Source organism: Betta splendens, chromosome 8, assembly GCF_900634795.4.
Source record: "Betta splendens chromosome 8, fBetSpl5.4, whole genome shotgun sequence".
Classification (NCBI taxonomy): Eukaryota; Metazoa; Chordata; class Actinopteri; order Anabantiformes; family Osphronemidae; genus Betta; species Betta splendens.
The window spans coordinates 8,639,951-8,778,888 of NC_040888.2; the positions used below are offsets into that span (position 1 = coordinate 8,639,951).

Below are 138,938 nucleotides of genomic sequence, written 5' to 3' on the forward strand. Positions count from 1 at the left end.
TTCATATTTTCAAGTGATCCCATTATTAACATAATTCACATTTAACTTCTCAGTCATAATTGGTTTCTGAAGCAGCCTTGGGTTTTGTGCGTCATCCATCGTCCTATCAGGAGTCTGATCTCATCGTAACCTCTCGGCTTCACCATCAGGAAAGATGTCCCACCGCGATAAACACGTTCAGACTTTGAAGTCTTTGATGAGCGCCACGGATCAGCCTCCGCTTTATGTAACAGAGTGTAACATAAGACGAGGCAAATCGCTGAGACAGCTGCATCAAACGTGTGTCTATCGAGATGAATTTGAAGCAAATCAGTCGTCTGCTGACTGGATTGGACGCATCCTGGCAGCTGTCATTACCAGTCTGCGAAACTCAACCCAACTTCATCTACTACTAATATTTGTCAAGGAGACTAACAAACGAATGGGACAAACAAACCAAAGCCCTAACCTCTCAAGCGCTTTAGTGCTAGTTTATAGCATAGCATTGATATAAGTACGAACAATTATGTTTAAGCGGTTTCAAAACTCCTTTTTCTCAAGGTTCAAAGTTTTATCATCTTTTCAAAGACTTGAACACAAACGGCTTCAGACAAACCGGGGACACGCTTTACTTATTTAGCTGGGAATAACACGCCAAGTGCCTGCAACTACTCTGAGGCCCTGTTGAATGGTTGTAAAGGACCTTGAGTCTGTTGGTTCAGCTGAACTTCTTCAGCTCCTTCAGCCTTTTCAAGCTCTCAGTAATTGTCATGTTCAGTAAATGTTGATACTGCTTAATAAAGTTTAAACAGCATGCGTGTGAATATTCTGGGCTCCTGTGCATCTAGACATAAGAGTAAATATCAAATATGTTCTGTCATTAGTCGCTTGGTGAAATTCCATGTTGACATAATTAGAAGATTATTCTGGTATTAAAAACTATTTTCGAATCAAGACATCGACACACGGGTTACAACGTGGCCACATCACTTTTCAGATGCAGCATTACTCAAGAAACCTTGTTTTCCGTTTTTTTAATCCTGTCGTTTTACATTTTGTGTAAAATAAGGCTAGCATTTAACCAGACTTCCTAAGGCTACGGCTGCAGTCACACAGGAAACTCTCCGCCGTCTGAGGGAACTTTTTACTGACTTGACACTTTGAAGGGAGCCGAGTTGATAGAGGATGGGAAAAGCTCTGGGCTGAGGCACAAACAGACAGTTGACGGACACGTTTTAAACCCTCAGGGATTCACTGCATTTGTCTACTTCAGCTTGTTGTACAAGTCATTGCTTTTTAATCTGGAAGTCAGACCTAATGTGGTTTCCCTGCTGTAACATACCAGCAGAAATGTCACCCCAACGTGAACACGCGTCATATCAAATCTGGAGATCTGCTTTGAGGGAAAACAAGAAATGTTCTTTACATCATGGTACATTTTTATGCAAAAATATTTTGTTTCCTTAATATTTCGATCAACACACCAGACTAAGCATTTTTAGTGTATAAAGTTACTAATGCTACATGACTACCAGAGTTCTGTTTATATGTACTATATATAGAGTACCTGAAGATTTCAAGCTGCCAGCAGCTTCAAGATTGTCTAGATACGCTGAAGGCTTCATCACAAACATCCATAGGTTTTAGAAGCACTGAAGTTTTATAGCCTTAAAGCTCCAGCTTGTGCCTCCTTTGCCTTGTTTTGGAGTGAAGCCACGGTGAATGGTGAAAATACAGTATGTGGTGAAAGCACCCGCTCATCCCAACAGGCTGCTTCTACCATCAAATACTGTAATTAAATTTCCTGGGTGCATCGTCACATAGTCTGCCTTCAGGTGTACAAGGAGTCAGAAATCAGTAGTATCGATAATACAAGTTAGGTCATGATCACGCTCAGTTTTCATTAAAAAACTCTCTAAAACATCCTTTAATAATATTGTATAGTGTGAAGCAAATGATACAGTAAATATCAGTTATTTATTGATAATAACTGATTGACTATTTATTTATTCAGATGGTTAAACGCTGTTAATTTATAATGTCAAAATTGTAAAGTAATGACTCATATTTACACAATTTGTGCCATTTTAATGTTGTGATATTTGAGTGTAATTGTTACTTGATCTTTTTCACAGCTTTCCCACTGCATGGTACCAACTCAACTCGGCTCTAATCACTTGCATTTAGTTTCAGGTACTTTGTTTCCCACTGCAAACATACAGTGTGGCTGGTTGTCATAGTGACGCGGCTGCGAACCGCTGCGAGCCTGCCGACACACACGCACAAACACACACCCAGGAACAATGGAGAACATGGAGGGAGTGCTGTTGTTGTTTCTCTATATGTGGCTGTTTGTCACGGCAAGGCAACAAATTATGCTTCAAATACACTTTGGGCCCCGAAGACGAAACACAGGGAAATCAGAAGAGGTTGAGAAATACTTCAGAGCTCAGATGATTCTAGTAAAGAGCATTAGTTAGTTTAGCATCTTTTAATTGTGTAGGTGTTTTTATTTCAACAAGAAGTTCAGAATAAGTAATTCATCATATATTTTATTTAAGCCTATTCATTTTGCAAGTGCAGGGGAAATTAGAGCGATGCTTTCCAAAGGTGCTTGAGAGTTTCCAAGCCAAGAACAGCTTAACCTTTACGCTGTCAATTAGCAAACATTTCATAAGGCAGACGGAAAACTTCAACGGAGTTAGACCAATTAATCATTGCACACATCACCACAAAATATACCAGTACTGCGTGACTGTAGATTCATTAGGCCTTAAAAGAGCACCTCGGTGTGGCTGTAGTGGTATAAATTCAATCTCACTAAGCGTCGGCGATAGTTTTTTAAATACTTTCATTTTTGGCCTCTCGGGTTCTCCATCACGGAGCGTACTTATGCTGGATGGAAGACGGGTCCTGAATAAATGTCAGACTGTGAACATTTGCGTGGTGTTACCCGCTGACCCATGGAGAAGGCCCTCTCCCAAACACTTCCCTGTAATGCAGGAGAGCGGGACAGTTAACATCAAATCCCTTTTAGGGAGCTGAAAACCTCCAGTGCTCCCATAAAGACCTGTACGCCCTCTAATGCCGGTGTGGGTCTATTTCTAAGTATCGGTTTCATCGGGGACACGTGCTGAGTGAACTGAGCCCCGCGTAGGCAATGCTTCAACCCCGAGCTCAAATCATTTCCCTGCACTTCCTTGGTGCCAAAGAGTGAAGAGCTTCGGCTAATGAGTTTAGCGAGGGTGAGGAACGTGTATCCTCCTCCAGCAGCAAAGGGCAGGACGGGGGCCCAGCATCTGCAGAATGTGCCTTGAGATCCAGACGGCGCCTTATGTTATTATTTAAGTTCACCAATTAGGAGCCTCTCTTGCGAAAGACAGCGAAAGCCGGCGCACGTCTCCGCCGCCTTATCTCCTTGTTGTTAGAGTGACAGATTGGCACAATTACTACCAGCAGCAGGTTTGTAAGTTGGCTTAATTAATATGTGAAAATGGCTGTGGCGGGTAAGGAGAGATTTACACTCCGCAGCCAATAACCCTGCCTCGCTCTGACAGCCGGCCAAAAAGAACCACACTATGGTTTGTAGTCTATGCGAAATGATTACTTTAGTGAACATTAGAGCCTGTGCAGTCAAAGTAACAGACCTGGCCTGTGGAGCATTTATATATAGCCTGGCCTCTAATTTATAACACAGTATAAATACGTGAAAGACTCCTGAAGGTCTTCCTGTATTTGTGTAACATGTACCTGAATGCTAAGAGGATGACAGTAGCAATAGCGCCATAGACAAACGGGCCCAAGTGAGTGAGGGTTCAATAATCTATGGACCAGCAGCAAGTCAATAAACTCCATTACTGTAGGTTGCTCTTGAACAGCGTGGATGAATTTCATCACTGGGACCAAGCGGGATAATGTGGGTGCTTGACAACAAGTAGAGCAACCGATAATCAAAGTGAAGTCAACACTGCAGACTAGAGACTGACACTGTAAATATAGCAAACGTGTAGGTGGTCAAAACTGCTCGCAAATGAATAACGAGCTCAGGCATCACCCGAGAGAATCACAGAACCAGCATGAGGCGATTGCAGCATGAAGCATGTACTGCAGTGTAACGGCTCACGGGTCTGTCACAGGATGCGCCGTGTGACAGCACACTTGTCTATTAAGTGTCTCCAGAAAAGACAGAGCGCAGGAAACAAAGCTCATAAACAGAGAACTTTATTGGTGGGATCCCCCTCGTGGGCAATGGCATCACTCAAGCATTTAATTGGACGGGACTGACATTTGCAGAGCAGGGTGTCGCGGCATTGGTGTCACCGCAGAGGCGCGCTCGCACGCACGCACGCACGCACGCGCACACACACACACACACACACACGCATCACGCTCCGGTGACTCAGGAGGCGCCGTTCGCTTCCTCCGAACAGAAAACCTCACAGTCACACTCGAATGAGTCCAACACATATGTTCACATATCTCACTTAATGGGCGACGTGCGGAGACGGAGGCGCGGCTCCGGTGAAAATCAATGGGCGTGATCAATCGGCCCACGCGTCCTCACCCGCCCGGCAGACAAAGACACCGGCGAGCATCAACTCCACAAATGTCGCAAGGCCCATTAATCAGCCTAAATAGATATTTAAGCGCCCTTGAGTTGCCCGGCTGTATCATCTTGTAATTAGAATGGTGGTGTTCAAAATGAGACGGAGACAACGGCGGATGTGCTCATAACACATAAACACTCAGGATGACACTCCTTGTTTAAAAAGCAGGAGACAGAAACTCCTACAACTCCAAAAAATAATAAGATGAGAATGAATTTATTGCCGCAGCACTTGTTTTTACTCCACATTTTAACTTCTCACCGCATCCATTAGCCACTGGATTAGAGAGTTTTAAGTGATCGTCTTCAGCCATCATGAGCCCCAGGTTGAGTTAAATCCGTCCAAAAGCTCTCCAGCGACTGGTGCCGCTCTAATCTCCTGCAGAGGAAGGAGGTAAAATGGAGGGAATCGGAAGACGGAGACAGAGACGCTGTGAAACACTGTTCAATTTGTAATGACCTCACTCATTCACATGGAATTTACTGTAAGATTTACTGTGGTCCCGTTGTGAGCTCCACTTCATAACTACAGCATCCTGTCTGCACTCACACACAGCTGGGACCCCGGCACTCGTCTTAATAAACCTCACGCTTTGATGAATGAACATGCGTCCAGCTATGAAGCGCTATTTCATTATCATACCATCTTGGCACGTATTTGGATGAAGCGAGAAGCAAAAGAGGCGAAGGAGGGAGTTTTATTGATGACAGAGCGAGACGAGTCACAGAGGCCCAAGGTACAATAACGTGAGGCTGGGCAAAACATAAATATTGCAGTCGTACTGGAGTGGAGGAAGTCTAGGAGGCAGGGAGTTCGAAGTAAGACCAAACCAAAGCCAGTGCTACTGATATGTCGGAGGCTATTAACAAATTTTCGTTTTCTGATCCCACGTTACCTCAACTTTGCCTCTCGTCACAAAAGGCGTTGACCCCGCGAGAACCTGTTCATGCAGCGCGTGGAACGTCAAGTCCAAAATCCCTGTGTCATGAGGCTGAGTGTATACTGTGCATGCGACAGCTAAGCAGGTAGGGAGGATCCTAATGAGGAGGGGGAGAGCATGACATACGGCCGGTCCCCTCCGAGCTGCAGCACCAGCCCTGTTGAAATGGTGCAATGTTCATTGGATCTAATAAAGCATAACCTGTGGATCAACTAATTAGCAGAGGTGGAGGCTGGAGACACATGAGTGCAGTCAGATTCCAGACTCCCAAGTGGGTCCTACTGTAAGTGTGTCTTAAAAAATTCTCCTAGTTTTCCTAAAAAAAAAATTCTTCGTGTTTAAACTGTAAAAACGCCTCAAAGGCTTTAAAACGTTTAGAACTGAAGTGATCTTTAGAGACAATATTAAAATAAACAACGATTACAAGCTAATGCTAAATATTAGCATCCTCCTTCATTACGATGCTACAAATGTCGCTGATCATTCTCCTCATATGAATGTGAATAGAAACTTTCAGCCGGAGCCCTGATTAACGGTTGGTGATATTCATTTTCACCAAGTGGTGATTCATTAACACTTGATTCAATACTAAACAGATTTTGTCGTTACCTGTTGCTGTTTGTTCCGTTAGAGGGAGTTTTTCCAGTCCACTGTTACTATTAAGATAAAAAATATTAATAGTAGTTGAAAATAGATTCTAGATTATTAGATTATATCAAAGCCTTGCACCAGCTCAACTCTATAAATTTAAGTAAAGACACAAGTTATGATACAGTGTGTTATTGTACACGTCACCATGTTAACTACTGAATATATAAAAGGGAAAAAACTGAATCCGTGTGGTTATAAAATATATAAAAGCCCAGTGGAAGATAAGGGAGGACAGGATTTAGTAATAAATAAAAAGCCAGAGGACACTGAAATTAGGGTGAGACCGAGGCAGTGAGTGCTACACACGTTTATCCGTCCGCTAACATGGAGCTTCGCTCAGCGCACACACGTGGAGCCGCCTCCCCAGTCACTCAGATGCACGAGGTGACATCAATGCTGCGTTCGTGACAACTCATCTTTCGGCGCCTTTCTCTTGCGCCTGCGTCGTCTGAAGGGCACCTCGCCACCGTGAACAGAGGCATCGGCATTGTTCCCCTGCCTCCCCGCTCCATCTCAGCCCGCCTGGTGCCGCCGCGCCGCCGTTTATCAATGCAACACCTCTAATAAGATCCATCAGCCCACCGCTTTGCTGCCCTCTCGCACCCACTTCATTTACACGGGGAGTGGGAATGAAAGACGACGGGTAATTTGGGATGAGAAAAAAAAAAAAAAAAAAAAAAAAAAGAGATGGATGTTCCTCCTGGTGAACAACATCCTCAGGGGTCCCACAGCAGACAGTAGACGGAGGGGGTAAGACCTCTGGGCTGGAGACTCGTCAGAGCCGCCTCCATCTTCATTCAGCCGACGCTACCTTAAAGGAGGCTGTTGTTCTTCGCTGTTATTTTTTGCTGCGAAGGTTCTTTTTCTGCAGAACAGGAAGTCCCAGCAGACGCTAATTATCAACAGAGCCCAAAGAAGTGCACAGTTTGACGGCACTCACATTAGCATGGAAATCATAATATTTAGTGGAATTAGCAAAAAGAATGGAGAAAAACTGGTATAAGGTGCTTGTAACTGAGACTGAGCATTAAAGGCTAAATCCAGACCATAAAGCTTGTGGAAATACACTAGAATACATGCGTGAGTAGATCTAAGAATGTCAAGTGTTTGCCAGGATTTTAAGTTGTTAGAGGCCGTCAGTGACTGATAGCATCCTGAACCTCTCACAGATTGTCCATCACTGGATTGTATGTATGATGTATGAACTGGCATCACTTCCAAAGGCAGACGCGCGGACCTGTAACATAAGTACCTGGACCACATGTAATGAGCTCAGCCGGCTCCAGAGAAAATGTGCCTGGGAAGTGAAGCTAAGCAGAGCGACTGCGGCCACTGGGGCCCGTCTGCCATGACGGGTCCTGCTCGCGGTGAAAAACGCGTCCCCGCGGGGCCCCGTGACACGCACAACTGCTGAAGGACTGTCCCCCACAATCACATCTTCCTACTAAAGGCCTGGGCCAGGGAACTAATGACAGGAAGGACAACAGGCTAAAAATAATTAGCCGGCCCGTAGAGATGTCCTATTTAGCACCACCAGAGGTTTCTTATAAAAAAATAGGTGTATATTCGAAATGGATTTGCGATTTATGAGGCTGAGCCTCCTTCACCCCTCCACTGGCTCACACAGGGTTTGTTCTAGAGCGGAGCAATGGCCTCGCCTTCTCTTCCTGTTCACATCATTGTTCACATCAAAACAACAACCGCTACAAAGGCCTTGAATGAATGGTTTTCATGCAGCTAGTCATAAACCTATTGTGTCTCGCAGCCTCCTGTGGGTCACATGGACACATGGACGCGCGCGCGCACACACACACACACACACACACGCACACACACACACACACACACACACACACACACACACACACACACACACACACACACACACACACACACACACACACACACACACACACACACACACACACAGGCCCCTTCTATAAACTCCCCTCCAGTGTTTGCTTGCGGACACTTATCATCGATGCGCACAACATCTTTTCCTGCATCCCCATCGATCCCCTTATTGAAACAAGCCTCATTTGCAGTCTCCTTCTTGACATTTTTTTCCTCTCCTGTCTCTTTCCTTTCCAAACTCTGACAGGCTGTGCAGATTTTGGCAGTTTGCTGTTTCCCCCTAATCCTTTGCCAGACTTTCTTCCATCACAAATATACAAGGATTTTAGAGAAAATGCAGTCAGACGTCAGATGGCCACAAAGACATTCCAGCTTGTGATGTGCAATATTCAAAAATTGTTAAAGCGTCAGCAATTCACTCACAGCCACTGGGTTGACGTGCACACACTGACACGCAATGCTATAGCACCCAATGAAGCATGGTGGCTCATCACTTCCACTAAGTGGATGTAGCTCAATTAAAATAGAGGTAATATGAATTTTAGATAACTAATTCATTTCTTTTTACATAAATGTGTCCGAGCTGTAAGTGTAGGTTTTCAAATTTAGTTTAAATATATGACCTTATATCTTCACAAACTTAAAGAGAAAATGCATGACAATATTCTACGAGCTCGTCCCAAAAGGCAAATAATTGATTGTTCAAATAAATAATTATTATTGACAAGAGAGTGAGTCAATCTGTGTTGTTCATACTTCCTCTAGCGATAAATGAACCTTTCCTTCCTTTACAGTATTTTGCAGCGACTCCACATCCTCTAGACTCTAAACAGCAACATTCTCCCTTTACCTTTTCCTCCTCCGCCTCCACGCTAACCCAGAAAATGCATATTCAGCCAGTGGAACGGATCTCTGTTGAAACAACCTCAACAGAGGTTGAGACAGAGAGAGAGAGAAAGGGAAATAGAGAGAGAGACAGAGAGAGCGGGTCCTGCATTTAAAGACCCCAGAGATCAATTGCACAAACTTTTCCATGAGCGCTCTCCTTTGGCCCTGTATACTCTGGACGGGTCAAATCAATGGCCAGGCATGCGTGTTTGTAGGCTGCACATTCAGACGGAACAGGGGGATGGGAAGCGGTTTGAGGAGAAAGAGGCACCAAAAAAATAAAATAAAAAAAGAAATTCCTCAGATCAGATCGTCAAAAATGTCACGCGTTTATGACACGCCGTCGTGTGGAACAACAAAAGCTGTTTACACCCCCCTCCTCCCATTCACCAGCGGTTTCTGTCTAAGGAGCTAGCGATGAAGGAGCTCTGTATCCCCACAGTTTAAGCACTAAAGTGAATTACATATTTCTCAAAAGCAGATCTGGCTTAAAAATTTTTTGACAGGTCAGTGGATGTAAGAAAACACATTACCCTGGATATTCTTCCACAATTATCCCCAATGCATCAGTACTTGTAGTTTTTTCCTCTTCTAGAATGTTACTAGAAAGGAACACGGGAAACGTATGTATTGCGTATTCTTTGTGATTTTCGCAGGCGGTCTTTATTCCGGCCCCTCACACTGGGTCTTAGCTGGAGATTTCGGCTTCATGCCTCTCTGCCGCGGTTTCAGCAAATCGGCTTTCTGTGGCCGTGACAGTCATTAGCCCGGCCCCTGGCACTAATCCTCCAGCTCCTGTCTCTAATGGAGGCAACATTCACTCTGCTGCCACTTCTGCCGCCGGGGTCCCACGGGGACCTGCCGGGCCGCCCGACCCCAAAGTCTGCTGCACCTGCTGCACCACACAGCACCTTCACTCATAAATAACACATAAAATGTACCACATCCGCATCATCATTGTCGGATACGGGTTTAATTTAAGCTTTGCGTCCATCAGACACGGATGGTGTTGAACTGAAGTGAAGTGTGACACCTGACAGAACCTTCCTCGTTGGCGAGTTCAGAGCCGACGTATACTTTTCTTCACCCGCTTCCCATCACTGAGCCCAGTAGAGCCAGAGAGAGCTGCAGACTGAAAGTGATAATGCTGTGGGAGTTACAAGCACACTGTCACTCTGCTATTCAATTCCAATAAAATTTAATCAAACATTATTGTTTGAAAAAAAAATGTGGAGTTGTTACTTTCGATTTCAACGTGAAGAACGGAGACTCAGACTCCTTCACTTCTCCCTGTGGAAGCAGCTTAGTGAATCAGAGGGGCGGTCGGATCGTCCGTGACGTCACGTGCTGCTCGTTTCGAAGCGTGGTCTCAGACGGGGAGCGTAACGTCACATTCAAGTGACTGAGGAGCCATTTTACTTTTTTAATCTCCCATTTAGCAGTAGATCCATACACAACGACGCAGGCTGACCTTTGAAAGTGCAAAGGAAAGCAATTCAGTGTATAACGCACGTATTTACTGTATGCGAGTTGTCGTATGTTGTGCGATGCTGAAACTGAGCAAATTTCCAGACCAGCTCGTTTCAGTCGTATGAATCAAACGCCCCGTTCACAGACTGTTGAGTCCGACTGCATCCACGGAGCACAGACAGTGAAGAAGCAACGCAGCATCGCTTACTGTGGCAGTGTGAACCGCCACTCCAGTAATATGAAAGCGCGCTCGGTGCAGCTCATATTTGATCTTTTGACAGCGGCCGTGAGGGAAATCAGACCGCGAAGCTGCTCGAACTGCAAGACCATCAACGGAAATGTCACCGTCCGAACCGCCAGATCTGGGCTCGTTCGAGCAATTAATCAAACTAAACTTTGGTTCGTAGGTTGACTCCGGCACACAAGTCGACCTCAAATAAAGTGCGCGGATCAAACGGCTTCTTTCTAGAAGCGCTGCTTTATTTTAATTAGCACAACGCGACGCGCGCTTCGGCTGCTTCTGATGTTTCGCTTGTAAAACGTTTTCAAGCTCACAAGCAAATATTCCTGTTTGAGTCGCAGTTCGACGAGCGATCAGCCAAAGCCTTCAACACAAGATTCTCCTCCTGAAGCATCTAATGGTTGAGATTCAAGATGTGGAGGCTAAAGACAGAAACAGGAGGCGCCGATACCTGCGTTCACTAATCTGCAGTTCTAATCATTATTTTATTATATTTATGATCAGATGATCAGATCGTTCTTGTTCCCTCTTTGTTTTTAATCACCATTTTCTTCATCCGTCATGCAAACTACACTGATTTCAATGAGCCTTTAAGAAATGTCTTGGTCAAACTGACCTCAGTCAGCAGGAATCACAGGTCAAAATAAGCATTGATTTTGCTTATTTATTGGCCCAGTGGGACATAAATCATTTGTTGTGACACGCCTACTGCTGAAATGAAAGATCTATTTGTCAGTCTGTGTAAGTGTCGGCCCTTTCGGGCGCCAGTTATCAAAAAGATCATTTCTTTCTGTCTTTCCTTCTTATTCCCTGTCACTGAATGGGGTTTGTGGAGTGGGGTCACTGTTGCCTTTTTCCTCGCTCGCCGTCATGTCACGCGTCCCCCGTTCTTCGGGTCCTCCACATCTTTTGTTCCTCCTCTCTTTATGTTTGAACTGTTTCTATTTCCTCGCACGGGCTCTATGAGAGATAAGTCTTTGAGGCTTGTAAAGGGGCCTTTGTTGCATCTGCTGAATGCCACGGACCTGACATTATTGAACACTCCCCTGGCAAGAACAGGACAGACGGAGCTGCGGGCGACGGCGCACGTGAACACAGACACACGGGCATTGAAACTGGGGAGAAAGCGAGCTCCAGAGAGGTGACCAGGGCAAGGACAAAGTGTGGCTGTACCAGGCATCGCAGATGAAAGTGGGATCGGTGGATAAAAGGACGAGGATATTACCACACGGGCTCACCTCTCGCCCTGTGGGCTTCTGACAGCCCGGCTCCAGCCCACTGCCGGCTACTCATAATCAATCACATCTTAGCCCAGGCCCGCAATTAATCAATCAATTAAAAAACCCACACAAAGCCACAGTGGTGTAATCAATCAATCCAGCCTCTGTGGAGGGCTGTTATTGAGAGCAGAGCATCAGATCTATAGGTGCTGCACGGATGGAAACGGAGACGACCGGCGAGGTGAGACTGATCTACTACAGGGTGGAGGAGAGCCTCTCAACGCTCCCATGATACAGCGCCAGCGCCTGAATATTCATGCTGAGGAATCGGGCACCATGGAGGCGCTCAGTTATTCATTATGCTTCTGAAAAAGAAACACACCATCGTCCCACTGCGATGGAATATTAATAGTTCCCATTAATAAAATATTCCCCTCCCCATCTTAGGTCTTCAACTTTCTTGGCCATTTCACAAAGCGTGGCCTGGGACACGGAGGATATTATGGTGATGTAAATCCCGCATAGATACTCTGCACCTTTGCCTCGTGGATTCACGGGGAGGAGCGGCATCCTGTCCTTCATTCGACCAGCGCCTGTGTGTGAAAACAGAGCGGGTGGGAAAGTAAAGCTCCATAGTCGTACGCTCAGAGGGGGCCAATGTTTAATTTAGAGCAGCCTGAAAGGATGCTGACATTTTGCCACTGTTAAGAGAGATGAATACATGGGACGGTGTCTGCCGGAGGAATAGAAATGTGCATCAAGGCTGTTAAAAATGCAAACGGCCCGCCGCACCCAGACATGCAGACGTAGTGTAAGCCAGCAGGCAGCCTGGTCTTTGTTATGGCTAATCTGGGCCTAATAGCATCATCTGCAGCCACCGCCTTCTCCCCTCACCCCTGAGAACGCAGACCTCGACCCTCTGCAGCAATACGGCCCAGCACGCGGGGCACCAAAGGGCAAACAGCACCGCGAGTCCTCCTTCGCTGTGTTTATATAAAAAAAAAGCAGGAGAATAAACACAATAAAAACAGGCTTAGCACAGTGTATTGAGACTTTTATCTTCCAGACAACACCCAAGAGGATGGAGGGGGGGGGGGGTCAGCGGGCGATGAAGTTATGACACCGAGTAAGCGCCGAGAGTGGGAGAAAAAGGGGGGGGGGGGGGGGTGGAAGTGTGGGAGGGAGGGAGGGAGGAAAGGCAGACAGAAGGTCAAGTACCTGCCACTCCTGTCAAACACTCCTTCTAACAGCTGAGCTCCGTCCAGCGGGGTGGCGAGCTGCTTCCGGGGCCGTTCATCTCACAGAGGTGATGGGTGACGAGGGCGCCCCCTCCCTCACGTTTAGAGTCTGTCACAGTGCGTCCCGCGGGCCTGATGCACGGGCCTCTGGGAGAGCGCGCGTCTGCAGCAAACGACCACAAATGTTTTTTTTTATTTTTGCTTTTGTTAAGTGAGAACAGCAGCGGTCGAGTCCTGCACCGAAGGGTCTTAGCGAATCAGAGGGACTGTTTAACTTTGGTGCACGCAGCCACGTGGTTTGAAAGTGTGAAGTGCATGCGCGTGCAGCCATTATCGCCGGCCGCGCAGATCCTACCTGGAGGCAGGACGAGCAGCTGGACCGGCGCTGTGACCGGTTCAGAGCCGAATCGCAGCCCTGGATCGGCAACAGAGGAAGAGTTTGAGAAGTTCGAGAGCGGAGTGAAGTGTCTGGCAGCCGAGGGGAAACATTCTGACACAGACACGGGGAAGAATGAACTCCTGTCTGACCACAGGAGCCACGGAGCAGCAGACTGTGACTGAGTGACAGGCCCGGAGCCGGAGATGGCGATGCGGTCACTGCCGCCACGCCGAGCCAACTGGCTCGCTGAGACGGGATCTGTCCCCCCACCCCCCACGGGGACCGGCTGAAAAACCCGCTGCCATGCCTGTATCTGAACCTCGCTCGGGGCGAACGCTGATACGAAGCGGGCGCCGGGCTCGGTTTTTTGGTGGGTTTTGCGATTCCGCGGCACGTCAGCCAACTGAGTTTCAGGGAGAGTTCTCAGAGGTAGCTCCACATAGCCTCACCCCCCCCTTGCTCCCCCCTATCCCCAAGACAGCGTGTCAGAGGACATATGGTTGAGCCAGGAGCACCTGGCAGCTCTGTCAAACCAGAAGGCAGATTGAAACTGTAGCAACAGGCTCTGGGAGCGAGTAGAAAGCGCACAGATATCTACAAAGAATGGTCTGGGATTCACAGGCTCACTGCCACAAAGAGCACAGGGATCAGAGGGCGATGGTGGGATACTGGGAGGCGGAGGCAGACACCAGACTAAACGTAGCACATGTAGTGGGAAAGGAACGGGAAACCACTTTATAAATGACCTCACATCATAACAGAAACTACTAAACGTTGCCGCCTGATGATAATAATGGAATAATGGGCTGCTTTTCTACTTGTACGTGCAATGAGACGCCAACTTCACGTCAGTGCAGAAAGCCACAATGCATGCGATTCCCCAAGTTCAAACGCAGCAGCAAGAAATTAGCTTCGAAAAGATTAATTTGTTCCTGCAGTGGTTTGAATGAAGAAAATCGATTCTCCATATGCATGGCCAAGTATGTACTGTATACCCTCTTCTGTCATGCATCATCAGCGTCATACCCGGCTGTTTAAAATAGATTAGCGCCTGTACTTGTCACAAATGATGGATTGTCATGAACCGGATCCATACTCGCGCCAAGCATTTCGCTGATGAGCTGCGAGTGACAGAAGGAATAGATAAACAGTGTAAAGCCGAGAGGAGTCTGCCTTTGAGCACAGGGGAGGCTGTGGACGGCGGGCGGGAGGTGATCAATGCACTCAGTCATGTTGGATTGGATTGTTACAAGCACTAAATGTGTTGTGTGATGTAGATTGGGGGGGGTGAATAACACACTGGTGCTGTGCTTGGGTTATAAATCATGCTGTGAGCCACTCCTACTGCAGGTGAGCGTATGAAAAGCCCATTATTTCCCAGAATGTGATGCATCTTGCCTTTGCAAAGGGAACAAGCCAACATCCGTTCACATTCACTAAACGTGAGGGCGACGCTGGTCTTAACGGCGGAGCATCCTCACAGAATCCCAGCTATCGCCACTCGCAGTCACAGGCTGCTTTCGGCTGCTCGCACCCCCCCCCCCCCCCCCCCCCCCCCCCCTCCTCCACCGGGTCCCCGGGGGCCGGGCTCGTCCCTCGGCCGCGTTTGTGACTCCATTCCTAAGCGGACTTTAAAAGTCGTGAGATGAGAACTTTTGAAAAAGGAAAAACCCCCGTCGCCGGCTTCTGTTCCGTTCTATCCCTCATTTCGTTTCTACAAAACGCCTCACTTGTCACCGCGCGCTCCCAAGCTCCTTTAATAAATGCGCCGAACGAAAACGCCCCGGCTTTGAGTGGCAGAGTGTGACTGCTTAAAACCATTGGGATTCCAGTGTAATCCTACGGCAGACGCAGGCGTAACCCGACTTTAAAGTCGCCCTGTCGCTCCACATCCAAGGGAAGAACCTGGAGAGGAGGCGCAAATGTACACGTTAGCTTTCCAGGGAAGCAGGCGGCATTTGATACACGTTGGGTGGAGAGACCCACATGTGTTGCTGAGGCCTTACATCTGACATTAAGCCTAAAATAGAGTGAAATGTGGGTTACCTCCACCGAGGGGGTCCCACCGATGAATCTTTGAGTACTGTCAGTCAGTGGATGCAGCGAACGCGCCGCTTACGAGCCGATCACAATGACAACTCCGCTGTTCTCAGTTCATCAGTCGCTGTCGATAATATGGGATTTTTAAAAGCAGGCCGGTGACCCATATCCGCAGGACTGTGATGGGTCCACTGGTTTAGCCGAGTGCAGCATATCGCTGTGCGGCCGGCTGCATCGCTTCACCTTGTTTTTCGCGCTAAAGAAAAGAAAACAACTTTCCAAACTTTCCCTTTTTCTCCCCTCTCCTTTGTCTTTTTAGCAGACAGCTGTCTGAGACAAGATGCTGCTTGCACTGGAGACCTCGCTCTTTTCACTCGCATGCTCGCCGGCTCCTCGTTGCCATGGAAAAGCTCAGAAATGGGGCAGATAACAGTTCAATGAGGGAGCAGAGACTCCAGAGGGCCTGTGGGGAAGCGGCAAGTTTCTAGGGCCCGTCCTGTCAAACCATCACGCTGGTTTTGACGCATGACAACGGAGCGGAAGACCAAGTGAGAGCAGGATTTAGAGAAACTGAAAACAAGGAGAGTGGGGAAACTAATCTATTGACATTTTTGTGCAAAGTTGAAAAAAAAGATATATTCAAGTAAAAATTGAAAAGCTGTCTGTGCTGGGAATACTGTAAACACCAGGTGTAATTTAACGTGAGGAGAAGGCAGATTAAAAACCTGATGAAATATGACCCAGACAGTCATTTCTGTGTCTTGCAGCCACAGAAATGACTCACTGATATACATAAGATATCCTTTATCCAATGCACGAATCAACAGTCCATTATTAAGGTATTAATAATCTTGTAAGTACAGTGTTGGTGATTCATTACTACACACAGTCAGTCTGAGTATGGAAAAAAGGAGGCAGGCTGGCACCGAAGGCCATTCCATCAAGCTAACAAATCAAAATGTAATTATGAAAACCTACATTTTGTGAAGAAAACGGCGTGGATTCAGATGAGAGATGGCGCTTCGATAAATATACGAACTCCACCAGTGACTGTCCTCAAGATCAACGTCGGGACCATCGGACTGCAAAGGAAATGGTTTCCTATAAAGTCATCAGGGGAGGGAAGCAACAACAAATGAAAATTCAATCATCATCTTTGGAGAAATTACTAAATAGAAGATGAAGTCGCAGATTACGAGGTGCCCACGGCCCCACGGTGGAAAAAGGCAAGTATGAAATATGCAACCAAACAGATATGGATGAATAAATAAATGCTTAAAATGTTGATGCTCCCCGACACATCAGTGGGGATTGCCGGTGACAGCCCCACCTCATATTTTACAGAGGGTTTTGAAGTAGCACTGTCAGGAGAGGCCCCATCGAGGTTCCTGAGTAAAACACCTGTCTGAAATCAAATTCCCTTTCATTTCCCCGCTTCCCAGAAATTCAGAGGAACACATGGGACTATATTGTCTGTTACGCAGACAATGAACACAGCTGCCATTTTTGTTGCACAGAAAAATTTAGTCTACTTTTTTTTTATTTTTTAAATTTGACACATGCTAGTGTGTGATTTTCCCAAATACTGTATATACATAGCGTAACCAAGTGGATGATGATGATGTCCACCTTTTAATGGACTCCAGAATGAATCCATCACCCATGATCTCAATAATTATGTCCAGCATTTAACGATGCGAGGCTATTATACTACAGCAGTTCCACCATCTACCCAGCTGCACACTGACATTAGCATTTGCTACTGTGCTCAACTAAGAGGAAAAAAAAGTAAGGTTTTTGTTTAGGAAGAGTGTGAAGACCAAACTGAAAACTGAATATCTGACTCATACCCGACTGCGTGCCACTTTGTAATCCAACTTTTGGCAATGATGGAGATGAGACGGGGTCAAAGACGATGGGTAGGAGGATAAAGTTGGATGATGTACGACGTGCGAAGCGTGAGTGCATTTATAGCGCACCGAGATTGATTTTTGTACCAGACTAAGCAGAAGCAGGGTGGCTCCTGTTCTGACACCGAGGATCGTTCAATTCTGGCTGCATTGAGGCCTCCATGCGCTGTAGATGCTGTGATTGACATCATCCCTCCATCTTTGTGATTACAACGCGTCTTCTTCAGCACCTCTGTGCTATGTGTCTTCCATCTGAGCCCCAAAACCTGCCAGATCAGGGTATCAGGGTTGTGTGATCTGAATTTGTCCACTAATAAACACTCACCTCACAACGACTATGTCCAACGAGCCTAAACGGATGGAGGAAGGCCCTGTCGGCTGTAGTCAGAGTGGGAGGCCCACAGCTGATGGCACGGAGCTGTGGAGGTTGACAGAAGCACGTCTTGGCTCGGCCTCGCATGTGAGAAGACGATGGAGGGAGAGACGACGGCGTCTGAGGATCTGCCAACGTGCTGAGGGCAGCAGCCGAAGCCAAACTCTCCTCCGGTCAGGCCCAGGACAGTTGTGTTTCTGCTTCCAAATAGACCTTGGGACTTCACTAATAGCTGTTACACAGAGAAAGATAAATAAGTTCTACAGTAGTGAAGTTACTGTATCATCTTTTTCACAAAAAACGAGAAGCTGTAGCTTTAGAAAGTGTTACAATGGAGTTGTGACAAGTCTGTGTTTTTTGTCTTTGTTTAGAAAAAGAGAGACACGCAGACAAATCTGAAATCAGAAAAAAAATCATTTTTACAGTAACTGCATTGGGTTTAACAAAATGAGAGCAGCTGTTCTATGATGTCACCTACACGAATGAACAGCAAAACAATGCTCATGTTTGGACTCCCTGGATGGATCCCTCTAGAAATGTATAAAATATAAGCATCCCTCCTCATGGTGTCTTGTTTTAGTCTGACAAAATGATACAGGGTCATAAATTAATAAGAGGCACAGTACTGTGGGTGGGGGGGTGGATGCCAGTGCATCAGCGTTGATTGACAGCTTTCTGTACTCAGCCTTGGTGCTTTTCATACTTTCTATACTGTACTTCTGCTTTTGTACATTGTGGCCCAACAGGTCCAAGAATCAACAAAAGCACAAGATACATACATACAAGCTTCAATATGTGCATTTAAAGACAAAGAAAGTAGAAAGAAAGTGTGTTTTCCTGCTGTAGATGTAGAGTAGAGGATGATTTTCATAGAAATTCATGAGACTGCTCGTACCGCTTGAAGTTTGCTGTGGTCAGACACAGGTCACCTTCATCAACATTTGCAATCTAATCTTAGCTTCTTGCTATTTTTTTTTTTTTTTTTGGAAGAGGTAAAGAAAGGCGTGACCGCCGCCGATGGAAAGAGGAGAGAAACCACACGTTTTCCCTCTGCACCTCTTTCTGTAAACTCCACCAGCATCGACCAATGGGAAATCAATGCACTGACTTCTGCTGTGCGTGTCAATGAAATGTTTGGCGGTGCAATCCAAAAAAATGCACCCATGTGGCTTCAGAGCCAGGCACACACACACACACACACACACACACACACACACACACACACACACACACACACACACACACACAGAGCGGACAAGGACAATTAAATAAGAAACAAATGAGCGATGAGGTGCCTCTTAGCTGGAGAACCTCGCTGCAAAGACACCAGACAGGAGAAAAGTTCCAGGGAAAAGTGTTGCCCGCTTCGTTTGACTTTGCGAATCTCTCTTCGCTGTCGCACCCGGGTAAATAGGAGGATGCGGTTCTACACTGTAACTCATCCACTGAAATATGACTCATACATCTCTGAATGCCATCTGGGTGTTCTTAACATAACCCCAACCATCTGTGTCAGCAGACAAGTCCCTAACAAGAAATTTGACAAACATGATTGAAGAAATATTTACCTTGAAAACACACTTGAAGGGAAAAGAGGTAAACAACGGAGGGAGTGTTGGGAGGGGGGGCACTTCAGGCAGAGCCGTATACTGTAGCAGGACAGCACAGTAGATGCTTATTAGCTTTAAAACAAAAGAAGTTTTATTATTATACTTTCTAAGAGAGTTTGACATTTGGAAAATATCAATAATCTTTCTTCCTTTCCAGAAAGTGAAGCGCAAGCGTTGTTTCCAAAAATGTCAAACCTTTAACAACCGCATAAGAACCTACACCATCAATACATGCAGAGTATGATGGACAAAGCGTAAACCTCACCCACACAAACTATTGCATGAATGAATAAACTACTTGAAATCCAAAATGAGAGCAATTAGATGAGTAAAGTTTATAATACAGATAATCCAGGGCCACTTTGTGCGGGCCATTTGTCTCCCTGATTGTCTGTGGTGCCGCTGCCTTCTGTCGCCTCATTCTTCTCCGTGCTGTTCAGCTCCTAATTTAGCCTCCGCTGAGCCCAGGCAGATTACAAAGGACGGCAGCGGAACAAGGTCCACTCTGGAGCTCTGCTCCACACGCCAGGAACGGAGAGGGGACAGGGAGGCAAATCAAGACACATCCCTGCGCTGATAGATCCTGAATGGACCTGATAGAGAACATGGAGGAAGGTCGGCATCCATTAGCCATGGCTTAAAGTCACCGATGGAGAAGTCTACAACAACAGGGGTCGGCCTCTGTCTCACAGCCACCACTGCACAGGCGCTTGTGGCAGAGCCAGTTCGTACGTTAGGCTAAAAGCTGCTCTGGTTTCTGTAATGGTGCCATGAACAGAATACAAAGCACTCGCTTTGTGTGGAAAACATGACACGGTGTCAAGAAGAGAAGCTATTGAGCTCAACGCTTCATGCATTCATCACCGTCCTTACTCATTAATGGTCATAGATTCTGTCTTTTACCTTTCTGTAACCGAACCGCTTCACTCAGAAATTAAAAGTCAAAAGTTGAGTAAGTTGAAAGAAACAGAAAGAAGTTTGGAAGCTAAAACCAAAGCTGCAATGAAAGCGTCCATCACCACACAGCAGCTTTGGATGAGAGAATCATAGTTGGGTTACCTCAAAATGGGTCATGACCTCAAGAAACAAACCAAGGCTTGGGTCTAAACAGCGCCCTTTGTTAGAGATTTATACATGTGCAAAGGTTTGACAAATACAATGCAGCCGCTGCATCAGAAACGTGTGATGGACTGCACAAAATGCAGCCTTCCGCATCTGACAGATCTAAAGGTCTTCACAGCGTCTTAACTACAAAAGCCAGACCTGCTCCTTCAGGATCCCAAAGCTCCGTGGCAATGACGACGCCAATGTCACGCTGTCACCTGAGCGGAGCAATTATTACACGGGCATTCTTAATAGCCCTATAGATTAAAGTCCAGAGGAACAAGACACCAACAGATTAAAAAAAGAAAGATAGGAAAGAGGATGATGAATGGCCTCAGATTGCCAGGCAATCATGCATAAATTACTAGGATGTGCTTAGGTATAATAACCAGCGCTGTTTAAGTGATCGCTCAGGCTCAGGGAGCTGTTGTGTGAGGAGCGTGGGGGACGTGGGGGGGAGGGGGGTGGCAGATGCGGCGGGTATAGAAAGGAGCGGGTCGCCGCTGTCTACTCAATCACATCAGCGTCAAGGGTATCACCCCGACACTGCCCCCACCCCCCGTGCCCCCCAGCATCTGCACCAGTCTCCTGATAGACACATACAGCAGTAAGCAGCACCCCCCCCCCTCCCCCCAAAGCCGGGCCCACGAGGGTCCCCGGCCATGTCTCTGCGGCCCCCACGGGCCGGGAGCCCCCTGCAAACGACTGATTATGCGGGATGTAGGCTGACAAGAATCTGTCACGCGGGTCTCAAAACAACATGTTCTGGTTGTGAATACATCATGAAGCTGGGAAGAACGGGGCGTCTAGCGAGAAGGAGCCGAGCAGCGAGGAGAGGAGCGCTACGACGGCGCACGCAGAGGTTTCACAGTAATAGAGAGTGAAATGCAGCTACTTCAGCCTCCTCTGACCTCGCTTCAGAAAAGGTAAAGAGAAGACACAAAATAACTGCGGGCGGAATATTAATAAAACATTTACTTCCATCCCCAGTTTATTTTCCATTGGTACATAAAGCTTGACCGAATGTTATACACATAATATCCAGACCTACTGTAGCAGGACTTCATTGATAAATGCTTATCGTCTACCCACCACTTTTTTAAATGCCCTTGTGGCCGGTTGCTGACGCCCGGCAGGAGCTCACGCCAGTCTGGTCTCCCCCCGTGGGGGCCTTGGGGTCCCGTCCTTCAGACGGATCGTCGTTCGCCTCCCGTCGCCTCACCCTCCGTCATCGGCATCGCCTCGCGTGGTCCTCTGTTCCTTTAAGTCCCCGCGTCTCTCCCGCGTTCTGATTGCTTCTGGCCCGAGTGCTGCAGAAGTGCTAGCGCAGCAGGGGAAGCTGGGAACAAAACAAACCGAGGCCACTTAACTCAATACTATTAACAATGGCAAATTAGGAAGAAATACAGAAGTGGCTGCCAACCATCCCACCCAATCAAGCATCTGCAACACAAACATATGTAGCAGGAAAGTGTGTCTCTCCTCTGTGACTCATTAAGAGTCTGCTAATAGGCAGAAAATGTAGGTGAACGGACGGCACTGTAAAAGCACACTGGTTTAATATTTTCATGGCACTTTGTCTCCTTCACAGCCAATACTCCACAGTAAAGAATGACAGAGGAGGATTAATAGTCCCACTTCTCCTCCCATTAATCCACAGAGATGCTATAGAGCGCCCCCCCCCCCCCCGTTCTCTCCCTTCTATATCTCCCGTGACCCTCTCCCATGAGTTCAAAGCAGAAATACAGAACGGGGTTTGTTTGTACAGATGAGGGCTTTCTCCTGCAGTATTTGAAAGAAATGAAAAGGCACATTTGAAGACCTCTTTTTTTTTCCTTCTCAAAATAGCGGGTGGCATTGAAACAGCGTGAACAATAGAGCGTGTGGGGGGAAAACGGAGGGTTATTAGGCCACGATAGCCAGGGCGTGGATTGAATGGAGCTCCTACAGTATAAAAAAAAAAAAAAGACAGAAAATCACTCCTCACACTCCACACGACACAACCGGACACGGAGGTCGACGCCGACGGCTCATCTGCTGCCGTTCACGTTAGCTTAGCCGCGTAGCTGAAGTCACTTAGCCACGAATCCCCCGACCTGAGAGGGTCCGGTCGGCCCGCGGGCTAGAAGTAGTCAGTATCTAAGGCTGCCATGTACCGCTGAGAGTACAACGACGTACACACTCGTTCAGAGGACTAAGTACTGGAGATCTATGTCTGCCGTAAGTGGCAGTTCACTACTTTACCATTAACCTTGGAAAAAGGAACTAATAAAAGTGCGCTTTTTACCCTTCTCTTTTCTCAATTTAATTTGTCCTATAAATGGATTTCCCCACGGTGCTTTGGCTGAGTGGGCCCAAGAAATAATGCAGGAATAACACTAGTTAGAATTTCACTGGTATCTTCTGGAACACATGGCGGCAGCAGATTAGAGGCAGAGGGAGAAGCGAGAGGCAAAGGAGCGCGTTTGAGCAGGTAACAGTGAAAAAGGAAGCGTGAAGACACGTTCCGCTGAGCATCAGTCAGGACCCACGGAGCATCTGATCTTCTGATGACTCATCATTGGTTAATTTCTCCTTAGGCCAGCGTTGATAAGGATGAAATTTGGTGGCGACAGGTCATGAACAGTCTGCCCAGGTCGGTGCAGATATTTTGTAAGCAGCCCATTTTTTTTTACTTCAATCACACTTTTTGTTTTAGTCGTTCGTTTAGGCCTGTTTTGGGTTTTTGTGGGTCGGTTTCATTGGAGGCGATGGAGGAGGAGAACATATTTCATGTCATCTAGCACATTCATAGATTTTTACCAAATTTTTAACTTTTTCAAACTTTTTTCAAACTTTTGAGCAAGAAAAAACATACTAGTAAAATTAAACGTGAAACTGTTTGGATTGTATCTACAGTACATTACAACCAAACACCCCCCCCCCCCTCACCCCACCTCCACTGCCACCACCTCCAATTAAAAGAATCTATCTACTGTAATGCTTACAGTGATTCTTTGCTGCCATTGTTGAATGCACTTGGTGACTAGTATATTGAGTGTCCTGCCTTTCTTTCCTGCATCTGTCCACACACACAGCTGGGAATGAAGGAAGGTAAAGGAGTAGGCGACACCCATACAATAGGAAAAAAAAATCCTTTGTACCAATTAATAACCGGGTCCAAGCGGTCTGAGTCGATACAAGAGTGGGGACTCGTAGCCTCTCTGTGCTTGGGCTAACAGTTAATAAAGGCAGAGAGAGATGGAGATCTGAGGGGAGCAAAGGGCAGTGAGGAGGTACCTGTGTCGCCAAAAGCTCGTTAGCAAAACGAGGCGGCGTTAAGCAGAGCAGGAAGCACGGGCGTAAATGCGGATGCACTAACTAACACGCCGCACTCGTGCAACATCAGTACAACCGTAGCACTTAACCTGCCCGACTCTGCCATTTTCCTCGGCGACTGTTCCGCGCGCAGACCAATAGGCCGGGCACTCGCGCTCGGCGGACGGAAAAAATGGAGGACGGAAAGAAAAACAAAAGCGATTGATATAAATGATCCGCGGGTGGAGAGAGGCCCCCAGGCATGGGCGAGCGAAGGTCTGCTCGATACCAATTGATCGCGGGAGGCCCAGGCATTCGTCTTAATTCCGACTAATTAGGGCAGCGGCTGACGATGGGGGAGTGGGGGTGTGGGGGTTTAGAGGGGACGGGTTGCCAGTGCGTGCATGTGTGTCTGTGCGTCAGTGGGACCTTCCAGATTACAAAATCAAGCCCCATGTTTACAAAGCATGGAACAAGTGGAGGATTAAGGAAATCAGTTTAGGAAACAACAACCGTCGCCACATTAGCGCTGCTGCCAGAATAATTCCCCTGTCTGTTCGGTGGGTTGCCTGACAGGCAGGATGGGAGCAAATCCTCCCCGCGCTTTTTTTATCTTGTTTGTGCGAGAGCTGCTGATTATCTTCTGCCAGCACAACTCTGGCCTCTGGTCGCCAAGAGGCAGCAGACGAGAGGCGCTCCCCGTGCCTCACCCCTTTGCACAGATACGGATCAAAGCCTTTTAATTGGCAGCGAGGAAAAGTTCGACTTGATCAGTGGAACAATTGGAACAAAAGCATTTATGTGCTTAGTGTAAAAAAACGATGTGAGATAAGTGCCTGGAGAAAAGGTGAAGGAGGCGAGACTGTGGACACCGGAGGCAATTTTGTGTTTTGTGTCCAATGCTGCAGTGGTAGATATCAGCGGGAACCCGATAATGGGAGACGGTGGTGTTTGGAACTTCAGAGGCGAAGCCCTTTTAAGAGATGGCAGCGTTCGGGAGGAGACGCGGAGCAGGTGTTGAGCCACAGAGAGCAGTGCTTAGACACCGATGTGTATCTGTCACTCCCAGGGGATGTTACCAGCGTGAAGCGTGAGGGGGGAGGCGTCAGCACCAACGAAGGGGGCAGCAGCAGCAGGGACGATTCTACCTGACTAGAGATCACAATCTGATGAGAGAGACACACACACACACACACACACACACGCACACACACACACACACACACAGGAGGCAGCCTCACGAAATATCACTGAGTCAAAGTGACAGACAGCCAGTGTATCTGAATCAGACAAGACCCCATTGTTGAGGGGGATGTGAATAAAAGCCTAGCCGAGGCCACGCTGACCTGTGGCCTTTGTCGCTCAGCCTCCCAGGCCCGGAGAGACTGACAGATATATCTGAATATCTGCTACTTGCTCTTGTACTCTGACACGTGAACTTCGCTGCCCTTTCCACCTCCAGCAACCTGTTCCCTTCGCGTCGCCGGCCGCCCGCAGGCACACGGGCCCCCGGTGTGTGTGTGTGTGTGTGTGTGTGTGTGTGTGTGTGTGTGTGTGTGTGTGTGTGTGTGTGTGTGTGTGTGTGTGTGGACACTCTCACACCCAGACTATATATACCTCTGCCGGCTGCAGACGTAGTGTCAGTCTACTCACATCAAATTAAGCAATCAGGGTGGACACGTCCCCTGGATTCTCCCCTCGTCAGCTTAAGTGTGATCTTCTAATGACTCCCCGGCCGTCAATATCAGTCCACATAACAGCGCGCCCTGTGGGGGATAATTAGACATAGGAGGAGATGTTTTTCCTGATAAATGTTGTCACTGCTGGTATTGCTACTAATAAGCGGTAATTTGCTGTTGCGGACTCTGATGACACACACTGTAACAGCACAACTATAGACAGATGGGGTGAGACTTACAATGCAAGGTATTACATACAAATGCTTTTATTATCTCGGGCACCGGGGGAAGCCAGAAATATCCATCCAGCGCCTGTGACATCAGGTGTGACGCGTCGGGAAGTCGCCCGCTATGGATTTGGGAGCACATTTACTCACCAGGAGGAACGCGTTGGCCTTTCGCAGATTGTTCAGTCATTCTTAAAAGAACGGGCAGAACGTTGGAGAGAGGGAGGCTAATGAGCGATCTGTGGAGCTTTAACTGGTGCTGCTGCGCCTGACGAGTACAAAAAAAAAAAATTAGCGCAGCGTTTAGTACGTTTGCAGGGAACTTGGCCTGTTGCGGTTGGGGGTTAATTTTCCTTGACCTCACCTTCAAGCGGTGGTTCGGAACTCAATTATTTTATATCCCACGGGTGTGATTGGTTTTGTCTCTGCAGGTTTCGCTCCTATATAAACGTTGCTGTGCCAAGTGTTTGGAAGCATACGAAGACCAATTTGAGAAATAAACCAAGGAGTAGTTCCATTTTCATTTTCAAATAATCTGTAGTAAAATATCACAATATATAGGTTATACATTCAAAAATTCCAGAGACATATTGACAATTAATCAACTATCAGAACTGTTAAATGTAGATTTTCTGCTCCTTTGATAGAGTTCCGCGCTGACATGCACAGTGTGTAACTCCCTCATAAGAACACAAGGCATCTGAGCAGAGAACACGCGGCCTTGGGAGCACAGGTGAGAGCGTCTGGTGTGTGGGTGAGTGACGGCCGCCAGCACAGAGTCAGGTTTTTCATCCCACTTTCCCCCTTTGTGTCACCATCCTGCCGCGACAGTGACGGGAGGATGTGCGTTGTCGTCGGCGCGGCAGTGGATTGGCAGCGCGTTAGCACCTATTCCAGTCAAACCTCACGCTGCTTTTAGCGGGAGGGAACCAATAAAAGACCAGGATTCATTGTAAAGTGAGACGACCCGTGCCACAGTGATAAGTGACTTCAGTCATGTACAGGAGGAGCTTAAGTAACACTAAATCTACAGCATCCATCTCATTTCTTCTTTCATCTCTCTCCAGAAAGTCTCCTTTACGCCCCATACTGAGCCCGCTCCTCAATTAAATTCGCTATCTATGGCCAGCTTGAAATATTATCCAAGGAATGAGATCCGTGACCCTGAATACAGAGTGCGTGGCAGCACAGGGAGCAGGATGGAGACATGGCCTGATTCCGTGGCCACGAGGCATGCCTCAGTGTGAGGAGAAGGCCCGGATCGCCTCCCCAAGTGGCATTGCTAAATATTTGCCCTCCTCCACTTGGCTGTCTAGACACATCCACTCAGCCCCCGCTCCCGTCAGGAGCGGGCCGAGCTGGCACGGTCGGCCGGCCGGGTCGCCGGGCCCGCGACAGAAACTTTCTCCTCGCTCGCCAGAGGTCACGGAAGTTCGCCAACCTGGAAAGAATGGGCTTTGCATTTTTAAAGCCGCTGGGCCGCCATTCGGGGGAAGTCGCGTGCGCTCCGAGCGAGGGACGGGGGGAGAGAGAGAGAGAGAGAGAGAGAAAATGCTGTCAAACGGTCTTTGTGCTTCCCAGCCATTTGGAGAACGGAACCCTCAGAACTCGGCGAGCGGTCTCGGCGGACGTCTCCGAGTTAGTGTTCCATATTCATTACCTTTTCTCCACACTCGCATGGCAGCGTTTTAATTGCCTGCGATTCCCAGTAAAAAGCTAGATGAGCAGAGTGAAGGCAGCGAGCCTCCTGAGAGGGGCATGTGGGAAGTCCACCACCAGCACACTCAACCCGACACACGCATAACTACTAATAAGAGCCCTCATTACACATAACCAGATTATTCCCTCGACTATCGGCCCAAGTTCATTTTTTTTCCCCTCCTCCGAAGAGACGCACAGTCGCGGAGGCTCCAACAAACTGATGAACCGGTCGGTGGCACATTACTGCTGTGTAGCGAGCGAGGCCGGGATCCAAGCAGCTATTAACAGATGATTAAACAAGTCAAACAAAGCATATTTAATTTAATGACTGCGTTCTGAGGTGTGGAATTCAGGCAGATAATCAAGTCATTAATGTCCCATAATATTACACAGCCCTACAAATAAAACAGTGTAGCCAAAAATCTTAAATTCCCCCATCAATAGTGAAGACCTCTAACAACATACCCTCATCAAGGCAGGCAGTTTTGTCAAGGCTTATGTTTCTGTAGCTTTTTTATTTTGACCATCACTTGTGGTAGACATGCTTCCACATCCACCTTTCAAAGGAGACTGCCAGGGGGAGGCCTTCACGCACAAACCACTGCTATAAAAAGATAATCCGAAAAACAGGACAGGACAACAACACACCTCTAGGTAGTGGATGAGACCACCTCGTCTCCACAATCGCATTGAAATTGGTAATAAAGACGGATGCTCCACGGAATGCAAAGAGCGGGCAGAGCTGTCATCTGAACTAAACTAAATTAATGAGTAACCATTGTTAACCAACCATATGGCCAATTTTGTTGACTCCTTAATTGCATGTTTGTTTTATTTTCTTTAATATAATAAAATGAAAAATGAATAAAAATTAAAATGAACAAAATTCAGGTAAAAACACTATAGAAAAATGCCCCTTTTTTTTAACGGGATGGTGTTTATGTGTAAGCAACATAGACAGAACTCAACGACAGATGATTGAGACCCCTTCAATAGCAGTGTTCCCACACTGCTTTAAGCTGCCATGCGATGAGCCAGCAAACTACTGGGGAAGCTGAGGGAGCACACCTGTTACACATGCTTTTTTTTTTTTTTTTTTTTTTTTTTTTACACTGCTGTGCGCTGCCTGGCTGTTCGGGGCTCTGGTTATATTCTGTCACATTAATGTGGGCACAGAGGATATGTTGACAGAGAGAGGACATTGCGTATTGAGACTGTAGGGCTTCTCTAATGCTGGTGGCACTGGGACATGAAGACAAGCGTGTGTGTGTGTGTGTGTGTGTGTGTGTGTGTGTGTGTGTGTGTGTGTGTGTGTGTGTGTGTGTGTGTGTGTGTGTTTGTGTGTGTGTGTGTGTGTCTGGAAGCGGAGGGTTGCCTGTGGAGCGGAGCATGTGGATGCCCACCCACTCAGCCGCCTCGCGGCCCTCGTCATTTCGCATCAATCCACAGCCCCTCAATATAAATAGGACAGGCATCCTAAAGCTACGCGCTACTAAGAGAGGCAACGGCATTATGCATCGACCCCGGGTCCCTCAGCTTGAAATATGACCATGCCACTCTCTTGTAATGGCAGTTTATTTCTCACTTGCTCACCCCTCTGTTAACAAGCCACTATTTGGCAGTGTACTGTAGGATACATTGTATTAATGTACTTCACTGCTTTGTACTGACTACAATCACACAGGACACGAGCACCAATAGAAATCGATGAAACTGAAGCCACAGGAACCTTCATTTTAAATCATAAACTGTTGGGCTGTAAGTGGAGCTGCCACACGTTGCATACAATCCGTTAACACCAAAACTGATTCACTTGAAAAAGAACAGGCCAGCTTTTTGTCAATTTCCTGAGAAATCTTTGTACAAATCCAGCACAACGCATTGACCTAGACTCTGTCTTCTCACAAAAGTAAGAGGTGCAGCACCGAGCACCAGACTGATTAATCAGTCTGGTTTCACAGTTGTTTAAGGGTGTCCTATGAAAGTCCGTTTGAATGTTGCCTGTAGGAATTACAAAGAGCCAAATATTTGAGCAAATGTATCTGGGCTGCAAGGAACTGAAGGTGGTGCACTAAAATAGAGAGTACAGTTCCACACGGTAGCTTCCCTGTGGCGTCACAGAGGCTTCACACTTCATTACTGCAAGGCCAGCAACGTGTGAAGCCATTATGTAGGAGCAATGGGAAGGGGAGCGTGTGTGTGTGTGTGGTTGGGTGATGGCTAATAACCCTCCCCTGCACCAAGTGTTTTCTGGAAGCAGGATCAAGCCATTCACACGGAAACATTATTAATATATTCAAACAGCTGGGAGGTGTTGTCTGTTGTCCCTGTGTCACATAAAAAAGGACGAACAAACAGCTGGCGGGGCATTTTCCGGCTCCACGGCCCCGCTTACAACTGTACGTTAACAAACTGATGCACGGGTGAAGCAATCTGCAATGAATCACAAGCCAACTAAGGGCCAAACTACTGTCATGCAACTATATGTGCGACTACATGCTCCGTCTTTTTTATGAGGGGGATCTAATCTATGTCCTCTACTTCCACCCAGTGGCCAAAAGAATAATGTCACCCAAGCTGTTCTTCATAGCAGCACATCTGGATCTCAACGGGACCTATTACAGGTACATTTTATAAATTCATTCTTGAAAATACAGGTAAAGGTAAACCGCACATCATGTCATATCATCATAACTGATCTCTTTTATTCAACATCAGCACCACCACGTCATTTACAACCTTAAGATGAAATCACACAAACTAGCCCTTTTACTTAGATGGTGAAACCAAGGACTTATTCAGTAGTTTATTATGATAATTAATATTTTCTGCCAAAGGCTATTTAAGTGTCAGCTGCCCACTGGATTTAAAAAATAATAGCTAATTATTGTGAAACTAGCATTTCAACGAGGCCAGAACTGGCAGGCAGAGCTCCAAGCCAACGAATGAGCGCACACGTCCTTCAGTAAAAGCGTGAGATAATCGAACATTTAGTTCAAATCAAAAACTTTGGGGGATTTGTGGCAGGATCCCAGAGTGTTTCTCCGACTGCCAACGCTGGGCATTTAGTGCTCATTCATGATTTGGCTGGTGAAATTAACATCTAACTTAACAAGGCCGTCTACTGTGGAAGAGAGATTTATCACAGGCGTTTCTGTTCAAATACACAACAGACGAGCCCTGCGAGATGTAATGTAACGTATGGACGCGGCTGGTGAACTTTCCACTTGCTTTAATGCGGACCAGGTACACATAGAAGAGGGAGAGTGGGAAATGTGTGTGTGATCTGATATGAGGGAGTGGTGTTGGCACAGGATGGAGGAGAGGCACAAATATAAATAGCACACGCTTCCTATGTCATGGTACAGGATGTAACAATCCAAACATACGTGGAAATACTAGACGTGACAGGAGAAAAGCTGTGGTCAGACAGACAAGGACATCTAGGTCAGAGTCTTCGCTACAAATGCAACGAGGTAGATTATAAATTATGAATCATGGCCTCAATGCATTTCACTGTGAAATCAATGCACAACACGGTTGGTAAAAATGCAGAAAAACATGTTAACTAAGTTCTAGAGGGAGAGTTCATGCAAATACATGTTATAATGAGTGACTTTATATGTATATAATTATTGTCTTGCTAAAGTGGTGTGACGACATTGATTAAAAATGTACCAGAAAAATAAGTTAGCAAAAATGATGACGTGACGTTTTTGAGTACAGACCTTGAGCTTCAGTTAACGCTATAGACAGTTGCAAATAATTTAATAGAGCCAATCATTTCACTTACAATTATTTGTAAAATGACAATTAAGTTACCTGATACTGGGCTACTTCGTCGTTTATGCAGATAATCGGAAATATATAACTTTTTTGGCTACCTTCTTCAGTTTTACAGGCAAAGACAGAGGACAGCCATTTGCCAGCGCAAGACCCCAAAGGGCCAAGATGGCGGCGCCCATCACAGACGCCGGGGAGTTTGAAAGCTGGCTAAATGATCGGCTGGACTCGTTGGAAGTGGACCGTGAAGTGTACGGGGCGTACATTTTAGGGGTCCTACAGGAAGAGGAGTGCGATGAGGAGAAGGAAGACGCCCTTCGAGGGATTTTATCCGCATTTCTGGCGAGTATGCAAGGCGGCGTACCCCGCTCAGCCACCGTGCCCATGTTTGCCCATTTGTTGCTGTCATTCGAGCGGCATCAACTGACGGGCGCTGGTGTCAGCTGGACATCGACGGTGGAATCAATAGCATTTGTTAACCGAACTCCAGATACTAAAGGCAAATACCTGTGAATCGTCTTTCAATATAAAACGCAGACTGAACTCTGCGGTTTATAGTTGACTTCTATCCGCATAACCACAGATAAACAGCAGACACTCCGTAGTCCCAGTCAGCGGTGCGTGTGCGTGATGTTACGTTTACAGTAGCTGATGTCTGACCTTTATGTGCAGGACGAAGACAGAGTGGAGGAGGTTTGCAAACAGATCATCGAACAATGGACGGACTTCTGCAGCCGATTGGCAGCAAAAAGAGACGCTGAAGATGGTACAATAACGTTGACACGTTCACATAACTAACCTAAATACTGCCAGCAAAAATAAAATGCGACCAAAATTTGTATTTGGTCAATAAATGAAAGGTAGTGGTTAAGTTTTGACATATTTGCTGTAAACAAGGAACAAATCAATAAACAGGTATACTATTGATCATTCTATCTATATAGTAGTTTAAGATTCTATTTAAGCATTTCACAATTTAGGAGACCAAAGCCAAGCCAGCAGGCCCATAAACTGATTAAAATCTTGACTAAATAAAGCAGAAACCACTTAATACTGGGTCTTTCTTCAATACCCGTAAACAGAATACTGACGGATTGTCTCTTTGAGCTTTAATTGTTTGCAGCAGAGTGCACAGATATTTTTGTCTCAGGAAAATGAAAAGAAAAATCCTTCCTGAGACTGCAGAATGTTTTTTGTGGTCTGAGGAAGTTGTTATGCCAGAAAGTAATATCCACTAAGATTATTTACTGTGTACATAACCATAAGGATGTGTACAGCTCAGATGGTTGGCCTCCTGCCTCCTTCTATTAATGTACTTCCATATTAACAGCCAAAAGTAGTTATTGCAAGAAAAGTTACTAAATGTCATTATGGTTCATTCACAGTTTCACTGAGTTCTCTCATTACTTTTCTGTAGCTGAGGTCCAGGCCATCGCCAGCATGATAGAAAAACAAGCTCAGATCGTGGTGAAACAGAAGGAGGTGTCTGAAGAGTCGAAGAAGAGGAAAGAAGCCCTGCTTGCTCAATATGCTAATGTTACGGACGAAGAGGAATATCCTTAATTTTACTATGACACTATTTACGCTTCAGTAGTCTGATGTTCCCTAGAGTGAGACCATCCATGAACATATTTACGAGTAGGGATCATTTTTTTAAAATTGTCTGCTGCTTTTTCAGCCTCAGATGTTTCCTTGACAACAGCACTGAAGCTGAAGAAGAGGAGCTAACAAGTGGAAACACCCTAGCAGGAAATGATAAATGTATCCTTTATACGGACGTTTATAATAAGCTAATTAACGCCTGTGTTACTTAGTGGTATGAATTTATAATGCGGGAATTGCCTCACTTAACGGTGCAGTTGTGATGACATTTAGCTCAACAGTGGTTCAGTAATAAGTGGTCCTTCTGCTTTGAGTTGTCCCTAACTAACAGTCCCAGCCCTGTTTAAGAACACCAACGTGGAGGAGGTGTTGCATAGACAAAAGCAGAAGAGAGACCAGGCTCGCGAAGATGCTCAGAAGAAGAAAGAAATGGACAAAATGCAGCGGGAGAAGGACAAACTAGCGAAACAAGACAGAAAAGAGAGGGAGAAGAAGCGTACACAGAAAGGTGAACGCAAAAGATAAAACCAACGGGAAAGGACATTTTCTATATGAAAGGTTTTTGTAAAAAGAAAAAAAAAAAACAAAGATTGCTTCTCTGATGACGCTTCATTGTCACTTTCAGTTAGTGAACCTGACAGGTGTAAAGAGTTAAGTGCTGGTTGTTGTGCACATACAAAATCCATTTTTTAAATATTGGATATTGATTTAAGCCAGTACCGAGGGAAGTTGTTTAGGAATAAAACTGCAAATCTTTAAATGATTGGAATAATCTTGTAATTGATCAGATTAATTACTATGCATTCTGAAGTCTCTGCTGAGATGTTTTAAATGAAAGTAAATGATCATATCAAACTTTATTCTTTTGACTTTAAAAATTCTGTTTTACTTCTACAGAGAAGAGTGCTAGGCAACTGATACCTCAAGTATTTCATGTATCATGATCTGAGTGTTTGCAGTGAGGTTGATAATACTTAATCAAATAAACCTTTTCAGTTATCTTGTTTGCTTTATTCTAAAATCTCCGCAACAACCATGAACATTTACAAATATGGAGACAACTAATACATATGGAGAATGGAACACCTTTTTTAAATTCACTGAAATTAAAACAACAGGCTTGATAACAGGTCGCTGACAAACTGAAATTTAAAATACATAAATATAACTTGCATAGTCTGATTTATACGTTACTATGTATTAAGGTTGTCGGGTATCATTTCACACTTTCACATATTATTAAAACTGTTCTTGTTTATAAGGTTAAGACAAAATGTATGTATGTAAGATGCTAAACAGCACATTAGAAAACAAGTTAGTATTTAACATATTATGCCAAGAGGGTTTTGAATAGCTAAAGTCACCCAACAGAGGACGATTCATATCACTGATAAGAAAAATATTTATTTTCTTAATCTATTCGGAAAATGTGATTAATTCACTCAAAACGCTGAACTTACTTGTCATAAGACCAATATTAACTTCACTAAGCTGCAGAAAAACACCTTTTACTAACTAAGCATACTGAACATAAGTGGTAGCAACTTAATGGGAAGAGTTCAAAGTCATTTAAGTCTTAATGTTAATTGGTAATTGCTGCTGTTATGATTCAATTATTCTTTGGGAACAGAGTTTTCATGACATTCCAATAAATAAGTAAAACAATGAAAAGTGTAATCTTCCAAATAAATACTGACTTTAAATATTGTGTTGATGAAGCAAGATTTAGGTTAGCTTGGACTAATTCAATTAAGTTAAGAGGCAGCAGGATAATTTGTATTCCACTGCAATTGAAGCTCCAGGATGTCACAAGAATGCAGCTATCACATTTCAAACTGTTCATCTCATTTGGCTGTGACAGCTGGCAAGTAAAATGTCCCTATATTTTTGTATGTGTTTTCTTATGGGAAGTTTATAAATGGGATGTGACATGAAGTGAATGGACACTTTCAACATGACGTGTTGCCTGCTAAATCCTAAAAGAGTACCCCTCAAATGGAGAGGAGCATCTGTCACTACATGTCACCTCTTCATAATTGTGGTACTGCCTCTGGACAGGTTTGGGTAGTGTCATCTGAAGAGCGCACCACAGGGCTGTGCAGAGCTTCCTTGTGGTAGCAGCTAGGTCATTGATTGCAAAGACCAACAGCACAACCTCTATAAAACAAAACTAAGTTAGGACCAGAAGCATTTCATAAGAGGAACATGTCTGTAAATATGTCATCAATGAAACATGAGTTACCGCTTTCAGCTTTCTGTTGTTGGTGTTTTGATGCGTTGGCAATCTCCTCATTGCGCCTTGTCTGGGTGATGCAAATAGCCATGTGATGCCTGTTTAGTGCTGTGTGTATGTTCATATGGAGGGGAGTTTTGCACACACTTTCCATCTTTTCCAAAAGGCTTGCTACCTAAAACACAAGTAACATAATGCGAGCACCAACCATTATGTCACTTTAAAGCAGATGTATTACATGCATGTTGTATTTACTTTTATTTACAAACTATTATTTGGAACCTTAGTACATACAAAAAAGCAAATGTGTTTAAAATATGTAAAATATCTGCAGAAAGTTACAACTGTCTCCTTTTAAAGTTTAACAACTGTGCTGTAACAAAATTCACCAATAGAGGACAGTATAGTACTAATACAGTCTTACCTTTGCTTGTTCTCTGATCTGTTTAATAATGAGGTTGTCCACTCTCATGGGATTTTGTGGAGTATTGGGATATGTAGTGTCTGTCACTGCTGGAGTCCAGTTTCCATGAAATGTCTTGGAAAGGATGGCCTCTATCTGAAATAAAAATGAAGCAAAGGTATGACAACCTAACACATGCATAACTGTAAACTTTGTTCTTTACATTATGTAACAAATATAACTTGTGGTGCTTCTGACACTAGACACAAAATCAGATTTAAAAGGTGTACCCTCTTTCTTTCTCTCTCCAAACACCTCCACTGCTCATGACACTCATCCAAAAAGAAGTTAAGATCTGGTACTCCTTGATGTGGAGGTGTAACACTTGAGGCTATGCCATTAGAGGTGCTCTCTCCTCTGCAGGTCATCATGTCACTGGTATAGAAGTTCAATGCTGCAGAATCACTGGCTGAAACCACATCCATACCAGGGGACACACCACATCCAAAAGGCATTCTGCTTCTTCCACTGAACCTTGAGTTGTTGACTAGGCTGGGGCATCTTCTGGGTTCATTTACAGGATACAGAGGCATGAACTGCTGTGTATTCAGTGCACTGAAGCTTTTTCTTCTGTCACATTTCTGAGACTGCATGCTCTCCTGAAGTTCAAAGTGCGTGTTTTTTGCAGAAGCCTTGTTTTTCTGGGTCTGGAGTCTCGCAGAAATGCCATCATCCAAAAAGGCAGGCATAGGCATCTGCTGCACCTGTGGCATGATCTTGCTCTGTATCTTGCCCGGCTCTACATCATGCTTTGGGTACTGGCTCATGTTAATGTTCTTTCTCTGGATGGCAATATTGTTTTGAAACTGGTTTGGGTAGTTTAAAGATGCAGGCCTTTGATTTAGTGACTTGAAATACTCTCTGGAACGTGGGCTGAAACAAGACACATCTTGAAAATCATCTTGTAGAAATGTTTGATTTCTCAGTGCCACATTTTGTTCTCTCTGCGCTGTCCCAAAATCTCCAACCAGTCTTTTTTGGGTCTGCATTGCAGTAGGAGGTTGTGTCAACAATGGAGGACTAGTGTTTTCTTCATGGTGCAGCATCTGCTTGGTAAGATTTGGAAAGTTAGAAAAGCTATCATGTTTATCAGTCATAAATGACTGAAAACTATTGACCAATTGGCTAATATCATTTGGGGAAGACTGTGCCATACCAATGGTCTTTCTACTGCTCTGCATGCAATGGTCTTTATCGTATGGATCAAAATAGGGGCTGTTCATTTCGCAATGTGGCTTAAAGGCGTCACTGAGTTCAAGGAAATCATTCAACGACTGACTGTTTTTTCTGTCAACCGACACCTTGTCACATTTGTTGTTTTGTATCTGTGACAGGTATGAGTTTTCTATATTGGGCAATGACAAACCTGGTGGGAGCTTTTTAGTTTCGAAAATGGAAATGCCCCTTTCTCCGTTAGGCAAGTTTAAAAAACACTGTTGGCTGCCAGTGAAGCCGTTTGAATGTGGACTAAACTGTCCAATGGTTTTCACCACAGACTGTCCCTGTGCCTTGCTAAAAGAATCATGAGATACATAGTTTGGAGAAAATGTAGGGCTATGCTGCACTTTAGCGTCTGATGGTAAATACTGAAGCAGTTCTTCTTTCAATGTTTTCGGAGACCATATGGAATCACACATGGGTAGACTCCTAAAAAAAGAAAGATTTCCTTTAATGACATGTAACATATGTAACATATACTGACCGTGAAAAGTCAGCCACTCATTTTGTTGCTGACCATTCATGCAGGCAACAATCTAATCAAGCTGATCTTTAACAATTATAATTATACAGCTTTTAATTATGTGCCTCTATAGAAACAAAATATTCTATAGACAGGGATTTTACAGGTATGTGAGACTGAAAAGTATTGCAAATGAAGATAAAAGATTATTTACGGGAACTGAGATTAATTCACAGCCACATTCACTTTATTGCACTCAAGGAGAGCAGTGAGTCATATGTGTATAGTAAAAACATACTACTAAAAACATATTACTGCAGCCTGTGTCTGCTCTGTAACATTTGTCATCTCTGGAGGTTCCCAAGCCCTCCAAGCAGCTTTCTGATTCCTACAAGTTACCTAAAATCTCCTAGATATTAAATACTTGCTCTTTCATTGTTTGGAGATGTACCACAAGAGTGCACTACATAGTACTCCACATAGTATAAGTGGCAATTTGTGACATTTGCATAAATAAGACATGGTAACAACCTTGACATAATCAACATACCCATCACTGTAGTAACTGTCTTGTGAATCTGGTTCATCCAAAATATTTGACACTAGACCCTGTAGGTCAGTCTCACCTTCACAATCAGTACTATGAATGAGTTTCCTTCAAGAAAAAGTACAGTTGTCATCAATTTAGCACAAGGACCTATTTACTGAACATTGGTTCAATGCATCAATTTTTCATCTAGAAAAAGGTTTAAGGTTAAGGTTAAAGGTTTAATAATAAGGTTTAACCTTAACAATAAAACTACATATCATTAACTGAATAAAATAAAGAGCAACTCTAGGAGCTATGCAAATATACCTGTTTTCAATGCCGCTCTGGGCAGAAGTGATTGGTCCGGAGGAACAATCATGAGCATGAGACCAGGGCATGTAGGATGCTGCGTCCTGAGGTGAGGCACTTGGGATGAAAAGAAAGGGAAATGCAGCACTTTCATCACTTCCCCCACCTCCATTAAGACCAGCCTTAAAAGGATAAGCAGAGGTTAATTTGTCAGAAGTACACTTAGAAACAACACAAAAACATTTCTTTAAGGAGGATTTGAGATTATTAAGAATAGTGCTAAAAGAAAATGTTGCTATAGCTGAGGCCAAACGACTTTTCGTAAACTTTTTTATCATCTTCTAGGAGCAGCAAGGCCGAGCAGGTGTATGATTCTCTAAAACGGTAAGATTTACTGTACTGAAAATAACATTTTAAACACTTTTTGATAAATTTTCATAACTAAGATAATTGTGATCTCATAATACAGTCGGACATTTAGGTCAAGTCACATGAATGACAACTTACTTGCCCGTGATGTGTTGAAAAGACCGAACGTTCTGCGGTGCTCTGACGCCCCTCAAACGCCATTCTGAACTCCTATGAACATGAACTTGAACTGCTCTTTTACGCCATAATTTGCCTGCCAGAAGAACACAAAATTACTCAGGGGTTATAGTTATTGTCAGCTTGTATAACGAATATAACTTTATGTTCAGATAGGCAGTTAAAAGCGAGCTGCTACTTCGGAGAACAACTAGCCCAATGCTAGTCAAGTTATCCGTTACTGTTAGCTAACAAAGCTAGCTTGCTATCGATGCAGTTCAACAGTAGCTAATTTGCTCAAAGGATTTTGCTAACTCTGCCAAAACGCATCAGGTTAATTCCATTCGTCAAAACAGCCTGACTTACCTGGGTTACATAAATTAGGACATATCCCACACTGTTCTATAAAATCTATAAAAATCCCCCTAACAATCGCGCGGCGCCCATCAAAGTTCGACAGAGTCCTCGCGACCTTAACGCACATTGGCTGAGCCCAAAGTATCGTTTTTTTCTCGTCCAATTAAGATCAAGCAGATGATCCAAGCTCATAGCAACGGCTAACACCGCCCCTCCCTCTGTCTATGAAGTTCTTCATTTATCTGTCAAGGCTTAAAATTTTATTAATATACCATTTACCACCCAACGTTTACAATGATAAGACACTTGATTGAAGTCACATCCAAATGCGTGATTAACACTTACAAGATCGTGCAAATGTACAGTAAAATAATGCATGTTTGACATTCACTTAGAAGGAGTAAAGTGATGAACCGTGTTCAGTGATTTCCGCTGTTTGCTCAAATCAGCCGTCGCTATAGTTAAAGTGCGCGATTCGCGCCATATTTACGGTAAAAGTTTTGCGATCGCTGAGAAGATCTGAGCATCTACTGAACAATGAAAATAATATTAGGGACAATGTCCTAAGAAAACATACAGCAAACTGAAATTTTAGAAATTATTTAATTTAATTTATTAATTAATTTAAACTGTATGTTTTGAGATATTCACTGATGGAATGAATAAAAACGCAATTGGCCTCTATTTTAAAACTTGGCATTGAATAAAATGAGTTCTTGAAATTAGTACATCACCGTTCCTTCACAGTTCTACTTGGTACTTCATACACGACTTCATACACTACTACCACAGCAAATATCAACCGATTTTACCCATTTTGGAATAATCTACTATACTCCAACTATAGCGACGGCTGATTTGACCACGGGAAAGCGAACAGCGGCCTATTTAACCGCAGTGTAGAACCGGTGTGCGTGTGTGATGCGGTCTTGCACACCACAGCTGAAGAATGCAAAGTGTGAATCGAGTTGTTTGTGTGGTTCCTGTTTGCACCTTAACTTAGCAAGTTGGGTCTTGCTATTTTTTGTGCTTGACTAGCACGCAGATCTCACACAGATGTTCTGATTCTCGAGTCCAACCCAAAATAAAAAAATAAGTCTCCCCAGAGCAGGTGGCAAAACGCTTTGTGGCACGATGACACTAAGAAACTCAATTGTCAGTTATTATTATTATTATTATTATTATTATTATTATTATTATTATTATTATTATTATTATTATTATTATTATTATTATTATTATTATTATTATTATGTCATGAACACTGTGACTTCTTCGCTTCCCTCCATGGCCCGTACTTATTCAGGGGGGAAATTGAAAGTCTGGTTGGGACACGCAATTCAGCTTTGAAGTCCAAGTCAGCAAAAAACCCAGCTTTATGCAAGAGTCTTCACCTTCAACATAAAAGCATGCGCGTTTTTTTATTCGTTAAATAAGTAATTAATAGCTGGATGTGTGAATGGCATGTACATAACAATACTACTACTACTACTACTACTACTACTACTACTAATAATAATAATAATAATAATAATAATAATAATAGTAATGGTAATAATAATAATAATAATAATAATAATAATAATAATAATAATAATAATAATAATAATAATAATAATAATAGTAATGGTAATAATAATAATAATAATAATTATTATTATTATTATTATTATTATTATTATTATTATTATTATTGTGTCATTGTTTCTAAGAAAAAGAAAAATGAAGGGGTGGCCTCTTTCTATACTATATGCCTTTGTCCCATGTTATTTTTGCTCAGCCTTCTTCCACTGGTTCTGTCATGGACGTTAATACTTATCATGCTTTAACGTGCTTTAGCAGTCTCGCTGTTGTTACTATAAGAGTTTTACTTTGAAGGCTGTCACCGGAAACGGTGGAAAGTGTGGCTGCGATCTGCTCACTTGAGGAACTTGAGAGTTGTCGAAAAGAACAAAGTCGGAGTAGTTTTCAAAGCGGAGACCAAACAGAGTAGCGTTCAAGGCCCGTTCTTTTCACTAAGTATCCACGGAAGAACAGTATCGATATTGGACTCCAAGGGCAAATTAATCGGGGAAAAGTAGTTTTGAACTTGCTAAAAGGACTGGGAAGATGATCTGGTCTGTTGCGCTCCTGCTGCCGCTTCTCGTATCAGCCCAGTATCCGGGAGACACCGGGATCATCGTCCCGGAGCATGGATTCTGCCAGCCCATTTCAATACCTCTGTGCACGGACATAGCTTATAACCAAACCATCATGCCAAACCTGGTGGGCCACTACAACCAGGAGGACGCGGGGCTCGAGGTGCACCAGTTCTACCCACTGGTGAAGGTGCAGTGCTCCCCGGATTTGAAATTCTTCCTGTGCTCCATGTACGCGCCCGTGTGCACGGTGCTGGAGAAGGCCATTCCCCCGTGCAGGTCGATCTGCGAGCGGGCCAAGCAGGGCTGCGAGGCGCTCATGAACAAGTTCGGCTTCCAGTGGCCCGACCGGCTGCGCTGCGAAAACTTCCCCGTGCTGGGAGACGGGCAGATCTGCGTGGGGCAAAACGACTCGTCGGCCGCCACCGCGCCGCCCGTCGCGCCGATTCCGGGCACCCAGGATCCCGCAGTGGCCTCCGCGCATTTCCGCTGCCCCTCTGTGCTTAAAGTGCCCCCATATCTGAACTACAGGTTCTTGGAGGAGAAGGACTGCGCGGCTCCGTGTGAGCCATCAAGGGGCGGCGGATACATGTTTTTCACTGACAAGGAGATGCACTTCTCTCGCTTATGGATTCTAGTCTGGTCGGTGCTCTGTTGTGCATCAACTCTGTTCACAGTAACCACCTATTTAGTGGATATGCAGCGCTTCAGGTACCCCGAGCGGCCCATCATCTTCCTGTCTGGCTGCTACACTATGGTCTCCATAGCATACATAGCTGGCTATTTCCTAGGGGACAGGGTCGTGTGCAACGACAGCTTCAGCCCCGACGGCTACAAAACCGTGGTGCAAGGCACCAAAAAGGAGGGCTGCACCATCCTCTTCATGATGCTCTATTTCTTCAGCATGGCCAGCTCGATCTGGTGGGTCATCCTGTCTCTCACTTGGTTCCTGGCTGCAGGCATGAAATGGGGCCACGAGGCCATCGAGGCCAACTCCCAGTATTTCCACCTGGCGGCGTGGGCGGTGCCGGCCGTCAAGACCATCAGCATCCTGGCGATCGGGCAGATCGAGGGCGACGTGCTCAGCGGCGTGTGCTTCGTCAGCCTCAGCAACCTGGACCCCCTGCGGGGCTTCGTCCTGGCCCCCCTCTTCATCTACCTCTTCATCGGCACCTCGTTCCTGCTGGCCGGCTTCGTGTCGCTGTTCCGCATCCGCACCATCATGAAGCACGACGGCACCAAGACGGAGAAGCTGGAGCGGCTGATGGTGAGGATCGGGGTCTTCAGCGTGCTCTACACGGTGCCGGCGACCATCGTCATCGCCTGCTTCTTCTACGAGCAGGCCTTCCGCCCGCAGTGGGAGCGCAGCTGGTTGAGCCACAACTGCAGGAGCCTGGCCATCCCCTGCCCGCTGCAGACGGGGGCCCACATGGCCCCGGACTTCACCGTCTACATGATCAAGTACCTCATGACACTGATAGTGGGCATCACGTCCGGCTTCTGGATTTGGTCTGGAAAGACTTTACACTCCTGGCATAAATTCTACACACGGCTGACGAACGGCAAACACGGAGAAACCACCGTGTGAAGTGAAGGGACATCTGTTAGTTGTCGGGACTAATCCGCGTATTATTCGTATTTCTCGTGTAATAGGGAAGTAGCGCACAGAGTAGCTACCTAGTTCCTGCAGCATTTACATTCCCCTCAGCGTTATAGCCACACATACTGTACTGAGGGTTAGCTAAACGGACGAGGCGGAGAAACGAGGACTGTCTGAACAAATAACAAGCGTGGTTATAGATGCCATGTGCTGCAGCGCTTTCCTCCCCCTCTCCTGGCTCTTTTCTTAAAGCCACCATAAACTCAAGGGGAGCCGTGACCCAGCAGCCAAGAACACAGAGAGCCGCGGAAATAAGCAGTGGAATAATACCTCTCCACACATTTCATGTGTAATTAAGTGAAATTGTAAATAGTGTTTGTAAAATTGATATATTTGTATTTAAAGTCATTAACCTGCTAGCCTACCTACTTAATTCTCATTGTACGACTGACAAGAAACCAAGCATTAAAATGATGTTTTTATGGATTCAAAGGATTTCTGTTTGATGAAACGCACTGCCTCCTTTTTAAACCAGGCCCAGATGTCAGATAATAACTATGCAGCGTGTTTGTTCAGCGTTTTTTGATCGCCAGAGAGTAGTTTTCTCGTTGTTTTCACGGGGGATGGCGTGGGTTGTGTCACCTGAACATCTGTTGCCTCAGACTGGCAGGCAGCACTAAAAAAAAAAAAACCTGTTGGAATTTTTAATGGGCATCAGCTACTTGTAACCCGAACACACATCTGTCAATGCCTCACCCAGCCAGCGAGGGCACGTATCACAACAGACCGAGGCTGAATAGGTGTGAGGCCGCTCCTGAAAGTGCAGCGCCGCGTCTCCAGATCCCGCTGAGCTCGGTGCCAAGCTGGAATCCCCCGAGCCACGAGTGGCTGAAACTGAAGCTTCTCCTCAGTGATGTCATGAAGTGGATGGGTGTGGAGGAGAAAGCCGATCCTCTCGCCTCAGAGCGGAGGCCCCGCGGCTCCGGGCGCACGTCTGAGAGCTGCACGCACACACGGCGACGAGCATTGTTGGAGTAAGCAAATAGTGGCGCGTTTAAATCTCTTATATGTGAACGTTGGTTTTAGTTATAGACTCGCTGATGTTTGTCTCTTTTTATTTCCTCATCTGGGGTTAAATAAAGATGGGCTGTAAAAGCAGACAAGCGCGGGTGATTAAAGGTAGGAGCAGAAGCTCCGAGGGGGGAAAACCATAAATCTACCCGTGCCTCATCTGCTCTGCCATCTTGCACCCCCCTCCCCAGATCGGGGGAGTGCGGGTGATTCAGCGCAGTGAGAGGCGCTGGGCCTCTGCCTGGTGACAGTCTCCTGCGCGGCGCTCGCTTCAAAGCGCCGCCCGAAACCTGACGAGCTCCTTGTAAACAGTGCCGCCTGGCCCGAAGGCCCGCTTCCTGCTCTTAACTCAGCTTAATGGCTGGCTTGTTTGGCTTTGCACTGAAGCAGGGAAGCGTATGGGGAGGGAGTTGAATGAGGGAGAAGCAGCATGAGGGTGCGGTGCCGGCGGTAAAAAAAAAAAAAAAAAAAAAAAAAGAAAAAGAGACTGAGATTGTTTTAGAGTTTGAGGGAGGAGGGGATTGGAGAGCACAGTGGAAAATGTAGTATTATTTAGCATTTAGCTTTTGTCTTTCTCTGGGGTGAACTACAAAGAAAGGAAGATAAGGAAAATCCAAATGGGAAAAGACGTGGCTGTGATTTTGTGAATATTTCAACTTAAACTTTGGCTCTCGCTGCATTTTAACAAAATGGAATCAGATGTGCTGCATTTAACTTATGCCAAGGAAAAAAAAAGAAAGCTAATTTTCTCTCAGTAAATCTTGATGTGTGCGCTGCGTGACCCATCTGGGCTAGATTTCCATGGGCTTTATTGCCCGTCTGACCTTCTCCGAACGTGCAGATAAGCGCTGAGGCACGTAAGACGCCCGGGCCTGCAATTGAAGCGCCCGCGCGGGTCCGGGTCGGCGCTGGTCGTGCGCTCGCGTTAGCATCGCGGCTCACTCTTCCACGGTGCTGCTCTCGGATCTCAGGCCGCTTCCTGTTCGCTCCGGGGCAAGAAGGGACAGGCCGGGGATCGGAGGTAAGACAGGAAGAATGCCGTTTGAGCCCGTGTTATGATGTCGCTGTTATTGGAAGGAGGCCTCGGCGTGTCGGGAAGGGCTCGAGCCCCAGTTTCACTGTATGCAGTGGAATCACATCAAACTGAGGAACCGTTACGATACTATAAAAATATATATGGATGTGCAGTAGGTCTGGTACTGATCAGCTGTTGGCACAAACTCAACTCATACTTTGAAAGCTGACGCTGGATTGGCTGCAGTCAGACGTTATCCCAGGTTCTTCCCATCTGAACAGGAAGTTCTTCTCCCGTCGTCAGTGGGGATGGAGGCCAACACGTTGGCCACAAAGGATCTCCAGCCACCGACACTGGTTTGAACTCCGTTTAAATGACCCGCTGGACACATTAAAGTACTGCTGCTCCGCATGGACCTGTTTACGGCAGCTCCGGAGAACAGCCCTTTGTCTGAGACTTTATTGCTCACAAGTGCACGGACCGCTGCCACGGATGACTTTGACAAAGAACCCGAACGCACGCAACCGCCCGCTGGAGGCCGACGGACGCCCCCCTCTCGAGCGTGCGCGTGCGCGTATCAGGGAGGGAGGGAGGGAGGGAGGGAGTGCCTCGGAGCCTCTCCAGCTGCTGAGCACCGAGGCGCTGACAGCTGCGTGACAGATATTTTGGGAGCCTGCAGCACGCCGGGGATAATAATGGGCTTGGATTGGAGGAGTGTGCGCGAGGGAGGGGACAGTTAATGCGCGTGCAGACGCCGCAGCGTGTGCGCAGCCGCGCCCGCTCTCGTAAACGTCCGGGGCGATCGCGCGCGGAGCCGAGGAAAACGCGAGGAGCGGGAGGACGTGTCCCGTCGTTGTTTCCGAGCGTGTTGGAATTTAGTGCCATCTCAGTCACACGTGCTCGAGTAAAACAGTGATATGTAGTAATAACAAAGCCATTTTAATGTTGTGCATGGAGTCACACTGATGGATCGGTATTAATACTACTGCTTAGCCCGGAGCCTTCAGTCTGATGCGTCATGTTTCATCATGTCCGTGTGTCTTGTAATGAATCACAATACTGTCCTCTATTGTGTGTGGTTGTGCAATAAATTACATAGTCCCTGCTCTATCACATTTGGTTTTTGATCTAGTATTCCCCCCCCCTCTCTCTCTCTCTCTCTCGCGTGGCCCCAGCGAGGCCTCAGGCTTCCACGATGACTTATTGAGCCGGCTCCTCTCTGGCGAGCGCCAGCCCCCCCCCTTTTTTTTTTAATGGAGGCCCTCTTAACTGCTCTTTTTTGAGGAATTTACAGCCGCGGCTCCGTCCCACTGCAGCCGAGGGGCGCGAGGAGGCCGCGGAGGACGCACACTGCAGCCTCGTCCCAACGGAGCCCACGGCGGAAATGCTGAGCTGAGCTCCGGGCAAGGTGGCGGCGGCGCCCCCACGCGCCAGTGCCCACCCGTGCCTTTTCCACGTCCGCGTGTGTTGAGTTCCGGCGTGTGAATCTGCGTGAGCGAGCGGTTATAGGACGGGCTGCGAGTCTGTAGGTTCTCTCTGTAATTTCACTCTCTGCGCAGCGTAATCGCTTCCATGTGGGCCCTCGGCGAGAGCGCAGCAACAGAGGGGCCCCACGGCAAAGGCGGGGGCTGAGCTCCAGTCTGTTCACTGGATTACGACACCACAAGAGGGTTTGCAGGTTTAGTGACATTGTAAGAAGGTCTCGAGACTTGAGTATTTTAAGCTGAGGTGATGCAAGTGACTTTTTTTTAAAGTCAAAAAAGCCACTAACATATTAAACCGTAACAGTGGATGAGTAGAATATTCTCACTGCAGCGTCTCGGTTTGTTGAATAGCAGGAAATCCAGATGTCTAATTGCTGCTTATTAGTAATTTCCTTTCGAGATGTGCGTTTGGTTTTTTGGCTTTTCTTTTCATCCTGTGTGTGTATTTTTTTCCTTCTTTGCGGTTTTCCCCGCTCCACATGTTGAGCCGCTGGCCGAAGTGCCCCACGGCCTGCTGGACCAGACAGTCACGGTCAATGTGTGAGAGCAACAGAGCGGATAATAACGGGACGTTTTCAGCTGTTGAAGACGCCTCAATAGAGTGAGTTCAGCTGGAGGGAACACAAGCAGGAGGCAAAGGAACAACCTACTTCTAGGAGGAATTATGTTTTATGTGTATGATTTAGAGGTTGTGTAATATGAGCTGAGACTGAATTTGAATGGACAGCGGCTCTAATGGCATGTTTCAAACAGTGCATTTAATGATCTGCCTGCCGTAATAGCTGGTGAGACTGTGGGTGAACAGCGCCCCCTGCTGTCTCAAAACACACGCGTGAGCGTATATGAACAGCGATAAATGCTCGTTATAATAAATTGAAGCAGCATCAAAATGAGCTACGCAGAAACACTTTGTTTGTTGTCAGTCCAGCAGTTTTGTATGAGAGGGAGGTGCTGTGGGGGACGTTAGGGGTCACCTGGCAGCTTAAGGGTGACATTTATTATGACGTCATGGCCAATTCGTGAAATTTATGCTGAAACCCTGTTGCTTTTTTTGTTGGCTGTACAGAACTCTTCAAGTTGCAGGTCAGCCTGTCGAAAAAAGTTTCGCTAGGAGGATGCTTGCGTGGTGACGTCATCAACATTCTATCTCCAGGTTACGTATTCAGCCGCCACTCAAGCATCAACAGAGGGAATTATTCTATGACTATTCTATTCTATAAGTTTAATTGAGCAGTTTTGTTGACAGTTGACAACCTACAGTTTACAATATCTTGTACTTTTTTATATATACAAAACTGCCCTCTAGGTGGCACCAGTCTCCTCCAGTCACAGTGACCATTACTCTTAACTGTAATTCCTTGTTTGATGAATTCTATGTTTTTCAAATAAACAACCTAATTACACTATACAACTATCACATGCTTCACTATAATGTTTTAGTTTAGTTTTTTGTTTTTGACCTTTTGTATTGCAAAATATGTCTTTGAAAAAAAAATTAATGACTTCCTTAAACTAGAACACAAGGAAATACATTTTCTCTAGAAGTGACCTCATCACAGCGCTTGAAGTGCAGTTTAAGGTTCCTTGTTGCAACCCTTGGAGCTCCAAAGACATTCTCGTCTTCAGGCTAAATCCCTGCCTCACTCCCATGTGACTATCTGCACCCTGCATCTGGCCCCTGATGTTCAGTTTGAGGAGCTCAAACTACCTGCATGACTTCTCCAGCTGGCAAAAGCAGAAGCTTTAGAGGTAGGGGGTAAATTAATTGGGCCGCAGCATGGGTTCTTCCTGTTCTAGACTCTATTGTGTGCAGTACTGTACGTGGCCCCGTGCCTAGATTACATTAATTATGTTCGTATGGGTCTGGGCTCTGTGGGAGAAATGCAGTATTATCACTTTGCTTTCTGTTAACGAGCAGCTCTGCAGCTTTCCCTGCATGGGTTTTCTTTTTCCCAGGGAGCTGTCACATCTTGTTTGAAGCTCGACTCAGACCTTATTAGATCCCGTGTCTATCACAACATATATGAAGAGGGGATTTGTGTTCTTGAACGTGTGTTTGCACATGGTGACATTGTTTTGGAAACACAGCATATGGTACACAGACAGACAGGCTGCTTTGTCCTGTGGATAATAGAGGCTGTCTGGGTCCAGCAACCGATGGAGGAGAAAAGAAAAAACGTTATTGTGCATCAGTTCTACTTTAAACTATTGAACGATATCATACTGTTTTTATTGTAACAGTGATGCTTTAGTAAACTCCGAGAATATAATGACTCAGAGGAGAAAGAATGTGGCATTTAGCAGAGATAAGGCTTACTTTCACAGCAGCGCTTGCTGAAACTTGTTTAACCTTGTCTTTCTGTGATCATTTTAAAACAGACACGAGTGTGACATCACTTTTCACTCTCCCGATGGTTTACATTATGAAAAAAAAGGGCCCAACAGAAGCGCCTCTGTCTTTGTGTGTGCAGCGTTTTGGTAAATGTTTGATTTGGGAATTCTTCCCTCACAGAAACTAAAACAAGCCCCTCTCAGTGCTATTGTATGTGATCAGTGATGTGGAATTTGGCAGAATTAAGGGGAGAGGAAGAACTCGGTCTAATCGCTGCACTGGACCGTTGACTTCTCCGACATTCAACCCTTGTAAAGCTGTTTACTCCTCTCATTAACTTTGATGTTAAGTGTTTGCACGTTAAGTGCAGTCAGCTTTATAGTTTAGAGACTCCAGTCATTTTAATGTAGCAGATTTACCATTTTAACAACCTCCCCTATGATCATTATGGGAACAAACACAGGTCCCTCTGGAGACAGCGGCAGGTGGATGTGTTGACGTTGTTACCCAGGAAACTGCACTTAATGCAGATATAAATAAATAAGCGCAAATATTTCCCTTATTTCAAAACAAATTACCTTTTTACTGAAAGACCACACATCACACTTAAACAATAACCGCTGCTCATTTAACGCACTTGTCGGCGACTCGCCAGGTCGGTCAGGTGATTTCAATCACATGACAACACGGACAAACGTGTCAACGGAGACACTGATGGGTCGTTTGCTGTTGTGTCACCCTTTTGTGTCCACGTTTCACAATCACAGCTCTGCAGTCGCCGGGGGAGTGAAAAGAGGCGTTCGGCGTCACCGTCACCTGCATCACAAAGTTCATCTGCGGCGTCGATAGGCGACGGGGCGAAGGGAGGAATCCGCAAACCGCGCACAATACGACCTTTGGCTGTGTGAGTAGATAAACCCCCCCCCCCCCCCCCCCCCCCCCCTCCTCCTCCTCCCCGCTCTCTGCCCTCTTGTTTATGCGCGTTGCCCGTCTATTTACTGTGGAAACACCGGCTCGAGCGACACGGCGATGCCTGCCCTGCATCACATGGCCGGAGTAAAAGAGAAGGGCTTGTGATGTAGGTGGGGTCACTGTCGACGAGGGGAGGGTGCGAAAGTAGTGATCGAAGTGCTGCAGGCGAGGGCTGCGACCGGCTGTGCAGTCGCGAGAGGGAAGCGAGAGACGCGTCGGTTCCGCGCAGCAGCAGCGGTGGCCGGGGGAGGAAATGCGCTATCAGCCTGCGCAATGACTGCGTAGATTCACTTGTTGCTCTGTGCAGGGGTGCGCGGACATAGACATGAACGGTGATGGCAGCGCGCCGCGTTACGTGTCCACCTTCAGGATGTACATCAAACCGCAGCGGGCATCGTCCGCAGCAGGGACTGGACCAGGACCGGCTGATACCAGGACCCCAGAGAACCTCGGTGACACAGGTACAGATTGACAGTAGATCTGTCGTGAGGCTTTGGTGCACAGTAACATGAGAAAATGAGCCTGTTGCTTCAAATTCACTTATGTTTGTTCCAAGGACTGTAAAGCCAGTCAACACTGAACATCCTCTGTTCTCAAAGTGAAGCAGCTTTTTAAAGTTTTTCATTTATGGCTTCCAGCTTTTCAGTCTCTACAAAATAAATAGGACTTTTGTTTTTTATTGGTTTATTGATGTCATATCAGTGTTTAGAGAGGTGAATACTTGATCTTTTCTTACGTGGCATACGTTGGCGCACATAACGTTCGCGCTGCCGTTCACACGCTCGAATTCAGGAACTGATAAAAAACACACGCGTCTGTAGATTTCAAAGCGTCAGGCAGGTTTTGTGTTGCGCGGCGCAGCTGCAGCGGCGACTTCGAATTCTTTCATCTCTCACCGCACACCTGCTGAAATGGACGAGGTTCTGTGTTTAAAGAGCTGACACCTCTGTCATCCAGCTGCTCGGTGAGTCACTCCGCATCTGGATCAAGATGGCGTGAACACGACGGGCCACGGTCAGGTCACTTTGAGCCGTGGGGCTTCACGTGGGCGTCTGACTGACGTGTTCCCCTACGGTCGTGTAATGTAGCGTTTGTCGGTTATGAACCTTAACTCATTCGGGGGGAATGCAGTTCCTTGGAAAAACCCACCCACATGGCTGGAATCCAGGTTTTAGTCAAGTGGGAGTGGACTAGTCAATAAAATGTAAGATGTGGTGTCGAAGGCAGAGACACAAACAAACAAATGAAATGTGTCTTTTTTTTATTACGTTAGATGATTGACTGCAGCGCTGTCGCTTTCTGAGAAGCGGCGGCTTCTTTTAATAGGAAAAGGAAGAACATTAAAATTCATGAAGTGTGAACTCTTATTAGTAGATGAGCGCAAGAAACCTTGCACTTACACAACAAAGAAACCATTTCACATTTGTAGCTCATTGCTACAGACAGACTTGAATCTAGTCCAATGAGCGTTTCTCCCCGTCTCCATCTCTACATCTGACTCCCCTCCTCGTTTCCCCGCTCCAGAACACCTTCACCTCCCCCCCCGCGGACGCCTTGAGCCGCCCACGTTCGTGAAGCCGCTGGAGGACTGCTGCGTGGACGAGGGGAAGGACTTCACGCTGCACGGCGTGCTCCGTGGGAGTCAGCCCATCACAGTGACGTGGTTGCACAATGGTGAGGCCGCGCTCTGTTGACGAGGCCAGTGGCTGTAAATAATGGTGTGACCATTATACACACGCTCGGCGTAGTTTGTTTGTGGTCGGACCAGCACGTTGTTGCAAGATGGAGCTCATGCTAAGAAACGTGGAAACAATCTAGAACACGTAGTCGCGGCTGCAGCGCGGCGTCTCTGCGGCGTCGTTGCTTTTATTCTGACGTCACTACCAGCGCCCCGTGTTGTTTGTTCGGCCCTACGGGCAGGTGAGGCGGCTCGTTTCGGGAAGCCGTCCTTCAGCGGCGGCGGCGCGCGCTTCACCGTGACCGAGTGTCTGCCGGAGGACGCCGGCGCCTACACGTGCCTGGCGGAGAACGGCGCGGGGAAGACCTCCTGCTGCGCCGCCGTGTACGTCAGAGGTGAGCGAGGCACGGCCGGAAGCTACGACTCCTAATTATAATGATTATGAAGCTCACCAGCGTAAAACAAGTAGGGACTAGTCAGAGTTTCCCTTCTGATGCGGCCTCGTCTTCTGTTCCTCGTACCGGCGGCCGACGCAGACTATGAAACCATCTGTGGTCGTCAGAATCACGTCCCCACGCTCGCCGCCGGCGTTGTGGAGAACGGAGGTCCACGGAGTCCCGGCGACGAGCCGGAGCGGCCCACGCGCTCCAGTCGCACCTGCAGCAGAGACTCGGTGACGTCACCGAGAGGTACAGTAAGCGGAGGAGTCATCTCACAGTAACACACACACACACACACACACTTTGGTTCATTCCTCAGATATTTCAACGTCTTTGCCATTGTTTTTTTTTTGTTTGAAACCAGTTCCCATTGTTTGAACTTCTTCCCGATGTGAGTTTTGTTTAGAAATAACAAGGAAGCGCCTCATTTCCAGTGCAGTTTCATCTGCGCCTGACTGCCGCAACAATGCGTCTTTTTCACACACCCGCTGAAAGCCGTCGGGCCATTTAGGGACCTGATCTGTGAACGGGACAGTGGAACTTCCAGTAGAGCGCCTGTAAACTGATAGCTGCTCATCCGCACAGAGCCACACCTCTGCGCCCATGTACAGTATTTAAGCCTTCCTTCCCTTCATTTGTGTTCACAGAAGTCATCCCAAAGAAGAGAGCCAGCTCAGGCACAGGTGAGGAGCATCACACCTTCACTGTGTGTGTGTGTGTGTGCGTGTGTGCGTGTGTGCGTGTGTGCGTGTGTGTGTGTGTGTGTGTGTGTGTGTGTGTGTGTGTGTGCGTGTATGTGTGTGTGTGTGTGTGTGTGTGTGTGTGTGTGTGTGTGTGCGTGTGTGCGTGTGTGTGTGTGCGCGTGTGTCAGCCGTTGTGGTCGGCCCTGAGGCTGCACCCTCTCTCCGGCGCTTTGTTCTCGCTCTAATGTGGTCGGACTCTAAGCCGTTGCGGTGCCGCTCACCGGGACCTTTGCCTCAGGGTGTAGCCCACAGTCTGACATCAAAGGCTCACGATACACTGGAAGGTCTGCAGTGAGCTCATGTTTTTCCGGTTTGAGTGGCGACTAGTTATGCAGATAAAATAATAGACAGGTAGGCAGGTACATAAGTTTTATCAGATCGCCTCCAGTAAAATGAAGCCATAATATTTGAATAATGAGAGCGATATGAGCTTCAGCTCATATATAGACATTCTTGAGTCTAGACATGAATGTTGCTTTAAGGTTATGGCTTATTTCATAAAAGGAACTAGTTTGTAATAGTTTAACATGCTTCTTTGCACAAGGACTGGTTGTGCTGGTCACCTGTGTTTTGCATTGTGCTGGTATTCTGTGCTCAAATAGAAAAACCAGTACCTCAGCTTTACAGCACGTTACTGCAGAAACCACACGCCAGAATCGGACGCGTTTCCGCCGTCTCGCGCCGCTATCTCTCGCGCCACGCCGGATCGCTTCCTTCCAGGGTCGCGTTCCGCCCCAGCAGGCAGTCGTGTTGTTTGGTCTGTGCAGGTCCCTCGCTGCTGTTCCAACGGGTTCCGCAGCACGTGGAGGTGCAGGCGGGGCAGCCTGCCAGACTGACCTGCTTTTTCTCCGCCAGCCCTCCGGTGGTGTCCTGTTGGATCCGGAACAAAGAGCAGGTGATCCGCCCTCGACGTCGTCCCCACGTCTCGGCTTTCGCCGCCTCCTCTCCGCTCCTCTGACGCGCCTGCACGTCCGCAGGTCGCCGACGGCGCCGAGCTGTGGACGGAGAGGTCCGACGGGAGCAGCGCGCTGGTGATCGCGGAGACAGAACCCAAGCACGCGGGCGCCTACACGGTTGTGGTGCGCGACCGCCGCAGTTCGGCGCAGCAGACGTTCACGCTGTCGGTTCTGGGTAAGACGGCGTAATGTGACGACCGCGCGACCCGTGGGTCAGCCCTCACCCCCCCCCCCTCGTCTGTCCGCCCCCCCCAGACAGACCGCAGCCTCCGGCCTCCGGCCCCGTGCTCTCCTGCGTCTCGGCCTCCAGCCTGGTGCTGTCGTGGTCGGGTCCGTGCTACGACGGCGGCAGCGTCGTCCTGGGCTACGTGGTCGAGGCCCGGAAGCGGGGACGGACCGGGCCGGGGGACTGGAGCGAGCTCACGGCCCAGTGTAGGAGCACGTCGTACAGGGTGAGCTCTGGGCTGCAGCCGCGGGAGGAGTACTGCTTCAGGGTGAGGGCCTACAACGCGGTGGGAGTGAGCGAGCCGGGACCGGTGTCGCCCGTGGTCCGGATGGAGCAGAAAGGCAAGCTGACCTGGGTCGCATTCAAACCAGTGGGCAGATATATGGAGGCTGATGCTACAGTATATGTGTATGTGTTCATAGATGCAGAGACAGTGGCGGAGGAGGAGGAGGCTCCTCAGGCCTATAGCTGTGTCACCATTGACTCCACCCACAAAGTCACAGATCACTACAACTTGCACGAGAAGTTGGGGATGTGAGTGGAACAATGCATGCAGAGACGCGATACCAGGAACGATGAATAACATAACAGGAGCTCGCCAGTGTTTGGTTACGGAGATGAGAATGACGAAGCGCGTCTGTCCATTAGGGGAAAGTTTGGCCTGGTGTTCAAGCTGACGCACAAGGCGACGGGACGCGTTTGCGCCGGGAAGTTCTACAAAGGCCGACGCACCAAGGAGAGGGAGGCCGCGCGCAAGGAGATCGAGCTGATGAACTACCTCCACCACCCCAAGCTGGTGCAGTGCGTGGCCGCCTACGACCACAGGCCCGAGATGGTCATGGTCATGGAGTTGTGAGTATCACGGCCTCCGCGGCGGCCGTAGCGTCGGGCCGCGCGCAGAGCGCGAGGCGCGTTTTTTCAAAATTTTCTTTCGCCTCGTCGTCGGCAGCATCGCGGGCGGCGAGCTCTTCGAGCGCATCGTGGACGACGGCTTCGAGCACACGGAGGCCGCCAGCGTGCGCTACGTGCAGCAGATCCTGGAGGGCGTCGCCTTCATGCACCAGCAGAGCATCGTCCACCTGGACCTCAAGCCCGAAAACATCGTGTGCGTCGACAGCACGGGCACCTCCGTGAAGATCATCGACTTCGGACTCGCCAGCAGGCTGGGTATGTAGAACGAAACCCTCGTAATGGTTACCGCCCATCTGGCTTCGCACTTCAAGTCGTGTGGCTGGTGTTCCACAGACGGCAACGCGCCCCTGAAGGTGATGCACGGGACTCCGGAGTTCGTGGCACCTGAAGTGATCAACTATGAGCCCGTGGGCTTGGCCACCGACATGTGGAGCATTGGCGTCATCTGCTACATTTTGTGAGCCCCATGTCTATCACTACTATAGGGTTTAGACATTAAGTGTGTGGGTAATTGTGTTAAATCGGAGAGTTAGTAGGGTCCAAATCAAAGGTTTAAACACTCTTATTGTAATAATATAAGCACTGTGGCAGATATGGGTCAAGGCTGTGCTCAGGTGTGTTTTGCTTCCCTCTAGTGGCCAAAGTCGGTCACTGCAGCTTTATTGTGTCTGCTCTACTTTCCTCCTCGTTTTAAACTCCCTCACTTACTAGAATGTAAATGTTGTGATATTGGTCATAACGGAGACTCCTTCCTTTTGTGTTTAGACTCAGCGGGGAGTCTCCCTTCCAGGGAAACAGCGATACAGAGACCCTGGCCTTGGTCACAGCTGCTCAGTGGGAGTTTGACGACGAGAGCTTCGACGAGATAACGGACGAGGCCAAACATTTCATCAGCTCCCTGCTCAACAAGGATCCCCGGTGATTTCATAAGCCTAGAGCTAATGTGCAGCCATCGGACAGCAGCTTGACTTTTATCCTGTGTGTGTGTGTGTGTTCGTGTGTGTGTGTGTTCGTGTGTGTGTGTGTTCGTGTGTGTGTGTGTGTGTGTGTGTGTGTGTGTGTTACCCAGGCAGAGGATGTCCTGTGAAAAAGCTCTTGCCCACTCCTGGATGGCAGCCTTTGACTCCAAAGACCTTGCTGCCACCAAGTGTCTCTCCAAGGAGAAGATGAAGAGGTTTCTGGCCAGACAGAAGTGGAAGGTAACACCGCTCACCAGTTGACTTGAACTATTTCGGCAACTTGCCGCAAACGTGTGCATTTGATGTCACAGAAAGCGGGGAAGGCCATGCTGGCCCTGAAGAGAATGGCTTTGCTTTCTAAGAGTGAGAGTGCGGTCTCTCCCACCACCACTGGAGAAGGTAGGATGAACCTTCCAGGATTTGCTGTATATGCAGCATCGGGGCTCCCCCGTTTATAAAGGCTTGCTCCCCCCCTGTGTCCCAGTCTCACCCCTGAGCCCAGAGGCAGAGAAGGCCCTGCAGTCTCTGGAGCTCAAGATGCAGGGACCACCGCAGTTCACCCAGGTCCTTCAGAACCAGACGGTAGCTCAGGGATCCAGTGCCTGTCTGTCATGTCACCTCACAGGTGCAGGAACACACACACACACACACACACACACACACACACATTGGAGCTGCAGTGAGTTTACAGCTTTGTCCTTTCTTATGTCGTCCTCTGCAGGATACCCTGACCCAGAGGTGGTGTGGATCTGTGGCGAGCAACCGGTCATAGAGTCGTCCGCGGTGCAGATAGAGTATGAGGAAGATGGCCGCTGCACGCTCCTCCTCACCAAAGCTGGCCCTGAGGACACTGGTCTTTACACCTGTAGAGCCACCAATGCCCACGGGGAAGCTTTCTGCTCCGCCACACTCACTGTTAAAGAGTAAAGTCTTTCTAGTAGAGGAGTTTCCAGTCCTGGGGCTCAGGGGCCACTGCTTTTCTGACTGATGTAGGCAGAGCAAGATAGTAGGAAAAGGACCAGGACGCTTTTGGTTTATGTCAATATATTCAAGTAATTTAATATTCTTTGTTTTTAAGTTCACTTGTACTGTTCATTTTTGCTTTAATTCACATTGGGTCAAACCAGTTCATTTACTGTGGCTGGGAATATCTTGAGTGGTCGTTATCACAATACACTGTCTTACACAAATTTCAACCCTTATTTAACTTTCTTAAACTATTTTAAAATTCCTTTAAAACCCTGTCAATAAATTGAGATAAAAACAAAGACAATTGAAGTTAATGTCTGATTTACTTGTAAACCAAAGTGGACACACATTCAAATGACTATTATTATTTTTTCCAAGTGTGCAGATACATGGAGGCAACATTGTGTTCATACCTTTATATTGCATTTTCAAATTAGCCAGATGTAAGTGAGACTCATTAACATTTGTAAATTTAATTTAGATTATATTCATTAGCGCAAAAAATGTCAAGTAGAACAATGTTGTTCTACAAGAAGAAATGGGTACACTGATATATTCCATTCAAAGGATGATCACATAGTAAAGAGCAGAAACCCACTGAAGGTGTTGTAGTACATGGTATCGTCATACACCACCCGATTTCCATGTAGCTCCACATACACATTGTCTCCCACATCCAAGGCGATGACCACAGCGTTGCTGCCCATGTCATTGCTGTCGGTCCCTGAAACGTCCCAGACGGATGTCAGCCGCTCACTATTCTTCTTGAGGCTCACAACTGAATTTGGAACAGGATTTAAGTTGTTGAACATCGAGAATCGAAAGAAGTACATTCCCTTGACCATAGCAGTAAAAATGCCTGTAATGAAAATGACCATGGGTTAAATACGCGTCATTTCTTCCTCTTGTTTCCTGTCTTCTGTTGTAACTGCTACCTGTTGATGGATTGTAGCCACTGCCAACATTTGAGAAAACCTTCTTATACTGTAGCGCTGTAGCTGTAGTGAAAGGGCCAATGTCTCCATTGCCAGATTCCCTGAGAGCTGCAGAAAAGGCCACCTGAGGTTTTGCTGAGATCACAAAAGAGAGGAAACAATTTATACACAAAGGAATTGTGTCCTATAACAAATATGATAAAAACATCTGGACACCTTTACCTCCGGTTAGGCTCCGCAGCTCCAGGACTTCCTTTTCCGTGTTTAGCAACTTAGCCTCCAGAAGTGTTACTTTTTCCACTAAGTTTGTGACTTTCTCTCCAACCGTCCCCAGATTTTGAGACACAGAGCAGATTTCACAGCAGCTGGTTGATCCCAAGCCCTGATGGAATTTTTCATTACCTTGGGCTTCAACTAGAATGAAGCTCACTGCAAGGATGAGGACTGCAGTCTCCCCCATGCTTGTGCTGGTCCGTGCAGTCTTCCTCTGCATTCTTTTGTCTTTTGTTTTATATTTTGCAAATCAGGAAACACCAGGAATGTTATCACGCTTCTAAACCCGCCCTCTTTTTTTAAACGAGTTTCAGGAAATACCAGGAATGATTGTTATCAGAAGATCTGACCTGCCCTCTAGTCAACAAGTTTCTGGTAACATCCACTTAACAGTTCTGGATAGTTTCACAGTGACACAAATTCAAACGTGGAATCTCACCAGAGTATTTAGGCTTAAAGGTCAAAGGTTAAGGGAAAAAAATGCTGCTTGACTTTAAAGTCAAGGTTTAATGGCTGGAATCCGTTGCCTCCGGTCAATAAACACCAGACAGACAACAGAATAAGTTTTAAGTGCTTTAAGTGCATACTCCCCCTGCTTGTTTTTATTCCTAATTGTTAAAGAGGCTGATTTGTTTTTTCGTAAAGCAGCTGATTCACAGTAACATGAACAAACCGGCACATTTACCAAAATACAGAAGAATTTAATTCCGCTGACAGAAAATTGCCAGACAGAAAAGGCCATTTAGATGTTTAGATTTAGATTTTTCAGCACCAAGTAGAAGCCATTACACCTTTATTATACAAAGATAACACTTGATACATTGCAACAACAGATTGGCTTGAATATAAATACATTATGTACAAAAAAGCAAATAAATTAATCTGTGCTTTAAAAATAAATAGTTTTAACAACTTTTTACTTCTTTGTACATTTTGAGTAAGTGCAAAGAGAAAACCCAGTCTCCAGTGCAGGACAGGCTGGCAGAGCTTTGGTTAAAGTGGACGGAGAGGGACTCATGTTGAACGCCTCCTCGACGGCGCCACCTGCTGGCTTCTGTAAAGTGCTGCTGCCCTCGACTCAAAGGCGCTGACCATCTGCTTCACCACTTCATCGAAGAAGACGCTGGCCAGCTGAGAGTGCAAAAGGGACTTGAACTCAAACGACACCTGCAGGAGGACGCAGGAGGGAAAGGTTAGCAAACAGGCCTGCAGCTCGGTCACAAGTACTCAACCATTGGTCGGTTACTTTAAAAACCCTAACCCTATATTTGATTAGAGTGAAAAACAGATAAGCTGCAAAACATTACACTCTTTAACTGTTTAAAGAATTCTCCTACTCAAGTTAATCTACTGAAGTCAAACCACTTCCTGTTTAAGCCTGCGGTAAATGGGGTCAACATTAAGGTCAAACTCCTTGTCAGCGGCGCCTTAACCCTGTTGCCGGAGTCATTTCAAGCCTCTGGGGCACCTGTTCGCTACTCAAGACTAAATTTAGTGCATAATGAGATTTTACTCAGCGCTTCCTTTCAGTCTCTAATCCATTCACAATAATACAGGAACGAACACTTGGACTTAGGTCTTTCCTTAAGCCTGCGATTTGATCAGTCCAGGTCCATGCACGTTTCCTATTCACGTAACCATAATTCATTACTCTACGTGCAACCCGTCAAATCCTCTTCATGCACTTACATAGAAATCCACTATGCAAGTGTCTGGCAGGTCTTTGGGTCCAGGGGTAAACCTCCACACTGTTTCAAGGTGGCTGAAGAGGGATCCATCAGTACATACAGCCTGTTGGAACAAGTGGACATCCTTTAAAATCACAGTTCATACGTGGAACCGTCATACGTAATAGTTCTTCCTCTTTGACCAAATTTGTCCTGCTGTAAGAATGTGCAGAGTGATGAAAGAGTAAACATAGGTCCACGTGTCAAAATGGCACAAAAACTGTGTGTCATGCGTTGCGTTTCGGTTGTGAGACTTTGGACCAGAATGTGCACAGGTGTTTACACTAAGCTACTGATCGACTCATTGATGAAACGACCAGGACTTACTCTGACTTGGTGGTTTGGGACCAAAGTGACCTCGGAGGTGTAGTGCTCCACGATGGGGGGGAAACCTATTTCAAGTTCAGCCCAAACGCGGCCGCTACCTCCCCTCACGACCCGGGACTTCTTGCACCAGGGGACAAAGTGCTGGTACTGGTCCACGCTGGCCACCACGTTGTACATCTGCTCTGGGGAATACCTGAACGTACAATCACATGAAGACAGTGTTAGATGGTTTCAGCGTCCCACCCAGCTCAGTGCGCTGGACATTCTACCAGGACTCTTACTCCAACGTCTGGCACTCGGTGTATTCCATCCTGCGGCTGCTGATGGGAGCAGCCAGGCTGATGAAGCTGCGGCTCTGTGCGCTGAGGGGGGTGCTGAGGCTCAGGGGCAGGCTGGCTCTCCTGGCTGCTAGGACCCCACAGGTGCTCGAGTGTCTGCCATGGAGATGGTACATATGGGAAAATGTTTTAAAACTCGGCAGAAATATACAAAAATTACAAATACAAAAAATATACAAAAAACATTATTGCTCAAGTAGAAGCTGTGGACAGATGTTATATCTATTCATTTCTATGAATTCATTTAGTGAAGTTGATGTCAAATTTTACTGCTCACTAAAACCTGAAAGTGAAACACAAACTACTTTCTATTACCTGCTGCTCGTACATACAACCTGTTAATTTTTTGAGACGTTTTCCCGAACACCTTCTTCATTTTTTTCACAGAAAACGAACGAACGCACGCGCTTAATTAAGCTTCCGGTTCACCTGTCGCGCATCGCTACCGCTCACCTGAAAGTCGCGCGTTTTGCGTTTCCCCGCACGGCTTTTGCAGAGCAGGCTTCGGACATCTCCATCAGCGCCCTGAAGATGAGGGGGCTCGTTTTTGTCGCCATGGTGAAGTTTGTACTAAAACCTAACGCAGGTTCTGTCCTCGTGAGCAGAGCAATAGCTCCAACAACCCGCCTTTGTTCGCACTGACGAGCAGGTGAGCGTCTGCCCGGTAAGAGCAGCGGTGACGCGGTAGGAGGGGCTACTGGTTTCGACCAATCAAAGGCTTCATGAGTGGCACTGGAACCCGTGATGAAAAGTAATATATTAATACATAAAAAATAAATGGTGTAACATTTGGACTAAACCTTTTTCTTTTTATTAATTATTATTATTTTTTATTATGAAGTTCGTTGCTTTAGTCTTCAGCTCGAATATATTTATACATGTTCTTATTTTCTGTAATCACGTTTCACCTGATGTACAATTTAAATTAAATAAATAATTTACTACTAAATTATCACTTATATTAAAGAAATAATATAATGAAAAACTTTATAATTCTTACTCTACAATTTCTCATTTACTCTGCCTACAAGCACATATCGATCATTTACGTCTGTGTGACCTGGATAGGGCTGAGTTTCCAGAAACAACTAGGACACGTTGTACTGATGATGCAGTAAAGTGGAATAAAGGCCATTGACCACACTTAGAAGAACTATGATGCACAGTAGTTGATAAAGGTTTTTCATCAGCCTCTGCCTAACTCTCATTGTACTAAAAAGAGGCTGCTGAGAAACCGAGACAACTGGCAGCACAAGATCCACTTCAGGATCCTCAGCCTGAAATTAGACATCTTAATCAGGGAACCTCAGCCAATCCTATCAAAATGGGCTGGAAATAACCAGCCACTTGTAACTGTACAGACTAAATGGTTTCACCCAGAACGTACTTACGAGATTAACGCCCAAACGAGCTAAAGGTCAGACAGATGCTGGTCCCAGTTCAAAGGTTTGTCAATGAACCTCATGCACCTCAGTGATTCAAACGGGATCGTTTTACTCTGCTAATCTCTGAACACCTTAGTCAGTCTGTGTTTTCAGTTCACCTACTGTACTTTTAATCTGCTTTAATCATTGACAGGCCTCCATTCGAATGCTCATTGAACTCATATAAAATATAGTGACAGTAAATCTTCTGTTCTCTGATTTTTTTATCTGTTATGTCTAAGGTCAGAATTCAATTCTAGGTGAAAGGACACCGTCAGGAAAAATATTTACTAAGCTTTCCCACTGCCAAAAGTGACGTTCATATTAACAACAGTGTGAGCTCAATGAGTGTGAAATAGAAATTATTTAAGTTCATTTAATTTATGGAAACACTTTTTTATTTTAAGGCAGAAAGAGACAGACAGTACATTCCATTTCATGTTTTGGATGAAGGCTTGCTTAAAATAGCTAAAAATGGCGCAAAGTACATTCTTAGCGTCCAGAAATACATCAATATCAGTAAAACTGTATCAGCCAACACTATGAAATGCCTCGAACACAAAAGCTGTTGCATAACTCAAAAGATAAAACACAGCTGCTAGCAAATATTTCTACGATTCTACTCTATTTTTATACATTTTTGAGCTGAGGAATGTAACAGGTCACATGCAATAATAGAAGCATGGAGTCTCGTGAACTCAAGGCTGCCCTGCTTCTGGCAAACAGTGAATCAGAGGTCAGGGTATCAGCTTTAACGCAGAAATATAAAAGAAATCTGTGTCTGCACCTTAGTTAAGAAATGTACGGGTGGAAATTACTGTTTCTCCTCAGATGAGAAGATGAGCTCACTCGTCGCACGGATGAACTGCACGCCGTCCGGCTCGGTGAGCTTCAGCTGGGTCAGAGGTGGCACGGCACCGCTGGTGAAGTATCTGAAGGCGGGACTGGGCGACATTATGGCCTCTAGAAATACCTGCAGACATAAATACGCGACACGACCTCAAGGAACTGTCAGAAAGTTAAATTCCTACTACTATTTGTTTATTAGTGGGGACTACTGAAGTACAGTACAGTGCATGTACACGCACCTTTACTATGTCCTCTGTATCCTGTGCTGCGTTTTGGAAAACGGAGCCACAGTGCTGCAGGTACGTTTCATACAGGCTGAGTGTTTGGGCATCGACCTGTTGCAGAGACGCGTCCTCCAGCTCCACCTTCTGCAGGTTGACCAGGAAGTCAGTGTTGACTGGGCCGCACTCAATAAGACTTACACTGCAGGAGGAACCACTGCGTCAGTACTGGCATCATCTTCACAGACTGACGAACTTCTGACATCTGAACTTTACAACTCACTGGATGTTGAAGTGCTGCAGGAGGACGGCCAAACTCTCGCACGCTCCCTCGATGGCGAACTTACTCGCACAGTACAGCTCGTTGAAGGGGAGACCTGTGAGCGAGCATGGGGTTGGGTAGCCTCGACAGGAAGCACTGACCATTCATAATCACAGTCACACATCTTACCGTGAAGCCCTCCGGTGCTGCCGGTGACCAGGATGCGGCCTTGGCCCTGAGCCTTCATCTCCGGCAGAAAAGCCTGGATGGTCTGGATGGTCCCTAGAAGGTTGACCTCCAGAATGCGCCTCATGGAGTCCAAGGACTGCACCTCCAGCGGCCCCATCAGACCCACGCCGGCGTTGCACACTGCGAGACCCCAGCAAAGCAATGAGCACGCAAGCCGCAGCCGCGACGGGTGCTCGAGGGCACGCCGGCATACCCAGAATGTCGACGCGCCTCTCCTCGATCCGCTCCCTCACGTCCAGGATGGACTGCCGGTCGGTCACATCCATCTGGAGGATGTCCAGAGTGTCTTTATGCAGGCCCTTCACACAGTCGAGGAGGCGCTCCTTCTTTGCCAGGTTCCTCATGGTGGCGTAGACTAAACACAGCGGCACAGAACTTGAATATGATTTGCAGAATCTCGCTAGACGCATTAGGTCAGAGCGTTTGTGGGAGTTCTCTAAGAAGACAAACACGCAATATTGAGGAAAGCAAATGATTTGATGAGTTTTGGTTGCGATTACCCTTGTACGCCTTGCCGGGCTCCGAGGCTAGCCGCACTGCCAGACTGAGCCCGATCCCCGAGGAGCAGCCCGTGATCAGAACCACCTTCTTGTCCATGTCCAGCTTCAGCTCGCTCTCAGCCTCGTGTGAAACGTCTCCTTCTCAGTGTTGTCATAGCTTGTGTCTCACCAAGGCCAGTCCGTCCCAAACAGCTTCCCATTATCAGCCACCTGGGGTTCTACTGGGTCTCATGTGAGTGAAGATGTTTTTTTTTCCCACTGAGACGTGTGAGCAGCTATCAGTGATGGGAATGAGGTCACTGGTTCTGCGCTGGTTCCTCCTTGGACCACTAGCAGGTAGACGATGTGGAGATAATCTGTGCTATATCATTGCGTCTGATCCACTGTTACCGTATGAGCAGCAGGCGGCAGTATAACATCAAGCTGCTTGTTTTACGCAACGACTTCAACTGCGCTGACCTCTGAGTGCTCCACTGACCACATCAGGACAATGAGGCCGGGAGCAGCCACTGAAAAGCCAGTCAGCAGAGGTTTCTTGGGATCTGGGGGGGTCACTGTGTTGCTCACAGAAGTTCTTTGATTCTGAGAACTCGTGTTTCAAGCAACTGTTATTTTAGGAACATCTAACACTGGAGTTGAGGTTTGTTCACGCTAGTAATTCTATAATATCCTCTAAAGACTCAGTTCTTTTGACCTCATCTCAGCCTTCAATGCATAACAGAACCTCTGGAAGCACTCCTGCTTTGCCTTCTGCACTGAACCGGCTACGATCACGTGGAAACTACAATTCAGTTACTGGTCAGCCAAGCGTAACTGCATTTGCGCCGACGGATTTGAAAGAATTCCTTCGCACTGGAACAAACCGAGGAGGAATTTCCTGCTATTTGTTGCATTCCTCCCCTTGAGATGGCATTGACTCGGCTGCTGTCTCAGGGTCCGAGTCGCCACGACTCCTAAACATACTGTAGGTACAATGAACCGCTCGACCTTGGGCGTTAGTTGTATATTCCTGTGTTTTCTAAGCTTAAAACCCCTCTTTAGAATAAGGGATGTTGTAACTATGGCGACTACATTCAAACTCATGATTTCTGTGGCCACGGTGGCACAAAGCATCACTTCACCTACTACTTTTCACCGCTCGGTTTGTGGTTTTTCAGCCTCCAGCGACACGTGAGCTACAGTCTCCCTTCGGCACAGCCGCCGCCCAGAGGCCGACTGTTGGTGCACGGTGGTCTGGAACGGCCTTTATCTGCTCCAGAGGTTGTTACAGCTGCTCAGAGGACGAACCGCGGCTCCATGTGCGCAGCCTCACGTAGGTCTTTGTGGCATCTTTGGGACTTTTGTGTAGCTAGTGCTCAAAGGAGAACTATGAGCTGGAGTTGTCATGGAGTCTGCCCTGTGACTGTTGTGCAAACAGGGATGAGGCCTCATCCTCTGGACCAGGAGGACAGGAATAACAGTCCATTCATGTGTGCGCCCGGTGGAGCTGTGTTTTTTCAGGACAGGCACGTGTCGACCCGACACCGTTGGCACAACGCGAGGTCTGTGAAATCACAGCGCTCCTGCCGACGCAGATGCACCCGGCAGGATGCGGCGCGTGGGACAGATGAGCAGAAGTGAAACAGCCCGAGACGCGCTGCGGTGGATGCGGCGCAGCACAAATGTCACGCTATACCTGCTAATGGGGCTAAATGAGGCTATAGTTTCACCCTGCAGCTCCTTCCGCTTCACTGTGCAGACACAGCAGAACAGAACAAGTTAATAGGATCAAACCTCCTAATCTCCAACTGTGTCACAGACTCGGATGCCTGTCATTGTTACTGCACAGTCAGCTGATTTGAGGCACTTTATCGTTCACTTAAGGAACGAAGAAGTGCGAGGAAATGCCACCGACGGTACTTGGAAATGGGGCCGTTGTTGGCGGAAGACACACAACTATGCAAATTGAGTCTGTCTCTGTTGACAGACAGTGTCAGCGAGCAGATGTGCTGCTGTCAACTGTTTTATGGATTTTAAAGTGGCTCTTGACAGGTATTGACTTGCAGCCGGGAGCTAAAACCATAACCAAACCGATCTAACGTTTAACTGCATTACTGTAACATTCACTCAGGGACAAATGTGTGGGTCCCCTGCAATGTGACGGATGACCTGTGTCTATACGGATCACGTGGCTGCTGCTATCTGGTAGTGAATCTTGTCCCTCTACCTGCATGTCTGAGATGTTTCATTTCACCTTTAAACCACAGTTTGGCTGCCAGCCTTAAGATATAATAACACAAATCTAATATGGAATACTGTGAAGTCTTTCACTTGATACATGTTCCTACATGGTTATATTATTTCCTCTGCTGCATACCTGTAATATACAGGATATGTCTCTCTTATGTGGAGGGATCTTATGTGATAAAAATAGAAAGTACAGTATTCCTGTTAAACTCATCTGAACTGAAGGGAGAGGCTGTATGAATTCCCACCTCTGAGAACTTAATCCAGAATGATAAAAAAAAAAATTTGGTTCACAAACCAAGAGATGATTGAGGCAGCTCAAATCAATGGTTCTGGTTCGATACCCAAAGTGTGTATGGCGTGTTCATTTCAATAAGGAGTGAGAAAAGCCTGAGAAAGGCGCCGTGCATTTTTCCACATGCTAATATGGAGGAAGTAGGTTTGCTCCTATCTGCTAAAACCATCACGGCTGAAACGGGATAGGATGTGTGGAAAGTATGAATGGCTCCGAGCTGCACCCTTACAGCTCACAGAGGCACACTCAGCACATTCTCGGCTTCTCGGCTGCAAAACAGACCTGGGACCATCTTAATGCTAGAGATAAAAGTCAATGAAATACAACTAGAATGCTTGAAGTGCAGGTTGCATCCTCAAGGCTGAGTTTGTGTATTATTTAAGGAACACAGTCATCAGAACATTGCAATCTTGCTCCCGGACCCGGGGAGGAGCGACCTAACGTCTGTTCCCTCGTCAGCAGAGGTCAGGGGTCGGGACGTCACAGAGTAGTTTGTACATGTGTTCTTTCTCATATTTTTTGAAATATTATGCAAGGGTCACAGCCTCACGTCAGCCGTGGCCCTCGGGGCCGCTACGTGACCTGCCTGTTTGCCGTTCCTCAGTGCCCGTTTGTATACAAGACCTCTGCGCTCCAGGAAATGGCCGGGATTGTGTCATGGGAAATGTCTCCTCCGTCTCGAATCAACCAATCAAGGCATTCTTTCTGGCTGTAACGTGGGGACATCCTGTTCTGAGGCCCTCGAGTTTGTCCTGGGACTCGCCGTGACCTGCATTTAGCTCACAGCACTGGTTTCCTAGCAATGAAAGTCAAAGCAGATATGATGTCTGCGCATACCTCCCGCAGCTGCACCGCTATTGTTCAGCCAACGGGCATGAACGTATCTGAGCGGTGGCTCAGAGATGCGTCCCGCTGCACATTCCTGCCGATTTGATAACATACAACACGCTCGCTCCGCGTTGGCTGTCCCGTCTCCGCTCCTTCAGCCCCGGGCGCAGTCGGCGAACGCACAGGGACCCCACCTGCCCGGGCACGGCCGTGACTCAGCCGGCCCCAGCGGGAGCACGGAGGCGAGGATGCACTTGTGGTGAAACGCAGCCACGCTGGTTGTTTTCCAGCCGCGCCCGTCCTTTCATGACATACCTGATGTGGGTGATCAGCTGTGGGTGAGACAGGAAGAGTTGGAAAACAAGCAGGATAGAAGACTTCCATAGAAGAGGCAGAGTCCTCCTGACAGATTTGTACAACCATGTAAACATCCTGGTACTTTTATGTGTCGTCAGCTCTTTTACAGCCACGTGTGCTCTTGACTTAAGCCTGTTTCACTTAAAACTTAGGTACAATTGACCACTCAGAACCACGTTTAATCCTTTCATCCGCTTGATTAATTGCACTTTAAACTGCAGTTTAACTGCTCGTCGGGCCATTTTCTCCTTCATCTTCTCTCCGAGTCGCCGAATGAGGATGCTCAGTTTACATCTGGACTGCTCCCCTTTAATTCGCTCGCGCTTAACTTTCCTCGGCTTCTCCACCGCTCCCACACCGCGCGTCTGTCGTTCAGCCTGCGCGAGCCCGGAGGCGTGCTCCACCCGCCACCTGGATACTGTGTGTTTACCGCCGGGCTGGGACACACTGTAACTAGCCGCGTGTAGACATAACACGCTGAGGCGTGGAAGCGGCATTTAGCGGCGAGGCTCCTTCCACGCAACACAAACAAGCACCGCACGCGGCCTCTTCGCTTTTCCTCATTTGCATTTCGCTCTCGCTCGCACAGACACAGACCCACAGAAGCTGTTTTGAAGCCCGGGCCTGCGTTTGGACACTGACTGTTCCCTCGTAAACACATTACGGGGCTTCTCAGGTTGCCAGCCCATGTCACAGTTACATAATATTTGCCTCAGCGTGCCGCTTCAATGGATGTTTGCACCTGTGGAATGCAAACCTGCTATGCGCCTGTCACTTTGTTCCTTTATTCTTCGCTGCTGGCGTGTTCAACGGATCATATTTCCCATAACGCCTTTTGTCACAGCAGGTCCCACAGTCTCACTAATCCTCGCTTTTTCACCTCAACAACAAATGCATCTGTCACGCACCTGCGCTGTAAGGACAAAAATGCTGCGTGCGTTCATTTCTTTCATTCCTGCCCCGGTTTGTCATCGCTTATGTCCTGATTGCTTGATCGCTCGGTGCTTTTTCTTCACGCTGTACTTGGAAAAAATCAAAAGCTATGGCAAAACAGAAACTAGCAGGCGACAGCTACAATAAGATGCTTAGTGAATTTTAAAATCTAAAAATCCCTGCTTGTGCATCAGAGCTGTCCTGCAGCGTGTGATGTAACTAAGGATGCATTTACCAAACATTCCCAAGGACCATCTGGGCCTTATCACCTCTCAACATCATTTCCTTCACAATAAATTGCTAAGACCAGGAGCCAAGTCCCTTAAGTGTGTCAGTGCTTACTGGTAAATGTTGCTACGTGCTTATCACACATCGCTCCCTATTTTGCCCTTCGTTTTGTGCTAATGCAGAGGAGGGTTTCTGTTTCTGTTGGTCCTCTCCCTGCGCTAATAACTCATCCGTGCCCTCGATCTGATAGCTCTTAGAGTAAATAGAGGCAGAGTTAAAGGCTAAGGTCCATTTTGACAGGGAGGAAAGAGGTCAGGGTGACACTGGGGCGAAACTCTCCGACGTCCTTTTGACACTTGGCAGATGAATCCGTCTTGCGATTACGAGGCGACCGAGCAAAGGTCACGAGGAGAGCTCTGGGAAACGTGCCGCGATGCACGGTCCTGCGACCCGGGAGCCGCGGAGGTCTCCCACTCCGAGCCGATCACTCGGCTGCAGCCGAGGAGGACATTTCTGCTGACTATTTATCATGCTTGCTAATTATTACGTAAGGAGGTCTATAATTTGGGGTCAGAAAGCTGGTTCTGTGGAGGCAGCAGATAAGGCGGGCAGCAGGAGGAGAGAGGCCGGGTTATTAGCCGCTGGTTATATAAGATTCGCTTTACAGATAAATTAAGCTCATTTCTGGGAGTGACATGCTGGGAAATCTTAGTGACAGGCGAGTCAGGAATGCTGGGCAGTTACTGTACAGCCAAATATGGAGCGAGCCTCTGCTCATGAGGATGGCATGAACTCACCTTCACAGTCCCTCCTTGTTTACGGCCTGCTTGTATACCGACAGGATTAAAGTGTCTGGTAACAAGGGTGGCGCTCTGACAAGGAATGGCTGAAACCGCCAGCGTTTTGAGTCCGACTTCTGGAGCATAATATGAACAGATTTAAATAAGATCCATGTTTAAAATCTACAGTAACAATGAGTCACATGTCAGTAATTAGCCTTTAGATAAACTCAAAACACTCACTACTTACCAAATCATAACATTAAGCATATAAATACAAATAATGAATCTACTTGGCTGACTAGATCAACTTTATTTGAATGTGCTCATTCATTTATTTGTGATGTAACTGCACTGGAGCGATCTGAAAAGACACTGAGCTTTGACTTTCTTTTATTCATGCGCGTCTGAGTGTCACACGGAGGCTCGGCCGGATCCTATGACCCATCTGCTCCCGGGGTCTTTGATCAGCGCCTCGGATTACTCAGCGCCCCGGACGTGTGCTGTTCCGCTCATTAGCGTTACACTCCAGACGAAGGTGGAATTACATCAAAGGTACTGGGACGCTCTGAGAGAAGAGTCAGGTTGGCTTCAATGAGGCCTGTGTCCTTCGTGATATTCAAATTATATTTAGATCCTAAAATATTTCCTTTTCTGTAACTGTAAAAGCATCGTAGACATCAACCAGTAATATTTCCATGAATGTTGACCCTTTTAAAAATTTCGCTCACAGATTCATTTGTAAGAAGAAGATGGGGTTGTTTTTGCCCCTGCTTTCACAGGGAAGTGGCAGTAGATTCCTATGAGCCGGCCTTGCGTCAGCGGCGGATTCCTCAACATCCAGCATCTGGCTGCTGCATTCCCGGCGTCCCTGCACTCCACCGCCGCAGAGCTGCACAAGACACAACAACTCCACCGCCACAGTCACAGACAGAGTTGTTTCCTGTTCCCCGAGCTGGACCGAGGGTGTGAGAAACGCGCGCACTGAGCCCAGAGTTATGACCGGAGAGGCGAATGGCAGCAGAGGACCAAATGCCTCCGTCCCACAGCGACGGGGGTCCCGTCTCCAACACACACCTCGCTCACCACGCGAGGACACAAAGCAGCCATTCAGCGCTGTCACTTAACACAAGCGCTCCTGTCGGTAATAAAAAATAATGAATGGAGATGAAGATGTGTAGGTCCAAGTCTCAGCTGACGAGATGTGGAAAATCCCAAACTCAACGTGGACAAGCAATTAGCATTTATTAGGAAGATTATGTTAAAACCTAGCAGATGGTGGATAATGAGGAATTAGAGGAGGGCCTGTCAGGGGTAGGGTTGAGTCCCCCATCAAAGCGGGGACACACCCTCAGTGCGGCCACAGATTTCAGGCTGTACAGCAGCTAATTCACTCTGAATCCCTGCTAGAGCGGTATGTTCCCATCCAGTTCCCATCCCCAATGGCTGCAGACCACTGGAAGCCCAACCCTCCAGCTGATTACGTTTAAATTAAAGGGCGATTTAATTCACATTTACAATTTTTTGTTGCCAGTTGTCATCGGTTTTACTTGACGCGAACACTAAAACAGGCAACCCAAACAAATCCTCTCCCGTGTAAAATGAGACCGTGTGCTTGTGTGTGTTGTTTGATTCAGTGCTGCCTGTGGGTCAGCGGTCTGATTTGTGTTGTGATCGGCTGAAAACTGAGAGAAGCAACAAAAGGCCGTTTTAACACGAACGCCTAGTGGGACGCATGAATAACGGCTGTCGACGGGAGCTATAAGTCACTGCTGCTGGTCCTCGAGCGCTAAACTGCTGGAAGAACACATGCACACAGAAGGGGAGTTACACTGTGGTCTAGGTCTGTCTGGGAGGTCTCAAAGGGACGAAGAGCTGAATAAAGTCATAAAACTATGGGAAGCGAATTCTTGATTGGTTAATATGGGACTTTGACAAGTATTTGTTCCTGTGAATGAGAACAACACACAGGAAACGGTAGCAGATGGACCTCAGCCAAGTCAGAAAAATGGAAGGAATGAAGGAATATGAGACTGCGAGCCATTCAGAGAGAGAGGCCATCAAGGAAACACATGTAATAATAATATTAGATTATTATGTTAAACACAATTTATTATTTGACAGGTATTGATTGCATGTGCAAAACCCAAAGTGTGAGATCGATGCGTTGATGCTATTGATCGGCACAAAGCACCGCTAGCTAAGCTACGCTAGCCAGAAATGAGAATCAATAATGTTCTCCATCGCATTACAACAGTGCACCTGTTGGCGAAATGAATGAAAGAGCGACCGCGGAGTGTGACATTTGCAGCACAGAGGAGGGTTAACCACTTCTCCCTGACCTTTGACCCCAACCTCCCCTTGCGTCATTCCTCATTCAAATCACAAAAGGCCTCCCGGCAACGTCCCAAGCTGTCCACATCCAACACCAGCACACATGCAGAAATAAGTGAAAATCAGCAGAAAGTGACTAAACTTTGTAAACTTTAACCTATCCAATTATTTACATTGAGCTTTTTGTTTGTCCTTTCACCTCACAAAGTCTTTGATGTTTCACACTTTATGAGCTCTGTGATGTTTTTGCTTTTTCTTTGAACTTGTCTGATGTCGACATCAGACTTTTTATATTGTTTTACATTTTTGTGGGTGATAAAGGCTGACGTGGAGCCGAATGGGCGTGGGTGCTGGTTGAACTGTCGCCGCGGTAACCAAAACAAACACAGGGGAGGCACGCTTCAGCAGGTAATCATTAGTAGCAGGCCGACCTTTGACCCCCGCCGTGCTTCGCGTGACATATGGTCGCATCTACCTGCTGCTGCCGCAGTCGCTGGACATTGTTAGCCAGCGTCGCCCTGCTGCTCTCCTCATTCCTTTCACATGCGGTAGAAACGGTGCTGGTTTGAATCCATCAACATTTTTTTCTGTCATCTCTCAGAAGTGTTTGTGGGAAGGGGAATTTTCCCTCCATGGTACAAATCCAGTTAAAAACGCTAAGTTCAGAGCGTTTGGCTTAATGGGGGAATTTTCTCTAAACCATGAGAGGCTGCGGTCGTTTTTCTCCCTTTCAGTCTGTTATCATCCCAATTATTCCTTATTAATTGCCACCCCGCATATCGCCTGTATTGACTTGCCAATTAAAACACATATTTTGCATCTCTTCCCTCTGAGTCTTCTCCGACCCACTGACTCATTCTCTTCTATCGCTCTCCCCCTACATCCTTCCATTCTTCGCCGGCTCCCTTTGTTTATCTCAGTTAAGGAGTGAAAAGCTACGTTGCTGGGAAATTAATTACCATCTCACCGCAACGGCTGTTTTCTCCACACTGTTCTTTTTCCATGTCATCAAGCCCCAACCGTTTGTGGCGTTTTGACAGCGACACCTCTCAGATAAGTTTGTGATGGATTGTCACATGAAGATGTTTCCAGAATAATGCAAGTTTTGGCCACGATCATCACACGCACTGATCTATGAATGGCTTTGGGCCTGTTGAGGACACAAATATACAGTATCTGTGAGGGGGCTGGGAGCAACAGCTGAGAAAGCCCTTTCAGTTTCTAAGTCTGTCTGTCTGTGGTGAGTGTGTGTCCACAGCTAAGCCTGGCTGCATCTGCTAATGCCCACACCCCAGCAGCCTTTACACTGGTGCAATACATAAATCCGCACGCAGCTATTTCAGCCAAACAGTCAGGCTTTGTTAAGCTGCTAGGAGCATTCTTTTACACAGAGTCATCCCAACAAAGTGCAGCAACACTGCTCCTTATTGAGAAAGATGCTCTAATACCTGTTTCACCTCAGGTGACTGTGTGTTTACACTGCCCGGAGGAAGTACACGCTTCACCACAATCACCGGCTTCACGTGCAAACAGTCTAGCAGACTTGTGCACAGCTGTAGCTGTGAATCCCTCCGGTCTAGAAGATCACGTTGCCGAAGAGCGAGGCAGGATGTGGCGAAGCATCTCATCCGCTGTCGTACCTGAGTGCAGCTCGCCCCTCTCTCTCTCTCTCTCTCTCTCTCTCTCTCTCTCTCTTTGCCTGTGCTGCTGCTCTGCACTCGCCCACTCGCTGCGAGCTCAAAGAAAACAAATCAGTTGTTGCAACCGAAGGGAAAAAAGTCTGTGAAAAGCCAATTTCATATTTGCGGGCAAAAGAAGAAGAGAAAAAAAAAAACAGTTTGCACTTCACAATGTTATGCAGTTCACTCTCAGTGTTTCCACTGCAATCAGTGGGTCTGCAATTTAAAACACCAGCATTCCCAGTCCCCTTCTCCGTCTGTCTCCAGCGCTTGTTGCTGCATTTATCCTGAACATCATGTCAGTTTTTCCCAGTGGCGTTCGCGGTCAGTAACGATGACCTTCAAGCAGCTGTTAAAACACGATTAGAGGTTTTTGCTGATCGGAGACACAATCGGAGGTGAATATTATACATGTACTCGAGTCTGCGGGGAGGCGTCTGACGAACGAGGCTCCGCTGGGTCCGGGAGCAGTTAAGAAAACACGCTGAACTGCTCGCGTTTAAAACAGGGTCAGGGTCGTCAGTTTGCTGTGAGCAACGTCAAGGAAACTGGCTGTTTCTCAACAAGTAGAGGCAGACGCAGACACAGATAGCGTCACATCAGCCCACTGATCCTCACACACCACTTCCACACCTTTACAGCCTGTCCTGATCTCTCTTTTTTCCCTGTTGCCAAAAGGATTAGGAACTTATCTGTTAATTCCGTTCGAGCGTCACCTGTGCACGTCATCCTGAAACCCAAACATGGCGTTTGGCCTTTTTCTCAACCACAGCAGTGGACGTGGCAGGAATAACAGCAGACGTGGGTGGCGTGTAACGCACTGTATCTAAATCAAGCGGAGCTGTTGGACTGTTCACTTTTATGAGGTGGACGACCTTTGCTGCTCCTGTCAGAGTGAGGTCACCACAAACAGATTAGAGATAACACCAGCGTGTGACCGACAGTGGTTTATGGAGTTAATTAAAGCATGACGCCATGTAGTAAACCTGCCTCAACCCTGTAGGTGGCTACGCTACGCGCCGCGCCGCGCACGCTAGCTAGCTAGCTAACCAAACAAATTAGCGCTTGTGCTGGGACCAAAGCATCGGCTGCCTGTTAATTACAAATTGCACAACGTATGACAAATAACATACGTGGCGAATCCCTGTGTAAGCATCCGACGGGGACAGAATGCTTATTGAGTGAGGTGAGATTAGCAGGTTGCCCTCCCGGGTCTGAACCCCGTCATTACAGGGAATCCTCCTTCTGCGTAAACAATGGTTTATAACTAAGAAGCGTAAACAGGGAATTTAGACAGCCGGCAATCATGTTGTTTGCGACATGACAATCATTTTGTCGTGCTGCAGGTACAGCCTCACAGTCTGTGTTAACGAGAGCCACGGATTTTCCATTCTCACGAAACGTCAGACAGACGTTCAGAAGTGAAACGAGGAAGAGGAAGAAGAGGAAACATGCGAAGGCACCTTCAAGGTCACGGGCAGCGGTCGGACCCTTCGTGTACGAACCTGTGTGTGACAGGGTTACATCATGAGGATGACATTTAGCTGATGGCGAGCTGCATTAATAGCGCCTCCGTTTATAGGCACCGGGCGAGAAGCATTCAGTTTGGTCACGCACAAAGCCATGGGAGCAGAACAGCCTCCGGCCCGATGCCCCTTTTTAACACACCCATGGGTGACAACAACGAGGGGGGAGAAAGGGCGTCTTTGACTACAAGGACAAAAGCGCGTCTGTCTCCACAACACATTCACCTGAGGGAGTCACTATGGAATATACTGGTATACTGGTCCAGCAGCGCTCACCTCCTTTGACTCCGTGGTAGCAGCTCATTAACCGGCCAGGTTAATGACCAATGAAGATGGATGTGCTGCACTAAAGTGTTCACTTTCCCCGAGTCACGGTCGAGTCTCTCATATTTAGGCTCTGTGTTTTCACTAGGCCTCTGCGGCTGGCTGGGAAGAGCTCCCTCACCAACATGGCTCCTCTGACCTCCGACCCCGGCTCTAATGGGACGACTGGCAGAGACAGAAGGTCACGGGCCCACTTAGAATTGAGGTAACAATTTGAGGAGACACAGCGGGTTATGCAACGCCGTGCCTGGAGACTAATGACTCGGTGGGGCCTGAGGAATGTCCGCTCTCAATAGCTCTCTTTTACCTAAGCTTCTGTTCGTGGCAACGGAATTAGCTTCGGCGCGATAACGCCACACAAGCCTAGCTCTGTGCGCGAGATCGCCGCTGTGCAGAGCGTGTGACCAACCACCCGCCCTGCGCTCCACCAAGGAGCCAACAACCAGTACAGAGGGACCTGTCATCCTGTCATCTCTGCTTCTTCCTCGCTCCCCGCCTTGAGGCAAGGCGAACGCGCCTCTCATCATTTAGCAATGCGCAGAAGGCTGGTACGAGGCTGCTCCAGAAAGCATGTGCCTGCTATTACACGTTCGATGGCGGGTGTGTTGTAACGAGCAATTAGCCGCTCAACAGACACAGCCAATAATTAATTTGTTGTAACATATAAACATAAACTTGGTGTTCCCTGGTTGATGCACGAACATCTGGGCAGTGGAGCGTGTTGGAGTACGTTAAGTCATCATCTCCAGTGTGTGTGTGTGTGTGTGTGTGTGTGTGTGTGTGTGTGTGTGTGTGTGTGTTTGGGGTCAGCAGGACCCTAGGTGACACATTTACCATGAGGCCCAGGTCGCGGCTGTCACACAGACCCCCCCCCCCCCCCCCCCCCCCCCCCCCCGAAGGCCACGAGCACCAATACCAGCTTTTCCTCACTGACCGGTCCATCCACAAACAGATTACATGCGACAGCCTACTTTCTATTCCTTGTTCAGAATCAGGATTGCATAACAAAAAGAACGCAGCAGAGTATCTGTGCACTGGACTTTCCAGGTCTTAAAAGGATGCTTCGAATTCTTCTACCCAGGTTAAATGGAAGACAATCGACTTTCTCACAGATAAGGGACGAACCCGGCAGAAACCTCTCGCGCCCTGAGGCAAGTGTCACATTCATGGCTAAGCTGTGAGAAAGCTCAGCCAAGTAGAAGCAGAACACATACCATTCTTGGCAAACATGCCAAAAGATGTTCGTAAGTGTTTTATTACAATCCAATCCACTTTACTTATATAACACATAAAAGTCAACCAGGTCGACTAAAGCGCTTTAAATAGTTTTAAGATATATAATAAGATATAAAATAATAAAATAATGGATAGAGGCAAGAGATCATACAGTCAAGGTTAAGGTCAGGTTATCATCAGAGAGAAGCTTTCGTTTTCAAGTTCAAGCCTTATTAAACACGTCTTAATAAAGGCAATTCAATTATTTGCTTATAAAAGTAACAATGAACAATGAAAGTTGCTAAAGGTGTCACAAACATATTTTAACAAGGATGCTGTAATCCAGGTCAGACCTGCAGCGGCCTCCTGCTCTTCTACTGTAGGTGACAGTAATGAAAACTCATCATCATATCAAAAATCTGCTTTCTTTATTCGTGCTTACGAATGATTGACATTTAAACGTGAAAGGTTGGGAGGATGAGCACGGATGCCATCCACCCAAAGAATGTCCTTTCTAATTTATTGATGTTTTTAAATACTGTTCTGGTATTCAAAGAATTGTGAAACTGAAATCATGTTATCTCATTAACATGTTATGCTCCAAAGCTCAAGAATGCTGAATGTGACGTCAGATGTGTCCTTGTCTTCAGTTTCACTGTATGTATTTGATGTAGTTTGATTAAATTCAAAGGTTTTTTTCATTGGTTGTTGAAGTGATTGTATAAACTGATTTGTTCAGGTTTTGTTCCTCATATCCCAGTAGTTTCATGGGTTACTGTTCATCCTCTGTGGCCCTTTATTAGATATACCTGGACTGATCCAATGAAGCAACTAATTTCAAGTCAGCAGGTTGAAGTTTATGGGATAGTTTCAACTATGTTTCCTAGATTCATGTGATATATTTTGGCCAGTACATCTAATAATATAATCTTGTAAACTTTAAATTAATAGCAGAGTGTTTATTGGGATTGGATTAAACTGGTACATCAACCACATTCTTTCTGTAACACGCAGGAACTTATCACATTATTGAGCTGGCCTTTAGTTTCAGCAGCTGGAGAATGACACAGATAATCGGGATCTAATCAGTCTTTGACTGATTGAGAGGAGCTGCTCAGAAAGTTTCTCACTGGTGATGAGCGGGTCGTCAACACAGATGAACACGATTTCGGCCTAATGTCATTTTGTCAAACGTCTACGAGTCATAATAATTCTTAATTATAGTTCAAACGTACGTTCTATTTTTGTGTGCCTCCTGGTGTGACTTTTTTTAACACCCTACTGAAACTAATACTTAAAGTGTTAAAGTGTTTTTGTTTGTGCGCCGCCTCCAACACAAAGGCTCCCGTCACCTGAACGCACCACCGGTTTCGGGTCCGTCCTCTGCCGCGCGCTCATTGGCTTCCGGCGCCGAGCGTCAGCGCGGAGGGCCGGCCGCCGTAAGCGCTTTATTGTGCGGCATGTGTAGTGGCACTCAAACTAATTTACTGCGCCGAGTGCGTCTCGCTCCCGCAGCGCGTCATCCTCTCGTTTTGGGACGCTCCGAACCTGGATTACCCCCCGCTGGTTTGACGCAGCTGCTCCGAGCTCCGCGCGACAATTGTGTTTTATCATGCGAGTTTTTACTTGATCGCATTCGAAGTTGTTGCGTTTGTTGTTGAGGAAGCAGCATTCCCCCCCCCCCATTTCGACTTCGTCTTGAACGCCAGATCCAGAAACCATGAACAAAAAAGGGATGGTGACCAAAATCCACACGCGGATAAGACTCGACCCCTTCGCGGCCAATTACGAGCTCGTGGGCAGAGAACTGGGCAGGTGAGTGTTTGTCGGAGTGGTTCATTCGCACATAAGCATCGTGCAAGTGCTGACTGGATGGATTATTACAAATGCACCAAATAAGCTTACGCAAATCGGGTAATATCAGCTTTTTCCCCCTCCACGTGTTAACGAGACGCATGTTAATTGACCGTTTCCAATCCCACAATCCGTCCCGGAGTTGAAGACGCGCTCTGGCTCCAGAAATGCGCAGCGGCGCTAAAGCGCTTTTGTTTTGTGCGTCTTGGCTGAACGTTTCTTAAAGCGTTTAAGACCTGACATGTTTTGCACAGAGTTAAAGGATTAGTTCCTTTTTCTGTTATTTGCCTGAGAGTTCCACTATTAACTATGAAACCTACTGTCGGCTTTTGTTTTCTTTTCAGCAGAACGGACTTGTTCCACTGAAAGGCACATTCCTGTGCCAATTAAGTGGGATTTCCCCCACGATGCCAAATCAGTGCAATGACTTTCCCCAGAAAATATGTAGATCTTCAGTGCGTTGACTTGGGTTCCTTTCGGTGCAACAGCTGTCTGATTAGCTCTTGTGATAATCCTTCATCTGTCGTTGTAACTCCAGATTGGCTGTAGGTTGGTCTGCTGGGATGTGGGACAGGCTCCTGTAGCAGCCAGTTGTCCTTGTCAGGCAGCTTATGAGGGGGTAGTTGGAGGCTGCTGCCACTTAACACCCTCCTTTTTCCCTTCTTCACCCCTTTGCCTCAACCTTTCATCCTCTATTGAGCCACCGACAGAGTTTAGAATATGTGTCATGCCAGGATGAGCTCCACAGTGCGCTTTTTGGGTGTGATGCTGCCTTCACTGCAATATGTACTGTAGGTGCCACAGCTGAACCCGCTTCATGCTGAAAGAAGCCGCGAGGCTCATTGGCCCTCGTTTCTCAAAGCCTCCCTCTTTAGTGTCTGCACAATATGCCACGGACCCCATGCAGAAGGATGCACAGCTCAGAAGCAGAAAGAGGAACTCTCTGCAAAGCAGGCAAATGAGAGCCGTGAGAGCTGTCATTTGTCGGCGCCCCACTGAGCAAGACAAAGCGCAGCCTCCACGCAGGAAATGATTCTCTCAGCTGGTTTTAACTGTCACGCAAATGTGACAGGTTGGTCCATCCTTGGAGGATGAGGCTGCAAATGCATGATTTAATTTTGAATGTGATCCAGAGCGACTGAGCGACACCTTGTTGTTTTGTGTAGCGCATGATGAGCCTCTGCGTTGTGGCGTAATGTACAGGTTGTGTGCATCCAAAGTGTGGCCAGGCCTGGCTGGAGGATGGCTGTGTTTGGTGACCTCTGACCTCTTGCCAGCCTTTGAAAAGCGTCTCTTGTTGCTCCTCTCTATGGCCAGCAGTCATTCCTTTTCACTCCATATGTAGTTCCCAGCCCACACGGAGCGGCTCTGAACTTGGCTAATTAAGGATGAAAAGGCTGTGACGGGCTTTGCCTTTTCACGCCGAACAATAAGTCGTCGCCACTTCTGCTGAGAAACGGAGAAAGCGAGCGGGACCGGGCCTCGCGGCGGCCGGCGCCGTAGCCAAAACAGACCCTGGCTCCGGCCAGAACAGCTGCTGTTCTCGGCCCCCAGCACAGCGGGCTGTGGGAAAGTGACTGGCACCATGCTGACTGGACCTTTTTGACTTGACGGATTCGGCCCAACGTTGGCGCCTTTTCACATCCTTCTGCAGTGAATCTGTGCTGGGCAGCTCATTAAAACCCCGAGCTGTTCACTGGAAGTAGCTGCTAACACTCCACTGTCCATGCTGTTCCAGTCCCCCCTGTCTTGGCCTCCCCAGTGGTCAGGTGGGTGGTCTTGGTCCGGGGGGGGGGGCTGCTCGGTTAGCCCAGTGGTCAGCTTTTGTGCGACTGTCAAAGCAGAAGCAGAGGCGTCGACACAATTCATTTGTCCGCGTTGCCGTCAGCTGTGGAGAAAAGGCAGCAGACAAGGCGTCATTATTGGCCGGAGATGGACAGCTGGTGACTGTGGTTGGCTCCTCGACACAGAGGGATGCAGACATCCTGCCGGCGCCCACGGCTGATCTCACGCCTTCATACTCGCTGTGTGCGACGAAAAGCGAGTTTGGTAGCGATGTCCAAGCATTTCGACCTGTTTTTGTTTGAACTGCTATCAGGCCCCTGCTCAATTACCAGCAGCTCCTCCAAAAACCGCCCACCCTTATCTCCCTCCTGTCCTGACGTCCCCTCAGACGAGCTCATCAGTTTGTTTTCAAATGATGCTACTCAACCTCCTTATCTGTCAGCATGCCGTTCCAGTGTCTGTGCTGTAATCTAGTATTCAGCCCACAACTGTTTAACCATCATAAGTGTCCAACCGTCATTTGCTGCAGTTGTCCGTTCGACCGCTTGGCGACACATCAGAACGGTCTGTGACCACATGGCGTTTGGAGAAACCCAATAATTGGGTTGCGACTATTCCGCCTCCGCGCTAATCGCTCCCTCGCTTCCCTCCGCTCTTTGTTTCCCAGGGGAAAGTTTGCGGTGGTGAAGAAGTGCGTTGAGAAGGCAACGGGGAAGCAGTACGCTGCCAAGTTCCTGCGCAAGCGGCGGAAGGGCGCGGACTGCCGCGTGGACATCTTGAACGAGATCGCCGTGCTGGAGTCGGCCAAGGCCAACCCGTACGTGGTGGCGCTGCACGAGGTCTACGAAACCAGCGCCGAGATCGTCCTCGTCTTGGAGTGGTAAGTCTCGCCAAATGCGGATTAGCTTCTCGAATGCTTTGGGGGGGGGGGGTTCTCATGCACAATGTGGAGGGTTCTATCAACTATCAAGACAGATGACGCTTTGCTTATTAAACAACTCCATTCATGAAATCTTGCACACATGACGCAACATCCTGCATTGAAGTTTACAAGAATGTCAGCTTTTATCTCCTACAGTAAAGCACAAACCTTTTTACTTCCTGTCTTAGTACTGTGCTAGTTTCTGAGAAGCCAGCTGCTAATCTTTCTCACCTACATTTAAAAAAAAAAACAGAAACGCATCCGCACACAGACACGCTACAAAGTGCACGACGCCTTAAATGGACATTGTCTGTGCGCGGTTTGTTGCTCGTCTCAGCGGCTCGGCCCCGTTACGCTGAACCCGCAGCGTCCTCGGCCCGTAACTGAACCAAATGAGTCAGGTGCTGAACCCTGACTGTGAGAACGTGTCCCCACATCTGTTCTCTCACCCAGAATCAAGCACGACAAAGTCACTGCAGGAAGTGATCTAGTCCTGACAGAGCGTCCCCTCTCTGCTGTGATCACAGCCTTTTAATTAGGATTTGGACGGAATGAGTGACGTGTTAATTAGCTAATTTGCCTCGTTACAGAGAGATGACATGGCGGCAATTACTGTATGCTTAAGCCACGCTCCCCTGACCCCGTTCCTGAACTCCTACTCGGGCAGGAAGCCGTCTCCTCGCTCCATCCCAGACCCAGACATGGAATGCCTCTGCAAAACAAAAGCCTCCCTATTGAAGGGAGGGGGGCTGTTTGACCCCTGAGTGAAGTGTGAAAGGGGAAGTAGCACCGCAGGTCACTGCGGCATGCCTGCTGAGAAAACATAGCAGGAGGTCAGCGGGCACTGGTCCATAACTCAGCTCACCGACTGCCAAATGGAGCTGCACCGGGTCTGGGAGCATACAGTATAATTAAGACACAATATTTTCTGGCTCAGAGAGTGTGGTTTTAATTGAAGCTGCCAGCTCATGCTTTCTTCAGTTATTGTCTACATTTGTCCTAAAAGCTGCAGCCGCTCTCGGCTGAGTAAAAGCCGTCTCTTTAAACTGCCTGACCGAAGCATGAGTTTGAAGAACTGCAAACCATTTTTTTTCCATTTCCTGTGGGTTTAAATGTAAGCAGCAAGCGGGGCTCCCAAAAGCAGCACGCCCCCACACTGGTACGAAGTGTGTGCGCTTCTCGTAGCCGCAACCACATCCTTGGTAATGTCAGAGAAATGGAAGCGAGAAGCTGAATTCTGACGCTCTTTCAAAGCTCAGCCCCGGCGTGTGTCGGTACCGGAGAAAGCCCCAGCGTAATGACGGGTTATCGAGGCGGTCGCTTTCATGAAAAGCGATGGCGCAGCACCTCTTATTTTGTGCACGGTGGCTAAAACAGCTGTGATGGTGAGCGCCGCACGTAGCCCGGGCTAGTGCTTTAGCTGGAATATGAATCTGAGGTCACAGGCTGGATAAGGGTTCTATTGGCCTCACAGGGGGGTTTGAGGTGGCACCTTATCTGCCTCACATCTTTTACATGTGTGTGTTTGTGATGTCACCCAGAGCGCCAGTGACCTCGCTGGGCTGTAATTGGATTGTGTTTAGGGACAGGTCGTGTCTGGAAGCTTGATGCTTCTCTGGTCGGTGCAGGGGAGGATGTCCACCCACGCAGGCCTACTGGGCTCCTGTGAGTTCCAAATAAGTCAGAGACAATATTTTGTCTGCAGGGAGGTATTGGATCCTCCAAGTGCTTGGGCAGAGTGTGTGCACCCTGTTAAACTTAAACAGTGTGGTCTTTTATCTTAATGAAGCTATTGAAACACTTGCAGCGAACGAGTGTAGGTCAGTGTATTGAGTTTTTATTGTCTCTGCTATTCATTATCGCTCTGGTAGGTGGTAGGTCAAGTGTTTTTTTTTGTGTGTTTTTGCTACGGATATCCTCAGAATCCAACCAAACATGGGTGCTGTTATTACAGCTGAGGAGGCTAACGGGGCTAAAAGCGGGTTTACTGCTACCGGTTATGTAACTGACATCTCCAGGGCCTGGTCCTAGTCCTCGGAGACCAAAAGCATGCGCGCCATCTAAATCCCCTTACACATGGTTCTGGTTTTTTGGCTGAACTGTCAGCTTCAGGCACTGATCTGACTGATGGAGCATTCACTGTAAATCCAGCATGTCTCCACTTAACTTAACCCTATTACACAAGCGCAGAGATGAATCTGGCTGTTCCCTCCAGGAAAAACGGGAGCAGTTGCTTCTGAGATGTCGAACGACTAACGCCAAAAAAAAAAAAGTTCCTTGTATATAAAACCAGCATAAGGTTGCACAGACTGGGACTTCTCTTCAACCCGACACTTTGCTGTGTTTTGATTTATGAAGATATAAAGCCTTATCTCATCCCACTGTAAAATGATATAACCTTATCTCTGCTAGCCTTTCTGAGTGGAAAGAACGTGAAAAGGTTGGGAACGATATTGATTTATATTGCACTTACATGCACTGTGTAGATGTGGATGGACTCCCAGCCAAAGTACACCCAGGAGGAGAAGGCTTGTTGCATAATTGTAAAGACAATGTCAATGACTTTGGGTTTCCTCCTATAAATCTGTATTAATAGGTTGGAATTCAATATTGTCAGACGGAGAGGAAAAGGCGTGCTTGTATTTCTTGAAGAACAATTTATTATGATAAGTTAAAAATGAATAATCCTAAATGGAGCTGTAAGCCAAACCAAACGCTGTTGGGTGGCTGCATGTACAGTGGGTTTCTTCACATCTTATCCTTGTTTTGTTCCCTAACATTTTTCCTTCCTGTGCCTTTGCTCGCAGTGCCGCCGGTGGCGAAATCTTCAACCAGTGCGTCGCTGATAACGACGACGCCTTCACAGAGAAGGACGTGGTGCGACTGGCCAAGCAGATCCTGACCGGGGTGGCCTGTCTGCACCGGGGCAGCGTGGTACATCTGGACCTGAAGGTGAGCGCGGCCGACGCATTGTGACAACGAAAGGACTGCGAGTTCCCTTTCGAGCGGGGGGAGATATGATTTCAGTTATGCAACGGTTCATTCAGTGTGTCACAACCCAATTCCCACGAGCCGGCGTTCAGCGAAGGAGCCTATCGTGTTTGCTTTAATGGGCCCTGAGGTGATTGGGTGCGCGACAGAAACGGGTCCCATTACACTGCATGCAGAAAAGAAACCTCTGCAAGATTTATTATTTAGTATTTTGGGAGCTGTAGATCTAGGTGACAGTTGGTCCTCATTCACGTTAATCTTTTAGCCAACCAAGGCTAGAATCGGGCACAGTCCGTTTGCAGGAACGTCTGACCTGCTTGGATTACTTCAAACCCTCGGATCCATTCGCGCTGGCGTCTACTTAATGGTGTCAGATCACTATGAGTAATCACTAGTGCTTATGTAACGTGCCTTGGTGTTAATCTGTGTGCGTTCCCTGCAGCCCCAGAACATCTTGTTGACCAGCGCCAGACCCCTGGGGGACATCCGCATTGTGGACTTCGGCTTGTCGAGGCGTATGGACAGCATCACAGAAGTCCGGGAGATCCTGGGTACGCCGGAGTATGTGGGTGAGTCCTTCGACAACTTGGGTCCATTAGTGCCTTTTCTCGATTTTGGGGCGTTACTTGCAGTAACTAAGCGCATCATGTGTTCGTTGCAGCGCCTGAGATCCTGAACTACGAACCCATCAGCACGGCGACAGACATGTGGTGAGTGTGCCGGCTTTTGGAGGCTGGCAAATCCCTCGCGCGAAATTGTGCCGAGTCATCCCAAGTTGACAAACTTCCTCACGGCGTTCCCCTCCTCTCTACCAGGAGCATCGGCGTCCTGACGTACGTCATGCTGACCGGCGAGTCTCCCTTCCTGGGCGACGACAAGCAGGAGACCTTCCTCAACATCTCCCAGGTCAACGTGGACTACTCGCAGGACACGTTCGAGGGAATCTCGCCCCAGGCCGTCGACTTCATAAAAACGTTGCTGGTTAAAAACCCCAGGTGAGACAAATGAAAACGAACAGATGTCGCAAGTTTGTGTCGGTGCTGATTTACGCACAAAGGATGTGAGTCATGTTTACAGCAGAACGGATGTACATCTTTCTGCATGAGTCTTTGACTCTAGACGAAGTGACGCAAATCACATTACCACAATTTCTCTTTTTGCAAGTGCTGCTGTTACCTCAGTCTACAAACTACAATCTACTATTCTATCAAACCGAACACTGTCAGGCTTTATAGCAGGGGAATTCCTAGAGGAGCCATGGAACCGTTTGTGATGAGCTGAGCACTTGCAATTACAGTAACGGACAGCTCCACAATTTATTGATGAGGAGCAGCAGCCTCTGTCGTCCAGAGCCATAATCTCCAGTCAACATCATTTAATTGCAGCAGATTAGTGGCGGTGTTGGTAAAAAGCAGCAGATTCCTCAGCGGTTCTGTCATCGGCAAGGACCGAAGGGGAAAATTCTCGAGTGCAAAAAGCATTTCTCAAAGCGTGTCTGACGATGGACTGAGAGCAGGTTCCACTGTACCGGGGGATCCAGGCAACGCGGTGGTTATGTAAACGCGCTGGGAATTTCCACTCATCCAGTGTTATTGTGTTTGTGTGTCCAGGAAGAGAGCCACGGCGGAAGAGTGCCTCCAGCACCCCTGGCTGAACCCGTACCCCCATCCTCACCCGCACCTCCACGCCGTGTCGGCCTCCTCGCTGGACGAGGCCGAGGCCAGCCAGTCGGAGTCGGAGCCGGAGAGCCCGGCTCCCTCCCCCGAGCTGGACCTGCTGGGCTCGTACCTCACGTGCCCGGGCCAGGGCGACCTGAAGACGGGCCGGGACGCCTTCTCCTTCAGCGAGCCGCCGTTTCCCAAGCGCGCCGAGATACAGCAGGAGCTGATGTGCTGATGGAAGAGACTGGAGGAATGCAACCTCCTCGGAGCGGACGCTGAAAGCCAGCGGGCCTGTTGCTTTGACGCCTTGATCGCACCCCGGGGGGGCTGCGGATGCCGTGTGACCGCCGCTTCTACTGCTGTGCGCTGAGCTGTGTGGTTTGATACCTCTGCATGTGTGTGTGATCCACTGGGGGGCTGTGGCTCAGGACTGCACCGCTGCCTTAAGTGGCAGAAGTGAACTTGCCCCGCGGCTCGTTCGCCCCTGCAGGAACACTGGTTTCTCTCTTTTTAGCCAATTAGCCTTTTGAACCGAGAGGCAGCCTCATGCTTCCAGGGGACATGACTTCACTCATCGAGGCAAGTTATGCTTCAGCTGACCCAGACGTACCTTCTGTGCCGAGCGCTGTGAAGAGCTTTGACACATGGTTTTGCTTAACTAAGGACCTGATGAGAAAGACAGCGCCTGCGTTGAAAACGGCCGGTTTCTTTTTTATTTATGTTTTGTTTTACTACTTCAGCTCCTCCAATAAAGTCACATCAGTGCCTGAGTTCCAAGTGGAAATGGAGATATAGTTTTATTTTTAGGGACAATCCGCAGCACTTTTTTACTTTTTTCTTGGGGTTCAGAGTAATCGTATACAAACCAAAGACTTCTCCAGCGCCCGTCACGTGTACTGTACATATCGCACCCAATCTCCACCGCTCACTGTTTTTCTTTTTTGTCAAACTTGCCACTTTTTCCACCTCACGTCTGAGTTTAAGGATTTAAATTTGTTCGTACAAGTTGCACATTTTATTTTTCTGTACTTGCTTTGAGGTTGATACGCGAGAGTTGATGCTCTTTAAACACGGAAGAGGCGACGGCACGGGTTAAAACGAATGAACGGGTGGTGAACGAAGGTCAAGGAGCCCAGAATTATTCGGTGAGGTCTGTAGATAAATGCTTTTTATGAATCCACAGTGAATTCCACGTGAAATGAAGATGTTCCTTGTAGACAGTGAATTTAGTGGCTTTGCACGAGTAGGGAGCTGCATCAGAGGTTTTGCTAGCTCCTGATTCTGGTGGCTCATACTAATTGGACGTGTCACATCTTCAGGCCCGGCTCTGTGACGCTCTTTACGGCCAGAGATGCAAATTAACTGCAGACGTTTTATCTGCTAAACTGAAGCGGCTTATTATCGAATTACTGTACCTGAGAGATCCGTTGTCCGAACTGTCTGGAACGAAGTCTGTTGTAGCAAACAGGAGTTGTGATGAAGCTCGCCGTGCACGAGATTTGCATTCAGATGCCTGGGAGCAGAGGAATCTGAATTCCTCAAAGTACTGAAATGTATATTGTGACTTTAGTATTAAGATGACTCTGTAAAGATAATTTTGTTTTTTTTACCCAGTGTATGAATGTTAATATTATTTGATGTCTTATTTTCTATGTTAACTTTTACTTATTTCTGTTTTGTGCTCATAAATTTCAGGCAGGTTTGCACTTGTCCTTGTGGACGTTCTATTAAAATAAATAAATGTTGATGGCATGCATTGCAGATGTAACGAGAATTAAATACATATGCATTTTGTATCAAAATATCCCGTCTTGTGCAGTCTTTTTAATGCAGCAGCTCAGCGTTTTGAACTGGTGCTTGTTGCTCGGCTCATCTACCAACAAATGCACTGCAGGTCCTATGGGAGCAGGAGGGAGGGGACCATAATGTGCTTATGATGAGTAGCCATGAGTGGTGATGCCTGGTAGTGTGAAGCATCTGCTGTTCTACTTGTCTATTTACAGAGTTCACTCCGTCCATAAATACTCGGCACTGAACAGGAAATGCCGGCATCGTGTGAAAACGGCCGCGGCGTCATTCTTTCCAGCGTTTTGTTCGTTCGGCCTCGTTCTTAAATAACGTTCCTGCCGGCCGATATCCTGGATTCTTGCTTTGATGTGCTCTTCCTCCTGCAGCTCTGCCGCTGCCAACAAGGAGAACGGGGGTCTCGCGCTGGTGGCTTTTGGCCGGACCGACTACTTCCCCTAAAGAAAACCCCGCTGCCGTGGAATTCCAGAAATGTTCATAACTCGCTCGCCTTCAAACTGCAGACTCCCGCCTGTCCCTCCTAACTGGGTTATTGTTTCCATAAGGCACCACACGCACACACTCACCGACGGGGTCGCTTAAGTCTCTGTTTAAGTTCATGGAACTTTATTTTGAAGGTGCCCATTAGAGAATGATTTAATGCAGATGTGGAGGTAGTTTAGGCTTTCTCTTGGCTGGCGAACATCTGGCTTTGAAACAAAAGACACAGATCCAGCTAAATATAACGAGTGAGACCAAAACATGCAGTGACATCCAGATAACCTGCTCTCCTCCATCGCCGCAGACTGAAACTAAAGTCCGGACTAATGGATTTTTATCGTTATCAGGCGACGCTTCAAAGGAACAGATTTCAAAAGCATCTCTGAGTCTGTGCAATAACAGCAAAAACATCACAATAACAAATATCAATCACACTTGCAATAGACAGAACCTGGGCTGCAGATGCTTTTGATGCCGACTCTCATTTCCCATTTAATCCAGCTGCTCGTCCTAAAGAGCTTTGATCGCTGGTCTGTGAAAATCCGAGCGGAATTTTAAAATGTAAACTTCCTGGGAAGGTCACATTGTGCACTTTAAAGGTTAAAATGATCAGTTATGTAACCAAGGTTTGCATCATATCTTGGTTTTCCTGCCTCTGAGCCACACGGAAAAAAATAGTGTCATGTAATGTTCATATTTGCTTATGTAAAGCACTTTTCTTCGTCACAGTCAAATATTCTTTTCTTATCTGGGTGGATGATGAAAATATCCAGAGGAGCAGTCAAAAATAGTTTATCAGAAGCATAATTATCCCATAAAAAGCCATAAAAACAGTCCTGTGAATTTCCTTACCACACAGAACCAGAAATATCACAAACAAGCGATAAACAGCAAAGAAGGTTTTTTCCAGGAACAGAAGAGAACAACAAGCTACTGTACGTCTCAAATGAGCTTTTTTTTGCCTGGTGCCATTCGGTACAACTTGGTGCAAAATGATCCAGGATGCAGTATATGCAGCATATTTATTATCAGGCTTTGTGTCCTCTAGGAGTCCTTTTAAAACCCCTGCAGTGCAGCTTGGGTTTAGTTTTCAAGCGCTGCACTAAAGCAACGCTATAAAACACAACCTCCATGGTTTAGACCATGGATTTGAATTAAAATCTAATTCAGCATGAGTAGAAACCAGCTCTCCTGAAGGCCTCCATCTGCCTCCATCACCTGCTCCGGTGGCCTATATCTCGCCCTGCCTGTCTCTCTCTATCTCACCAAATCTCTCTTAATGCACCAGTTTTCCCAGACGTATTTCCCCTCGTACCTTACATAATGTGGACATTCCTTCTCCCTTATGTTACTGATTAGCCTGGCCTTCGTTTGTGGTTTGTTTAATGCTCCCGTCTTTTCATAAACTCGCATTTACCTCGGAGCCACGTCGGCTTCTCTCCTCCCGTGAGCTCAACCGTGACAATTAAGCCTCCCTAATGCGGATGCAAACGACTTTTGACTCGGACAAACAATAGAGAACATTTCCCGCATCACGTGTCCCAGAGAGGCTCGCGGAAAGACAGAAAAACACGAGTGCGAGAGACACTGGTAACCGCTGGTAATGTGTTTCTGATGGCGGCGCATTCAGAGCAGCGAGGGAGGTGAATGCCTTTGGTTAAGCACAGCTATTTGCTCTATCAAAGCCGTCCCCACAAAGAGGAGCACGGCCTGATGGAGCTGCCTGGGGTTTTTTTTTTGTCGTCTGCGGCGTCATCTTCCCTTGTCGTCGCGCTGAACTCAGAGAAGCCGCACGACTGAGCGCGACCGGTTCGGGCAGAACTTTTCAACCCAAACGCTGTGTGAGGAGCCCAAGCAAAACAAGGGACACTGCTAAGTTTATCCCCTGGAAGGCTCCATTTCACTGCGGCCGAGCTGAGGCCGAGGTTCGGATCTGCAGGACCCGGTGCACGTAGAGGCCCACTCTACGCGGGCCTTGAGTCCCTGCTGCCTGGCTCCGAGCGTTGGCATGAGCTCAGGGAACAGATTCTAGCGGTCTGCATCCGATTTTTACTGTACTTCTAGATGATTTGTGCCTCGCTGTGGTAAGAAAAGTGATGGAATTAACACGAGAGTAGATGTAAATGCCCGGAGTTTATGCCAGCATTTGCAAATGACATTGTGTGAAGATAAAAAGCCCACAGTGACGTTGGTAATGTGATGATATGACCTCATAAACCAGTGGCAAACCACCCAATACTCGCAGAGAGACCATCTCAGTACTAGGGGAGCAGGAGAGGGAAAAATAGTGGGATTTATCGTCTGGAATGAGTTTGATGGAAATTCATCAGTCTGAGACGTGTCAGTTTGGACCAAAGCAGCAGTTGCTGATGAAACATTCTGCATTTCTCCCACTCACAGACGACTTCATAGTTGCCTGGCAGTTTCAAGTTCATCTTTGACTCTGCTGCTGCCTGGTTATTTGTTGTCAGTTTGAGAAGTTCTGTAGATTCTTTATTCCAAAAAATATCTCAGGTGTTTCCTGGATACTCAGTCAAACCTTTGGCCAGTCTTTTGTCCAACGCTAATCCATCTTTGCCGACTTTCTGTGTTACGCAACTCTCCTTCAGGAGACGTTCATGATTGTGTGTTCGGCGCAGTTGTTGCTCCCTGATTTTCATATTGTCCGAGACTTCCTGATGCAGTCTGCCCAATGTGTGTGAAACGGGGCCTAGGAACAATAGGTGAGGTTCAGACAGGTCGTGGCACACTGTTGTTGAACAATGTTATCAGGCAGCCTGGTAATAAAAGCCCACTGGTGTGGAAAGGCACAAGCCCTTAAAGTAAAGACAGGCTTCCGCTGTCCCGCATTCACCTGCACCTTCTGTCAGCTTAATGAACCTTCTTGTCAGTCATATCTACTGTACCTGCGGTGATAACTCCTGATGTGACTGTGGAACAGGAAGGGGAGGAGGAGATGCTGAGGAACTTATGGAAGGAAGGGAGAGGGCTCATTAACCCCACTCTCACTCCATGGCTTTATGGTGGGATGCTGAACGTCCCCGGCCGCAGCCCTGACCTTGCTCCAGTAGCTGCATCCGCATCAGCTAGTTAGTACCCGTTTATCTGGATGCAGCAGAATCCATCCTGGAGCAGAGAACAGCTGCAAAAGCATCTTCGTTATCCCACAGATTTAGCAAAACCTAAAAAGAAACATTCCCAGAGACAGATTTCTGCCAAACACCAGTGCAATTAATATTTACCTTAGATAAAGGAGAAAACTACTGAGCTCAGTCTGCAGAGTAGAAATGTGAGTGTAAACAGGACAGGATTTCTGGGGGTCTTACTCAAGCTTGCTCTCACCCCTGCTTATCCAGGACACTGTGGGAAATGCCCAATCAAACAAGCTTGTTTTAAAAAAAGCTAAGATAAATAAAGCGCTCCGCGATTGCTTTGCAGTGGCTAATAAAGTAGGAAAACAAAGTGAATTCCAGGATGGAGAACGCGATGTTCCCCATCACAGACGCTGAATGTTTTCACTGTCTGCCTCCCAAGGTGCAGAGAAGGCAGAGACCCCTCAGCCGGGGAAATTACGCGCTTTAAAAACAAGCTCAAGTCAAAACAGATTCAGTTTTGAGGCTCTTTGGTTGTCTATGTCTTCTATTAAGTCGACCTTCACTAGTCCCAACAGCAAACTGTTACCAATGCTTTTCAACCAATGCGTCCACAAATATAAACATTGTGAAATAGAATATTTTGATATGTGAATAGATGCCTTCATTCTTCTTCATCACTTCTAAATAATGCGTAACGTTTCCTGCTGCCTTTGACACAACTGGGAAAACAAGCACTCTGGAGACTTTTTGTTTGTACTGGTTATAGGATAATTACCTACTGCATAAACGGCTGATTACATAATAAATGATATGCTTAGTAAAAGATCTATTATTGTGCTCATAATAAATATCTGTATATACACTTTAAATGCAGTCTCTCCTCCTATGGGAAATTTCCTTCCTCTGTAGTTGCTGTCACAGACAAATGTGGAGGTCTCATACAGTGAGAAAAACAAACGTTCATTTCTCATGGAGAACAGCAGCTCCAGAGCCTGGTCCACAGCCCCACCAAGAGGGTAAACATGGGTAATGCCCTCCTTAAAGAGCAGTAGGCTTACGGATGGTGATATTTTTATATATTCACATATTGTGAAAAAAGTACTAATACAGTAAACGTACTTAAATAGGAGAGTGTTTGTATTGTCATGTTATTTAAAATAAAAAAACAAATTCAAGCAGCTCATTCCACTTTATTGATGGAGGTACAAACTATGCAAGTGCTCACAGGCCTCAGACAGACATCATTTGATGTGTAGATGCTTCATAGTGTTCAAAAGTAAGAACATACAAATAACATCAACAAAAGGCACAACAAACAACAAGACCCATGCCGTTGAATCATATTAACTCATTAGATGAAAGGCAACACAGATTCCGCTTCATGATCCAGATTCAGCAGGCTTTTAAATGTTAGGGCACGGCATCAGTCAGTGCAGCCTGAAGCAAGTTCGACTACGTTCCCTTTGGACCTAGGATGCTGAGAAAGAACATCAGTGCAGAAACAACACGAACACAAATGACAGGCAACCACGAAGCGTTCATCTTCTCTGATCATGCATCTCTAGGATTTTTGCATAGTTTTATTAAGGCAGAGCGACAATCCAGCAATATACAGGGTTTTATAAAGTAAATATTTTGCATAAATAATATTAATCTAAATTTAAGATAGAGCAAAATGACTTTGCAAAGTAAGGAATAGACAGTCAATTGTAAGGATATGCTTTGATTTAGACGATCGAAACATGATGAGTTAAGGTCGAGGTGACACTTGTTAAGCAGTAGAAACACAGGAGGTTGAAATCAGCTCTCACCATCTCACACACACAAAAAAAATCACTAAACATCACACAGATTCTCAAGAAATAAATGAGGGCGAAGTTATGAGTCTTCTGATTTCCCTTCCAAGATGCTGTCGAAGGTAAATGGAAGGAACTTGAAGCCCTGGCCTAAATAAAACTTGTTTTGGAACTCCACCCTGCAAAGAAGGTAAAACAGAACAATTAGCAATGACAACGCAATCAGAGTGTCCTGCTAAGGATGGCAAACTATGATTGATTCGATGGCCCTTGCTCCTTGTTAATTTGCATCCTCATCTCCTGAAGGAGTTACTTTAGCCAAATCTTTTCTCATGTGGAAAATGATCATGATCTCCCTATCGGTGGGTGGTTCTGAAGGCTGAGTGACCTGTTTTTAGGAGAGTCATACGAAGGCGTGGCTGTGGGAGTGGCTCTTTTACATAACTGGCATGAATCATATAAAGGAGCCGCAGACAGTGATGTGTGTATACTGTACATCAAATTCTGAAAATATGACACTGAACAAACACTGTTGTTCACTTACCAGTGCAAACGCAGTGCATGCAAAAAGGCAGACAGGCCTTCCATAACCAGGAGAATAGCAATGGTGAGAAGAGCAAAGAAGGCAAAGATTATGAACAGGCCCACAAAGCCTCCAATGCTCCTGCTAGACAGACCCATGTGCATCACCATCGTCCACAGGACTTCTGACAACTCTGCACAAAAAAGCAAAAAATAAATGCAGGCTTCACATTGGAGAGCAGGTGAGAGACCACTGTCCTGCTAAATGTGTGGATGTGGCTGCGTTGGCTTAGGATTGAAGTCAAGCTTTAATACTTACGTGCATGAGCCAGACTGAGGGCCCAAAGCCTCAGATAGGAAGCGGTGTTGGAGATACAGCCCAAACAGTACTCAATGGTGTGGATGGCCTGATGCACTGCCAGATCCCCAAAGTTAAACTGTGGGATAGAGAAACACCATCAAATCACTCAATTTTAGAAAACAATGTGTGTGTTACAGGTCCTGAGGCCCACATACTGTAGGTGGAGGTTCATTGTGTGTGTGAGATCAATGATGTAATTGAAAAAAGAAATCTGCCACTGTTAAATCAGTAAAAGCCTCCTGAATTAGGGGAGGCGCTGTCTTAGGACTCCGCGAACCCAAAGAATCAGCTGCTCATGCTTCATGCACGAGTGGAAGGAACCAAGAGGCGCCCATTGTTTGGAGAATCCCTGCAGCCCGTGTTTTTCCATGAAGAGACGCTTACACCACGCCGACACACGCTTTCATACTCAGACACACTCAGTTGCAGCAGCCAACGAAGCGACGGACGGGAAGAGGACCGACAGACATGCACTTTGACAGGAGGGGGATAGGGTGCAGGCTGGAGTTGCAGCACGAGCTCCTGTCCTACCTCTTCCTCCTCGTTGGCCTTAGAAGCAGGCGACAAAAGCCAACGCTTGGTTATTGACAACACAAACAAAGATGGACAAGCAGTGAACAGAAAGGTCACAAGGGAAACCAGTGTCACAATGACACATTCTGCTCACATGCACCGTCAGTTCAGTTTGAAATTAAAATACAGAACTATTATTTAGCTTTAGATGCCAATGAATAAAAGAAAAAAACTCACTAACGAGGTCCAACAAAAAGACCCAGGAAAGGGAAAGGACAACATAAATTACAATTTGCTTAGTAGAACACAATTAATGTTTTATTGCCACAGTGGAAGTGGAAAAAACGGGTATTGGTTTCCAGCAGCTGAGCAGGTGAATTATTCAAAGATGAGAGTGGATCCTGTGACTCGTCACACCTCAGCGAACTGCTGGCTGCCACTGCTTCTATCTGTGAGGAGGACGGGGACAACGCTGGCAGACAGGCAAATCTCTGTTACCTCGTGTTCTTCCTCCGCCGTCTGCTGCTGCTCCAGCTGGTCGTGCTGGATGATCTCAGCCTCGTCGTCTGTGGGCCCGTTGCTTATAGTGACGCCCAAATTCTGTGTTCGCTGCAACACAACATTAAAAAAAACAAAAAAAAACAACAACAGATATGAAGTAAATACATTCTGGATTATTGTGTTTCTAATTAAATGACTTATTATAGTTTGTTGTTGCATGTCTGCGTCGTATTACCTGGCTTTGCTTCTGCAAATGCTGCCTTCGCATGACCAGAGTTTTTATTATCAACATACAGGGAATACACGCCAAGGCCAAGATCACCAACAATGATTGTAAAATCATCTGAAAATCCAACAGAAACAAAGGCAGGTTACATTGTCATGGTTCATACTGGAGAAGGAATGTGGCTAAATGGAACTAACGTCTGACCTGCCCTTTGTAGAGAGGTTTATTAGTGGGGTCGTTGTAGTTGAAGAGAAACATGTTAATGAAGCTGATGAGGAGACTGGGAGCGTCCTTGGACTGAAAAACGGTGTATGCGATCCATTTATAGAAGATTAGAACGATCAGGTATCCAAACAAACAGGACATGAAGACAAGCTCTGGAATAAATCCCAGGAAGATATTCAGTGGTTTCTTGAAATACCTGCCCAGAACCAAAACACACCACAGTTATCATGCAAAGCTGCAAATGCATAACAAAACAAGAAATGTCAAATGACAAGGGGACGGAAATCTCACAAGTGGTTGAAGAAACTGAGAATGACTCCAAACAACATGTGGATGACTCCCAGGATGACAGACATCTTCATCTTAAAGGAGTTCAGGAAAGTCAGCTTGTTGGAAGCAATGTTCCAAATCTGAGAGACAAGGTCATCAAGTTAGGCACAATTTGGGATTATATTGAAAGCATTAAAAAGGAGATACATTTTTATACACAGACTCACCGGGTCAATGCCAATAGGATATGGGCCTTTAAACACGCCAGGTACTGCAGGGTCCAACTGCAAAACTGGATTGCCAGCAAGTATGCCCTTACTTAACAGAATGAGAACGTAGAGACATTCAGACTCATTCACAGGCATTTAGCAATCACAGTTAAAGAGTTTAGGCTCGAGTCAGTGAAAACCTACGTCCAGTTGCCGCCTACTGCAGAGTTGAACATAGGCCTGACGCTCCAGGACGAGCCGTACAGGTTGAGGGACTTGGAGAAGCAGTCGTTGTAAATGGTGCCAGTGTAGATTGAGAAGAGCCCCATCATCAGGATGATATAACGTCCCGCGAACATCATGCCGAAAATCTGTGGGAAATAATTACTACATCAGAATCTTAAACATTTTACATGAACCTGTGAATAGAAGAAAGTGGAAAAAAGGACATTTTAATGAATACGAATTCACAGGTGCAAGAGGTGCTGATGTCAATATGGATGGTGTAGCACTGATGATGTAGCAACCATGGGCCCATACCTCATTATCAATCTTCTGAGCAATCAGTCTCCTCTCTCTTATCACGAGGAACAGGGCAGCACAGGACATGAGCACCCCGTGGCCCAGGTCACCAAACATGACCGCAAACAGGAAGGGGAAGGTGATGATGGTGTATGGTGCTGGAGGCGAGGAGGCGGGCATCACGTGAGGGGTGACAGTGTGGAAGGTGAGACGACAGAGCGTGAAATATGTCATGGAAAAAAAAAACACAGCAAGGTGAAAATGAGTGATGATGCAAACGCCTTTCAGTGAGTCGACACACTGGGTAAACAGACTTGTTTGTCATAAACAGGAGATAAGGGAGCACGTGCCAACACCGAAAATGACAGGCAAAGGTCACCGGTTTTAAACTCAACAGAAAAGGTGTGGCACGTTTACCTGGGTTTATCTCGCGGTAGTTGCCGATTCCATACGCATCGACAATGTTCTGAAAGCCTGAGGTGAACTTGTTAGTCTTGTTGTAGGTAGGCGGCGTCTGCTTGGTCTGCATCCTATTGAGAATGGAAGGAACAGTGGAGCCACTCTTCTCCTGAAATATGATGGAGATACTGTATATATTAGCTATTGTTCGCTTGTCCCTTACTGTACTTCCTGTTCCCGGACAGTTACTCACCGTTCCTCTGCGCAGAGCAAACTGGATCGAGTCAAGTTCCGAGACTGGACACCACACCTCGGCGATCAGACATTTCTGGGTGACATCAATGTTGCAGAGGTTCAGGGTGTGATAGATGGCTTTCATCTTCCTGACCTTGATGAACCACACTCTGACTGTCTTGGCTGCAGCCTGTAGGACCCTCTGCCTGTGATCCTCAGTCTGGTTCAGCACCTTTGTTGCAGATAAAGATAGTGGTCATTATAAACATAATTACCATATATGGCTATATAAGTATACAGTAGTTTTGTGTATAATTATCATACAATGACAAGAAAAAATAAAAAAAATACCAAAATAGCGTCATATTCCCCTCAATAATCAAGGTTTACATTCACAGGTGTGATTAGTGAGCACTAAGTCCTGTTAAAATGCAACCCATTACGTTTTCCCAAGTAATATAGGATATTCACTCTGGTATGACATTTTAAGCCAAACCCCATGATCAGCAAACAGCCGGCTATTTAAGCTCTGTGCTGTCTCTCAACAGCCGAGGTCTCGTCTGCTGTTAGAAGCTTAACAGCCGACACACAGCTGAGTGCTGTCCAAACAGCTAGACATTCTTACTCAACCATGACAATTAGCTCTCATGCCCACGTAGTGACAGGCAAAGCACTGCATCCATAAAGACTAAGACACACACACGTACACTAATAGCTAAGACAGCAAACCATTAGAATCATTTGTGTGGTTTTGGGGCACACCCTCCAGACATTCAGTTTGTGGGAAAAGGTTTTGATATCTGGTCAAACCTGGAAGACTGTAATCTGCCATGTTCATGACTAAATCTGTGATTGCATTGTATGGGTCAATGCCCTGTTTACATTTTCCATAAGCCTTGCGCAACCATTTTAAATCACAAGTCCTTTGTATTCCCTTTTTAAAAAAGCAGCATTCACATCAGCTGATGCTTCATGTGAACAGTAGAGTCATCGCTACATGACATAGATAAAGGAGAGTTCACTGCGGAGGGAAACCCTCAGGATACTTGTATCTATGACTGGACAAAGAAGGACATATTCATTCATTATATCAATGAAAAATTAAGTTGCTTGTTCATATTGCCATCGGCACCTTTTACATTGTTGCATCATGTCTATGTCATTAGGATGAGCTATGTATGATTATTGAGCCATCAAAGTGTATGTGTTTTCCCCAAATTTCTATTCACCATTTGCAGGTCATCAATTCGTGCATTGACACCCGCTAGCATCTCTTTACGTTCCTGGGGTGTTTCTGGACATGGGTACAACGTCGCCCTGAACCTGAAGACGGGTGTAAAAGGTACAGATGAAGAAATGACAGCCTTTGAATTTTATGAATGATTCAAATTTGTTTTGATTCATTTACCCCTCACAGATCTTCTTGACTCTATTCTTCAACTGGTCTCCTTGGAAAAAGATGATGAAGACAGACTTGTGAACCTGGTCACTCTGTGGAAAGGTCACAAAGTAAGGATGTAACTTTGCAAAGGCTGAAATGTAAAACTACGTGTGACCAAACTTAAGTGATCATAAAGCAAACCATAGTACGTACTGTGGTCGGATCCTCCAGAGGATCTTCAATTTCGGACTGTCTCAGGAAAACATTTCCTCTACAAACTCTCCACAGCATCCTCTCAAATGTGGGAATACGTTCTCTGCCAATGACTCCAGCCACAAATCTACAACAGACCAAAAACAATCTGACGTTATGTTGACACTACTCCACTAAATCGGTACACACAAACCTTTTAAGACTTAGAATTCAAAACATATTTATCAAAATCTGAGATTATGCTCTTTGTATACAGTGGCTAGAAGTAACTTTCAGAAATGTTTTGACAACAAACAGCATTTAGTGTTTGCCTCTTTAGATGACTAAGATAACAGTTGGTGTGTGGGTGGTGGTTGGCCAACTGTAGCAAATGAAAAAACCACACCAGAAAGATCCACGAATAAATACATAAATGCATACATACATACATAAAGTACTAAATGAAACTCACCCCAGTCTAAGAGCAGCCCCTTTGTTGACCTCATTGGGTTCAAGGAGGATGGATGACTCCTCCAGTAAACTGGGGTCCTCCATCTACATCAGGAAGAAACAAAATAAATGTTGGCACAATATTGCGAAAAAAAAACTGTGTCCTTTACAAATGATTATTTACATGAACAGAAGATTTTGTTTGCAACATAAATATGCCCATTGGGCTTTTCCTGAATAATAATATGTATGTGTACTGTAGTATAATATGTAACAAAGTTAGGTCACTTACAGTACAAGCGCATTACCAACAAAATTGCTACCACGCTAATGAAAAGTGGGACTACTGTCAAAAGGATTATTAAAGTCTGACTTCTCCTTTAAGCTGCTGCCATGTAGTTAACAGAACAAGCGCATGGTTTTGCAAGGCCTTTGTGCATAGTGCAGCTGACCTCATCAAAAAACTGCTGTGTGCGGCGCAGAATGTGCTTGAGTTCAGTCAGCTCAAGGAAGTTCTTCTTTAAGGCTTCTTGGTTGGTGTTTATTTCCTTCAGCTCATTCTCAAGCTTCTCAAATGTGGCCTGTGGTAACACACAAAGACACAAACCAAGTAAGCGGTGCGGGACAGAGGTCACTTATTAATGTATACAAGAGAGACCGGTCACCTCTAGGTCAATCATGTCTCTTGGAAAGGGGACTTCAGGGTTCTCTCCTGTGTCAAGTATTGGGATGTTTGCTTTCTTTATCTCTTTCTCCACAAATCCTGAAAGTCAAATGTAAGCAGGGTTAAAAAGGTGTAAATCTAGTTATTTTACTGTGATTTAAAACACAAACTTTGATATAACCTGTAGGTTATATTTAGTGTTAATACTATATCAGCCTGTCATACTGATACACTTTAGGGGTCACAGGGGAAACAAATACAGGTTGTGTTAATAAAAAACAAACATATACAGGTTGCTCTTACTCAGTTTGCGGTCCATCTCTTCACATCTCCTCACTTCATTGACAAACTTACGCTGAAAGGCATTCACATCGGGATTAAGCTGAAAAACAAAGAGCGTAAGAGAAGGTCAACAACACAAACTGTCATCTCTGCAAAGATATTACTGTAGTAAAGATAAGAAGATGATAATAAAAAACATTTTGAACTGGTAAATTGTAGAACTAATTGTACTGATACTCTAAGAACCTTAACAATAATATGACCGTTAGAAGTTTCTCTTTACAAGTAATAATATAAAAAATACTTTTTATTACAAACAAAGAGGTTAAGATCATAGTGTTTTGTCTAATGAATAACAGATGAAAAAAAACACATTCATGCACAGACTTACTGTGCTACAGCCCATTTTTTTACACAAAGCTTCTCTCAGGAATTGACTTGCTCATGCATGAAATAAAGGGTCAGCAGTGAGCACATGATGAACATGATGCTGTAGGCATGCATTTTCAGAGCATTGTTACTAGTGTGTGTTACTGTTGTGATGGAGGGAGACGTAGACTCACATCACGAAACTGCACCATCCCAATCTCTCCCAGTTCACTGACACAACAATAGGCAGCTTCAGACTGGAGAAAGAGCTGAGCCAGCGTCATCTCCTCGCTTCTGAAGAGTTCCCCCATGTTGCTGAAGGTTATAAGCGCTCTGCACCCTTAAATCAACCAGAACCTAAAACAGTGATCATTAAAAGTGCATTGGTGGCCTGTTTAAAACTTCTGTGTGGCACACAAGCGTGAAAATCACTAATAATGAGAGAGGTGAACACCATTTGTGTGTTACTTTAGCACATGTGTGAGAAGCAGGCATGTGACAAAAAGAAAAAAAGTGAACTCATGCTGAACCTATGATTAGTAAAGCAATGGAACTGTACTATTACAATATCCCTAAAACAAGCACAGTTTAACAGTGTGTCTGAAAATCCAAAGACTTCCACAGCAAATCTCAAATCAAAGTACTATAACCCACCCTAAAAGCACCACAATGGGATTAGATGTGGATTACAATGTAGCATGTGACTCGTAGCTCAGTGTATCAACGCTGATCGCACTCTCACAGCTTTAAAACTCTACAACTACCTTGTATAACACCATAAAGTTGCACACAGCTACAAAGCTAAATTGTTAATCAATTATCTACCACACCACGCAGCTACCGTAAGCAACTTCCCCTGTCAAGGCAACAAAAAGTCTTCGAACTACAGGTCTACACACACACACACACACACACACACACACACACACACACACACACACACACACACACACACACACACACAGTATATTAAACCGTGAGCCTGCTAGCTACCTGGATAGCTCCACCGCATAATTAAATAAACAGCAGAGCAATGACAGCTAGCAGCAACACAACATCCGCCACAAGTGTTTGCTAGCAGGCGTTAGCAAAAGAGAACTTTAAAGTTAATAATAACGGCTCAGTAAGACAATAGCAAAGTCAATAAGTCCCCCCACTTGAGAAACTGGTGATATTTAGCTAACTACGCCAGAAAACCGTTGAACTAGTTAGCCTCATCTGAATTTAAAGAAGTTGTGGTGCTATCAAAACAGCTAACGCTTACTGATGTTTAGTCTTCCACAATAATTAGTTCTTATATATCAAAGTGTCATTATGCTATAAAACATTCATAGATCCCATCAAGCCGTCCTACTGTTTTAGAGCCTGTATCCCTTCTCTCTTCCGCCTCGCTTCCTTCTCCGCTCTCAGCTGTAGAGCCACAACTGACAACTGATCGGGATTTGAAGCGGAACAGCTTTTCTTCTTCTTCCCTTTTCTCGCTCTTCTTCGCTGCTGTTGGTGTGCGTCACTGTGGACGGCATTAAATGGATTAGTGCCCTCCGCTGGCCACAAAATAAACTAACTAAGTCACAAAATACACTCTAGAATACACAGAACCAACCACTAGAGGGCATAAAACATGTAGAACTTGAAAGGCTCCTTCTAAACGTCTAGTTGACATATTTAGTTCTCATTTAAGTAATTAATATGCATTTGAAGAAATCAAAGATTACATTATTATATAGAGCCTGGTAAATACTATACACTTATGTCGAGAATTAAAAGCAAAACGCTAATTAACAAAATAAAATTGGCTTTTGATTTACTTTTTGTGTGTTTCTGTTATTGTTATTATATTACTCAAATGTTTTTTTTTTTTTTGGTATTTTCTGCTTTAAAAAAACATGACGCCATGGTGGTTCTCATCTTTTCCTGTTAAAGATGAAGATCACAGCAAATCAGAGGTGGAGTCTGGGACCTGGAGTTATGCCGCCCTGTGCTTGGGGACAGAATGAGGTGGAGCCCCGGGCGCAGGGGGAGCCAGAGGCGGGGGCTGATGGGAAACTTTTGACAGGGTAGTTACACAGGCAGCACGGGCATTTGAGTCAGGGCACCCATGCCTCAGCAGTGAGAGGCCCCACTCCCCTTGGCTGGCTGGCATCGCATAGCAGAGGCAGAGAGACGAACAGGCAGGACTGAGTGTGAGTGAACGAGGGCGAAGAGAAAGTTACAGACAAAAGTAGAAGAGCACGAGAAAAACAAGGGGGAAACGGAGTGAGAGACAGAAATCGAGACTAGGGACTGAGGTCTGTGCAGCGTGGCTCCTGAAGCTAGTTTTTCAGTAGTGTATTTTTATCTGTAGTGAGAGTGGGAGAGGTTTGCATTTGGAGTTGACAGCCATGGCAGATGCAGGTGTCAAGAAGGAGCATGCAACCCTGGCAGACGCGCCCTATGATGATGAAGAGGTAGCTCTGGTGGCGGCCGCCACTTATCCAGCTGTGGACGACGAGGAACCGGCGGACTACGGCGATCCGGTGCCGGCCGCCGGTTCTGGAGGCAAAAGCGAAGCCCAGATGAACGGCGTCATGGTCCTGTCTCTGCTGGACAAGATCATCGGGGTGGTAGACCAGATCCAGCAGACCCAGAGCGGGCTGGAGGCCCGTCAGGAGGCCATGGAGAAGTCAGTGTCCACCATCCAAGGGGAGCTGGCCAAGCTGGCGAAGAACCACATGGGCACGGCCGCCACGGTCAACAAAATGCTGGATAAGGTCCGCAAGGTCAGCGTCAACGTCAAGACGGTGCGCGGCAACCTGGAGAGGCAGGCGGGTCAGATCAAGAAGCTGGAGAGCAACGAGAACGAGCTCCTCAAGAGACGCAACTTCAAAGTCCTCATCTATCAGGTGAAGTGGGGGGAGGGGGAGGGGGGGGGGCTGTTTTCATTGCCTCACCATATTAAAACATATAATCATGATCAGGTTGTTGTCTTGTAAAGGGCTGTGCAGCGAATAGTCAGGAGTCAGTGCAAAATGCGCCTTTTGACATCAGCTCGGCGGTGGGAGTCGGCGTCTCACTGTGAAGACAGGGCCCTCGTTGTTGCAAATCGACGGACGTGAAATATTTTCTCAGGAAGCAGCTCTGATCTGGGGTTTCCGTGACATCAGCGTCTGAATCACACGTTCCCGAAACGGCCGCCGTCCGCCGGTCCCCAAACCCCGTTCCCGCTGGAAGCGAGGTGGTTCCTGCTCTCCATCGTTGCCCGGGAGTGAGATTAAATAAAGAGTCCTGTGTGTGTATAAATATATAGGACTTGTAAACTCCAGCCTGAGGGTCCACTTGAGACAGAACCAACGCCCCGCTGCGGAGCCAGAGGACAGATAGTTGGCAGGCTGCTGCTGTGTAAGATGAAGATGTAGATTTTATCATGAAGGTTTCCCGGTGGTGAGAGACACCGAACAGGTGCTCTAACCTGAACACGAACGTGTAAAAGTGAGCACCGGGCCACAGTTCGCGTCATTTCAGGAAGCATGAATAAGGTCATGGATCAGAAATACATGTAAAAAGTCAAACACGCGCGTGTTCTGAATGGGCTGTGCACTTGAGGCGCGTCACAGAGGCTTTCTTCACATCGGTAGCGGTGGATGTGGGAGTTGCAGGCCTGTCGTGAGCGGAGCTGACTTCAGAAATCTGCGTTGGCAGGCACGAATGTTTTCACAACCCCCTCCTGGGATGTTCACTGTGGGACTGAGTTACACTATGGGCATCTAGCAGAAATCCAATCAGAGATGCTGGGCCTTAATAAATTACCCCGCAAAGCAGGTGTCTCCCGCTGTTTGCGACGCGGTCTGGAGGACGTAGGTCATAATCGGAATGTGATCTATTTTAAGCCTTTTAAAGCAGGATTTGTTGCACTAGAGTAAATCAGTCCAAACCACTTCCTGTTGTCTCTTCATCACGCCGTTATCGTGATCAAAACGTCGCCGGAGCTGCCGCTTCCATGTCGCAGGAGCTGTTTTTGGAACCCTGAGGTTCTATTTATTGCCAGGGGACCGTGTCCGCTTTAATTGTCCGACACGTGGACTGATCAGAAACTGGCAGCGCAGCAAAGCAACGCTGGCCCTGAGTCACATTTCGCCACTTTTCACGTCGGTTCCGTGCGCTAATGCGTTAGCGTGGGGCGGGTGTGGAATTAGAATTAGTATGAAGGAGCTGGGGTCAGGGTGTGGCGTGTCGGGGTCAAGGGTCGGGTTCCAGCAAACGTCTGTGGAGACGGAATGAAGCATTTTTGATAATGATAATATCTAATCATCTTTATACCGGACCTTAAAAAGCAGATGTGGTATTTATATTTTCCTGTTTCTATGTCGGTGCCGTCTGAGAATAGTCCTTCATGTCAGGATTTTTCTCCTAAAATACTGCGACAGTGACGTTTTATATTTACGGTGGGACACAGAAGCCCCCGGCAACAGCGCGTGTGACAACATGTAGTAAACAACAGCGGTGGAAGCATCAGAAATATACTGTACAAATACTCTGACTGCAACTCTGACTATTTATCCAAGTGGAGCATTGTTGGCACTTTTTGCTGCACAAATCATCAACGATCTAGAGTTTCTGACTTCTGATGTCATTGCACTCGCGTTAAATCTGACCAGCTGTACAGTTGTGCGCCATAGAGCTGTGCAGGGTTCGTTGCTTGTTGTTCTGCAGTCAGCGCTGTACGTTTGCACAATGCCCGAGCTCAGTGACGCGTGTCCACATTGTGTCTCTTATTTGTGACCAGTCAGCACAATCTAGGGAGAAATCTCTAGATTCCAGAATGGAGTCTGGGCCCGACTGGACGGCTTCAATAATAAACAGGAGCTAATTTGGTGCATTTAGCCTTTAAATTTAAAGGAATGTGAAAACACTGATGAGATGATTCCAATTCCTCCAAGTGCAGGCAGATACATACTGTGAGAAGCTCTGTCTAATTATATGGATTAATAAAGTTTATGCAAGACGATCGTGTGTCCGTCAGAGTGTCAGACAGACTGGGCCTCTGGAATCAGGGTGTGTTTGGCTGCCTCTCAAGGACAGAGAGCAATGTGCTCATGTGCAGGAAGGCCTCTCAGTTGCAGTCTGTATATTTCGCTCATCACAGCCAAGCCCGGCCACCAGACACAGCCCACTTTACTCCAATAGCTTCTCATTGAGTAACACTTCATCTCTGCCAGTCTGCGTTTCCACACACACACACACACACACACACACACACACACACTGAGCCACGGAGCAGAGCTCCGGCCTCGTGCGGACCGAGCCGGAGCTCTGGTCCCAGTTAGCGCCGTGATTCATTGCGCCGGCATCCCTCCGCTCCCACTCCCGCTCCCACTCCCACTCCCACTCAGGCGTCTAATCCAGGACGAAGGGCACGGCACTTAGGCTCTCTTGAAATCTCTCCCCTCTGTCCTCTCCTGCAGTGCGCCTCTTTCTCAGGGCAAGTGGAAAGATATCTGTCAGGCTCCACATTTTACTGCTGGATGCCAGCTCCTATGTTGAGAACCCAGCACTGAGTTCAAGCACTTGCAGGCATGTGAGCCGCGCATGTGAAACTATGTCAAATAGTTAGTGTTTAGCAATAACGATGAAGCCAGTGTGCTCTATTAGTGGACGGGTCGGAGCTAACTTTCCTTCACATCATGCGGAAAAATCAGCCAAACTGGGGCTCGTCTCATTGTTTTGCCAGCGTTTTGGAGCCAGATCTATGTTTCTTTTGGCACAAAAGGCCCAATATTCTCTCTCCCTTTGATCAAGTACATTTTGAATAGGAACAATGTCCAACCGGGCATTGTGAAAAACAATGTGTGCTCGTGCTGAACTGCTAAGTCTCGCTGAGGACTGAGCTGCTGATGTGTAACGGGATCTGCTCACAGACGGTACACTTGATCTCGGCTCATTCAGGACGGTGCCGGTGGATTGTAGTCTATTCGCGGTGTTTATACTAGGTGCTTTTCCAGCACTGCGTGTCTTTAGATAATTGCTGTTATATTAAGTGTCTAATTCGGCCGCTCATTGGCTGCGTGTTATCGGCTGCTTTGTGTGTGGGGCCGGTTTTAGGCCGAGGGTGGAGTCAGGTCAGGTCATTCAGCTCCGGTTAATGCTGTTTGTGGTTCTGTGTGTGATTCAGTGCCCGTCATTTCAGCTGTTAGCACAGCAACAGACAGGACAGTGTGTCTGCACTGATACACATCAATACTAGAAGTACAGTAGATCTCAGTGTAGTAGTTATAGTAGTACATGTGTACTTATAACTCACCTTTAATCTGAGCAATGCGACATTTCGCTGCTGCATCCATACTGTATGTTGACTGTAAATATAAGTACCTGTTATTCCTGTAACCCGACACATTGCGTGTGAAAGTCAACCCCGACCCGTCCTGGTTTCAGTCAGATCGTCCTTGTGGTATTCCTCCCACTGCGGCCGCGGCGGCTCGCAGTTCCTGTCACTGGTATGTGAGTTATAGGCTGCGGCCGAGGGTTTGCCAGGACTCCCTCCGGGGCTTGGGTACCCTCAGGATTAGATTTTGCATGCACATGAATGTTTAGGATGATGAATCTATAAATAAAAAAAATTAGAACTTAATTTACCTTGTCAGTGTCAGAGGCTAACTTTAAAATTAGAATGTGTTTACATCATAATCCTATGTGGTAATATGAGAATAGATACGTACAGTACAAGTCACTACCCACTGTAGAATATACTTTCTATAATGTACATTTTATCAGTGGACATTTACACGATTTGCTCTGTTTTCCATCTTTTAAAGCTCCGTTCCATTATTCCGTCATGTAAATTGCTGTGCCTGGCTGGACGTGTTTCTTCCATCCCCTCCAGGTGTAATTTGGAAAAAATGTTGTTAGCAATGAATCATTGTAGGATGGAGTCAACTCAGCAATTACATGATGCTAAACGTCTGCCTCAAACGCACCGTTGCAACTCAATCTTTGACTTAACATAAATAAAACAAATTACAGGCGGATCTCGATGGAAAAGTTCATTTTCTGCATAAATGTGACTAAGTCTGGGACTCCAGTGGGTTGAGGCTGTTAAATGTGGACACGGGCTTCCCCCTTCACACACACGGACTTTGAATTCTGTCTAAAAAGTGGGCAGGGTGGTTTATATTTCCATTACTGCCCTCACAGTGGGTTCTTCTGCTTCCAGAAGCAGCGAGTGTCTGAGCCATGCCTCTGTGAATTGTTTGAGCTCTGTTAATGACCAGAGCACACCAGCGGCCTTATTTTAGCCTCCCGGTGCTCCTCGGGGACCCGAACATCGCCGCTCAGGCCTATACAGGGCTCCAACACGCAAACCTCCACCTCCGGCTCGTGTCGCTGGCTCCTTTGGCCTTTCCCCATCCCGGTGGGCCATGTGGGTCAGTGATATCACTCATTGTCAAGGCAAAGTGCACAGCTGCAAGGACTGGACAGGATCAGACAGCTGCTCCTGTGACTCACTGCACAGGCCTTTCATCACTGCTGCCCCAAAAGGAATGGTGCGTGTCTGTCTGTGTGTGTTTACAAGCCAGCAGTGTGTGCACGCATGTCGGTGGATCAGGACCGGGAATGTTAATGTACAAGGGTTTAAGGTCTAAATAGTCGGGCTTGTTATATTTTCCAGCTCTCAAAACTCAGATGTCGTGTTTGTAATAAAGGGAAATTTGGATTAAATGCATAAAAGGCCTGTTTGCAGTGATCCGCTGCTGGAACAGCCCTTCAATGAATGTGCTGGGAGCTGCTGGACCGGCGGTAGTGAAAGCAACATGTCGTGAAGAGGTGGGGACAGACGCCCGCAGCCTCAGTCAATGCTGCTGTTGTGGCCGTGCACCGAGGCGCTGACTGAGAGCGCTGTTTGCTGTGTGTCCTTGGAAACAGTCAGTGGTGAAATGATCCCTGAGCCGCTGTTATGACTCAGACAGAGAACATCACAGCGCTTTGACTACCAACTGAAAGTGAAGGAAGGAAAAAAGTTGTTTTTCCTTTACTTTTTATTTTTTACACACACACACACACACACACACACACACACACACACACACACACACACACACACACACACACACACACACACACACACACACACACACACACACACACACACACAGAGTGGGAGGAAGCTAGGCCCAGTGCACCAAGTGGACTTTCATCTCTCCTCACTTTATTTGTAATCAGGCATAAACGGACGAACAAACACCGCTGATAGTATCACAGTTTCCTTAGCAAGCTTTGTCGAGATTTCAGAGCGTAAACTACCTTTTTTTTTGTACGGCCTCACTCCCAGCATGCCGTTCCAACAGCCGGGGAAGCTTCCTGTTCAGACATCAGAGCTGTTCGTTTGTATGACAGGTTTGTGTTTCCTGTGTGAATATTTCAGCACATAGACTTCTGTATTAGTACCTGTGTATTTTTACACACAACCTTTATAGTGACTGCATATATTGTAGATATAGATAGATGTTTTTGTAAACAAATTAAAATGAACAGCAAACCACTTCCTCCACAGCCATGTACAGTGTTTTTCCACTATTTAGTTCTGGTCCAAATAACAATGTGCAATTATTCTATTTATTGCCGATCCATTAACACAACTCCGATAAACTCCACTGGAAAATGTTGCAGTAGGAGAACAGTATGTGCTGACAGAGTCAAAAATATCTCCCACTGATGCTGCTGTTGCAACGCGGCCCCTGTTCGCGCATGTATTCGCGATGACTGTACCACCGACACCCTCATGCCGCCGTATTTTTGTGGACACATCAGCTGTTTATTCAGCTAAACTCCGCCGGCGACGTGAGGAAGTGGTTGCCGCGGCGACGGAGGGCCGTGTTTATCTGTTGCCGCGCAGGAGGGGACGGGGGTTGTGTGGCAGCGGGGGCGGCGGTGGGGCCGAGGGCCGCGGTGGCTGGCAGCCAGAGAATGGTGGGTGGAATCCGGAGAGAGGGAAAGGCCAGCCCAAAATAACCCCATACGCAGCACCACACGCAGCGCCAGATAAGGAGGCAATGTCCGTTTTACGATAGGATCAGGTGGCAATATTTGAACTGCCCGGGGAGAAGCACTGCTCATGTGATCTGGCAGCTGTCTGCTTTTCCCACGTCTGACATCTGGAGCAAAATCCGACTTTTCTCTATTCGTCTTCCAGACAACCGTCACTTTAACATTATATTATCTTTGAACAAGAAATTTTGTGATATTCAAACAGCTTTTATGATGCAAGCAATTCATTACTATATCAACTGCTTATTGTGTTGCATCAGATGGTGTAAATAAATAAAAATAACTTATTGATATGAAGCAAAGCTTCATTGGATGATTAATTACCCCTTAAACGAGGTCTGGGTGAAAATGCTGCTGGAGTCTGAGGTGATGCAAACAGTTTTCTACTGACACATGAGCAGGTGTTGAACCTCATGGTGGAGAAGAAACGCAATATAATGGTTTATCTGTTTGACCTGAGTCCTCATACAAACACATCAACCATCTCTACTTCTTCCTGCTAACTCATATAATGGCCTGAATCATGAGCCACTTTCCAGCCTCCTCTCAGGCGTGTTGCTTTTTTAGCCTAGTGCTGCTGCTACTGAAATGCGATGACTGTTGGATTGGCAGCTGTCAGAATTACAGCAGTGTAGAGCTCCTGCTGCACATTGACAGGACGCAGTACGGCTCTAAATGCACAGTTGACCAGGTGTGAAAATGCTGCACTACTGCGCTGTATATTATATGGTTGAGTTGAAACTCAACGAACCACAGCATCTTTCCAGTGACGTGTGAGAAGCATTACAAACCTTTACAACTGATAACATCTGGATAATTAAAAAATATACATTTTCACAATGTAAAACCACCTCAACATTTTTCTTTACTTGCCGTTAGTCATAACAACAAAGGAAGACTTTGAATGTTGGATTTTATAATAGAACTTTAGCAAAAAGGCAGGAAATGCATCGGTGGTTTTATGTGACAGCCCGTTGGCTTAAGTTTCACTATGACTGATGAGTGTGGAGTTGCACATCATAGGTTTCATTTAAAGCACTGAGCTATGAATGAAAATCAGGAGATGTGCCTTAAGATACACATCACTTTCTCAACGCCAACTGAGACCTTAAATAAATGAATTTTGCCTTGTTGGCGCTTGGATGACGCCCACCACTAGATGGCACTCAGTCACTGTGTTACTGACACACTCATTCCTTTTATCTCCATTGTCACCCAAAGGCTGTGAACCACATTCATACAGTAATATTAGTGTATAATACTGTAAAGTACTTTACATAATACTACTGTGGCTAAATGGTCGTCTGTTTTACTCTTCAGGACCAAGTGAAGCCACCAAAAACATCCAAATCAAAGTCGGAGGGGACAGCGGCTGAAGAAAAGGCAGTGGAGGGCCTGCAGCAGATACCGGAGGAAGGTCAGGAAGGACTTCCTGCCAACCTCAACTCTGACGACGAGGTGGAGATCGAGGAGATTATCGAGGAGTCTCGCACCAAGCGCCTCCAGCGCACCACCAAGCAACAAGTGGACAACATCAAGAAGGCCTTCTCCAAAGAGAAGATGGAGAAGACCAAGCTAAAGACCAGGGAGAATTTGGAGAAGACTAAGCAGAGAACCCGAGAGAACCTGGAGAAGACGAGGCAGAGAACGCGTGACAACCTGGAGAAAACCAAGCACAGCCTGGAGAAGAAGATCGGGAAGCTCGGAACCCGCATGACCCCCAACCAGGAGCGTCGGGCCAAGATGAAGAGCTCTAAAGACAAGATGAAGAAGTCCCTCACCCCCGACCACAAAGTATACGCTCGCTCTAAGACAACTGTGTACCGCGTGCCGCCGTTCACCTTCCACGTGAAGAAAATCCGAGAAGGGGAGGTGGAGGTGGTGCAGAGCACAGAGCTGGAGGCCGCGGCCGAGGCCGAGGCTGAGGGCCAGCCGGCCGGGGAGGAGAACGGACTGGGTGTGCACGTGGAGGTGGAGGAGGGAGAGCTGGTGAGCGTGGACAGCCCGGAAATGGATGACCTGCTGGAGGTGACGGAGGACTCTGAGCTCGTCCGGGTGAAGCCCGATTACCTAAAGAAGACCCAAACTGAATAGAGCTCTGTGGTGAAGAGGAGGGTGGCGGATGAGGAAGGGAACCCGCTCTGGATGAAGCAGTCTGATCACAAGAGCACTCTCATTTGTAGTAGTTGAAGGGACTTTCTAGACGCGATCACAGTCTGTGACAGTTTTGTTCTGCTCTCTTTTTATTGTTTCCACCCAGGACGACTTTCATATTTGCTCCTCTAACAAAGTAAAAAAACAAAAATAGCCTATTTATTTGTGCTGCAGGCTGGTTATAGTAAAGCTGAGAGTTTAGGCTGCTGGCAGTTAGTTGTTAGCTTAATAAACCGAGTGGCTATAAGAAACAAAAGGTATAAATAGTCTTTACTCTTGAAATCTAATGTATAATATAATAATATAATATACCGTGTATGATATGCACGTGAATAGTGAACTGGAAGTTATTGTCGAGACTCATGAATAAGTATAGGTGGTGTTGTGATAGATTGTACTGTGAATGTGTTGAAGGACTGATAAGGAATTGACTTAACTGATCAGATGAAGGGTTTACAAAACATTTCTAATGTGTATGAATTGTAGAAAATGTCTATTTCCTTCCCCCTATTTGGGCAGTGTGCTAAACAGAATGTTTACATTATAAAAATAGACACGTATTATATTATAGTAGTAAATATTGAGTCTGGTATATAAGTCTGGTATATAAAGTACCAGTATATAAACATTTAGACATTTAGCAGTAATGATCTTATTTAAAGGCCATTGCTGTTATAATAAGCATTGAAAGATTTTTCTATAAGAACTGTGTAAATGTGAAAAAAAGAGTAGCAGAGCTCATAAGATAAACAAGTGTCTACTGAGTTTGAACTTGTTCTTCGTCATTAGAAAAAACAACTCTAGCTCGACTTAATGATTTTTACTTAGCCATTTTTTGCCATTTTTATTAGATATCGGATCTCTTGTACTTTTACAGAGCACGCTTCTGCACGGTGGAGAACAAAAACCACCGTGTCGCCATGGTCACAGCTACTCACAGTGCACATTTGCACGTCACTATTTAATTTAACCGAGGTAATTGCGGGCGGAAAAGCGATGGCCTGAGGAGCAAGATGACAGCTTAATGACCGACTACGTTACACACCGCGATGCAAATGTCACCCTGACATATGGTCGACGGGAGATCACTGGAACTGAAGGAGGCAAACTGTAAGCGCGTTTGCGGTGGCAAGGCACCACATTCCTTTGGATTATGGAATGGAAACAAAATAATGACACATAAGTAAATAAAATTAAAGAGGAGCGACTATGACAAAATAAGTTGTTACAAAAAAGTGACAGAGGCTGAAAGAAGGAATAATATATAGATTGTACTTATGATCTTGTTTAAACTGGAAACATGGAAGTTTGATTGTTTCTTTTGATTCTCTAAGGCAAGCACACCATCCTCCAGACAGAAGCTAAGTGGATTCACTGCTTCCATTTCCCTCTCTGGAGACTGTGTGTGACCTTGGTGTGATGCAGGCATGCAGGAGCTCCAGCACTGTCGAGCCTGGAACACCATTAAAGTAATCAATGAGGTAGGGAATGCAATTAGGGAGAGTGCTCTGAGCAGAGAACAGTCAGACGTGGTTAGAAGGATGCAGGAAAGCGGTGTGTTCAAGGTGCGTGCGTATTATATTTCACTAAAACACTACATTTTATAAAACAACACATTTTTTAATAACCTGCTTTGGACATCACGCAAGCTTAAAATTAATATAGTATCATATTTTATTGTGAAGCAGAACTTTTGTCTTGCACACTGAGACACTTGTAAAATAGTGGTCCCTTTAAGAACCATGTACTTTTGCCATCATGTATATTTTGCCTTGTTTTATGCTGGTGATAATTGCAAAATAGAAGCAGCCTGTGAGTGTGACGTAGCTCATGCATAGCTAATACCTGAGTCATTATGAATGTGATTAAAACATTATCACACAGCTGGAGCACAGTGTGTTAAATAAGTGCTTTTTGGTTGATACTGAAAGTCTGAAGCTTGTATTTCTGTTGTGTTTAAGGCCCCATTTGCCTCATTGAAAAATTAAAAAATAAAAGTTTTAAAATATCACCACACTATTCGCTGCCTGTCATTTTTACTTCGCAGCTCTGCTCATAAAAATTTGTGTGTTTGGTTTATGACTTGTATTTAGTTCGTTTAACTACTGTGCCATGTTTAGAAAAGGTCGATAATGAACAGCACTGGCGCTATTAAACTCTTGATGACGTCAATTGTGCCAGTAACTCATGTGACTTCCAGACTGGCTGTTCCGTAGAGGAGCTCATCCTCCCTTCGCTTGTAAAGCAACGCCTGCCTCGTCTGTAGCCCGTTCAGAGGGAGGGTATTACGATGGGAACAGCGTAGTTGCGACAGCAGTAAACACGACTTTCTCAACCAACCCCAACTCAAGGTCCCGCCTTTATTTGTTTTACCTGCCTTCTCATTGGATAAGACTGAGTTCCCGGCTAGTATTGGATGCTGGAGGCATCAATAACGTACTCACCAGAGTTTGTCTGGCTGGAAGGCTGTTATGTAGGGGATGGGTTGAAATCCCTCTATGCTTGTGTCGGAGAAGTGTTTGACTGTGCGGGCGAACAAAGTTGAACTCTTGTTACGGTGGCTTTTGCGCGTTTAACTGTATAAAAGTTGCCACCGGCTCTCCTCGTCGGTGTTTCAGAAGAAAACAGTCCCAGTTTTCCCGACGGGGAAACTTCCACGCTAAGTGTCAGAGTAGAAGGTAAGCGACGAACCTCGCGCGAACTTCTGTTTGCGTCACATCTTAAAGACGTTTCCTATCTTCCCGAAAGATGTATAATCGACATTATATCAAGCCAGACCACGCAGATGCACGATTAACTGTTACAAATGCAGCCCCGTGACTACTTTATAAATAATTCATAGTAGGACGACCATCGTGTGCGTCTGGTATTACATAGGTAATTAAGTGTCAGTTACAGCCGTTCGGTTCTGCTAGCATCGTCTGTTCCAGGCAGCACTCAGTGCGGGTTTCGTTTTATTTTGCTCACGCGGTCTGGTTCACTTAGGTACTTCAGTGCTCACACGTCCACCCGGTCTCGTTTGAATACCAGTGTCGGCTCAGATTTACCGTCAGGGGATGCAGATGTTTGCCGTTTGGCCAGGTTAGAGCTGCAAAGCCATTGTGTTGCGTTTCCCTCGGGTCGTCACGCCCATCTCTGCAGGCGAGCGCGTCTCACGCCTCAACCAGGGATTCATTTCTCTCTTTTTGCACATTCGATTCTATATCTGGCGTTTACTGACAGGAAAAAGTGTAGTTTGCTATTAATAGCATTGTCAAAACAGCAGCGTTAGTGAAGCCACTTCCATGTGTTGACTCCTACTTTTCGTGTTTCACATCTGCTGCTACTCTAATGATTCGTCGTGAAATGAATACATTAACACGGTTTAGGTCTCTGGTCAAACTACACCCGTGTTAGACGTCATAAACTGGGTAATTGTCAGGCTTAACGCTGCGATTATATAGACAAGGAAGTGCTTCCCGTAATATCGATGACACGTTTTTAGGAATCGCGTTGAGCTTTACTGTTAGTGTCACACTCACTGCCAAACACCTGGAACCGGATCAACAATACACGGCCAGGCCAAATACTTTCGAAGAATTGTCTGCTTCAATCTGACTTTCAAAACTCAAAACACTTGTCACATGACCTAACACAGTGGTATATTAATACTTTTTAAATACATTATCACTGTTTTCTATCGTGTGTTTGAATTTCCGCGTGTCTAATTGTCTAATGTGTAACTCAATACAACAAATGGAGAGACACAATGGAAGCAGGAGAAACAGATCATATTTTCAGGCTGTGGCAAGAGGTTTGAAAAAAGACCTATTTTTCTCTGTTCTTGGCTTGTATGGTTTCTTTTGTGTGTCAGAGAACTAAAAACTAGAACCAGGTGTAAGTCCAATTTCACCCACACATGAAACTAGGGGACCATATTTCATGTATTGTAAAAATGAAAGGAACTGAACAGTGAGTCAGCGGCTCTTTGGTGTGATCCTCTCAGGGTTTGAATGTTTAATAAACAGTGGATTGACCTTTCTGGTTTATCCGTTCATTGGCTTTGTCATGAAACTCTTGGCTATTTACAACTAGTCTTAGGGTTAATTGAATATTTAAAGTTATTAGTATTTCAAGCCAAACATAACTGGCTTCAATTCCTGTTTTAACAAGATGGCTGTCAGACTTTATTAGACTGAATCCATCATTATAATTACAGTTGTTGCACCTGTGCCCATAATACTACAATTGGTAAAGATGTCTGCAGAGGGAAACATTATACAACTTTATAAAAATGACTATTACGTTTGCAATATGTTCAACTTTCGTTGACACAGAGTCTGATGAGACTCTGTAGGCACTTTATAATTATGAAGGCTGTGTTTAGTACTGGTGTTAATTATGTTGTACACAGGGGAGGCTCTGTAATGTTGTCCTCTGTGTGCAAACAAATGAGGCGAAGCATTTTGTCAGAGCAGGTTTAGGCACCTTTCACAGAACTTTTTGATGTGAACGGCACTATCTGTGATCTCTGCTTTTTCTGTACGGCAGTGGTATGTTACCTCCTGGAAACAGAAAGCATAATCTAGTTTCTTGTCAAGAACAATTCTGAGTCACCGGCTGCTAAGGATCAGAGCTTTTCTGAACTGCACAACACTTTGTGCACTGATACTGTTCACGTATTTTATTTATTTTTTTATTTATTTATTTTTATATATATATATATATACATATATTTTGTTGTATTCAGTGGCTGCTCATTGTTCATATTCACTTTCTTGGGAACAGTTGTAGTCTGATTTTTGTAAAACAAGAAGCCTACTGAACCCTATGGATCTTAGTTGTCTCTAGAAACGGTTTAGTGAGGGTCACTGAGCAGAATGTTGAAGGTGCATTAAACTCGTTAGAAAATGAATAAAATGAAGGATTGTCAATCATAGGCTGGTTTCATTATTATGTCACAAGACATATATTTCTCAGTTATGACAATATACATACAGTAACTGTGTAAGAGCCATGAGGAGAAAATGTGGTTTTGGATGTTTCGAGTAAAAACAGTTAAGGCCAAACCTCAGCCACAGTTCAGTAACGTCTTTATGTCTGGGGAGCTGAAAGCTGTTAATATTGGCCTATATTTCTTGGTGGAGGTGCAGTAATTCTTTGAACAGGAAGTGTTTGTTCTGAAAAGTAGTCCTCCTAAAGACAAGTCATCATTTTCAGAGGAAACCTGACATTTTTTGTTATTTCTGTTGTGTCACTGTAAGCATTAGGCTGTTAATACATATAATATTACTCCTTATGCATATTTTTATGTACTCAGAATTTTTACTGTTCTCCATTGTGTGTGTGGGGGGGTTTGTGAAGGTGTATGTCAGGATGGCCCAATGGAACCAGTTACAGCAGCTGGAAACCAGGTATCTGGAGCAGCTGTACCACTTGTACAGTGACAGCTTCCCCATGGAGCTACGACAGTTTCTTGCCCCCTGGATTGAGAGTCAAGACTGGTGAGAACTAATTAAATGACTGGATCCTGTTTTATAAACACATGTTGTGTCTGCTGTTTGCTAACATATACTATCAAACTACTACAGTACTTTCACTGCCTCTTACTATGACTTGGAAATCTTGGAAATAAATTATATTTAATTAATACATGGCCCTTTTCATTTTAACGATGTTTTCTTTTGAGTAACAGTAGACTACTAGGTAATGGCCAAATTCATAGGGCACATTATGTAATGATATTTTTGTTGTGAGACAGAAAACGTATATATGAAAGTGAAAAGTAGGTGGGGATGAGTTCAAGTATATCTTTAGTTATTAAGAAGAAACTAAATCGTCATGTCCTGATTATCCTATCTTCTCCTCTAAAAGGGCTTATGCTGCCAATAAGGAGTCGCACGCCACACTGGTATTTCACAACCTTCTGGGAGAAATAGACCAGCAGTACAGTCGTTTCCTGCAGGAGAACAATGTACTCTATCAGCATAACCTACGCAGGATTAAACAGCATCTGCAGAGCAAGTACTTGGAGAAGCCGATGGAAATTGCTCGCATTGTTGCCCGCTGCCTTTGGGAGGAGCAACGGCTCCTGCAAAGTGCCACCTCAGCTGCACAGGTACAGAAAGCTATACCACTGCACATCTGTACTCCTTATTATTCTTTTAATGTTATTATTCAGTGATTTATGGGGATGGTCCAATGCTTCTGTATCTTGCAGGATGGCCAAGCAGCCCATCCCACGGGGACTGTAGTGACAGAGAAGCAACAGATCCTAGAGCACAACCTTCAAGATATTAGGAAGAGGGTTCAGGTAAACTTGCAGATTAATTATTGGAATATTGAGACTTTCTTACTCAGATAGAATTAGGTTGTCTTGACAAATAATACGTTTCTCTACAGGATATGGAGCAGAAAATGAAAATGCTTGAGAACTTGCAGGACGACTTTGACTTCAATTATAAGACGCTTAAAAGCCAAGGAGGTATATTTGCTTAAGTATTATCTTAACTCTTGTGGTTATTTGTTGTTGATTTTGTGGAAAGTTTCAATCTCTAACAAATCCCATCAATGGCCTTTTGTGACTTATTTCTAACAATGCATACAACGCGCTCCAGAATTGTCCCAGGACCTAAATGGAAATAGCCAAGCTGCTGCTACCAGACAGAAGATGGCTCAACTTGAGCAGATGTTGAGTGCTTTGGACCAGCTCAGGAGGGTATGTTTTAAGAATAGCTTTAGGCAAAATGCAAAAAGAAAACAACAAGAAGTTATTGTTTGTCCAGCTTTATTTTGGTACCAACCACAGTGTCGCTGTTGTGTTCTTGTAGCAAATTGTGACAGAGATGGGAGGCTTGCTGACCGCCATGGATTACGTGCAGAAGAACCTGACAGATGAAGAACTAGCAGACTGGAAGAGAAGGCAACAAATTGCCTGTATTGGAGGTCCACCTAACATCTGTCTGGATCGACTTGAAACATGGTACACAAGACTTTGTACAAGTTCCTAATTCGAATAAACACATTAAATGATCAGTTGTAAACTTAAGTAAGAAAACTCTATCAGAAAACATGAGCAATGTGATGTGTGTCCGTATGGTGATATGCATCTTCCAGACAAATAGAGTGGGTTTCATTTTCTAACTAGGATCACATCCTTGGCTGAGTCCCAGCTACAGATTCGTCAGCAGATAAAGAAACTTGAGGAGCTTCAGCAGAAAGTCTCTTACAAAGGAGACCCTATCATTCAGCATCGGCCTGCCTTAGAGGAGAAGATTGTGCACTTGTTCAGAAACCTCATGAAAAGGTACGCTATGTAAAGAGTCCTTGCACTGCTTCTGCCAAGACTGCTTTTTTCATGGCTTTTGTGAAAATATCAGGGGCAGGGCATCATTGTGAAAAATGGAAGTGACCCAGACTGAAAGTGATGACTGAGTGTGAGACGTAATTGGAACGTCTGAAGAACTCAAGTGAACTTTTGACCTAATGTTTCTGAAAACTTTAAACGCATCATCTGCTTTATTTTTTAGTGCTTTTGTGGTGGAAAGACAGCCCTGTATGCCCATGCATCCAGACAGACCACTGGTCATAAAAACAGGAGTGCAGTTCACAAATAAAGTCAGGTGAGATGCAGCACTGAACGCTACATGTCAGAGAGAAAACAAGTTTTATATTTTTTATATAATTTTCTGGACAATATTTTACTTATCTCCTATTCTCCAGGTTACTGGTAAAGTTTACTGAACTCAATTACCAGCTGAAAATTAAAGTCTGCATAGACAAGTGAGTTTATTTGTCTTTGTCTCTATCTTTTTAAAAACGATGCCACTGCTGGACTTTAGTTCCTGATTGTAATTCCTTGTTTTTTTAGAGAATCTGGGGATGTGGCTGCAATTCGAGGGTGAGATATGAAAACTGTGTATTTACTAAAAAAAGTCCCTAAATATTATTTTTCATATGATTATTTTAATAATATTTCACTTTCTGCTCTGCTCTTATTCAGTTCACGAAAGTTTAACATCTTAGGTACCAACACAAAAGTGATGAACATGGAAGAATCCAACAATGGCAGTCTTTCAGCAGAGTTCAAACACTTGGTGAGTCACCACCATTTGCGATGATGGTAATGATTTTCTCTGATAAAAGTCATTTTTGGAGCACTGACTTCCCATTTGTTACAGACCCTAAGAGAACAGAGGTGTGGTAATGGTGGACGGACCAATAGTGATGTAAGTACTATTTCCAACGCTGTGTGTTAATATTGTATGTGATACCGGGTTGTTTATTTTAGATGGCTGCATACAATGTTCACAGTTACATTTGGATATTTATAAATAGTCACGACAAACTGTGTTTTCTCTAGGCCTCTCTGATTGTCACAGAGGAGCTCCATCTAATAACTTTTGAGACAGAAGTCTACCATCAAGGCCTGAAAATTGATTTGGAGGTAAGTGTCCCAGCTTTTTTTTCAGAAGCGGAAGACAGCACAATAAGGTATAAACACCCAAAGCACAATACAGTGTATCATCTAGTAACCAAGACAAGATTCCCCACATTCTGTGACCTCTTCATATTCTGAAATGAGCTGATATTTACAGGAAAGCCTCTGTCATCAAACTTTAACTGACCTGCACTGAATATTAGCATACTATAAAATAAAAAAAGTGCAAGTAAGAAGAAAATGTGTAATTAACATAATTAAATAATTAATAATTAAATAATTAATAATTTTTTTTTCATGCAGACTCATTCCCTGCCTGTGGTGGTTATATCCAACATCTGTCAGATGCCCAACGCCTGGGCTTCCATTCTGTGGTACAACATGCTCACCAACCACCCAAAGGTAGGACAGCACCCTCTGGTGGAGAGGGGCTCAACTGATAGGGGAATGTCTACACATTACAGTTATAAATCAGCTTCTGGTGAAAATTGTCTCTTTGGCGTTTGTGGACAGAATGTGAACTTCTTCACAAAGCCCCCAGTTGGGACGTGGGACCAGGTGGCAGAGGTGCTAAGCTGGCAGTTCTCCTCCACCACCAAGAGAGGCCTGACCATTGAACAGCTCACCACCCTAGCTGAGAAATTACTAGGTCAGACAATACACCTCAGATTCTAAAAGCCTTTAAATGTGCACTTTTTTTTAAAAATTTAAGGGTGATGACACTTTAAAACGTTTCAGGGCCGTGTGTGAACTACTCTGGCTGTCAGATCACCTGGGCCAAGTTCTGTAAGGTACTTAACCTTCCACCCACATCTAGTTCAGTTTACTATTTTGCTATTGTATTGCTTCACTGTAAGCTAATTTTTCTTCCTCTTTACAGGAAAATATGGCTGGCAAAGGCTTCTCCTTCTGGGTTTGGCTGGACAACATTATTGACTTGGTGAAAAAATATATCCTGGCTCTGTGGAATGAAGGGTGAGAGACTGTTCTCTGTTTACTGGCAAACCCCTAAGCTGTTTGTTACCTCCCTTACATGTAACAGTGTTTTGGTTTGCAGTGGTTGACGTATTTATTTGACTTTCTGCAGGTACATAATGGGCTTCATCAGTAAGGAAAGGGAGAGGGCCATCCTGAGTCCAAAACCTCCCGGTACTTTCTTGTTGCGCTTTAGTGAGAGCAGCAAAGAGGGAGGTATCACATTTACATGGGTGGAGAAAGACATCAGTGGTGAGTTTTTTAGGTCATGTGTATGACCCTGTAACATCTTCAGCACTTTCTTTGGTTGTTTCAACCCTAATCTGTGAACTCAATTGTGTTCACAGGAAAAACCCAAATCCAGTCAGTGGAGCCCTACACCAAGCAGCAGCTCAACAATATGTCATTTGCTGACATTATCATGGGTTACAAGATTATGGATGCAACCAACATTCTGGTTTCACCTCTTGTTTACCTTTACCCCGATATACCCAAAGAGGAAGCTTTTGGGAAATATTGCCGGCCAGAAGCAGCTCCTGAGTCAGACATGGGAGGAGACTCTACTAGCAGTAAGTTACTGCACTGTCCCAGAGGACGTACGTGCAGTTTAAGGCTGTATTTAGGGTGTACTTACTGTATGCATAGATAATATCAGTGTCGCTTGCTTTATTACTTAGTCCTTGCATAATTTAAAACATGACAGACAGAACATAAACAGAAGTGAAAATGAGAGCAAAGAAAGAAATGTTTTTTCTTGCATAATTGATCACATAGTTAATAAAAAGTATGATATATCCCTGATTATAAGAGAATTAGTATTTATGCTGTTTTATGTGGATGGTGTATTTATGGTGATTCCTTTTTTTCCTGACAGCTACTCAGCCATACTTAAAGACAAAGTTCATCTGCGTTACCCCGTAAGTATCTGCCACTCATTTTTATATATTGCATTATTTACAAATGTTTACAGAAACAGTGTATGCCATCTAGTGACTTCCACACTGGATTTTCTTTATTATCGGGATGTGATGTTTGCAACAGTGTTCTTAACTCAAACGCACTTCCCTTTTTATTTTCATTTTTTTATAAGGCGAGTGTTGCCAAACGTTTAAAGAAAAGAGAACAGGGTTGTTTTTAGCATGAGTCATGAGTCTTCGCAGAAACCAGCACCCTGCTCAGAGTGCACCAGGGGACACAGTTATGCATGTGCAGATACAGAGTAGATTATTTTTGACACATCAGACATCAGGTTTGCCTGCATTGATGTTCTCTGATGGTAAATGAAATCCCATGCTCAATAAAAAACCCATCATATAACCGTTTCTTTTCTGTAAACAGTAAAACTATACATGGTCCAGAGAGACAGCTGTTCACATGGTTTGTGCGTGTAATTTTACTGTACATGTGTGTATACATTATGGGGTGGTGGCGTGGTTGCGGTTGTAATCAAATCAAAAACATTTTTTTCCATTTCGAATCTGGTTCCTTGTTGGTCAGGGTTCTGGATTTGAAAAATTTCAAACACCAATTTTTTTTCAGTTTTCAAATCTTTAAATCTCAGTGACAAGTTATTAACAACTAACTGCTGATAATGAAATGATGAACAAAACAGACAAAACACAGGGTTTCTCATGTAAGCACACATGGTGCACGTAAAGAAACAACAAAAGGGGAAATTATAACCCTGTCCCGTATTTGTCTGAGTTTTCCTCACATGATCAACAAACCTGATGACCTGTTTTATGACCTGTGGCAGTGCAACGTTAAGTTAATATCGTAATATTGGGTTTAACAGCCAAACTTAAATTTGCAGTCGTCAGAGTGCGTGCACAGGCCAGTCAGCCAGCGTGCATCGGTAGTGGTGGGTTTGGTGGAGTGTTGGTGGGTTGTGAGGTTTGCTCAGTGAGATCCTGACCTGTCTCCGTAGGTGTCCCTCCGTGTTCATGGACTTGCCGGACTGTGAGCTGCTTGGGAACGGATTCCCAGGGTAGGCGCTTGGGGGAAGGTCGCATGTAGGGTTGTGTGTGCATCCTGTCACTTTGTCTGTATGTGTGACTAATGGGTTTCAGGTGTAAAGGTCCACTTCTTCCTATTCATGTTTCTAACTCACAGACACTTACCCCGGTCCTAATACCCTGCCATTCATCATTAGCTTTAGGTTGTCTGGTATTTCCCAGCCAAAGGACATTTATGGTTTCAACTGTTTTGTTTTGGTCGTTGTGGTGATTAATATTAATGATTACTTATTTCTTTAGTTTGGTGAATTAATAGTCCAGGTGAAACATTTGAGAAAACCGGTTGTAATTCAGCTTGAAGGTGTGGCCTGGTTTAATTCCTTTCCTCCCCTGCTAACCAACATCACATGTGCAATAATTTCCACTATAGAATAAAAGCGAACAATCATCATAAGTTCATTGCTTAACATATACGTTGATGGCGTGAGTCGTCGGGTTGTTAGCTGATTTAGACCATGCAGCAGAATCACAAGATCTCCACTTGTTCTGTCATTGTGGTCTACAGTATGTGATGAGCACAAATAGCCCCGTACACTAGTCACTGGGTTGTTCGCTTGTGGGATAACAAAACAGTTAGTCTGATAAGAGAGGTTAATGTTGAAGTGTTTTTGTTTACAGTCTATTTTTCACCTCATCCTGTTTTTGTTTTTTTGTTTGTGTCACAGAACCAACTCTGGAAACACAAGTGATCTGTTCCCAATGTCACCTCGCACTCTTGACTCTCTTATGCCCAATGAAGCTGAACCTAATCCAGTCATGGGTGAGTCATTGACACCTATAGTTACACACTGTACACACACACACACACACACACACACACACACACACACACACACACACACACTGACTCAAACTGTAACCTCACCTTATGGTTACTGTAGGAGTCGGGCTATCCACCATGTCCTCACATTCCACCATCCTTCTGATTATTATATCTAGTACATACACATTATAAAGCTATACCTAATATTAATTTCTGGTTTGTGAATTTCTTCTGTAGATTCACTCACTTTGGACATGGACGTAGCATCGCCTCTGTGAAGAGCATGTTTTGTCTTCCTTTGTTGGATTATGATATCATGCTGTGATAGAGGTTTTGAATCATCGCCTCTGCTTCTGTACAGTTTGTTTCTCGTTACTGTGTAAAAATGACTCACTTTCACACAATAGATGATTTTTCAAATTTATTCCTTTGAAAAGCATTGCCACTTATTTCATTGTGACTGTACACCTGTACTTAGTTTGTGAAATTGTAGATTGATTATACTGACCTGTTGTATTTTAAACAGCATCCTCCTCTTACAGTACTTCTCCACTTTCACAAATGTCTCTGAGTATCTGGTCTCGTTTAAGTATAATTTTAAGTATAGTTTTTTGTTATTGACCTTTTCAAAGTCTATAGATTCTTGTGATTTTTATAGCATATTTTTTGGATAAGCTAAGTTGCTTTGCAAATATTTTTATTATTCTGTAATGTTAATCGATGCCAAATCAAATGTCACATGTTCTAATGTTTTAAATTGTTTCGGTTTTAATGTGATTTTAAAAAAGGAATTTTGACTTTTATTTCTTAATTTTAAAAAGCTTGAAATGACATTAAAGACAAAGAAGGTTCTGTTTCCCCTTATTGAGAGAAATAACATTGGCATGTCTGGTAAAAGTGGTTTTGTGACACTGTTTTTTGTCTCTTCTACTAAAATACTGCAAGTTAAGGGAATTGTATTTGCTTTTGAGATGAGCAGTTTAAATATTTTTATGTCATGTAAATTAACAGTTTATTTTAGAACAAGCGTGTAATCAAAATAGCCATGTTTAAGAAACATTTAAAAAATTTAAGCCATGTCTGTTATGCCATGAACTATCTTGATGTTTTCTGTAAAATATGCTGTAACAACTCTTTGAAACATGGCAATAAAAAAATAGATATCAATGTACATGGTGTAGGAGTCACTTTGTGTAATTATATATTGCTAAATAATTACATATCTGAAGTGCAGGAACACATGGAGATGTTCTTTTCAGCGTTGAGTTTCCCCATGATAAATGAATAAGCAGTATTCATGATCAAGATAAAGGAACGAGGAAGGCAACGCCAAGACCATTAACACCAACTGCAGCTTTTCCATGGACTTGCTGAGGATGAGCAGGAGGAATGACTTCACAACTGGAAATGCATCAGAGGTGCCAGGAACCAAGATCTCCAAAGATTTATAACAAGCAATAAAGCTAATAAAAAATATGCAAGCAATAAAGTCTGAAACCCAGGGCCGCTATAGCCTCTGCCAGTAGCTCCAACAGGAGGCTAAGATACAGCAAAACACTTAGATTTATATGTATTGTGGGGTCTTTACAATACGTCTGCCAAACCACACAGAGAAGCTGACTGTAAAAGCCTACCTCATGTTTGGCCTTGTGCTTATTTCTGTGGAGTGGTTCAAGGACAGTTCTTCATCTTACTGTATCAGATGCACGGTGCATTGAGGATGGAGCAAGGACCGTAAGGAGGAAAATCGTGGGTCTTGTTGAACATCTCTTGAACATCACTGTATGTAGCCAATATTAAAATAATGATCACATAGAGCTGATGACGTAAATACCCGGCAGAGATACTGTAACTCCACACTTCCTATCTGCTTTAGTGACAAAATTCTCATCAGACGCTCTGTGGACTTCCCTGGCTGGAAACCCCGCGCTGCACGCGTGCAGCTCTGCAGTGGGACTCCCATCCTGTATTTGACGGTAAGGAGGATCTCTGCCTGGCTGGGTGTTCCGCATCTGCTCTCACGCGTGCGTCTCTAGTGTGCGTCGGTGGGAGGAAGCAAACACGGACTGGCGTGGGGAGGTGAGGGGATATGTGGAGAGAGCTATTACCGCCAGCCGGCAGCACGCTGACTCAGCACTTCACTTCTGGCCTGCAGCCATTCAACCTGGAGAATCAATGAAGTGGTGTATGTAGGTGTGAATGCGCCGTTGAAATTGAGAAACACATGGATGTGGGAAAATGAAGTCATTTATCTGCACCTCAACTGGGGACTTTTCAGATTTGCTGAAGTTAGCGTCAATGTTCGAATCCGACGTTTGAACTTTTGTGCTTTTGTTGAGTCAGCTCAAGTCAACCAAACATGTACAGTAGTTACAAGCGAAACAAGGGGACTTTATGAGTCACTGACTTATGAGCACTTCATCTTGGGACCTTATGAGAGCAGACACTGATACGAATGAGATCAAAGTTTCTATTTATAATTATACCTAGATACGGTATAATTAATACAAACAGATGTTTAAGTACAGTAAGTGAAGCATATTTTGATCTCTTTGTGTGGTCCTGTTAGACTGATGAAACAAAATAAACAGACAGCTGAACAAGTGTTCACAGCATCATCCTTTCTCTGTGTTTGTCTCTGGCAGCGATGCAAAGCTCTCCTGCCTCAGCATCACATTAACTCTAATGGATTTATCTTCTTGCCACCTCTGTTCGCTGTCGTCCATTATTCGATTGGTCATCCCTGACAGTAAAGATGGTACGTACATGCCTTATCATTATTAGTAGTATTAATATCAACATAGTCAATAACAAAAATATTGCAGCTGTTTACTTACTGATGTGTTAACTGTTCACCCAGGATGTATCTTTATTCATTACATGCTGTTTGTTTTTAATATTATTTATTTATTTATTTATTTATTTATTTATTTATTTATTTATTTATTTATTTATTTATTTATTTATTTATTTATTTATTTATTTATTTATTTATTTATTTATTCATTTATTTATAATGTGTTTGATGTGTTACTCTGCTTCATTGTTTTCACCTGCTGGTTACACGCGCCTCTACTAAAAATGGATTCTGAAATCCGTAAACAAAAAGCAGAATGTTCCCTAGAGATGTAATAAATTATACAAAAACTAAAGCGTTTATGTATCTATAAATGCTCCCCCCCACTGTTGACTTTTTAGAAGCCTATTAGTGCAACCTTTCTATTTTTCATTTTCCAACCAGAAGGTGTCGCTACTCGCCAGATTAGAGGCCGCTGACTTCTGCGTGAGTTGAGCTCCGAGTTAGATAAAAGATTTACTGCACGGTAGATTAGACTTAATCTCGTAACCCCTTGTGCTCATAACGATGTGCAACAGAGAGCAGCTTTGATCACTGCAAATCTAAGAAAAGTCACTTCAGACTAACGACCTGCAAGATACAGTATTTAGGTGTTAGTATGTAGGTGTACTGAACTGTTTCTTCTTCTTTTTTCTTCTATTTATTATTATTTTTATTGTTATTATTATTTTTTAATTATTTTTATGCACTCATAGTATGATAGTACAGGGTTTTATACGTTTTAAGTTAAGTTTTCAAGTTATTTTTTTTCCAACCATTACTCAACATAATCCACTTAAGAAATAAATTTGAAATAAATCAGGATTAAATTAAATATCTGACCTTTGATTTAAAAAAAATCTGTACGAAGTCACAGACCAGTAAAAATGTTACTACCGACAGAGCTCACGAACCGCCGGAAGTGGGAGGGTGTCTGAGCGTGCGTTCGAGCAAGCGAGAGAGAGAGAGAGCGAGCGAGGGGGAGAGAGAGCAGTGAACTGTGAGGCGAACTGTTAGAAACTAGAGGACTGTCTGTCTGTCGGACTGAGAGATTCCTGGTCGCGTCGCCGCAGCCTCTCCCCGCATTTTATGAGAAAGGACGGCAGCTCCAGTCGCTCCACAGAGGTGAGTGTGGCACTTGAACGTCGCTGGATGCGCGCGCGCGCGTGCGCGTGTGCTTTCTGGACGACTAAAGCTCCCTGTCCTCTTGCCACAGCACTAACTGTCCCTGTTGCGAAAGATTATTCTGACAGCGCTTTGTAAACAAACTGCGAGTGCGCCAGCGCTTCGCGGCCGCCGCGCGCGCTCGCCGGCGCGGATGCGCGTGGCGTTGTAACCGCTGGATGCCGATTCTTTATGACTTGTTGCGCCGCTCGTCGCTTGCGCGGACGCGGCTGAATCGACAGGCGCCGGGTCTCGCTGCGCGCGCGAAGCGAACGCATGCGTTATACGTGCGGCCGAGTCTTCGCCTCCTCATCTGGTGTCGCGTCGCTCTCGAGACTCCGGCGTCCGTGCAAAGCGGCTTTGCGCCATGTGACTGTGACATTCCCGCGGCCGCGTTACGTTGCCACGGCGGCGGCGTCCTCCTGGAGATGCCGGGTTTTTCTGGAGGCGCGAGGTGTGAGGGCAGCCCGTGCGAGCGAGCGAGCGCGCGCGCACCCAAATGTGCAGGTGTTGTCCGCAATAAGAGTGAGATGGTCATTGTAACAGGTGTAAGCCGTAAGGAATGAGGTCGTTTCCCTTTGATCTGTAAAAGGAGCGTAACTGTGCGTCACTGTAAAACACATGATTCACTGTTTCTCTGCGTTTTAATACACCAGCGAACGTAAAGGTCAATGCACAGGTGGGTTAGAGCTGAAACGCAGGCACGACCCCGGTGCCTGCGCCCTCACAAGCGTCACTCAAATGTCACTGGCACCGTTTGATGTCTGTGCGTCAGTTTTCACAGTAAACCTGCTTTGACGTCGTGTTGTCGCTGATGAACCTGAAATACCAGTAGTGACTGACTCCCTCCTACGTCTGCCAGAGGTCGGTGTGGAGATTCCCTGCCGCTGCCGCCGCTGCTGCTGTTAGATTGGGAATGCATGTGATAATAACGCTCTCATCCCGCTGCGATAATCCCCCTCACGGCTGCTGCACGGAGCCCGGCGACGATTCTCTCTCTCTCTCTCTCTCTCTCTCTCTCTCTCTCTCTCTCTCTCTCTCCTCTTAGAATAAGTTTGTGTCACTTTCCGTCCCCGTCGCTCCTGCTGTCAAACAGAAACGATACGAGTCATATTCTACGGGAAATAATGGCCATTGCCTTTTGGCATTTAACCGTGCTGGCAAGCCTCATGTTGTCACGCAGACCCCCCCCCCCTCCCTGCCTTGTTTCTGCTTTGCACAGTGCAGGCGAAGGGAGGGTTTTCCCAGTTTGTGGGGTTGCAGTGGGAACACGGCATGCCAGCCAGGCATGAATTGGCTGGCACATGGTGTCCCTGACAGAAAGACCCAGATGTAGGGGGTGGTGTGTGTGTGTGTGTGTGTGTGTGGGGGGGGTACCCAGCGCTCCATCCCACAAACCATGCCATGCTGCGAGCACATGGCACTGTTTGTCACATTTTCCTCCCCTTTAGACTCTCCCCACTCCTGGAAAGTGGACTCCAGAGGGGAAAGAGACACAGTAGCATTGACTCGGCTGGAGGTGAGTCGATCGCTGTGACTCCTCTACGAGTGTCAGAGTTACCGTGTGACTGCGTTTAGATTGAGGCTTCCTGTCGGTCTCAGCGGCAGATGAGGAGATGGACAGATGAAAGAGTTAAGTGGAAGGAGACAAAGCACGTAGTTCTCTGGTAACGCGTCCCAGAGCGTCACCGCGGCTTCTGCTAAAGCGCTTCGGCTCAAAGGAGATGGACGGAGATTAAAAGCGAAAGAGAAAGGGAAACACGTTCGAAGGGAAGTGATCAGGAAGCATGTGGCGACGAGCACCCGAGCCTCCTCCGCCTTTCAGTTGGGCTAACGCTAATCCGCCGGTCACGTGACCCTGAGCTCTTAGCCCCGGTCTGGGTCAGGAGCGCCCTGATCCATCTGTCGAACAGCACCCGCGGGCGCAGACTCGCGTCCCATGAGCGCTTGCTGGTCCAGCGCCTCCCGTCCGGTCTCTCTCCGTGTGGGAGGATCCCAGTCGAGCCCTTCAGACACCGACATGCAGGATACGGCCTTGTGCGGCTATCTCAGTGACAACAAGAACAGATAGACTACTCCACATTTGCATGAAGCCACGAATCAGGAGCTACTATTGGTTTTGTGTGTTCATTTTCTCATGCGCACGACTACAACATGCAGACAGGGCTCTAGTTATGTATATGGATGTACTCTCGGGGACCCCATCCGCTCCAGCCCTGCAGTGTCCGGGCGCCCGATGGCACATAACTCTGACCGGGCTTCAAAGCTCAAGTTTGCGATAATGCGTAGTTAAAATGCAAAATCTCCCCGGGCGCCCGCTGCACGTGGCTCTGGTTTCAATTGTTCCTTTTTTAATGAGAGTTTATTGAAAGCGTGGTTTATTGCGGAGCCCTGGCTTTATCATTCGGCGAGTTACTGATCTATGACGTCTCGATAGTGGTGTTGGAAAGTTAAACTGCACAACCTCTTGTGTGTTTTATTAATGCCCTGGGCCCTGAGTCATGCTTGATCTCTCATGCATGAATTACGTGAACGAATGGCTTCATCTCGACCCTAAAGGCAATTGTATCATGTGAAGTGTTGAGTCTTATAAAAGGGGGACATGCTTTGCTTGTTAAGCTGAGAACATGTGAGTATTGTATTGTGCATTGTATTGTTGGCTGTGCAGTGGTTCTACGACGTGAAGAAGGGAATAAACATCCAGGTGTGTGCTTTATTTGACAATATGCTGTTAGAATGGTTCTGTCCAGGTCCACACACATCCAGACTCGTTTATTTGGCTTCTGTCTGACCAGAGAATGTGCTGCCAGGCTTCGTGAGGCTTCCCTTCGTAGCCGTTTGGAGCTTTCTCCTGCTGCATTCTGTGCCAAGCCAGGAGCGCTCTTTTTCATCGCGAAGTTGTGTAAATAGTCAGTAGCGCAGATTATCCTGCACCTCTTGACCTCCTGTTTATGATGTGTGGTTCTCACTTAGATAAAGAGCCAAGCCTCGTGCACGGTGGCAGGAGAAACACTCGCTAATTGCTCAGATTGTTCGACAGAAGCTTGAAAAGGAGTAAGAAATGTGATGCTATTATTGCCGGTGTGACCTGGAGTAACACCATGGGAAAATATCCCGATGCTGCCAAGTGCAGCGTGTGCACGGCTGCTATTTTACACACAGGCGTGACTGGATTGTGTTGTTTTAGCGCTGCGCACCTCCCGACGATGACCTCCGGTTTGAGGACTCCGTCTGTTTGAGCCCATTTAAATGTGGTGAAAGTATAAATGATCCTAACGTTGCAGCAGTCCTCCTCCTCCTCCTCCCCAGACCTCCTCCGGTCGTGTTCCCACTCACTTGAAGGAGTCGTCCCATCGCGACGGGGCCGCGTAACCTGAGCCGGCTGTAACTGCATCCGCCGGCGCAGGTGTCGGAGAAGCAGCCAGACGACAAAGCCGGGGCGACAAAAAGCTACTTCTGAACGTGCCGATGAGTATGCAAATCAGCACGAAGATGCAATCAACTGCCAGAGAAAAGCGCTTCCTCTTTCTGCGTAGGTGAAGGTCAATACAGGGAAGCATGTGAAGTATGAACCGGGCTCATAGCCTAAATACAGTGGGGAGACACAGAAACCTTTATATGTCATATCCTTTAACAGCCTGTCTCTTAGCGGCGGTGAGGCATGTTTCGGTGAGTCAGTGAAGCTGCAGCGTTTCACTCGGAGCTGAGCGGCGTAGCCTGATCCTGCCCTCTTTTATCTCACTCGATCGTTTTCACACCCCGGCACTTGTCTCCGTAATGAAGTGTCCATTCTGATACGCTCTGTAACCGGAGCCCGATGAAGCCGCGCGCGCCTCCGAAAAGGTAGACGGGGCCGACGGCGGCGGCGGCGGAGGAGGAGGGCGACCCAGGAACTCAGATCCCTATCAGACGTCATGTTTGGGTGACACTTGTCCCGCCTCGGGCGCCACAGCAGCAGCGGGGAGTGAGGCGAACTGGTTGCCGAACCAGAAAACGCACTGTAAAGCGCTCGGCGTCGAATGAGGAGCAGGTGTGCGGCAGGTGACGACGCCGAGGCGTTGGAGCAGGACGTTTCCCAAAGATGCGTCTACAGCTGACTGGCCTCAATAATCGCATATATGATAAACACAATGTAAATATTAGTATTACACTCAGGCTGGTGCGGGGTTGAGTACTAATAATATTATGGCAAACACACTCCTGCTTAATGGTAAATATATTTATGAACTTTGCATTTTTCTGCAAGGCCCTGTGATTAACAGCGCGTCTAAGTCGACTGATGTATTTGATGTGCAGTGCTAAAGGGTTGACAGCGTATCCACCTTTGGTAATAGTAGCTACTAGTATTTAGAATTTTTGGTCTGCTGTTGTCTCTTTCAAACAGCGTTGCGAGAGCTGTTCGCCTTCGTTCTGACGTACAGTAACTAGTGCTGTGTTTAAGCTCATTACAGCAAATCAGACACATTGGAAACATATCTGTGTTTGCAGAGAGCGTGATGTTAAATGAGATGGGCTCTGTGTGTGTGTGTGTGTGTGTGTGTGTGTGTGTGTGTGTGTGTGTGTGTTGGGGGTCAACAGAAACCACTGAGCTCAGCTGTTTATTCTGCTTTCATTCCGGACTCTTGTCTGTGTGAGATGCCCGTGTTTGGATCACCTGTCATTTTTAGGTCTTGGATGTGGCCTCGTGTCTGAGGAAACATGTGTCTGATGAATGTGAGGAGAATTGGATTACAATATAATTCTCATGACATGTATTATAGTTGTTGCTTGCTGTATGTCCCACCCCTCCGAGGTTTGGTCTGGATTAGACCACGATCAGGACCCAATGATCTTTGTATGCATGTTTGCGTGTCATGTGATTTGCATTTCTGCTTTTTTTCACGATGTTGTTCAAGCATCGCTGCAGAGTCGATGCCTCCCTCTCTCTCTCTCCCAATCTTGTCAAGCCACTGGCGCAGCATATTGCGAAGTCAGTGTTTGGATTTGTGAAGCCGCTATCCAGTATTGATTTTGTGGGCTCGTGTGTGCCCACGGCGGTGTCTGTGTAACAAGGCCCTCAAATGAGCCCTGCACGACATCTCCAGCCAATCCCGCGGCTCCAATGTGCTGCTAATGGAAGGTGGCCTTGTTGTTGGCAGACGTACATGTGACAAATGCAAGGATTCACTTCCCTTTTTTTCTACTGCCTTTGTGCAAATGCGCATGTGTTTCTGGCTTCCATCTCTATAATGAAACATTACAGTGGGGAGAAGATATGAATCTAAAGGAGGACTGTCAGGGCAAAGTGTAACTATTCATATGCTGTAGATATAATGTCCCTGTGGAAATGTTTATACGGCGAGTTTAATACACCAATATATAAAACACTTATGGAGGAAACGGTAAGACAGGATTATTAGATTGGTGTAGATGGACCATGTGCAGGAAATGGAAATGACTGGAACTCACGCCACGATTGGGTAAGAGCGGCTTTCGAACTGAACCAGGGGTGATTTTCTCAGAAGCAAAATCTCAGGACCAATCTGTGAATTTGACACAGGAAAAAAACAACAACGAAAAACACCACAGCCAAAAAAAAAAGTCCAAAACAGGCGCAGCTCGCGAAATGTTCTGGGAACTAACTTTCTTCTATGTATACATGAGTTACATGAGTAACAATCAGTCCAGGGCGACAGTCACAAAACAGTTTATGAATTTCCCCATATCCTTTAATAAAAAAGGTTGCCCTGCTCTCCCTGCAGCCCCGTGCATCCGCTTTAAGATAATTCAGTACATCAGTCTCAGTCCACCACCATCACCATCAGCCACTACGTCACCCTCATTCAACCTGCTTTTTATATATATATATAGATATATATATATATATAGAAAGAGTGTATATATACGGTGAAGGGGGAGGGAATGAAAATGGTCGGACGATAGCGAGGTATGGATTTCCACATGAATTTGCATTTAGAATTCAGGGAAAGCAGGTTGAATGAGGGTGACGTAGTAGCTGCGGGCCTCTGTTTTACTTCTATGTCCACGCTCAGCTTATCCAGATTATCCCTGTGCCAGCACCGTAATCACTCAGAGGCTGCCATGCATGCAGCGCCATAAGGTTCATGCCTTTGTTTGTCTTGTTTAATGTGGCTGAGATGAGAGCTCTCCAGCTCTGGGGAAGGTGGCGGGTCTGGAGCGGCCTGCCGCCCGGGTCACAGGTGTTACGAGCCCTTCGGATGTGGAACGCTAAAGTAACTTTCAGGTGATTTTTAGATCAGACTGCGTCACGCTTCCCACCTGGTGAGGAAATAAATGCAGGCATTATGTCCCTGAACGTTGCACAAAGGCAGTGCAGCCAAAGACGTGCGATAATAAGCCCCAGCCTTGAGTTGAGTTTGGTGTCATGATCAAACTGAAAGTAAGTGCTTGTGCAACACACGGTGGCTAATCAGTAATTTAAATGAATTTTAGACCTATCCAGCCGTTTGCTTTGTAAAGATGACTCAGTCACAGCGTGACTTGTATGTGGTTCTACAAGTTAAAATGGGGATTTCTTTATAAATGCCTGTGAAGGAAATGAAAGTAAAATTGACACAAGTTTGCTGGGTGCTACAGAAAGACTTGACTCATTTCCCCACAGTAACCAAAAGTAATTAGAAGACACTGCTGCAGTCTACAGCCATGTTAAACCCAGGTAACGCTTGAAACCAGCAACGTGCCGGTGTTTGGGGTGAAGGTGTAGTTGACCTTTACTGAGAGTACTGAGCTGGCCATGAAAGGGAGGGGCTGGGTAAGGGGAGTACGAGCACCGTGTGGGGGTGGGGGTGTGGGTGTGTGTGTGTGTGGGGGGGGGGGGGGGGGGGGGGGGGGGGGGGGGGGGACACTGCAGCTATCTGACCTCTTGACACATGACAGGCTGCAAAGATGAAAGAGCTCATCTCCCCAATGTCTGGATGAAAACAGGAGTGTGTGTGTGTGGGGGGGGATGAGAGGCCACCAAAGTGAATGTGTAAACATGCAACACGAAGATGTAAAAGGCAAATCTGATTTGACAAATCATTTTTTCCGTACACCGCAGCTCAGGTGCTTCCACTCTGGGGGCCTTTGATGTTGTTAAACCCGTTTGAAGATGTTGAAACAATACATAGCCCATATTTGCCTCTCAGTCCTCCTCCCCCCTTCCACAAACACGCCGGCCGTACTGTACATACAGTACATGCCCCCCCCCCCCACCGGTTTCTCCAGCGTGCACACCTGTCAGAGGGGTTCAGGGGTTAATCCGGTCAGGACGCCGCAATGCAAATGAATTATGCGTCGTTTCCCACAGGATCATGCACGTTAGCGCGTTAAAGCATCGATTCCTCCATTCCTCCTGCCAGCTCCTCGCCCAGCGGGACGGCCGAGCCCACGCCAGCCAGGGGCACGCGGCGGGATCCTCCTACCAGCGGCTGACGGGCCCGACGGCCGCCGACGTTACCTGCGAGGGCAGCCGGAGCGATGTGTGCGATTAATGCATGGATGGAGGGGGACGGGCAATTAGCAGTGTTTTGTTAGCTGGGAGATGAATAACAGCGTGCTGTTGGTCCCGCGGACGACGCTGACAGGATCCCATCTGTGTGGGGAGTGTTTTTCTTTACTTCCACCGCAGGACGGGAAAAATCTCGGTCTGAGTGTTTGCTCCGGGCTCTTTCTTTGGCCTCCGCCGAGTCTTGAGTGAAGCTCGGCCAAGTAACACTGAGCGTCGCAAACAGGGAAATGCGAATGCTGCGACGGGTTTCGATGAGAAGCACAGGCTTAAGTCGTTGTGCTCAAAGATCGAACCTGACCAATGACAGCTCCTCAAACCCATCAAGGCAGGTTGTTATGTGATGAAGTTAAATACCCTCAGTCCCACCCATAAAGGTTTGTGTCTCAGTCGTTGCTTAAAAGCCTAATCCAGTAATTCTAAAATGCTGTTTTCCATTTCCCCTCCCGGGCTTCACCTCAGAGTTTAATTTCCTCCCATGTCCTGCGATCAGACAGTAGTTTCCGAAAATCCACTCTGTGCAGCCGGTGCTGGGGGTGGGGGTGGGGGTTTTGGTAGTACTGTAGGACCTTCTTGTTTGCCTTAGCACAAGAATATGTAAACAACAGCCTCATCTGGGGCCTCAGCTCAACCCTTGGTCCACCGTCCCCTGGGACCTCCTCCTCCACGTCCTGTCTGGGGCATCCCCGGCCCCAGAGTTGTGTGATGTTTGTTCACTCGTCAGGTGGCATTTAATTAAGATGCTGTTTGGGAAGACGGCGTGACTGATGCAGGAAGGGAGAAGGCGGGGGTTTACTGGCGTGAGAACTCAAATGAGTGAAGCGATAACTATTAGAAAATCAATACACCTTCATTGATTATGTCATCATTGAATGATATTATAATTTTCCGTGTCTCACTTCTTTGCTGGGTTAATCATATGCAGCTGTGTCAGATTATTGTATGAGCATGACCTGGTGGAGAAGTGAACAGCAGACTGTGAGTCAGTTTAACGCTGTTTGTGCGGTGGTTAAGTGATTTACCAACATTTCTGCTGGTCGAGATCTATGTAATGCGGACAACCGTGAATAAGGAATTGCACATGTTTCTGCTACACACAACCACAAATGTCAACATGTGACGTCCTGTTACACTTCTGTTATCGCATGAATCACATCGGCCGTTGCTGTCACATGCGTGTGTTTTCCTCTGATCTGTGTGAGCTGAGCCGGACTGAAGTAGAGGTCTGGCCCGGTCCGTCCAGGTCCCAGTAACTCGGCCCGGGAACAAGAGAACCCCTTTGGCGACCCCCGATTCCCAACAATAGCTCGTGTGCTGATGCTCTGCTGCACAGAGGGAAGAAAATAGAAGTGTTTACGTGGAGCGTCCATTACATCCAAGCACCGATTCTCCGGGGATTTAATTAAACAAATGTAATAATGGCCAGTTCAACAAGTTTACACCTTGTCCAGCCTTTGTTTGTAGCAGTCAGAGGAAATGGCAAAGCAGCCGAAGCCCCATAACCACATTTCTGTGTGAAAACCCTTTCTTCAGCCTGGAATCGCAACAATGGTCCAACATGTGAACTCATCTGTCTGTGGCTGTTTTCCCATGGCTGTATGTGGGTCAAGCCACTTTGTGCATGATTATTTTGGAGTACTTTCTCTTCTTTGTGAGCCTAACGCTCCCTGCAGTTCATCATCTCAGGCGTATTCAACATAGCCAAAAAAAACAACAACAAACATAATCACCTATAGGGTTTAGCAGAAGCAGATGCAGATGGTGTGCAGATAATAGTAAATGGTCAATAAACAATTGAAACTCTAGTAGTTTAGAACGTGTCCAGATCAGCTTCCTGTGAGTGAACGAACATCCTGCAGCGGTGGTTTCGCTCTCACAGTGACAGGCCGCTGAATGACTGTCTGGCCGCTCATGTCCCGGGCCGTTCGCCGGCGCTCGGTGCTTTTCTGACTTCAGGCGTCAAACTCCAAACGTGGCGCTCCTCCAGCGGGCTGGCGCGTCTGCTGCCACATAAGCTGCAGGCCGCGTCCGCATTTAACGCACCCTCTGGGCCCCAGGTTACATAATGTCACCCGCTGGTTCTCTGCAGTTGACACCAGCACACATGGGTGCACACATGTACACATTAGCCAATATCAGCAGAGATGCATACTGTAGTGTAATCATACATAAGCATGGAGGCGTGAGGCCGAATTCTGGAAAGAAAAGGGAAGCTCAGTGTTGAAAGGCAGACACGGATTCCACAAGGACAGTTTGTGCTTGATGTTAAGCAGGATTTGTGATTATTTAGCTTTTTTTTTCATCTAATAGTTTTTGAAATATTGAAGATGTCTGAGCTCTTCTATCTCATATGCAGTAATTTTCCAATATGTGCTGAGATTAAATCATAAATAAAATAATTAAATTAATATATAATCCTAAAATAATGTATAATATCTGACTAACATCATAATCGAATGCAATGTCAGGTGTTGGGAAGGTAAAAGGCCTTTAAACACAGCCATTGCAGTGTCTCTGCCGGTAATTATACTGCAGCGTAAACGTTGTGGAGAAGGAGGCGACGACTTAACAGCTGCTACGTCAGCTGTTTGCAGCCTGTCAACATGTGTCGGTATGGTAAACAAATGCCCAGACGAACACAAACACCGGTGCAGGCGTCGTTATCGCACAGAGGTTTGAAATAGTTTGTGCATTGTAGCAGAATCTTTTGCTGTAGAGGCCGGTCTGCAGGGCTGGAGAGTGGGAGCTGGGGGAGTGGGCCGGATCGCCGGCCCGGCTGAGGATTCTGGGGCAGGGGGTTCAAAGGTCAGCGGGCCAGCCGAGCATAATGAGGTCACGCTGCCAGGGACACGGAGTACCTCAGATTTGCAGGAGGACTTTATTTCCTCCCTGTAAAGCACTGAGTCACACTACGTCTGCATGTCTAGCCACATTATGACTCTATGACGTTCTAAAAGAAATGAAATAGTAACAAAAGCCCAAAATGTGAGTGTTAAAATATTTCTGCACATTATCATATACGTTTTTCGGTTATTGAACCCACGCCTTCTCGAAGCAGCGATCACAATGCACTGAACAGACACTGCAGCCTGTGCCTTCTAGGTCAGCTCCTTTAAATAGTCTGCTGGTGGAGGTTGCAAAAGGCCACCATTGCCACATGTCATCACTACTGAAATAAGGCATCTCTGTTACCAAAACAAGTTTCATCAAACGCACTTCTGCATCATGTTGCACAAAGGGATTAAGCGATTACCTTGCAACATGCGGCGGCCGCGTCCGTCCGTCCATCCGGCCGGCCGGGCGACTTCACCTGCAGTGTGTTTTGACGTCCCGATCGATCCCACTTGGTTCTGCCCACTCACTGCTCCCGGTCCTCGCGCAGAAATAACAGATTGCCGGCGTCTGGCGTTTCATCAGCGGGCGCGGCGTGCAGGCAGCGCTGACGCAGCGGGAATCGGCCGTTTTTATGGTGTTTGCTTGTGAGCTTCCTCCAGTTTCTAAGCGCATCGATCAGGCGGATATGTTTTTTTTTTTTTTTTTTTTTTTTTTTATTTTGGTGCATTTGTGTCGCACCTCCTGTAGAAATGTGGAACCCAACATTGGACTGAAAAAGAAATACAGGAACAATAAAACGCGAGGCAGAGTTTATTTGTAGAAAATAAACTAAAATCTGTGAATTAGCATTTTATGCTATAAAGAAGGTGGTGGAGACTCTAAAAGCATAAATCTGCTCCTCGGTGACTTTGTGGACACATGTTGCCCTCAGCTCGTCAGGTGATGTGTTGCAGCGCTTCCTCGCGGCACCGACCCAACGGCCCCCTGCCGCCACACTGCTGCGCGGCGCTCACATTCTCCTTTTCCCAGTAGCGGGTCATCATCGCAGCCAGCAAACACTGCAGCGCCGCGGGTGCCGGGGCCGCCTGAGGTCATGTGTAGGTTGGTCCCGCAGCTTTACACAATGCTGCGAGTCTGTTTGTGTGTCCGCGGGAGGCCGCAGTTCACAGCAAGACTGGAACAGTGGCTGCTCTTATACGTCACAGACTGGTCCGTGTCGTGTCTTGGTTCCTGATCTTTCTAGTAGCAGCAATGATTGTAGAAAACGGACCGTTTGAGCCGCTTCCCTTAAAAGAATGATGATTTACCTCTTCATACTGTCGCTATTG

At 46.2% G+C, this 138,938-nt stretch overlaps 12 protein-coding genes and 1 long non-coding RNA gene across 27 annotated transcripts in view; 7 read left to right on the forward strand and 6 right to left on the reverse strand.

Annotated features, from left to right (window-relative positions):
- Positions 1-4,089: 4,089 nt before the first annotated feature.
- LOC121202373 (uncharacterized) lies at positions 4,090-31,352 on the reverse strand. Of its 8 annotated transcripts, none has more exons than XR_008695318.1 (10): positions 31,231-31,352; positions 25,858-25,975; positions 25,455-25,567; positions 21,597-21,843; positions 19,359-19,439; positions 17,743-18,022; positions 17,358-17,683; positions 16,486-16,608; positions 10,162-10,390; positions 4,090-10,066 (listed from the first exon to the last, which is right to left on the reverse strand). It is a non-coding gene; the product is annotated as an uncharacterized LOC121202373 (long non-coding RNA). The 8 variants fall into 8 exon arrangements; XR_008695319.1 differs by having other exon boundaries at positions 17,505-17,683; positions 19,359-19,472; XR_008695313.1 differs by having other exon boundaries at positions 19,359-19,472.
- On the forward strand, positions 30,629-33,792 carry ccdc43 (coiled-coil domain containing 43). The gene is made up of 6 exons (XM_029158212.1): positions 30,629-30,654; positions 31,302-31,533; positions 31,864-31,957; positions 32,609-32,744; positions 32,897-32,952; positions 33,131-33,792. Exons 1-6 carry the CDS (start codon positions 30,644-30,646, stop codon positions 33,316-33,318), a joined length of 717 nt encoding a protein of 238 aa, XP_029014045.1. The 5' UTR covers positions 30,629-30,643; the 3' UTR covers positions 33,319-33,792.
- On the reverse strand, positions 33,789-39,051 carry moto (minamoto). Its single transcript, XM_029158210.3, has 8 exons — positions 38,900-39,051; positions 38,516-38,630; positions 38,027-38,190; positions 37,721-37,825; positions 35,720-37,136; positions 35,451-35,585; positions 35,036-35,201; positions 33,789-34,950 (listed from the first exon to the last, which is right to left on the reverse strand). The coding sequence occupies exons 2-8, from the start codon at positions 38,576-38,578 to the stop codon at positions 34,763-34,765; spliced, it is 2,238 nt and encodes a 745-aa protein (XP_029014043.1). The 5' UTR covers positions 38,579-38,630; positions 38,900-39,051; the 3' UTR covers positions 33,789-34,762.
- Positions 39,052-40,801: 1,750 nt separating this feature from the next.
- fzd2 (frizzled class receptor 2) lies at positions 40,802-43,114 on the forward strand. Its single transcript, XM_029158211.3, has one exon. The coding sequence runs from the start codon at positions 41,000-41,002 to the stop codon at positions 42,614-42,616; it is 1,617 nt and encodes a 538-aa protein (XP_029014044.1). The 5' UTR covers positions 40,802-40,999; the 3' UTR covers positions 42,617-43,114.
- Positions 43,115-49,241: 6,127 nt separating this feature from the next.
- On the forward strand, positions 49,242-56,689 carry mylk5 (myosin, light chain kinase 5). Of its 4 annotated transcripts, XM_041071788.2 has the most exons (18): positions 49,242-49,434; positions 49,810-49,963; positions 51,027-51,176; positions 51,423-51,575; positions 51,717-51,869; positions 52,268-52,303; positions 53,131-53,258; positions 53,341-53,494; positions 53,575-53,886; positions 53,968-54,079; positions 54,194-54,397; positions 54,495-54,712; positions 54,791-54,914; positions 55,223-55,375; positions 55,527-55,656; positions 55,728-55,815; positions 55,901-56,041; positions 56,138-56,689. In XM_041071788.2, exons 2-18 carry the CDS (start codon positions 49,828-49,830, stop codon positions 56,341-56,343), a joined length of 2,598 nt encoding a protein of 865 aa, XP_040927722.1. In that variant the 5' UTR covers positions 49,242-49,434; positions 49,810-49,827; the 3' UTR covers positions 56,344-56,689. The 4 variants fall into 4 exon arrangements, with proteins under 4 accessions (XP_040927722.1, XP_029014038.1, XP_029014041.1 ...); XM_029158205.3 differs by lacking the exon at positions 49,242-49,434 and having other exon boundaries at positions 49,546-49,963; XM_055510742.1 differs by lacking the exons at positions 49,242-49,434; positions 49,810-49,963 and having other exon boundaries at positions 51,037-51,175; positions 51,418-51,575.
- Positions 56,690-57,837, reverse strand: LOC114860011 (complement C1q-like protein 2). Its single transcript, XM_029158213.3, has 3 exons — positions 57,543-57,837; positions 57,321-57,455; positions 56,690-57,244 (listed from the first exon to the last, which is right to left on the reverse strand). Exons 1-3 carry the CDS (start codon positions 57,811-57,813, stop codon positions 56,958-56,960), a joined length of 693 nt encoding a protein of 230 aa, XP_029014046.1. The 5' UTR covers positions 57,814-57,837; the 3' UTR covers positions 56,690-56,957.
- A 532-nt stretch (positions 57,838-58,369) lies between these two features.
- si:ch73-141c7.1 (coenzyme Q-binding protein COQ10 homolog, mitochondrial) lies at positions 58,370-60,667 on the reverse strand. Its single transcript, XM_029160135.3, has 5 exons — positions 60,439-60,667; positions 59,929-60,081; positions 59,648-59,840; positions 59,283-59,384; positions 58,370-58,760 (listed from the first exon to the last, which is right to left on the reverse strand). Exons 1-5 carry the CDS (start codon positions 60,540-60,542, stop codon positions 58,608-58,610), a joined length of 705 nt encoding a protein of 234 aa, XP_029015968.1. The 5' UTR covers positions 60,543-60,667; the 3' UTR covers positions 58,370-58,607.
- Positions 60,668-61,785: 1,118 nt separating this feature from the next.
- On the reverse strand, positions 61,786-66,675 carry hsd17b1 (hydroxysteroid (17-beta) dehydrogenase 1). Its single transcript, XM_029160202.3, has 6 exons — positions 63,491-66,675; positions 63,184-63,345; positions 62,931-63,110; positions 62,763-62,856; positions 62,498-62,681; positions 61,786-62,382 (listed from the first exon to the last, which is right to left on the reverse strand). The coding sequence occupies exons 1-6, from the start codon at positions 63,585-63,587 to the stop codon at positions 62,224-62,226; spliced, it is 876 nt and encodes a 291-aa protein (XP_029016035.1). The 5' UTR covers positions 63,588-66,675; the 3' UTR covers positions 61,786-62,223.
- Positions 66,676-77,675: 11,000 nt separating this feature from the next.
- On the forward strand, positions 77,676-87,231 carry stk17al (serine/threonine kinase 17a like). The gene is made up of 7 exons (XM_029159647.3): positions 77,676-78,029; positions 80,521-80,733; positions 83,583-83,727; positions 84,209-84,335; positions 84,428-84,476; positions 84,582-84,761; positions 85,377-87,231. The coding sequence occupies exons 1-7, from the start codon at positions 77,935-77,937 to the stop codon at positions 85,660-85,662; spliced, it is 1,095 nt and encodes a 364-aa protein (XP_029015480.1). The 5' UTR covers positions 77,676-77,934; the 3' UTR covers positions 85,663-87,231.
- Positions 87,232-91,978: 4,747 nt separating this feature from the next.
- Positions 91,979-101,442, reverse strand: atp6v0a1a (ATPase H+ transporting V0 subunit a1a). 3 transcript variants are annotated; one of them, XM_029159939.3, is made up of 22 exons: positions 101,279-101,442; positions 100,119-100,281; positions 99,577-99,655; positions 99,275-99,372; positions 99,062-99,190; positions 98,632-98,714; positions 98,181-98,307; positions 97,995-98,077; positions 97,816-97,909; positions 96,606-96,818; positions 96,371-96,521; positions 95,972-96,111; positions 95,636-95,802; positions 95,450-95,540; positions 95,244-95,362; positions 94,932-95,148; positions 94,737-94,844; positions 94,499-94,609; positions 94,019-94,036; positions 93,446-93,563; positions 93,149-93,320; positions 91,979-92,783 (listed from the first exon to the last, which is right to left on the reverse strand). In XM_029159939.3, exons 2-22 carry the CDS (start codon positions 100,233-100,235, stop codon positions 92,687-92,689), a joined length of 2,532 nt encoding a protein of 843 aa, XP_029015772.1. In that variant the 5' UTR covers positions 100,236-100,281; positions 101,279-101,442; the 3' UTR covers positions 91,979-92,686. The 3 variants fall into 3 exon arrangements, with proteins under 3 accessions (XP_029015772.1, XP_029015771.1, XP_029015773.1); XM_029159938.3 differs by having other exon boundaries at positions 94,019-94,063; XM_029159940.3 differs by lacking the exon at positions 94,019-94,036.
- Positions 101,443-101,639: 197 nt separating this feature from the next.
- On the forward strand, positions 101,640-113,112 carry cavin1a (caveolae associated protein 1a). Its single transcript, XM_029159944.3, has 2 exons — positions 101,640-102,806; positions 110,263-113,112. Exons 1-2 carry the CDS (start codon positions 102,306-102,308, stop codon positions 111,034-111,036), a joined length of 1,275 nt encoding a protein of 424 aa, XP_029015777.1. The 5' UTR covers positions 101,640-102,305; the 3' UTR covers positions 111,037-113,112.
- A 443-nt stretch (positions 113,113-113,555) lies between these two features.
- On the forward strand, positions 113,556-124,439 carry stat3 (signal transducer and activator of transcription 3 (acute-phase response factor)). 3 transcript variants are annotated; one of them, XM_055510717.1, is made up of 25 exons: positions 113,556-113,774; positions 116,440-116,579; positions 116,950-117,193; positions 117,296-117,388; positions 117,478-117,559; positions 117,693-117,793; positions 117,906-118,057; positions 118,223-118,381; positions 118,605-118,697; positions 118,798-118,857; positions 118,946-118,975; positions 119,078-119,171; positions 119,256-119,303; positions 119,438-119,521; positions 119,819-119,917; positions 120,029-120,164; positions 120,254-120,306; positions 120,396-120,490; positions 120,603-120,742; positions 120,838-121,059; positions 121,365-121,407; positions 121,829-121,867; positions 122,418-122,477; positions 123,171-123,265; positions 123,506-124,439. In XM_055510717.1, the coding sequence occupies exons 2-25, from the start codon at positions 116,452-116,454 to the stop codon at positions 123,544-123,546; spliced, it is 2,391 nt and encodes a 796-aa protein (XP_055366692.1). In that variant the 5' UTR covers positions 113,556-113,774; positions 116,440-116,451; the 3' UTR covers positions 123,547-124,439. The 3 variants fall into 3 exon arrangements, with proteins under 3 accessions (XP_055366692.1, XP_029015775.1, XP_029015776.1); XM_029159942.3 differs by lacking the exon at positions 121,829-121,867 and having other exon boundaries at positions 113,557-113,774; XM_029159943.3 differs by lacking the exons at positions 121,829-121,867; positions 122,418-122,477 and having other exon boundaries at positions 113,557-113,774.
- A 2,620-nt stretch (positions 124,440-127,059) lies between these two features.
- stat5a (signal transducer and activator of transcription 5a) overlaps positions 127,060-138,938 on the forward strand; it is a 27,360-nt gene continuing 15,481 nt past the window's right edge. Inside the window, exon 1 of the mRNA XM_029159941.3 lies at positions 127,060-127,229. The gene's annotated coding sequence lies outside the window, so the exon portion shown is untranslated. The remainder of the gene's footprint in view (positions 127,230-138,938) is intronic.

Excerpts from the sequence above, each read along its gene's own strand:
- si:ch73-141c7.1 (XM_029160135.3), bottom strand. The coding sequence starts at position 60,542 with ATGGCGACAAAAACGAGCCCCCTCATCTTCAGGGCGCTGATGGAGATG. Across the intron at positions 59,841-59,928 it reads ACCGAGTGCCAGACGTTGGA|GTATTCCCCAGAGCAGATGT; the intron begins GTAAGAGTCCTG and ends TTGTACGTTCAG. Across the intron at positions 59,385-59,647 it reads TCCCAAACCACCAAGTCAGA|GCTGTATGTACTGATGGATC; the intron begins GTAAGTCCTGGT and ends TTGTTCCAACAG.
- stk17al (XM_029159647.3), top strand. The coding sequence starts at position 77,935 with ATGAACAAAAAAGGGATGGTGACCAAAATCCACACGCGGATAAGACTC. Across the intron at positions 84,336-84,427 it reads GGGTACGCCGGAGTATGTGG|CGCCTGAGATCCTGAACTAC; the intron begins GTGAGTCCTTCG and ends TGTTCGTTGCAG. Across the intron at positions 84,762-85,376 it reads TTGCTGGTTAAAAACCCCAG|GAAGAGAGCCACGGCGGAAG; the intron begins GTGAGACAAATG and ends TTGTGTGTCCAG.
- moto (XM_029158210.3), bottom strand. The coding sequence starts at position 38,578 with ATGGCGTTTGAGGGGCGTCAGAGCACCGCAGAACGTTCGGTCTTTTCA. Across the intron at positions 37,137-37,720 it reads GACAGTTACTACAGTGATGG|GAGTCTACCCATGTGTGATT; the intron begins GTATGTTGATTA and ends TTCTTTTTTTAG. Across the intron at positions 35,202-35,450 it reads AGATCAGAGAACAAGCAAAG|GTAGCAAGCCTTTTGGAAAA; the intron begins GTAAGACTGTAT and ends CTTGTGTTTTAG.
- hsd17b1 (XM_029160202.3), bottom strand. The coding sequence starts at position 63,587 with ATGGACAAGAAGGTGGTTCTGATCACGGGCTGCTCCTCGGGGATCGGG. Across the intron at positions 63,111-63,183 it reads GAGGCGCGTCGACATTCTGG|TGTGCAACGCCGGCGTGGGT; the intron begins GTATGCCGGCGT and ends GGGGTCTCGCAG. Across the intron at positions 62,383-62,497 it reads ATACAGAGGACATAGTAAAG|GTATTTCTAGAGGCCATAAT; the intron begins GTGCGTGTACAT and ends TTATGTCTGCAG.
- fzd2 (XM_029158211.3), top strand. The coding sequence starts at position 41,000 with ATGATCTGGTCTGTTGCGCTCCTGCTGCCGCTTCTCGTATCAGCCCAG.
- ccdc43 (XM_029158212.1), top strand. Across the intron at positions 31,534-31,863 it reads GGATTTTATCCGCATTTCTG|GACGAAGACAGAGTGGAGGA; the intron begins GCGAGTATGCAA and ends CTTTATGTGCAG. Across the intron at positions 32,745-32,896 it reads AATGTTACGGACGAAGAGGA|TGAAGCTGAAGAAGAGGAGC; the intron begins ATATCCTTAATT and ends TGACAACAGCAC.
- atp6v0a1a (XM_029159938.3), bottom strand. The coding sequence starts at position 100,235 with ATGGGGGAACTCTTCAGAAGCGAGGAGATGACGCTGGCTCAGCTCTTT. Across the intron at positions 99,373-99,576 it reads AGAGATGGACCGCAAACTGA|GATTTGTGGAGAAAGAGATA; the intron begins GTAAGAGCAACC and ends TTTGACTTTCAG. Across the intron at positions 93,564-94,018 it reads AGGCCAACGAGGAGGAAGAG|TTTAACTTTGGGGATCTGGC; the intron begins GTAGGACAGGAG and ends TCTATCCCACAG.
- cavin1a (XM_029159944.3), top strand. The coding sequence starts at position 102,306 with ATGGCAGATGCAGGTGTCAAGAAGGAGCATGCAACCCTGGCAGACGCG. Across the intron at positions 102,807-110,262 it reads TCAAAGTCCTCATCTATCAG|GACCAAGTGAAGCCACCAAA; the intron begins GTGAAGTGGGGG and ends TTTACTCTTCAG.
- mylk5 (XM_041071788.2), top strand. The coding sequence starts at position 49,828 with ATGAACGGTGATGGCAGCGCGCCGCGTTACGTGTCCACCTTCAGGATG. Across the intron at positions 53,887-53,967 it reads GGTCCGGATGGAGCAGAAAG|ATGCAGAGACAGTGGCGGAG; the intron begins GCAAGCTGACCT and ends ATGTGTTCATAG. Across the intron at positions 55,657-55,727 it reads TGGCCAGACAGAAGTGGAAG|AAAGCGGGGAAGGCCATGCT; the intron begins GTAACACCGCTC and ends TTGATGTCACAG.
- LOC114860011 (XM_029158213.3), bottom strand. The coding sequence starts at position 57,813 with ATGCAGAGGAAGACTGCACGGACCAGCACAAGCATGGGGGAGACTGCA. Across the intron at positions 57,456-57,542 it reads GCTGCGGAGCCTAACCGGAG|CAAAACCTCAGGTGGCCTTT; the intron begins GTAAAGGTGTCC and ends TTGTGATCTCAG. Across the intron at positions 57,245-57,320 it reads TGGCTACAATCCATCAACAG|GCATTTTTACTGCTATGGTC; the intron begins GTAGCAGTTACA and ends TTTTCATTACAG.
- stat3 (XM_055510717.1), top strand. The coding sequence starts at position 116,452 with ATGGCCCAATGGAACCAGTTACAGCAGCTGGAAACCAGGTATCTGGAG. Across the intron at positions 119,522-119,818 it reads GCCTGAAAATTGATTTGGAG|ACTCATTCCCTGCCTGTGGT; the intron begins GTAAGTGTCCCA and ends TTTTTCATGCAG. Across the intron at positions 123,266-123,505 it reads TGAACCTAATCCAGTCATGG|ATTCACTCACTTTGGACATG; the intron begins GTGAGTCATTGA and ends TTTCTTCTGTAG.